The sequence below is a fragment of the Xiphophorus maculatus genome, chromosome 18, assembly GCF_002775205.1.
Source record: "Xiphophorus maculatus strain JP 163 A chromosome 18, X_maculatus-5.0-male, whole genome shotgun sequence".
Taxonomy (NCBI): domain Eukaryota; kingdom Metazoa; phylum Chordata; class Actinopteri; order Cyprinodontiformes; family Poeciliidae; genus Xiphophorus; species Xiphophorus maculatus.
The window spans coordinates 25,985,601-26,111,188 of record NC_036460.1 but is presented as its reverse complement, the minus strand read 5'-3'; the positions used below and the strand labels follow the sequence as shown (position 1 = coordinate 26,111,188).

The following is a 125,588-nucleotide window of genomic DNA, read 5'->3' as shown; positions in this document are numbered from 1 at the left end:
GATGGAATATGCCAGAATATCTAAATAAGAGACAGCATGTCATGAAGAAACTAATATTTAGTTAATCCAGTATGCAAAAAAAAAATAAAAAAATTGTACAGAGAGTATGACAGAAGACTTCTGGCCAAAAAAAAAGTGCAAGTGTTGAAAACTTTACATTCTTTTCATTCATGACTGTCAGCTTTAGATCAGTTTCTAAATGGTCCTTTTTTTCAAAGTTGTTTTCTATTTCTAGTTAGATTTAAAAAAAAAAAAAAAAATCTTTTATGTTATCTTTTTACTCACTTAGGGAATCATGCCATTTCAGTGCATTGGTATAGAATAACATCCCATTTTCTCATTGAGAAAGAATTTTTTGCGTTGTATGCCAAATGCTAGATTATTGTAAAGCAACCTGAACACACTATCCACTAAATCCTCTAATTCTTTAAAAAAAAAAAAAAAGTACACGTTTATGGTTGTAACAGGACAAAAAGTAAAAAGTCGACAGACTGTGAATACTTTTGCAATATGATGTGTAAATTGTCGACCTGGTGGGATTCCCAGAACAAGAGACGATTTAAAAAGAGTGATATGACGAGCTATGATGGCAGTAATGTTGGACTTTTGGTCAGAATGCTTTATGCTCATCTGTTTCTAAAAGTGACGTTAATGCATATATATATATTTTGAAAACCTATGGAAAAGTCATGAATAAATGTGCGTTGCGGAATACACTTCGGTGCTATATTTCAATAATTGATTATTTAAGTGTGAAAGAGGCTCACATATAAAAACTGCACAGCTTGCATGTTCAGCCATTCCATCTCAATCCTGCCTGAGAAAAAGCTGGAGGCCTCCTCAGGTCAGGGGCATTTCAGCAGCAGAACGCTGCAGTGCGAGCTTGAATAAAATGATGCGAGATTAGACGCCGACATGACAGAATCTAATCTTAGCTGGCATTTTAAAAATGTTTCGTGTCTGGCAGACTCATTCAATATCTAACGGATGTGTGTCACTTTCAGGAGATATCTGAGCGAGCAGGATGTCTCCCTTAGGTTTTCCTGAATACATCCATTGTTAAAAGTCTGAACAGATTATATTTTTTTTTTATCCCAAAGCCAGGTGGAAAAAGGTAGCTCTGCCTGGCCAGTAAAATCATAGATAGTGGAACAATACTGCCTTGTTGCACCATTTCTGCACTCATCTTTTTTTTCTTTTTCTTTACTCAGAATAAACGGAACAGAATGATGGTTTGCTTTGTTCTTCTTTGCAAATATTTCTTGGCTCTTTTCTGCCACCTAGTGGCGAATGTATAAGGATGCGGTTTTTTTTTTTTCAAGCATGTTCTACTGTAGAGATGTATTTATTTATTAAGAGGTTGACAGGTGAACAGTCCCCTACAGGAAGGGTTTTACAATCTGTCAGAGTCATGATTTTACCCACTGGGAGGTTTCGGTTTTCTGGCCGGAGCAGAGAAAATAAAATCTAGAGGAAATGGAGCAGTCTCTCAGTCATGGTGGGCAAGGAGAACATTTATGGGAGAAACAGTCAAAAGGCGCATGGTAGATATCCACAGCTAAGGTTGGGGAATCTTTACTCCAACCTTGGAACCACACAGGTTCCATTCAGTAACCTGTATGGGAAATACCCTATAGGAAAAATATCCATCATTGAAAGAAAGCCACACGAAGTAACGTTTCCCGTAAGCCATATAGAAAACACCGCAGCCATGGAACGAGATTGGAGCCCGGATGCTAGAGCTGCATCGGCCAACAAAGACGTACATGTACTGTAAGTCATGCACAAACGTCATTGTTTCAAAACAGTGACGTTTTGAACCGCCAACATCATTGCAGTTTTCATAGCAACTCAACTTTAGTTTCTCAGATTGCAAGGGATGTCGCTTGATGACACCGGACTGTTTCCATTGTTAGACAAAAAGTATAACAATGGAAACAATGGCGAGTTTAAACAGAAAAACAATTAACAGAAATTATTTACCAGAAATTGACCGTTTTACTGCAGAAAATGTCAAATTATCTGAAGATTTATAAGTACTGGCTTGAAAAATGAATGATTGGATGTAAAGTGTAAAAAAATACTAATAAAACTACACAATGGGATGCAAAGCTACAACAGCAATATTTAAACTAAAGTATTATGATTTACTAGAGTAAACTGTGAACACATTTAAGGAACCAGTGAATAAATGCAATCATAATGACTTTGTCACGCATGGCTGTAGTTTAACAAAATAACAACAATAATAATAATAATAATGAACAACTCATGAGTTACGTAACAAAAATATATCTTAAAAACCTAAACAAATCAGACTTTTCATCTCAATTTCCTCCCATTTAGACATTTGGATACTTTGTAGTATCTCTGATCACTTTTATGCTGATGATGACAATCATCTTACTGCTCCTTCAAAGATTCTCAGTCCTTCAAACTCTGACTTACAAGGAATAACTGGTTCAATAATAACTTCAGCTCGTACAGCTGATGTCTGTGAAAACCGTGTTTCATCTTTACCCCAGAGAGCGCTGCTTCTCCGATCAAGCAACAAGTTGAACTTTTGAACTCGAAGCGTAGCCACATTTAAAGAGGTTTGGTTTTGTTTTTGTCCAAAATTGTTGTTTTTTTTTTCTCCATAGACACTTGAATTCACTTTTTATGTGTCAACAAAAAAACCTTCAGTTGATCGGGGGAAAAACAGAGATGAAAATGTCTTACTTTTCTCTTTTATTTCAGATTTAATGTAGTCATGTTTTATTATTGTGACTGTACATGTGAAGGGTGCTATTTAAATAAACTTTGCTTACTTTCTAACTTAACTAAAAAAAAATATTCCGAGCTCTTTTCACTCTTTACAATGTTCGACAATCACTGCGTTTGAACGTGAAGGGAATCTTCCAGGACAAATGTGCTGCTTCACAGATAAGAGAGTGAGAAACGGTGCTCCCTCAAGGACAGGAAGTGTGTGTCTGCTGTGTTTATAGCTTATCAAGTCTGTGGAGAGGAGGGCAGGCTCACTTGCACTGGTGTTTTACACACACACGCGCGTGTGTGTGTGTGTGTGTGTGTGTGTGTGTGTGTGTGTGTGTGTGTGTGTGTGTGTGTGTGTGTGTACTCCTGTCTGCTGCGGCAACCCGAGCAAAAAGCACTTCTGACTTTATCATCAAAGCTCAAAATCTTAAACTTGAGTTATGCCTGCAACGTCAACACGTTGGACCTGTGCTCGGAACTAAAACCTGCCCCGAACATTTTCAATATTTTTTGGGTGATTTTGAACTGTAAGCATATGAAGTATGAAGGCAAGACCATGTGGAGGTATGAGGCACTTCAAACTGGAACTTGACATAAAGAATGAGAAGCTTTAAAACACAGTTTTAAACTTGTTTTGCCATCAAAAGAATGTAAAAGAAAGAAATAAATTTTGACCTGTTTTCAGTTTCAATGTCTTTTCTTTTTGTTTGTTGTTTTTACAAAGATGCTCAGTTATTTATCTTCATCTTTCTAGAGACCAGAAGTGAGTCAAAACTCACCTAATTTAAATTTGTTCATAACTCCCAATTCTTAGCAGAATCCTTAGTTCCATTGGAAAAAAGTAACCCCAGATTATGATGCTGCAATGTTTCACTCTGGATGTGGTGTACAATCAGTCGACATATGTACGCCAAACATCGCTTTGGGAATTGTTGCTTGAATCGTCAAATGTAGTTTAATCAGATCAGCACACAGCCTCCCACTTTTTTGTGAGATTTTAGCAGGGCTTGGATGTTGTTTCCGGAAGAAAATTAACTTTTTTCCTCCACAATTTTATTCCTTAACCTCGACCCAAGGAGAATACAGATCTCAGTCAGTGTTGGAAATTCCCGCTGCTACTTTAGGGTTGCCCTCGGCAATGTATCAGCCCCCATGAAAAGCTTCCATGTTGGCTTTGCAATACCTTTTGAGGCCTATCCATTTTGACCATGTCTTGGTTGTCCCAAATTTTGCCCTCTTGTGGTGACTGTCTGCAGTCAATCTTTTTATAGCCATCTCCTGGTTGATACCTTTATATGTCAAGATGACTTAGGTCTTCTGTAAGCTCTCTGTAAACTACATCTTTAGCTAAAGGATATGAATGAATTAATATGAGAAAAATCTGCGTGCCACTTAGCTGTCTATCAAGTCATTATGTTTGTTTTTCTAGCCAATTGTGTTCTGAAGGTCCTTCAACATCATATTAGTTTAAAAAAAAACAACAGCTTTTCGCATCTTTTTCCTCATTCATATTCCCCAAACATGTTTATTGTTCTATATGTTGAACTGTACAGTTGTCAGTGTACTGTATATGTGGAAAAACCAGTTTGAAATTATTTGAGAAAAGCCAAGTTTTTTACACTTCAAAAACGTTTGTACTTTCCAAAGCCACAGACAATCAAATATTAATTGTTTTCCATGTCTATTGAGGCTCGGCACCAATCTGTCTTTTATGCATGTTTTTAAATCAAACTCCAGAATGATGCGACTTTAGTTCATGTTGACTGACTCATATTTACATAGCTCACGCCCTACAGCATGCTGTGACTGAATCTATTACGTTTCTGCTGATAAAGAAGTTGCTGTTCATTTCAGTCACCTTGCTGCTTTATTTTCTAAAGCCAGTAATAATAACCGTTTGAGGTATGACATTTTGATGCATAAAATGAAAATCTAGATGCAAATGACCTTTAAAAAAAAAACCCCATACCTGTCTGCTAAAATACAGGAGCCTTTAAATGCAGCAGCGACAAATTAAATTTGAGCAACTCTATCCCTGTAATAAACAATCAGACGTGTGGCAGGGAAACTCTACTTTGCAATGCTATGAATCATATCCGAAGACTTGAATTGGAAAAAGTAATTTCCATAAACGGCAAACAAATAAAGGGACTCGTTCTCCGCTTGAGTGAGCCTGAATTAAAATTTACTTTTACCTGCATATCTGCCTGCGGAGTGGCTGGGTTCTCGTTCATTTAACCTGACTTTCTTCCACATGTTGTGACGGGAGTTTGAGAAATTCTGTGAAATTGGAGCTATTAGCTTGCTTTGGACGTCGACTGCTTCCTTCCCTCCTGCATTTCTATTAAAAAATTGTAGAAGTCAAGCTGACACACTCCTGTCATGCAGCCTGGACACACAGCGCAATGACAGCCTAAATTCTAAGTGTGTGAGGCTGGATGTCACCCACACTGAGCGATGTGAGCGCTGGGTAATGGGCCTGTGGTCATTTATCACTCTCAGCTGTCATTACAGAGGATATTAGATTTGGTCCAGAATAAAGAATGTGCTGGTGACCTCATCTGAGCCAGAGACTATGATTGTTTGATTTTGCAGGAGGAGATAAATCCAATCATTCATTTCCATCCTCTTAATGTATGTTCTAATTTGCTTCTTTTTTTTTCATGATAATGTATGTAGAATTTGGTGATTCAGAAAAGATTTGTTGATGTTTCATTCCGGCAGACTTGTTCATGCTTGACTGTAATTTATGACGATCCACTTTCTTTCATGCTTCCTAATTTCCCCCTTTCTTTGGCAACAAGGTTTTTACATATCAACGCTCCTCAGTAATTAGACGCAGCAAGAACTCTTCCAGCGTGCATAATCTTTACTCTGTATTCCACGTTCTGATTTTTATCTTATTTGCCTTGTTTGAATCTCACCAGCATTGCATTTGCTTTGTGCTCTCCACATGACGCTGAGCAGGAGTGCCATTCCAGCATAAAAGCATTCTTAAAATAAAACCTGAGCAGCTGCATGAGAATCTGTGACTGATACTAAGCAAGTTTGTATAGAAATTTCTCCTGGTAATATTTCAAAAAGTATATTCAGGCGTACAAGTGCCGGGAATACAATTTCACACAGATTTTGTTTGCTTTTGTCACCTCTCATATGTTTCAGGACTTCAAACTAATTCTGACATTAAAGATAATCAATCATGGGAAGGTTCCCCACTATTACATGTTTTCTCTGTTTGTGAATAATGGCTTGTGCTGTGCATCGCAGCATCCCAAAGATTTCTAAAGGGATTTGTAGCCCTTACAGGACTGCTAGATTTTTTCATCAGGGCTTGAATTTTTTTTTTGTTTGTTTGTTTTTTTGCTTTTTGTGACGATAGCCTGCCTCTTGTTATCAGACAGGTCCTGTTAAAGTGACTTCTTCCTACTACTGATCAGACAGTGTAATTAGGCCACCTTGTGACCGGTGAAGGTAAGCTAAAAACTGTGGGAGATTTTATTTTCACATAGCTAGGCAGGTTGTATTGGATAGTTCTCTTTCTTCTTTTTAAGCTAGTGTGAATAAAACCAAACAAAAAAGCTCGATGTACCGTGGTTGGTTTCTTGGAAGTGAGCCTCAGAAGGGTTAAATCTAGCAAGTTAGCTGGCTATTTAGCAAGCTAGCTAGCCATCTAGCTAACTAGCTAGTTATAAGTTACTCTCAACTGATAAATTTAATTCACAGGAAAATAAAAGAACATTGTTTATAAAGCACAAATTTAACTTTTCAATGGGACTTTGTATATCTTGAAAAAGTTGACACACATAGCTAGCTTAGACCTTTATATATAATAAGTCAATAAAGTTGCTTAATTATCTTTTGTGAGGTTAAAGGAAAAGCAGTGACGTTAGCTAGCACCAATAACTGGTATCATTAAATGTAATTATTGTCTCATTTATACTCAACATAATTATTCATGTGTTCTGTAAAACCCCGTGTTGTATATTCGACTAATTCAAAGACGAAAAGGAGTCGAATGGATTATTCAGATGAACTTTAGTGAATAAAAAAGGGATGAACGAATCGTACATAATAATATACGACACAGTGTAGGCATTCAGCTAACACAGCTCTTTTCTCGGAAAACCAACGGTCCTCAGTTCACTTCTTCCTCTAACCTCAAGTTCTTCTTCTACTAGTTCTAAAGCATCATGGGATATAGAGTCCATTCTGTTAAAGGTTCACAATAGTTAGTTTTGAACCAGATACTAACTATCAAATGCTAACTAGATTTATGAAACAACTGCAACTAAAATAGTTACTTACATTAAATTATAATATCCCAAATAATAAGTCTTAAGCAAATCCTGCTTAAACCCAAAACAAATTCTCAACACCCCGTGAAGTGATGCCTTGGAGTCGCCTTTCCTAATTCCAAACGTGATGACTCTCTGAGCTTTGAATTGTCCAACGCTGACACACAAACGGTGTCGTGCAAAAGTATTTACTAGCCTTGAACCTTCTCACAGTTTCTCGCATTAAAACCACAAGCTTTGATTTGTCTGAACACATTTAGAGGAGGAGATAATCTCACACAAAAGTGCACAATTATAATGTGGAAGAAGCAGCTTTTAATATATTTTTTTCCCAAAATAAGGATCTGAAAACTGAGATTTTCTCACTCAACACCCAGAAAATCTGAGTGCCTTAACGCTGATCAGTTCTCCTAGCTGAGCTGAAAATTGATTAAAACAAACATGAAATGTAAAATAAAATTATTTATTATCTGTCATTTTTCACAGTAATAGTTTGACATCACAAATTCACAGCAGTTTCTGGTCTCTTGACGTTGCTGTGCTGTGTGGAAAGGAATACAGCAGCAACAACATCTCAGCATTTTATGCCACCGATTATTCAGGGAAAGCAGATTGAGCAGGTAGAGAGCTTTAAGTATCTGGGGACACAGATGGACACCTGGCTGTCTTTCCAAGTACATTCAGGTTCATAATAAAGCCCTATAGCGCCTCGATCTTCTTAGGAAGCTGAGATATTTTAGGATTAGTAAAAAGATTTTAATAATGGTTTACACGTCACTTTCAATGTCGCTTAGTACAACTTTACCACTAGCAAATAGAAAACCAAACTCTGACACATCACAAATCAAGGCAGCTAAATAATTGGTTCATTACAAACACAAACTGTCTCCTCGGTATGAGCGCTCTCACTCATTCACTCTCCATCCATCAATCCTGCTGCCCAGGAAAGGAATATACAAAAATAAAACATTCATCCCCACTGAAATTACAGCCCTCAACAGACGAAGCTTTTCTAAAGCTTGATTATGATTTTTTTTTTTTTTTTTAAATCTAGTGTACATGTCTCTTGTGAAGTTATTGTATGTGTATGGAGCTCTGTCTAAGATCAGTTTCCGATAGCTTTGGTGTCAGACAACTTTTCAACTCTTTTGTTTAAATAAATCAGTTTTGTTTGGTTCTAAACATTTGAGAAAAAATAGTCTTAGTGTGTCATTTATCGCATAAAAATAATTTATTGTTAGAGGAAAGTTATAAATACCTTGGTACTGCTGCTCAAGATTTCTTACTTTTGTCACTTGCTCTAAAATAGTAAAAATAAACAGATAATTCATATTAGTTAATATAATGTCCTTCTTATGTTAAACATTCTCCTTTTTCTTAATAACTTAAGCGTTTTACTTGTCTTATAAATACCTTGGTGTTGTTGTTTTATCAAGTCCAGTTCTTTTGTCTTGGCTGTTGCAGGAGTAAAATAAAAAAAAAAACATTGAACTGTGATTATTTTAATATAAAGACTTTAGTTTCATACAGCAGTAATTTCTGGTTAACATACCTTCATTATCTTTCTGCAGATACTCCATACCAACCTTCAGTTCAGCCAGTGAGGCGCTCATCTCTCTCAGCACTGCATGGATGTCCTGTGCAAAAGTTAGTTGATTGTCTGAGAGATTCCCTGCATTTGCTGCCTGTGATCCAGTTTGTCTTAAATGTGAAATAATTTCATTGTCGGCCACAGCTTGGAGCTGAGCTGTGGAGAGAAAGCAGATCAGAATCAATGCATGAAAAAATGTTGTCATCTCCATTTTTAGTTTCAGCCTCCCTGGGTCAGGTCTGTGGGTTGTGTGGCAAGCCAAGCCTTAAATATTGCATTTATTATCAGTGAGTAATGATTAACATTTGTTTTTTTTTTTAGAAAAACGTGCAGATGATAAGACTTGAAAATATTTGATGCTGGTAATTCTTTGATCTGAAATTTGTATCAAGGGAAAAATGAGACATCATTGTAAGCGATCACCATGAGTGTTATCCAAACTTTCTACATTTCTTTGTACAAAAAAGACTTGAAAATTTGCCATGTAGTGTTAAAAGCAATAATCAAAATACTTGGTTGTAGTAATAATGTAATTTATATATTTTATACTGGTTACTCTTTTATCTGAAATGTATCCATCTATCAATTGTCCCTAGCGGGTCAGGAGGGATGCTGGTGCCTGTCTCCAGCGAGACAAGAGGACAAGAGGCGGGGTTCACCCTGGACAGGTCACCAGTCTGTCACAGGGCAGCACAGAGACAGACAGGACAAACAACCATGCACACACACACTCACACCTAGGAGAATTTAGAGAGACCAGAGAGACCTTATAGGCACCCTTCTGTCAAAATTTAATCGGAGTTTGATTGATGAGTGATTAATGACCCGTGACTAATTGATTTTAATTTCCGGTCACATGATGCCCCTCCCCCCATCCGGTCACATCCCCCCACCCCATGTCTCATGACCTCAGCATGCTTAACACGTGTTACACTATATTCCCACTAATTTCAATTCAACCAATAGAAACAGAGACAGGCTCCGAGTTTTATGAGTAATACAATTAAAGTATAAAAAAATAATAAGTGTTAAATAATCAAGAATAATATACAATATAATATATTTAAATAGAATGTTGTAATTAACTCCGGTTTTGCTCACCAAGCCGTTCGTGTTTGTGCGTGTGTCCGGGCAGAATACTGGACAGGGAGAGGGTTGAACTTTGAACATGTCCCTCAGGATGTCTCAATGCCATACATTGTTTAAGGTGAACTCCTTCTGACCTCTATGAGTTTGAATTAGCCAATAGAAGCTAATTCTATTGCAAGAGCTGAATTCTATCTAACGCCGAACAAGGGGTTTGGCGTTAGAGGACAGTCTGAGGACAAATGTTATATTCATAAGATGATTCTTTAAACTAAGTAAACTTCCTAATTAAATCCTAAATACGATGCAAATCTCCAAAACGCTGATCATTTATTGACTGTTTTTTTTTTTCATCAAAAACTGATATTGGGCTACAAGATTCAAGTTTTAATTGGTGTTTTCCATGAAGCTGTGATTAATGAGACCAAATAAATGAGTATATATAAACATAAATATATATGTGTGAAAAATTTACATTTTATTAGTCATGTAGTCAGGAAAACTTCTGTTACCTTGTTTTTGCACTGGACCTGTTTGATTTACTGTTCCCCTTTCTGCTTTGAGATGATCTCTGTCTTAATTTACATTTTATGTAAATCAGTGATGACAGTGATACAACAATAAATATCTTGAAGTAAGCTTTGTGTTGCTTGTCTTTTTTTCTTTTATACGTCACACCAGAAGCAGAACAAATGTTTTTCTGATACGGTTAGAAATTCCACAAATCACAATTTCAGCTAAAACTCAAAACTAACCACACCAACGTTCTCTGGCATCGGTTTCTACTGTCTGACGGCCGCAGTTACCATGGTTGCTGAATGTTTTTGTTGTTCACAGGTTGTCCTGAGGGTCACTGACAAAGACGCATCTATGCACACATACTTAAGATCAATTTCTATCTGTTGTGTCCCACTAGCCTGGAAAAACCCAGCTCCTTGATTTATGCTTTGCTTCATACACCAGGTCTAGACCCTGGGCTACTGAGAAATGATTGTCTAATAGAGGTGTGAACTTCAAGTTTCAAAGAATTAGATTATAATACCAAGTTGCTAGCGTTTGGCCGCGACGTATAAAATGTGCCAGCTCAATCATGAAGGAATCATGAAGCTTAATGGTAAATGCAAACCATCCAAAATAGAAATGCCAAGCCAAATGGCATCTTTACCAGGAATAAAATGTCTTGAACATTCTTCTTGGTCCGACTTTAATTTCTCAATGCTAGGAGAAGTGGCCAACACAGACTGAAAGACTTTGTTCACTGCGGAGTCAGTGAACAAAACTACAAACAGATTATAACACTAAAGGAGCCCAGAAAAGCGATATCATCGTTCACAACTTCTCCTTCTGTTCGCCGATTGGCCTGGTTGAAATCCTACTGGAGAAACCGAGGTCAGTGGGAGAAATCTCAGACAGAGTACTGAAGGGAGATGAGAATCAAGCTGAATTGCATGGAAAGGCATTTGCACAGCTAGTCTATCACATCGGGTTGAAGGGGTAACAGGTCCAGAAAGTAACCACAGACGTCCCTCCCAGGCCAGACTTGACACATAGACCATCTTCATCAGTTCATTTTAAATCCTGCATCGTATTCAAAAACAATCTAATTATTATTAATAATAATGTCACCAAAAGCTGCTAATGCTGGTCATTTGATGGAAACATAAGAGAGAAGCTGCTATTCTTTTAAAAAACAGATATAAACATTTGTTTACCAGTTTTAATAGTTAAAATACACAAAAAACCAACAGACTCATAACCAGTTTACAGGAGAGCATAGAAATGGACTCATTTTTCTCCTTCCCGGCTATCAGCAATGTGGGCTGCAGTTGGTGTCAAGCTCTCAATTACACAGAAAAAGCTGGAAGACATTACATTCTGTCTATTACTTACATTTCCGCACCATACAGAACAAATGTGTTGGAGTGGATTGTTTACAACCCATCAAATATGGAGCGGCAGCATCATTTCTTTGGGATCATTCTTTATTCTATATTTATGCTAACGTGTAAAATGATTAAACCAAAATTATTTCTTTGTAGCTCTTCTTCAAGCGGGCAAAATGTCTTGTCACATTTTACAACAACAGCAGCAGCAAATGTCTGTAAGTTACATTTAATTTTACTTTCAAGAAATTCTTAAGTCAAGTATGATTCAAAAATTTAAATCTGATAGAATGATAAAAAAAAACCTACTTAAATGAATGGTTTTAATATACTATTGTCAAACTAAACTTAATATTTAACTATTAAAATCCCTGTTTTAATCCCCAGCCTCCTGAAATATACACTTGCAAAGGGTTAATAGTTTGAGTCATGCAGAACTGATCTGACCGTTTCCATAGCAACGTTCAGAAGCAAGACATTCCCCCAGAACTACAGTGAGCTCATTGTAGCTATGACGACATCTATGACATAGGTCTATGTCATAGATCAAAGAATACCTGAGGTTATGAATGCGTCCATCTCAAAACATCAGGTATTTTACAAATAGCACTTTGACAGATCGCATTTCAACCCCTCGCTCTCTTTTACTAGGATTTTAATATGGAGAAACTTTTAACAGCTGCCGTCTTTTTTCCTTTATCTTTTGGCGCCGGGTATTTAGTAACAACTGGCGTGAGAAAACTTGTGACAACACTATTTCCTGGTGTCACCGTTGATTGTAACAGCTCTCAAGACGAGAACGTGGATTACGCCGAATACCTGTTCAACACTTTCGGGACTCGGAAGCAAACATCACTGGATAGAGAAGACTCGCAGCATGGTGAGTCTTCAGATTATGATACTGAAGAAGAGACTTCCCCGGCTGGGGAAGTTTGCTGTGAACCAAAAATGACTTCAGAGGTTGAGTCCTCTCACTTGCCCTTAGAAGTTGAGTCCGTAGACCCAACCTCTGACCCAACCTCTGGCCCGACCTCTGGCCCAACCACAGATCTGTCAGGGACATTAAACAAAGAGACCCAGGAAGAGAAATCTGTCGTATTGGATAAATACCCCAAACTTCCCAAAGCTCCCAGGAGACGAGAACCCATCCTACCTGGCTGCGACGTCTGCAACGAAGAACGAAGACGTCGCGAAGAAAGGAAGAAACGTTCGCTCGGACGTAAAACAAAAAAACAGTGCTGCATCACATTTTGAATGCCTCTGAGACGCATCTAAAATTATGAGGAGGTGAGCCTGTGATTCGGATTTTACACCAAATAGAAATGATAACAGATTCAAGTTATGGATCTCAAAAGGCTTAACTACCTATTATTAATTTGTCCACAAAGGGATATTTCAGAGTTTTGAAACCTTACAGAAGGATCATGGACTGGAAAAAGATGATTTTTTTAGGTACCTGCAGGTGAGACATTATTTTAATAGAAATTTTAAAGAAGTGTTGAGAAAAAATGATTCCAGTTTCATGGAGGTATTTCTAACACTAATTAAACCCAGATCAGACAGCAGAATTATCTCTAAGTTATACAATGCCATACAGCTATCTAAACATGAGAATACAGAATACATAAAGAGAAAATGGGGAAAGGAAATTAAGGTAATAATCTCACAAGATGATGGGAAGAAATATGTCAACTGCAGTGGGTCTCGACCGGATCAAACACATGGCGGGAGTTTTGTTGGAAAAACATTGCGTGATTTTTTGTTACACCCATTCAGAGACGATATCAAAACAACGGGGACGCCTGCTGGAGACTTGGTGAGTCTAAAGGAGCCAACCACTTCCATGTTTTTTGAGACTGCCAAGTAATAAAACCATATTGCGAAGAGTTCCACAAACATATTGAAAATATATTCAATGTAAAAAGTTCTTTCAAATGTGAAACGTTGTACTTGGGCAACCTACAGTTGGACACATGGACCAACCAAGACAAAAATCTTCTGGCTATACTACTGGCAGCCAGTAAGAAAGCCATCACAAGGAAATGGCTAAAACCAGACCCACCCACTATCGACGAATGGATTGAAATTGTTGATCAGATTTATGTTATGGAAAAGATTTCTTTTTCCCTCCGAGTTGAAAAAGGACAGTTTTATAAGATCGGGACCAATTGGACTGAGTACGTAAAACCAATTAGATCTGACTTCATTTGATTGTTCTTGAGAACTATGTGCTCTGCCCTTGTATGTTCTTGTGTTTTTTTTATTGCTCGAGATGGTGCAATCCCCATTATTGTTCAATTCTGTTCATTTTTGTCATTGTTCACAACAAAATTTAGTAATAGTCTGTAAAAGAAAATACCAGAAAGGCAGTATGGACAAAATCACTTGGATTCTCCGGTTGTATACTCATGTACAATCTTAGATGGGTAAAGCTGTAATTAACGAATGTGATGGAAATCTGTCTTTCTAAATAAAAAAAGAATTACAAAAAGAATTGCACAAAAATCCGTGAGGGACGGCGGAGTCCCTGCTCGAAATTCTGTGAACAAGGTGTATGGAGCCTCGTGCCAGAAGCCCATTAAAATGCTGTCTACATCGTTTTAAACTGTGTGATTGTGAGTGGGAATAAAAATAGCAACAGGTGTTTTGTTCCATATAACACAGTAGGAGTGTAACAGGTGAACCTTTTATGGATGCAAACTCGACTAAAAACCCACCTGTTTAGGATTGTATTTGAAACGTAATCAATTACAAATTTATTGATGGAACCTGACTTAATGTCCTATTTTGATTGTTGATTCTATGTTGCTTTGTGTTTCTGTGTTTGATATGATGTAAAGCACTTTGAAATGCCTTGCTGCTGAAATGTGCTATACAAATAAAATTTGATTGATTGATTGATTAATGGGTTCTCTCCGGGTGCTCCGGCTTCCTCCCACAGTACAAAAAGATTTTGTTCACACTAGATAATAAATGGATGTTTTTTAATAATAATAAGAGTAATATTAATATCGCCACACAAAAAAACAGAATATGCAGTCCATTACAGTTTTATGTTTTTATTGCTTGATGTTTATTTAAGATTATTAATAAGTGATCAATGTGGTAGATTAGCTACCGCTCTACTGATGATCTGTCAGAGTTGCTGTTTAAGTCGCTTTTTTTATTTTCTAACTGAACTGAAACACACAGGACTGACATGACGCCCCAATGTGGAAGTAGCTCAGTCCTCCAACAACCACACTGATATTAGCTGTGTCCGAATTCAGGGTCTGCACCCTTTTTTTCTTTTTTTTCTTTTAAAAACGTTTTTGTATTGCATTAAAATGTCAATACAATATGGAAGCCCGTTTCCGCCACTCTGTTAAGAAATGAATAAATAGATTATCTCATTATAATGACATAGTATCTCAAAATAATGAGATACTAAATAATAATGTATAATAAGATACAAAATATAAGATATTTTACTATTTTGTAGATATAATACTATATAATACTATTTTGTATAAAATACAAAATAGTATCTTATTTTGAGATACCATCTCAAAATAATGAGATATTTTGACATATCTCATTATTTTAAGTGCCAATCTCAAAATAATGAGATAATTTATTTTATTTTTTTTAACAAGAGTGGTGGAAACGGGCTTCCATACGTTTCCGCCACTCTTGTTAAAAAAACATAAATAAATAATCTCATTATAATGAGATAGTATCTCAAAATAATGAGATAGTATCTCATTATAATGAGATTATTTATTTATTTTTAAATAAATAAATGGCAGAAACGGGCTTCCATAGGGTTTGTGAATACTTTTGCAAGGGGTTTCGTGAGTTCACAGAACTGACGATGTAGTGTATTGCTCTATGGGTACGAAAAGAAATATTCAGACAGACAATTGATAAGGAAATCTCTGTGCTTCAGTCTCGCTTTTATTGCTTCAGTTTTCCCCAAAATTCCCTCAGTCACCTCTACGCAAAGATTAGACCTGGGAATCCTTTTACTTTGTGGAAATTACCTTTGAATAAACACGGAGCCCCTGATCAGTCGCAGATTATATTTAATGAAAGCGATCTGTGCGACGACGCTGGCACCTCTTGTGCAAACACCACTGACAGCGCAGGGCTGGCGGCAATGAAGTGGTTTTCAGTCAGTGCACTAGAAATAAAATCCGCTACGAAACAGCTGAGGTTTAAATCAAGGTAGTATGGAGGAGAGCACGTCCTTTCAAAATAGATATATAAAGGTTTCAAACTTCTTCGTTCTTCGACAGTACCGACGTACTGGACATCTTTGCACTGCATTTCAAAGGTTTTCACAAACTGACAGGGATACCTCAAACTTAAATAACAGCTTAGTGGACTTAATATTTACATGATCTTTTCGCTCTTGTTTGCACTGTGTTTTAAGGAAAATCATCATCTACTTCTGCTGCAAAAGAACCGGTTGATCCAATGGTTAAGAAAGTGCAGGAGCTCTTCAACAGGAAATACAGTAAGAATACATTGTCATACTCTAGTAATTTTCTAGTCATGGTCAATGTAATGGATTCATAATTTAACTTCATTGCAGTAATAAAGTTGGTATCTGCGTATATGTCGACATAATGGTCTGTAACACCTTGTCAATTAACCACGGGCCACATGTATGATTGTGCGTACGCACCAAAAAAGTTATATGCCATATTTGATGCACAAGTTGATATGTATAAAAATGAGCTTTGTGTGACAGTTTTTGTAAGCTTCACACTAATTTCAATATGTATTAATGGGTGGCAACAGAACGGATCAGCAGCTGCATTATATTTCCCAGTAATTGGGATTTATAAAGGCAAGGTGCACAGGTCTTTGCATGTGCACGGCTGTATAAATTAGAATTTTTTGGTGCGTTGCACTTTTCTAAGTAGTCAATTTGGAGCTCTGTATTACTAATCCACTTTTTTATCTTCAGCTTGACTGCAAATATGTACAACTTTAAAAAAAAAAAATTCTTATCTTTTTTAGATGAAGCGGGAGGCAGAGGAAGGCTCCCGTACATCTCCATTCAAAATGAAAGCATAATTATCAACGCTTTTGGTCTACCTGATGGCATCACTCTCAAAAAACCATGCCACTATGGACGTAAACAGTTAGAAGTCATTTTAAATAATGCGGCGAACATTTCCTTTAAAATTAGTAAGTGTTTGAGCATAAATGTTGATAGATTATATTTAGTCATCCGGTAAAAACATACTTTGTAATCATGCAATGGGGTGGTCTGTTGTTGAGAGGTCATTTTCATAATTTTACGTTCTTATATTTAGTCATTCCTTTTGCACTGCTAGACTTTAATTTGAAGTATTTAAAGAGCAGAATCCAAAAGTAGCATGTGTTTTGGGAAAAGTGTAACACTCACTATGTGTTTACAGTTAATGAACTCGTAATAAAACCAGAGCTAGACTCGGCTGCTGGAGTAGTGAGAAGTGTATTTTGAATTAATGACCACAGACCCCCAAAAAATTAAGTTAAAAACAGCCGGCTTATTATTTGTTGAAAGAACAATAAAAGAATAAACAACAACAATGTTACACAATTAACACAAAATGACACAAATTCCAGAAAAAAAAATAGTTTCCAGTTTCTTTCAGAATATTTTATAAATCTAAATTAAGGATACTATTTATTTTACCTAGGTTATAGTTCTATTTAAGTTCTAGTTAAAAAGTCAACCCCAATTTAATACTTAAGCAGGATGACTGTTTGTCACGATCTCTATAAATTAAACCTGAGCGGCAACGTCAACGATGCTGTTGAGAAAAGCCATAAGAATTCCCATTTATGGTTTTTTACAAAACATTAAAACCTGAAAATTAGTTTCCTATTAGTGCTTTCCATCTAACCAGACTGATAATTACATATGTGACAAGAAATGAGCAAAAAATGTCCATTTCTAAATGCACAAAGCCAGCAGAAATGTATCTTTATGAAAAGACAAAGCATTTTATTTATATAAAATGTTTGAAGTTGGTAGAAACATTCTTTGATTTACTCTTGCAACACATTTGGAGGATGTTCAACAATTTGCACTTAACTATTAGCATGTTTAGAGCCTTTAAAAGGAAGGGCAATGAATTTCTTCTCCTTTGTAAATTGAGCCAAATACAGCGTCTTCCCTTTTCTTTAAATCTAATCCGGATTCGTCATGCAGTCCTCGTCTGCCTCTTCTGCTTCTGTTCTTCCCAATGCATGAAAATTCTCACCCAAAGTGTCAGCCACCTGCTAAGTCTGCTCATCCACCACCAGCCGTGTTTACACTCCAGGTGGGGTCTTTTCCCATCTTCTTCGATCGTTCGCACCTTTTCTTTTGTCTTTCTTTGATCCGCTGTGAGGATCTGATGGAGTTTCACTTCCAACTATATTTCTTATATTAGTCTGTTGTGCTTTTCAAAAAAGATGGTAAGTTTTTCCACTCAATTTTTCTCTCGGAGCTTAAATTGCTTCACTATTGTATTTGCAATCTCCTATTTTGTAGGATCTTCACAAATAGTTGGAATATATTAGCCATTTTTGTACCAAAGGTGAATATTTGCACTTTATATCTTAGTGAGATCTCAGGGGGTTTTTTTTATCTTCAGATGCTTTGTATAAAAGCCATTTGTGATAGGGTTGTAGATGAATTTATACTTTTGTTTCCTTCCAAAGCATTTATTATACAGCACACTTTTGTGTGTTTTTTTGTTTGTGTTTTGCAGATAAGATCTGAAAGTTTGATTTACCTTTCAGAAAGCATAAAGTTTTAGCCGAGTTCCCTTTCAAACACTGTCTTCACCCCATCCCCATTTCTTAATGACACTTTAGATACGGAGCCCTTTGTTAGTTTGGATGACTTTGATGGTTGTTTGTATCCCTCAGTGCTTTGGTGGTGTAAATTATCCTCATTTTCAGATCCACAGTTGGGTGCTGAGTGCTACAGTGAGCTTTGAAGAGCAAGAGTCTTTTTCAAGGTGCGGAAATGTCATCACCAGACTGCTAATGACAATTCCTGCCGTTCCCGACGAGTTCCAGAAAGTCTTTTGAAGGTCCAAAGAAGCGCTAAAGAAATGAATTGGCTCTGACATGCCATGTTTTTAATGTATTTGTTTGCGGTTTGAACTTCATGACATTTACAGAAGGGTTTTGGTCTACTCAGAAAAATATCAAATTTATTGAGAATTGCTCAAACTTTTCCATAAAACTTTAAAGAGGCTGTTCATGCTCAAAAGTACTTGAATAAAGACATTTGTGCAAAGAACAGTGATATAGAAGAGGCATTGCCATTTCTTAAAAAAAAATGTATAGAAGAGATTTCGTCTAGTTGTTTATTACATAATTATCATTTTAAAATCTCCTTTGTGTGTCACTATATGTAACTTATTAATGTCATGATAAAGTACATATATGTTGTAATCATTTTTTCAGATAAATAGAACAACCCCTGATTTATTCTTGAGACTTTTGCTACATCCACCTACGCCTGAAATAAGCACGAATTTGTCCAACATGTGTGCATACTACTGTGTTCAACTCAACAACAACTACTGTGACCCAAGCGGAAGAGAAAATTGTTGGCAACTGAAACCTAGCTGTAGTTTAGTGTCAATTTGAACAAAACTGCCGATTTTGAACTCGTTTGTGTTCACGTCAAACTGGCGTTTGGTTTGACGCCAGCAGAGGGCGCCCGAGGGCTGCTGCTCTCAGCGCCGTGCTTCATCTAATGCCACTTTTTTCTTCTTCTTCTTCTTCCTTATTTATCGTTACACCCTTTTGATCAACGGGCACCACCTCTAGTTAAAGCTGCGCATATGTGAGCTGAATGGTCAAAAAATAAAATAAATAAAGGGCTCGGGGGGTGAAAAGAAACACAGCAAAAGAAAACAAGGACATGACGTGGTCACGAATGAACAAGAGATGAGTTATTTAAGCAAGTCTGAAATATTTTCACCAGAAAGAAGCAAATGCTCAAGGCTGGTGATGCAATGTGGCAGAACAGATAAATGGGCCTCTCAAACATAAGTGGCAATTACATGAGATCTAGTTGTGCCGAGCAATCAGTGACTGAATACGTAGAATCTGTGCATATATCAGAATCAGTGGGTGATTTTTACTAAGTGGAGCTCATCTCGTCTCCGACTAGGTATCTTAATCTGACAAAAATTAGCTTTATTATGCTTCCATAAAGGTAATTCTGCTCCTCCAAAAAAAAAAAACCCAACAACTTAACAGAGAGATTTGACGCTGCATATTTACACAGCCATGAATCATAGCTGGAGTTTGATGACAAAAATATGATGATGAACTAAGTGCTTTTAAGATGTAAATATATGCAGAGTTGAATAAAAGCACAATTTATTGTAGTCGATATCACCGCAGATGCGTTTAAGAGACAAACATTAATCACCAGCCAAACAAGAGCAGAGCAGTACGGCTGTGCTGTTTGCATTCAGCAGGATTTTTTTTTTTATCTCAAAGTTAAACGAGCAGGCTCCCTGAAGTTCACTCAGTCCCATTAAATTTCATATCTAAAGAAAGCAAACCGACATATCGGCAGATAATCACAGCACCGATTGAAAGACATGTACTTTTTAGAAGTTATACTTTCAGTGCATTTAGTTGAAGGTCTTTGCTACCTGAGGGTGTTTAATGAACAAAGACTCGTTACGTTTGGACTCGTTGCACAAAATGGAAGTTGATTAAAGGCTCTTATCTCACCACATTACTCAGAGTTAAAACATAAACTGCCATGAAATTCATTCACATAATGAGAAGAGATCTAACTATACGCAAAAGTATTCATGCCACTTGAACTTTTATTTTTGCCCTTTGTCATGTTACATCCACATCCTTGAACATATTTCATTGGGATTTCATGTTATGGAGCAGAACGTAGTTTGTAATTGTGAAGTAGAACAAATGAATACATGATTTTCAGAATGTTTTACGCATTAAATCCAGAAAGTGTGGCATGTGCCCTGTAAGGTTTACAGCAAACATATGGGAAGATATTAAAACTTTTTTTCTTCTGGAAGCAATGTGCTGTGGGTGACTAAAATCTAATACCCTCTCAGAAGTGAAACACAGTGGTGGATGCATCATGCTGTGGGAAGCTGGTCAATGAGCGGAATGTTGAACAAAAACCCGCTCAAATCCATGAGTTTAGAAGCAAGTTCTACCTAAAGTTTCCTGATAAATGTGCAGATGAAATTCCTTGTACATTGTAAGAAAAACAATCAGTAAAAAAAAACAACAAAAAATGTTCTGGTATAAATTAACCTTTACATTTTCCGTTAATTTTCCAAACATTTCCGTCAACTCTTCAAATGGATTTTTGCCGTAATTGAACATTTTGTCATGGTAAATTACACTCGCATTTCTGAACATACAAAACTGAAATCTTCTGAATTTTTTTTCAGTATCCCACTTGTTGCGTTCACAAACATTTCTGTCATTTTAAGAATTGAAATGTTCCTTTTTTTTTTTACAGGACATGTTCTGGTACATCCACAAACATTCCTGTTATTTTTAAACACAACCTCATCTAACTACTACAATTCAAAGCATGTTATTAAGAAAAAAATGCTCTGATATATTTTACATACCACAGATGTTGCAACAAGGTTACTCAAATTCTTAAATCCAACCAAAGTCCAAACAGTAATCCAGTGTTTAGGTAGCTGCTTGCAATATCGTCTGTATATATATATATATATATATATATATATATATATATATATATATATATATATGTATATAGACACATTTTCCCAGGATGCAACGTGTGAAATAGAAAACACTGGAAAAACACCTGTTAAAAATCTTTCCGGAGGTTTTATAGAATCTTTTACAGTGTTGTGCATTTTGTATTTACCAATATTACCAATCTGACCAGCAGAAGTTTGACTCTGAGAATATATCAATCCACATCATCATCATTATCATCATCATTTTTGCACACTGTTGAGAATATTACCAATATTTTAAACATTTAGACCAAACAGTTACTTCTAAAAATACCTTTTTTTCAGATTTCACCTACGTGTTGCAAGAGAAGAAGTGAAGAGTGCAATAACTGTTATCTGCTTGAAAATCCCAGTGGTCCACTGGGAGTAAAACCCAGGAGCCACGGATGATCGCTGCTTCACAGATTTCCCAGTCTATATGGCAAAGGCTATTATTTAAACGTTCAGATAGTCAAGAGGTGTTTCTTATCAGAGACTTTTCTAACACCCATGGTGAATAGTCCCGATCCGCAGGCCTTCAGGCAAAGTTGCATTTCAAACATATCCAGCTGTCTTCTGATCCATGGGCTTATATGGGAGGGTTTTGTCTGTTTTCTGGATTGATGTCATGTTTTGTTAACATATTTCTTAGTCTACATGTGGTCTCTACTTTTTCTTTTACCCATAGTTTGAATCTAGAAGTATCGACTGTAGCTTCTGTTTTATTATTTTGGCAATTCTTCCTTACTCTCGTGCGATTATGGTCTAATCTTCATTCATTCTGACTGCTTGTGTAATTGTTTTCTTCGTGTCTGCTCGTGTAGCCGTCCCTCTTGAATATAAACGTTCAAAGCCGTGACTAAGCTCAGATTTAATGGTCTACACATTTAAGAGTACTAGGTTTTCGACTTCTCCCCAGACTTACTGAAACAGGGCCAAAAGGCCCTGAGTCCAAACTAACGACTCTGATGGCTCAAATTAGCATTCTTCTTCAATTGTAAATGTGGCTGTTGACCGTCAGGCCAGAAGGTAGGAGTGTGAATAGTCCATGTTGGGGGTGGGTATCTATGATACCTACAACTAGTCAGTTTAGTTTTGAAGCATACATGAAGTGTTTTTGGAGAGATGTGACCTTTTGCAGCTGATCCATGATGTTGTGCTGCATTATCCAGGTCATTTTGCCAAATGTACATAGAGTTTGCAAAACATAGAATCTGTTTCAAAAAATATGCAAAGGTTTTTCTAAAAGAAATTAGTAATGTTTCTCTTTGAAATAAAGCTAAGAGGGTATAAAATGACAGTTTAGAAATAAACTAACCAAATTAATTGTGTTGATCCACCTCAAAAAAATCATGCAAAAAGTGTAAGCAAAAGAGATCTGGGAGACTTTGCACATGCAAATTTGCATGCAGCCTTTTGTGCTGTGGAGGATAAATAGGTGACTGCTTCACCTATTTAGTTCACAAGAACTAATGGCATTTATTTCAGTCATAATCTTGCGGGGGGTGACCAAGGTTCCATCACTATGTGACAGCTGGTCAGCAAACCTGGCAAACATGGAAACATTTATCAGGCATGCATTGGGGTGCAGGAGAGACGGGTGGACTTCCTGGTTGAGCTTGCAAAAGAGTTGGGTAACTCTCATGTGAGTGAGAAGAAGGCCCACAAGGAGAAACTGCTTCGGCAACAACCTTCCACACCCAGCTCAGGCAAAAGGGCGAAGTGTCAGGTCAACCATCGATGCAGGATGCGTGTCCTGAGGCCGAAACATCGTCAGTGACCCCTCACACCCCCACCATGGACTGTTCTCCCTGCTGCCCTCTGGAAAGAGGTTCTGCAGCATCCGGTGCAGGCCCACCTGGTTCCAAAACAGCTTTTTCCCACTTGCCATCAGACTGCTGAACTCTTAACTGGACTGCACTCAAAAACTGGTCTCCACTTTATACCTTGCACATGTACAGAGCTAAATAACTTCTATTTTACTGTCAGTCCTGCACTTTATATTTTATATTTAGATTTATATTCATATTTTATACTGTATTTTATTTTACTCACAACATTGGAACCTCAAACATTGTCCTGAGCCGTATGCAACGAAATTTCGTTCTGTATACACCCTGTGCATTGAAAATGACAACAAAGTCAGTCTAAGTCGAAGTCTAAGGAACAATTGTGCAACTGTGAGATGCGTTGAGGCCATTACCAGGGTACTTATAAGGTAATGGCCCTATTTACAGAACAAAAGCGCCTGCTAGATAAAATCCTTCAGGTCATTTGGCCTATCTCTAGACTGCATAGGTAGAAATGCTCAATGGACTAACTCCAGTACTTCTAGTGTTAAATGTGAACACGAGCTGTGCTCTATGAGCATGTGACCTCTAACCCCAGGACGCCTTTTAGAATGGAAAAATCTTTCGTAACCACATCAGTGGGGAAATTTAGGTGTGTTAGCATGAAACATGTAGACTCACACAAGGACGATGAAAAGCAGCTTTTTTTAGATTAGCAAAGAAAATGAAGCCGAGTGTGATAATTTGAAAAATGTACAAAACGAGTGTTTGTGCATAAAAAGACAACAACAGACAAGAAATGGGGAAAAAATGTGTGTATATATCAGCATAGTGGTTAACACTTATTGAGATTTTTTTGGGACCAGAATTATAAAATAACTTTAAATCATCAGTTTCCATTGGTGTATGATAATTGGCACATGGTTTAAGTTGCAGATGATCTCTATTCTCACTCTTAAATTCGGTTAAAAATCAACCAAAAGTACCAAAATATGAAATGGCAAAAAAAAAAAAAGATGGAATGACCAGCATCCAAACAAGTTCTTCATAGACAGGAGAAGTAAAAAAAAAAAAAAAAGGATTTAGCTTTGTTTTTTTTTTCTGAGCTCTTTATCAGTCATGAACACATTTTTGCTTGTCTGCTTAGGAAAACAATGTTCTTTGCAGCTGCATGTGAAATCTGTTTTTTTTTATTTGTTTTTTTTTTTTACTAAGTTGTTATGCCTTTCGGTAGCTTTGCTAACAGACCCATTTGTTCATTCTTTTTTGTTGTTGTTATTGTCTGTTCAATAATTCATTTAAATTGCAATTTAAAGTTGTTGTTTGTGGCCCCAGTTTGCTCCCTTTGCTGTTTCTGTGTATTGACTTATATGGCGGTAGTAGCAGTTTGCTGAAAGTATCTTGTTTCTCTGACTTTCTGGCTCCCGTTTCCTGCGTTTGAGTCTCCACTCTGCCAGCTCTCACTACAGACTGTGCGGTGAGATCTGGCAGACGTACCAAAAATCACTGCATGGCTCCAGTAACACCTCTGACGACTATTATCATTGAACACAGTTTGTTACTACAGGCACACAAAAATTTTTATTTGAACCTTTTATAGAGACAATACGTGGGGCTTTTTGATATGGGTGGCTCGGCTCACTGCCCAGGGAGGCATCCTACTGGGGTGGTGAAAACGGCTTGCGTCCCTGAACAATGTTTTTATTGCTTAGTTACACGTTTACTTGTTGGGGAATGGGCTCTGTGTTGTAAAAGTGCTGGTTCTCTCTACAAACATCTTCCAGATAAAGCTATTTTTGTCCAGAATGTTGAATATTGGCTTCCATAGTTTTCATGTAACATTTGGATTGTGTTTAATGATGAAACATAAATCACCATGTGGATCCTCTAGCTGCTGAGGTGTTGGTTTGGTGCTGACCGTTTGCTGGTAGGTTTGGCTGGGGGTTGGGAGCACAAGCAAAAGCTCACCATGGAAACCATTTAGGCCAGAACCGCCACTGTTGAGGAACACCATTGCATTCTGTGGACTCATTTAGGGTGAATTGCACTGAAAAAGAAAACTTCACTTCAGTTTAGGTTCCGAAATGGAAATGGTAAAAAAAAAAAAAAAAAAAAAAAGGCCATCAGACTTATAAAAATGTAGTTAAAAAAGTCAACATGTTGGACTTGTAGACATGAAAAGGAGCAGCAATATATTCTGCCACAAAGTCAACCCTTTTCTTTTTTGTTGCTTATTTCAGCAAGATGATGCAAAACATTTATTACAGTTGCTTGGCTCTGTTGCAAGAGGCAAGGAGCTAAATGGATTTACCTGCACTCCAAAGCCTGTAACCTCTACAAATAGCAACAAATTCACATTCAAAAAAACATCAGATTCACTCACTTTTCACACAACACCGTAAAACACATCCTCATGTTAAAACACCGCAGCTTCAATCACTTTACATATACAGTAGGTACATATAGTGTATTTTTAAGTACAACTCATTGTGCTTTGTTTTACTCTTTTTCAGTGAAATAATTCACAATCGTTTCACATTTTGTTGTATTATGACCACAAACAGAATCAACAAGCATTGTTAGATACCTTAAGATTGATTCCATACGTCATTTGGCTTAATAAAGTAAATTCCAAACACATGCTTGAAAGCTCAGGGGCTTTACAGTGTAGAAATACAGTACACCGCATCTCATCAGCACATTTACTAATCAATCATGCTACAGTCTCTCCAATCAGTTTTTTCAGGCAGTTATTTTATCCCAGTCCGAGTGTCTGAAAGACAGCGTCATCATTCTCCTTTATAGCTTTATCGTCAGTTCCTAAAGATTTTTAGTACTTGACACAAAAAGCTACAATCTTTTTAAAGGTCATGCTGACAGTGTTTTATTTGAAGAGCCATCCCTCCATCGTCTTCAACTTATCTGGGGTCAGGTTGAGGGCGCAGCAGCCTAAGTAGGGAGGCCCAGACTTCCCTCTCCACTTGGGCTGCCAGCTCCTGGGAGGGAATCCCAAGGCGTTCCCAGACCAGCCAAGAAATATAGACCTCCCAGCGTGTCCTGGGTCTACCCCTGGGTTTCCTCCCAGTGGGACGTGCCCGGAAAACCTCACCAGGTGGACGTCCAGGAGGCATCCGAGCCACTTCAACTGGCTACACAAGAGCCTGTTGAGGTGGCGCAACTGGTTCTAGCAGCAGTTCTACTGTGTCCCTCTCAGATGACTGAGTTTCTCACCCTATCTCTAAGACAGAGCCCAGACACCTGGAGAAAAAAATAATTTCAACTGCTTGTATGTGCAATTTTGTTCTTTAGGTCACTACCTAAAGCTTGTGACCGTATATGAGGTTAGAAACTTAGATCGACTGGTAAATCGAGAGCTTCCCCTTTTGACTGAGCTCGCGCTTCACCACAACAGACCGGTACAGCTCCCGCTTTGCTGCAGACCCGGCACCAATCTGTCTGTCAATCTCTTGCTCCAATGTTTCCCTCATTAATGAACAAGACCTCGAGATACTTTAATTCCTCCAATTGGGGCAGGACTTCCTCTACAACCTGGAGAAGGCACTCTACTCTTTTCCGGCTCAAGAGCATTGTCTCAGATGTGGAAGCACTGATCCGCATTCCTGCAGCTTCACACTCAACTGCCAACTGCTCCTGCCAAAGTTAGAGATCCCAATCTGATGAAGCCAATAGGACCACATCATCAGCAAAAAGCAGAGACGGGTTCCTGATGCCACCAAAAATGGATCCCCTCAACACCTAGGCTGCATCTAGAAATTCTGTCCATAAAGATTATGAAAAGAACCGGTGGCAAAGAGAAACTTTGACAATTAAAGAACACCTTTCTTAAGCTAGACTTTCTAGGCTAATGTTGACAAGTCCAGGCTCTGTTTTGATATGACTTGCTGATCATTTGGCTCTCTGCTTATTTCAACCCAGTTCCATGTAGTTGTGTGCAGACAGAACTCGCAGGATAGGTTTTTCCACCTGTTGCATAAATATTAGACATTTGGCTTTAATTCAATTCATCCATTTAGTGATCAATAGAGGCCAGGTACAAAGGTTGTCAACCTATCACAGAGGCAAACAACCATGCACAGACAATTAGAGGCAGATCAATTAACCTGACATGCAGTTCTCTGTGGGAGGAAGGTTGAGTTGAAGAAGACAACATGGAAACTTCACACAAAAATACATGCTGGAATTCGAACGCATCGCCCTATTGTTGCAAAAACAGATCAACAACATGTCAAAATGTTGAGTCTGTACTGAAGCTTCACCAGTTGCTTCCAGATTTTGGTTAATTCATAAGTAGAGTTCACATCAATGAAATCTATGACAAAATCAGTCAACGTTTTCTGAACTCAAAAGTGTACTGTACACTTTGATGTTTTGGACGCTCCACTGGACGGGAAAACAAATTAAAACGTCCTGTTGCAGCAGATAACAGAACATTTCTTAGATGTCTAAAACTCCTACAACACAAAACAAAGGAAAGGAAAAAAAAAAACAAGGAAGAAGATATTTAGACATAAATATGAAGGCGTTTTTTCCCCTGCGATTTCAGTTTATTTGAGAAACAACACCTCACAGCCCCACAATATCTGTTTACCGTATATGATCGGGTTCTTTTTAATAATACTCTGCCAGCTGCTTAGAACTCCTCAGAGTCTTTGGGAAAGCAAAGTGCAGGCAGACGATTAAAAAAGGGAGAGTTGTGTTTCCACGTGTCGTTCCCCTTCTCCTCCCCACCATGCTGAGAGCTTAATGCCAAATTTTGCAGCAATAGCAACTGCTTACCTTCACACTCTGACACATTGAATGTAAATGACTTTGGCCCCGATGCCGCTTTAACACTAAGCCTATAAATAAACTCCGGAGTACTTTCCGAGCACTCCCTCTCATACACACGCTGCCGTGGGGGAATCAACATCCCTGCTCCTGCGACGAATAAAATCTGCTGACAAGATTTCTTGGGAGGTCAACTCCAAACACCTTCAATTACAGACAGGAGGGGGGAAAAAACCCCAACAACAATACAGCAGCAGGGGTAGTTGTGAAGGAGAGAGAGGTGGTGTCAGGTGTCATTAGTTAAATGAGATATTTTCTTTAGTGGAGGGGTGATGGTTCATGCGATGGTTAATTATTGCTGTGGCTGCATTGTGGGAATGAAGCAGCACGGAGTTTGTCATAATGAGGCAGAGCCAGACGGCGATCAGAGGCACATAAGGTCAGAGTTAGGGGGGCAAAGGGGCCGACAGCTGAATATCCCATTCTTCACCAAAAGTCAGACTGCTGCCACGGCCGACCATCTGCACCTCCCTGGTTACTGTCAACACGCCCTCACTTTACAACCTACCTACCGTGCAGAGGGAAAGGCGAGCAGAGTGGGCCTTGAAATAGCAGGACCCACCAGGGTGGAGTCCTTATAAATTCTGGAGAAATCAGGTGCAAGTATACGGAGAAAGCTAGCTAGCTAGGACATTGACATGCAATTTTCAAACTCTGGTACAGTGCATTGTAAAAGTATTGTTTCCCTTTTGATTTAGTTCAAAAGGGACAATACACATCACATAATAAGCCATAAAGGCTCGTTTTCATCTAATTCCTCAAGATATATATTTACAAAATAGAAGTGCAATACAGACAAATTAACAAGCTCCTTCCAAAAAAGAAGAATAAAAATAATGATAAATGAAAAGCTTTTTTTATATATCTAAAAAGAACATATCAAGTTACAAATTTAAAAATGAATAAAAAGCCATATAAGACAAATTCATACGCTCTATTAAACTTTTCAGTTTGCTGTCATGTTGCAACTACAAACCTCAATGTACTTTATTTGGATTTTATTTGGCAAAACACAGGAAAATGGTAAGTGGTCGCAAATTAAAAGTTTGTAGAACTCTGTTAACCCTAAAAAAAATAAATGAATAACCATAAAAAAATCAATGCACCCAACTGCCTTTAGAATTGGGAGTCCAGATGTGGGGGGGACATGTCTATTTTTAGAGACCGTTCCTGAACAAACAACTCTATGAAGATTGAGGAACACGGCCAAAACGAAAAAGTTGTTTAGGAGTTTACAGCACAGTTTGGTTATTAAACCATATTTCAAGCTCTGAATGTCTCACGGGGCACTGTTCAATCTATAATCTGAAATTGGAATGATTTGTGCGCAACTATAAAACTTCCATGGCACGATGGACTCTCGATATTAACAGAAGGAGAGCGTTAAATTCTGAGAGAGCTGCAGAGATTGAGTAAAAGAGGGGAAAGAAGAAAGCTGCTGTTGATTGAAAAGCATAATAACTGAGAGTTGAACTTTTCCTGCATGCAAACAGCTGTGTGTGTGTGTGTGTGTGTGTGTACAGGGAATCTAAAACTGCACTTCATCCTGAACAAATCATAAAACATGGTGTTGGCAGCATCATGCTTTTCTTCAGCAAGAATGGGACGAAAGAAGAAAACATGTCGGAGGCAGACAAGTTTCTAAAACCTTTCCTCACGCAGGAAAACAGCCCTAAGTATACAGCCAGACAACAAAGGTACAAAACAATCCCATGTTGGGATGGCCTAGTTAAAGTCCAATCCTAGTTTTCTGATTTGTATCATACCATACAAAAATTTCTCTGTCACTTTAAATCACTTTAAGTTAAAATAAGACAGAGTACGTAAGGATGTAAGAACTTTGGTTTCTCGTACAAAGAATGACTTGAACTAAATAATCACAAAAGCTAGCGGGAATCTGTGCATGTGGAGAAAAATGGTGCCAAAAAAGTCATAAAGGATTTAACCTATCAAAGCTAAACTTTACTGAGAACACAATATTTCCCAAGGATTACTTTTTCCAGGTTTGCAGTTCAAAGTAAGGCCGCCGCCGTTTCCATTTGACACCTTCACAACTCTATCCACTCTGCGGCTTGAAAGGACTCTATTTCATGGCTGTTTAGCCATTGTGGCCCTTAATAAGGTCAACACCTCCGCTGAAAGGGAAATTGACAGCATTGTGAGCCTCTGTCTTTGTGTCACGCCACCCAACAACATCTGGACTCCACTTCTGTCGCCCAGTTTTCACTCTTATTCAATGAGACAAAGGAGGGCAGGCATCTGACCATCCCAAAGTCACTCTCCATCACGCCGGACTCCGGCGGCCTGACGTGAGCACAATGACGGAGAGGCAGGAAGCCACTGCTGAGAGGAACCGGAGCGGTCAGTGTTTTAAGAGGGGCGGGGGGTGGAGAGAGACAGTGAAACAACGCTTACTTCCCCAGGGGAGCTGTTTATGTCCACAGCTAGCGGGGAGAGAGAGAGGAAGCCTTCTCCAGGCAGAGAAAAGATGCCGTAGGGGCAGATTGTGGAAGAAGTGGGTGTGAATTGTGAAACAACAGTTGCGGGTAAAGAAATCAACACTGAATTAGAGACTGAATACTAAACGGCGGGAGAGAGACCAAGCGGAGTGCGGAGAACAGAAAAGAAGTTAGCACGCTGACTCTCTCCATTAGCATCGACGGCAGCAGCGATAAAACAGAAAACGATTATAGCTGCTTAGGTGTTGCTGCTAATTAGGAATGAGTAATAATATCAGCTCTTAAGGTGCCACTTTGAATTATGTAACACAAACTCATGAGTAGGATTTCAGGGGGGAAAAAAGGGAAAAACTGTAGTAGGAAATAAAAATGCACAGCCTGCACAGAATAAAATCAGCTTTGATATTCAAACAAAACCCCTCGAGTCTCCCTTACCTTTTGAGAAACTTTTGCAGCAACACTCACAGTTCTGGCAGGATATTTGACCACTGTTGTCTGGCATAGACCAAGCCTGTAAACATGGTTCGTAAAAGTTTTCATTAGACGCATTGAACAATTGTGATATGATCTTGGCCTGAAATTAATCAGACGGTGGGTCACGCTGTCGAATTTTGTTTTTTGGTCAAGCTTACCGCATGCTGAGGTGAGAGGAATGTTTACAGGGTGCAACAGGAGATTAAGTAATGTTACGCTGCAATATCGATCACTATCTGCTTTTCGATTAACCATAGAATTGTACAAATTTAATTAACGAAAAGAAATTTAAATAATAGAAAAGAAATTGGGATAAAAAGTTTTTGCGCTAAGATAAGGTGGTTTTTCTGCCTTGTGGAAATAGATGTATTTCATAGCACATAGGACCCACTTTTTTCACATCATACCAGTCACGGGATCAACGTATTGGTGAAAACAATGAAGACAGCAGAAAGTAGGACATTGTGCAGCTGTCTCCACCAGAGCTAGCACAGCATGGCTGCATTGTTCATAAGATGTTTTGTGTCATCTCAACTTGTTGAATCCACAACTTTTTAAAATAAAATCGCCAACTACAATTTCCTCAAGACACCCAAATGTTGCTCACAAGCCTAATGGGTTCGTCGCTCCGACGCCGTAATAAAACTCGACGTTTCCTCTGGTGACTGATAAACATGGCTAAATTATAAATATATCTCACGTGACTGTTTACAGCCATCGCTGTATTATTTTTAATGACTTATGACGTGAAAGACCTTATTCACGTGTGATTTAATGTCACTTTCTATTTAATAGAAACACCGCTATTGCAAAATTGTTTTTTGTCTTTCGACATTATCAGAATATAGGCAAGAATTTGCGCACATTTGTTATGGAGATGCAGCTACAGTCGTATCAACTCTTTAGCTGTGATCTAAATGTATCACAGCGTGAGAGACGTGGCAGACTGGCTTAGCTAATGCTAAAGTTGTGTTAAATGTTGTGTCAAATGTGTGAAAGGTATTATTTTTGTTTCTGCTAGCATAAGGCCACAGTAGCATGAAGCCGTTATTCGTATATAAAGCAGAACATAGAGAGAAAGCGAGCTGCTCATAGTAGTTAGCATTAAAAATAATCACAAGTTAAAACATTCCGGTTTTCCAACTTGCAACCTGAATGCACCCAACATGAGCAGGAAGACAATCCCAGGTCAGACTTCCGATATAAACCGGAAGTCGTGCCTCTTGTGATGTTATCGTTCCACAAGCAACATCCCAGGAGCAAAACAATTCTTTTTTTTTAAATTTATTTCATTCTTATAGCAATATGGTTTTTGTTTTTATGTACAAACTCTTCTGCCTTTGAAATGAAGCTGTTCCCCAAACAGCGTAAAAAGCGATAACCAAACCATTAAAATTAAAATCCACGGTTCTCCTGTGTCGCGAGGACCCCGTCTGTCTTTCGTGGCCGCCTCGTCGTGTCTGTCTCTTTAAAGCGCTCAGTCCTGGAGGTTGGGGCGGATTTGTTGCGGATAGCTGGGAGTGCGCTGCTCCCCTCGGAGCGTGTTCGCTCAACCTGCAGCTGGCCGGAGCAGAGCGCATAAAGAGCGGGGGTTCGGGGGAGGACGAGGAGAAGGATGGGGGGAGGTCCCGTCTTCTCTCTTACAACCGGACCTCTATCAGAGATTAGTCTCAATGTTATTTTGGCTCTCGGAAGCGGCAGAGGAGGAGCATCCTTACAAGAAAGTCGGTGCTTGTGTGTGGCCATGCTGGAGCGGAGAAGTGATGCTGCTGAGTTTAGTTATTAGGTTGCTCCTCTGGGGCGATGTTGCCTCTGCTGCTGCTGCTGCTGCTGACCCCGCAGCTGACTTAGATTGCTGTGAGTGATATCAAAGTTTTTCGGGGTTATTATTATTATTATTATTTTACTCGCTTGAAATATTCCAGCTGAGTCTCTGTCTGCAGATTTGTCCCTTTTTTCTTTTGTAAACCTACCCGTTACTTCAATGACTGAAGACTCCCAGGGATCTGGATCCAGACGAGTGTGGAGATGAACTTTGAAAATTTCCTGCTTGTGATTATTTCAGTCGTCACCATCACTTCAGGTAAATATTTCATGTGGCAAATACTCTTATTTTCTTTCTCTGTCTCCCTCTCTCATACACACGCACGTACACAGGAGCAGTCACAGCCCATATGGCGTGACGCGCCTCATAGTACAGGCTGGGTGACATGTCTTATCGTGTTTTCTGTCTCTCCAGATGGATGTAAATGTTGTGTTTAGCAGCGTTTTTCCAACGCGCTCCCCTGACAGCTGCGGGAGCTGAGCGCATCCTCCCCACTCAAACGGATCGGGGAAAAAAGGAGAAAATGTCACACATGAATTCATTTGTATAATGCAGAAATGCAGCCAAGCAAATTGGCATTTTTGAACAGCGAAGTTGGCCCTTAAGAAGAAGAAAAGGAAAAGTGAAACAGTTTAGCCCCTCAGTGCAGATGTGCATAAATTGTCTGTGGCACTGACCAAAAATAGAGAAATTCTCCCCCACCCTCTTGATAGTGTATGGAAATACACTATTAAAATGCATTTAAAAGCTCATTTTTGGTTGCCTCCCACTAGCAGATTAAACGTTTTAACCATTGCTTTAATAAGAGCTTTAAAATCCAAGCCTTAATCCAAATGCAAAATGAAAAAAAAAAAACAATCCAAACACACGCGTTGGCGTGCGCGCGTGTGTGTGTATTCTCAAATTGTGCACAATACTGTGTTTTGGTTTCAATTGAAAAATGTATTTAAACCACTTTAGCTGGACTAGTTGGTTTGTACAAAATTCCCAGTCAGAGCGTTCCTACGTTTTTAAGCCGTTTTATAGAAATGCCGGAGAATGTGCTAGAGATCAGAGTTTTCAATGGAGTCCTGCCACTTCACAACATGTTGCTGCACACTGCTGGGCAGCTGGCAGAAAGAAGGCTCTGCTTAACCCCCCCCCCCCCCCCCCCCCCCCCCCAGTTAAGCAGCAACTGACTAATTAACCTTCGTATACTAGCTTGTAATATTTGCGCTAAGTAGATATTATGAGCTTTATAACATGTAAACAATGTTACTTCTTTATCAGTGTTTTGATTCTGTCATACATGTTTGATAAAATCCTTGAATCTCCCACGGCAACCATTCGGGGGGCAGAGTGTGTGTGTGGGGTGTGTGTGTGTGTGTGTGGGGGGGACTTAAACGCTTTCTCTCATAAAGCCCCGCCTATTTTCCATTTTCATAAAGCGCCAGTCTCACAGAACACCTCTCCCTGTGCGACTTCCCCATTCAGTTCCTTCAGACTAGCGGCAGCAGTTAGCATGGTGAAACTGCGCAACTGTTGAGCTTCGCATACAAACTACTTCTCAGTCAAACCTTCATAAGAACGTTGTTGTAAACAGGATATCGGAAAGGCACTGAAGGCAGAGTGTGGGAAAGAGCAGGAGCTTCTTAACGAGACAGAGGTCAATTTCAAGACGTTAAACCGCAAAGTCAAATTTTTTAATGTCATGTTTGATATATATTGCACTTTTATAGCAACTGAAGGCAACACAGTTACTTGATTGTGCTTTAAATTGACATGTGGCTGGAAAATACATAGATTGCTGTGAGTGAGCAATCGATTGCTGCCCCGTTAAGGAGAAGATTGGACAAAATCTATAATAAACAGTTAAAATAAGCAACTATACATGCTGATTATACATGCTAAGCAGCAATAGAGAACTTGTTCAGGGTGCAACTAATATATAAGCCAGGTGTTTTTGTGGTACAGGACCCGCTCTGGTTGGTGAGTCAAACACTGCAGTAATCTGTTTATTCGTCGTACAGATTTTTGCCCTTTTACTAAAGTGAAAGTTTCTTTAAACCACTGGCATCTACGTCATATAGGATGTGCACAGGCTGGTTCATGCTTTTGAAAAAGTTACCATTTTAGAAATGGTATTAAGCCGTTTAAATATATCTAAGGATCAGGAAACACACAACTGTAAAACTAATGGACTGAAGGAAGGTCACCCGATTACTCCTGTTGGGTCACACTGTTTTTGAAGCAGCTGAAAGCAGACTCTACCAGAGCAGATATTGTCATGATGTGGCGTGGCAGTGGACCCAAACGCAGCAGGCGGTAGACGTAGAACTAAATGGATGTTTTAATGAAGAAAATTAACCAACAAAAAATCCAAAGGTACAAGAAAATCCAAAAACAAAACAAACTGGAAACACGAGGGAACAGAAGGTAATCCAGGAAGGGAAGCATGGGTAGTTAGAATCAGAGTGACGAGACGGACTGGCAAGTTGTGACTGGGATAGAGGAGCTTAAATACTGGGAGGTAGTAAATGAAACCATGGCCTAGCTGGAGGAGAGGAGTGATTGCAGGTGTGAGGCACAGGAGCTGGCTGAGGGGCGGGGAGAAGGTGGCACAGGGAAACTAAGGAGATCTGCTGGGAACACAAAAGGGAGGAAATGGGGAACTGAAAAATACTACTAATACAAAACACTAAGAGTAAGGAAACCCTGATGAACTAGGAGAGAAGGATCTGAGGGAAACCATAACCAAACCTAAATAGAAACAAGGCTGATCTAACAACAATAAGAACTAAGGAGCATAGAGCTAGAGAAACTAGGAGATCTAAACAAAGAAATAACCTAACTAGAATTACTAAAGAAAGACTAACCGAACCTAAAGAGACCAAATAAGAATTAGTAACACTTACGGGAAAAGCTAGAAGGACCAAAGAAATTACCTAACTAGAATTACCAAAGGAAGATATACATAGACTCGGACATGGAAGAATGACTGGACCTAGGGTGATGAAATTAAGAAATAAACATTACTAGAAACACTGCAGGGAGCCAGAAATAAGGAACAACTAGAATGATAAAACAGAATCAAACTATTGTCATTAAAGAAGGCTTGACATGGACTCAAACAAGGACAGAACTTGAGGTAACTAAAGAATAAACCTAGAAGCACTATAAAGGACTGAAAATAAGGAAAGCCATACTGTAAGAGAATACTTATTTTATTAAATACCTCTAATAATAATAATAATAATATCAAAAGGACCAGGAAGGGCTAAACTAAAGTGAACTAAAATGAGAAGCAAAACCAACCCAAAAACCCAGAATCCTGACAGACAGCCCAGCTAATTAAACAGCACTTAAATTTTTTTTTTTGTCTTTATTTGAATCACATAGCTCTGACTAAACCAGTCACATGACAGCAAGTCGATGCCTTTAGGCATCTAGATGGTGTGACGACAACTTGCTGAAAAACAATACAGACAGGCAGGTCTGAGCATTTCAGAATCTGAAGGTCCAATGCTCAACTCTCAATTGTATTTACAGAAAATGGCCCAAAGCAAGAGAATATATCCAGTAAAAATAGGATGTGTGGAAGAAAACGAACAAGCAGGATGAAATGAGAAGATGGATAGAAGGGCAACTGCAGCTCAGTTAATCGCTTGGTACAACCAGAATATGCAGAATATCATCCCTGAAATCACAATTGTGCATCGTTTAAATGCGACCGGCTACCTGAGTGCTGTCCATCTCCATGTTCATGGTAGTGCTTAAAAATAAAATCAGATTTTTTTATACCAAATCCTTTTTCCAATTTTAATATCTCATTTTTCTTTGTGTTTTTCCCCCTAAGAAAATACAAATGCCCAAACATATGTTAAAAACCCGACTTTTCTCCTGTGAGTTGACCTGAATCCAAAGTCGAAATAAAAACAAGTTGTAAAACACAAGATGGTAGATCTTGGGTGGGTTAATGTTGCTCTGGAAACCCAAGAAGTGCACCGGTGGGAAAAAAAAAAAAAAAAATCCAGATTAAAAAAAATAATGCTATCTTCAACAACAAGAAGATTCAATTAATCGATAAAATCGAGGCATCACCCCGCCCTACTTTATGGTGACTGACCACCATCTTCCACTGCCTACCTTGACCAGGATAATGTCGTAAAGCTCAAAGTATCTCAAAATCCCACAGTGGGATGCTGTCATGCCCCAAATGTGGAGTTTTTTTTTAATTTCCCTAGCTAAAATCTAGACATTGTCAAATCTACATCATGAAAGATTAACGTGGTTCTAGCATCGGTGTGCCTGATAACAATAAAGTGGCCTGTAATCCTCCACCAGCCGAGCAGGTTCAGAGGTGTGTTGCTGTTGTCCATCACTCTCAGGGTTAAAACCTGCTTTATCTCCTAACATTAAAGCCACTTTTAACACCCTTTGCCTTCTGCCTACATCCATTAATCTGGAGTGGCAATCACCTCTGTGGCTGCGGCTCGTTCCCGTCCGTAATGTGTGTAATTTGCACAGAGCACTTGAACAGAGAGGATTCGTACCGACTTCGAGGCCTCTGTCGGGAAGCCGAGGAGACGGTGCCAGATAGCATCCGGCGTAACAAGACGGGACTTTGTTTATGTTAGCGTTCTGCCAATCAGCCTGCTCTGCACGAGTCTCTAGACGTTCCACCCCAAGCAGTTTTCCAATAAAAAATAAAAAAATGCTTTATGATTGTGGGGAAAACAACAAGCGTTTATTGGCTGTAAATCAACACGGCAGCTCAGCCATTTTTCCCCCACAAATATACCAAATCTCATTTGATTCTAATTGAAGTGTGATTTTGTTTGAGCTATTCAGATTCAGTGGATGAGGGACTAATGGAAGCTGGTGGTGACTTGCTAAACATGCAGCTCCGCTTTTTGTGAAACTACCTCAGACAATTCTGCTTAGTCGTCCAACATGCCTCATCGTTGAGTCACGTTGCCCGTACGTAGACCTAGGCTGAACTCCCAACCCCCCCACTTTCTGATACAGTGGGCCGATGATTTCATTTAGAAGATGAGATGACAGACGAGGAGGACGGCTACGTTTAAACAACCAGAGACTGATGCCAGAATGAATCAAACTTAGCTTTTAAAAATGAAAGTTTGCTGCTTCAAATTAATGCCCCCTTTCCTCCCTTCCCCGCAGAGATTACTTGGCAATGTCACGAGAAGTCTTTGAATATTTTTTTTTTGGCCTTTTCAAATATGTAAATGAGCTGAAATTGAAAAAGACGTGGAGAAATCTCAGCAGACAGCCACCATCCCCACAGGCGCGCTGCCAGCCTTCTGCTCCTCGTTCCACTTGCGTGTAAAGTTGGACTTTGAGCTTTCTCTAAGTTGTTGTTGTTGCTGGGGTTTTTTCCCCCCACTCTCAGATAAGAAGCTGAGCTCAGACGGGTCTATGTTCTTGTTTCCCTGATCCTGGCAGTCGCTGAAAGGCGGAGAGATCTGAAACAAAACAACAACAAAACAAACCTCTCTCTCTTTTCTCGCGGCTCTCGTGTTTTCACGCATTAGGGTGACGGAGTGCGCTCCGACCCTCCAGGGAGGAGACGGGGGTTAATATTTGTAAATACTAATTAATGAAACGCTCCCACAATCCCTTGCTCCTGCCCCTCGTTATGTAATGCCCCAGCTAGGAGCCGGGGAAAGGCCTGCATCAAAACGGGTCTGGAAGACGTGATCTCGATCTCGCTCGTAGCTCTTAGCCTACTTATGCTGAGTGTTCAATGAGGCAGACACGAAGAGACGCCGCAAGCAAACATGTGGGCGTGTGTCAGAGTTTTGCAATTAGGACCAATGCGATAACTTGTCTATCAGGGTGTAGCGGAAACGCTAATGGGCTTTTATTCAGCTGAGATGCCACTTTTCCCCCCGAAATTATTATTATTCTTTTTTTTTTCCCTGAATAAATACGGGAATTCTTACAAATGAGATTCAACTATTACTGTCCGAGCATTTAATCTTCACAACTGACGTAATGAGCTCAGAGTTAGCCATAAATACTCTCACTACAGATTCTTCCAACACAATTTGAAAGAGGAGGGAAGAACCTGCAAATCTAGGCAAGTGCATCTTTGGCACGAGATCGGTACACTTTAGTAAACGTACCATTGTGTTACAGTATTTATAAGACTGTTTTAAAAGGATAAAGTGTAGCAGCCTTGCTTTAGCCAGCTGTCACGCAGTGCAAAGCAACAGGTGGGGGAGGGAATGCTGCTGTACACCGCAAACAACCAGAAAACTCAAGTTACAGTCGCACTTCTATGGCATTTCAACAAAAGGAGAACTAAGATAAAGGAACGATATCATGAAACCTTTGAAAACTGTGGTATATTTTGACACCTGAAACCTTTTTAAATGTGCAGAAATCATCACTTTAAGCAAACAGTAAAACACAGAACGATAATTTGGAGTGATGAACCGACAGGTAATTCAAGTGGCATGTTTTGATGAAAGATGTAAACTGTGAAATGCGGAGGATTTTATTTGCTTATTTCTCCTTCATCAACTCCTGCTCGTGCTGTCAGAGTTCCTGTATATTTTCCGGATCAATATTATTTCAAGACAATTTTTCACAAAGTTATCTGTGAATAAAATACATTAAATACTTAACCAACATAAACCACCGTCTGAAAGAAAGAAAGACAGGACAGATGATAGGTGGGAGGTCAAATATGAATAAATTAATGGATACATTCAAAACTAGATTCTGTAGATTGAAGAGCATGGACGGTTCTGTCTCTTTGCCATTCTGGTATCCATTTCCATTTTTATCTAGACTTGAAAAATAAAATAAAAATTCAAACTTAGTTCAGTCAAACTGTGTAGGTCGTACAGTGAAGGTGGCATTTCGCTTGATTGTTTGCTAACTTGTCTGGCGTAGGATTACACGCATTGTTTTATTGTTTTTTTTTTTTTTTTTTAAAGCTGCCTTCATTAGCAATAACACATCTTTCTGCACACACTCTAATGTTGTTCATGGCTGATCTGAACTTCTTCAGAATTATTGCTTTGTGTTAATGACATGTTCTAGATTGGACCCAACGTTGGGGACATTGGATCCAATCCAATGTTGGCAGCCTCATCCCTTAAGAAATCTTTGGTCATTTTCATATCTGTCTGGTAGAATTGTCACGAATGGCCTCTAGTTCCTCATAACAAGTAAACTTGTACTTTTCGTTTCGTGGACTACCACTTCTGCTAAGTTATCTTGTCTTTTCATAAATTGTTGGGTACTTTTCACCTTTGTGCAAAACTCTTTTCGAAGTTTCATCTGACCATGTTTCTATCAGAGCTTCTAAGTCATCCTGCCTCTCCATGTGACCATGCGTCTCTTGTCTCGCCAGACTTGCTACATGCATGCTTCTTTGGTTTGATTCATCCGCAGTGTTCTACGTTGTCGTCCACTTCCAGCATTTGGTTCACCTAAACCAGATGAAGATAAATGTTTTTTAGGTGGACTAGAGTTTTGCTTCTCGGATCCACAGAAATCTTCAGTTGCACATTTACAAACGTACCGGACTTTCAGAACGAGCAAATGTTTGATTCAGACGGTCTGGTGAGAATGAAAAGTTGTTTGCTTGTTTTAAACTCTAGCTGTACAACACACTTTTTTTTTTTTTTTAAAAGAAGGGAGAACTTCAAGATGCACAAGTCTCATCCACTGACTGGCCGGTGCAGGCCGTTACTTTGATTCATGGCACGTACTCTTGTGTAGGTTGCATCTTAAGGCGTGTGGGTCTTTTATGTTTGAAAGAAAATGGACTTTCAAATGGATCAAAAGAGGAAAGAAGTCTAGAGAATGACACTGTGATTACATGCTGTACCTCAGACCAAGCGGCTACTCTGGACAATACAGACACTGCAGACTCCTCCTCAGAGTCACCCATTGACACTCCTCTATTTCGTAAGAGAAGAAAATCTCTGATCAAAGTCCAAGACCCCATTATGTATTAATATCCTGTGATTTTATTTCACAGATTGTGGGAATTTTTTGGATTTAATTTTACCTTCTTTTGGGGTGCGTAGCAAAAAAATATAGAGCATAAAATGCGTAGCGGTTTTCTAGCTTCTGTTTTAGCAAGTTTCAGCTCGCAGGTTGTTTTACAGCTTATTTTTGACTTTCCAATAATTTGCTGTTTAATCATTTTAATTTGCTTTTGCTTTGTCATTTAACAGTTGCCATAAATGAATGGGCGGAAATCTGCACAATGTGCCAAATATTTGAGAATGAATATTGGTAGCTGGTGCTTTTATATTATTTAGAAGCGCACAAAAGAAAATTAAGTCAGTGGTTTTTTTTTTGGTTGTTTTTCTTTTGTTCCTCCCTGGAATGAAAATGACCATAGAGCTTAGTGTATTTGTATTTTAGAAGCACTTTCCACTCCAACATGTTCGTTTTCTCTCCAGATGGCCTTGAGAGTGTGGAGAGTGGGGCGCATCCTCAATCATCAAACTCTTTTGGTCTGTTTGGCAGCTCAAGGTTTGATGCCATTCGCTCTTATGGCTCATCATGACTCTCTTTTGCTCCTGGACCTTATCCTGTGTAAAAGCTCTTCATGGACTCGTCCTCACTGACAGAACAGCGCAGGAATGAAGTCTCTTTTGTCTGCAGGAGCTTAACAAGGACTTCTGTACTTGAGAGTTTAATGCAAGGCCGCGGTTTAATGGATGTCTTTTAACGGCGAAGCGCCCAGTTTAGTTAAAATAGTCACTCTTATGCTGAATTCTTTGAAATTCAGGGGAGTTCAGTAAAAACGTCCTAAATCATACCCTAGAGCCATAAAGCTCAAAAATGTTACAGAACTTGAACAGAAATAAACAGTAGTTAGTCTTTTTATTGTTTTTCAAAGCAGACAAGAAGTTTTAAAATAATTTTTTTGACAATAGAAAACACAACTTTTTGTGCAAAACACCAAGCATAATCTTAACCCCCCCCCCCAAAAAATCAGGAACTGGTCAGTCTTACAGAGTTTGAGTAATAATAATAATACATTTTATTTGAAAGGCGCCTTTCTGGCACTCAAGGACACCGTACAGAGAACGAAAAATAGCAAAAACAATAAAATATAGCAATTAAAAATAGGTAGAATAAATACACAACAATGTATCTATATAAAATCTATATGTAAATCTATGTAAAAATCTATATAAAAATCAAGCAAACCAATTGTGTCATCTTGAAAAGGCAGATCTAAAAAGGTGTGTTTTAAGTTCGGTTTTAAATTTAGGGAATGACTTTATGTTTCTAAGGTGAGGTGGTAATGAGTTCCAGATTTGGGGGGCAGAGCGACTGAAAGCTCTGTTCCCCATGGTAGTAAGACGGACAGAGGGGACAGACAAATGGATAGAGGAGGATGATCTGAGGGAACGAGAGGGAGTGGCAATATGAATAAGATTGGAAAGATATAATGGGGAAAGATTGTAAAGAGCCTTAAAAGTATACAGAAGAATTTTGTATTCTATGCGGAACTTGGTAGGCAGCCAATGAAGTCTTTGCAAGATAGGAGTGATGTGGTGCATGGATGGGGTTTTAGTAATGATACGGGCAGCTGAGTTCTGGACCAGTTGAAGCTTATGAAGAGATTTCTGGGTGAGACCAAACAGAAGGGAGTTGCAATAGTCCAGGCGTGATGTCACAAGACAGTGAACAAGAATGGCAGCGGAATGGGAAGTAAGGGAGGGGCGAAGACGGTTGATGTTGCGTAGATGAAAATAAGCTGAGCGGGTAATATTGTTAATATGAGACTGGAAAGAAAGGGTGCTGTCAAGAATAACACCCAGACTCTTTACCTGAGGGGAGTAGTGTCAAAGACGATGTTCTCATACATGAGCAAAACAGGCTGATTATGTGGAGAAATGTGAGGTTTGCACAACCAGCGGATCATCGCTAATACATTTGTTAGCACTCCAAACTATTAATCTCTGAAAACGTTTCTTCTCCCGACTTCCTAAGTCACTGTATATCTTAAGAACTAAAATTCAAGCCGCAGACTTTGCAGTCACTACGTTGTTTTGGGTGGATGTTGTGTTGTTTGTTATTTCTCCAAACTGATCTCTCTCACTCTCGGCTGCCTTCTGCTCACATATTTTCCCTCCTACATGTCGACATATTTACCACCTCTATTCATGCAAATAAACATGAGGACAGAAAGCAAGAAAGCCTGACGGCAATTGAAAAAAGTTGTAAAATTTATAATATATGCCCTTTAAGTGGCACTTTAGGAGTCGTATTCCATCAACGTCCTTCCCTGCCTGTTCATCCCTTGTAAACTTAAAAAAGCCCCAACATCATTTCACAGCAGAATGCACAGATTAAATTTTGTATTTTTTTTCCCCTCCCAGACAAAACAAAGTCAAACTCCAAATTCCCATTTGCCCTCGGATATCTCCGAGGAGGCCCGACGCGGGCTCTAATGGGCCGTGCTCATGATCCGACTAAACACACGCCTTCACGGAGATCTCCATCGCCGCCCGTGACACTTGCAGGGTTGACGGAGTTTCTTTTTTAGCTGAAAGGTGCTTTCAGGTGCAGCACCGCAATCATCCTGTCATGAACCGAATATTACCGTGAAAATATTCCCTCTCACAAAGAAAATGTGTTTCTGCCGAGCGCAAAGTGGCGTGGACTGCTCACTGATTGCACACATTTCACAGGGAGCAGGTTGTTGATTGTCACTTTTGGTCAGCTTGAAGCTGTTGGCAATTCCTTTTTTCTTTTCTTCTTCCCCCCCCCCCTTCTTCTTCTTCTGCTCTCTTTACACTGCACCCCGTTGCGCCTATAGTAGTGATCGTTGTATTCGTAGTAAATGCCTATTGACTCATTCACGATTACAGAGTAAGAAAAAAAGTTCTCTCTCATACATTAGACTGCTTTTGCATTTTCACAGCCGTTAAAGTAGCTTTTGATAATTTTTTTCCCACAGGATGCTTACAGTGTCCTTCAGCTCATCAAAGATAACTGAAGCAGAAAAAAAATTAGACATGTTAATATATATCTGCTATTCAAGCTGACTGAAATCAACAAGGACTTCTCAGTGTTTGCCCACACACGCCGCTGAATATCGCAGCAGAACGGAGCTTCAGCCACAGCAGCTAGAGGTGTGGATGTAAAAAAAATAAATAAATAAAATTCAAATGACCTGCTGGTAATAATCATAATTATGTGTAATTATTCTGTTGCCCTTAGTTAATGTCTGTTGATGTTTAAGGGAATGTAACTCACATATTTAGGATAACTCGTTTAAATGAAAGTCAAAGATTGGTTTGAATGATAAAGCCGCCGAGAATTATCGACCGGACTTGCGCACGACTCCCTTCTGTAGAGACGGTGTTGGTAGTATTCGGGTCGATCTCATTTGTGCAAACCATTTACTTTTGCAGAAAAATGATCGTAAACTACTAAAATCTAGTGTATAATTGAAGTTTATCTACATGACTACAACAAATATAACAGCACAGTCTAACAGTTAAACATACAGAAAAGACTCCACAATTATTTAGTCAAGTCTCATTACATGATCAGTCTTAGTTCAGGGATCACTCTGATTTTAGTCATGCTCTTCAGGAAGTGTTTGATCAGTGATTCCAAGTTCGTCCAACTAGAGTTTTGCTGAACATCCTGCAGCGTTAATACGGACAAGAAAGCTTCTGTTGTACTCAGATTTTGGGTTGTATGAAATACACGCAGCTTTATTTAAGTGTGTTTTCACGCCTGATAGTGCGGTGGACTCGTTTTGCTACATTTTCAGCTGCTGTTGTCCGTTTTCACACAGAACCAGTTGAAAAAAACTGTTCCCTCCCTCACTTGTGGTGGCGCTACATCAAAACTTACTGAGGGAAACTACACCCAGAATCTCTGAAGAAGACATGCTCAACTTCTTTCTGCAGAAAATGTAAACAAAAATGGAGTGGCATCAGATTTTAGCCGTTGTAGGATTTCTCTTTTGACTTTGGCAGCGTTATAGACTCATCTTGCGTTTGTTTTGGTTGCATTTACCCAGAATACCCTTCATGATTGTTCGCTTCCTGCTTTTGGAGTGGTCCTCTGTCCACTTGTATCCACATTTGCGTTCGAAGTGTGCCCGAGTTCACTGTAATTGTACCGAGCCCTAGGTTTTTAGGCAGACCAGAGTTGGATTTTGCATTCACACCTCCCCAAATGAATCCGACTTTCTAGAAAAACGGACTAGAGTTTGACTAAAGTGGACTAAACAGGGCTGGTGTGAATGCACCCTTGGATTTCTAAAGATATATCTTGACTCGACACAGTAGCTATGGCATTCAGTAAAGCTGCGTCTTCCTTCTGCTGATGACGTTTCAATGGAAAGCAGTTTGTTGATGAGTTAAACTAATGTTCCAATGTTTCCTCTGTTTATATCTATTGTTGATCATTCAACTCTCTGCAATTTTCAATGTGATTCCTCCTATTTATGTATGGCAAAACTTAGAGAAGGTTGCTTTGCTAAGCGGCTAAACTTAGATCTTTGCTTTTAACATAACATAATTTAATAACTAGCGTTTGTTTAGAGTTACTAGACACAATTTGTTTTTTTGAGCAGATACCAAAGCAGGTCAAATAAAGACTGACAATGAGTTCAAACACCTTCTGTTTCACTGTGAAAGGTACAAGGGGAACAACACATTTCCTTTGATAAGCATTGTTAAAAATAATGCGTACCAAAACTCTTTGTAAGCCTTTGCACATGAAAATTGGCAATGGTTTTTAAAAACCACCCACCAATGTCTGATTGTCTAAACGATTACGTTTTGTTTTTTTAGGATTGCGTCTGAAGTCAGGGTCACTCTGTGTACTTGCTCATATACTGCCTCTGTTCTTAGAATAACAGTGTTAACCACTGTGCACAAATGCCAGGCAACTGTGTTATTAAAATGTTTGCTGATCTAGAACAGCTCCCTCAAGGGACGTACACAGTGAGGAACCGGAGCGTTTTTACTCATTTTACTGTAAGAGATGTGCCACGTTTTGCCGTGACGGATATTTCCAGTCGCAGTGAGTTGGAAAAGAGCTGCGGCACAGAAAGTACTGCATGACTTTGGAGAATGTCGGTGGGGGAAAACGACCTCTCGGACTTGGCATAAAGATCTAAAATTTAAAACTGAGCCCTCGGGAGTATCCCTGAGCTGTGCTGTCATTGACTCCGACATGGCAGCCAAACTGTGTTTGCCTCATGATTCATAGTGACCCAAAATGCATTTTTTTAACACCCCCTCCCTCCTTCAATCCTCCCCTAAATGTGCAGGAAGTAAATTTCTCTGAGTGTCACCATAGCTGTGAAATGATGCTTTGTATTGGCTGAAAGTGACCCATTTGCTCCAGTTACATTGGGAAGGTCTAGAAAAGCGGAATGAATATTTCATCCTGTCCCGTTCCAGTGTGCTCTGTCGGCTGCAGTCGAGCACACAGGCTCCATTGAGTCAACATTACAAAAATTGGAGTGACGTTCATGTGCCGCATGGAGGAAAAAGTTTGTGTTTGTGTGTGTTTGCACACTCTTGCTTCGTACCTTTTCGAAATGACTGAGGTAACTTTTCAAAAACTGACAACCCATTTTAGAAAAAAAAAAAAAACAACTCAAAAAGTTCCTGTGTGGAAGGTTTAGACAACCAGGATGAATATTTCATTATCGTGTGCTCTGCTGCGTTCTAGTGCTCCTCACGTCATGTAATCAACATTAGCAAAGCAAAGGTGCTTGCACAACTGAACATGCTAGCGCCGTACAGATTGATTGACATTGCATTTAGTACGTTAGAGGATGTGAACGTGTTGAAGGGAAGATGCTGCTTAGACAAGAACATCTTAATAACAATTCCTTGATTGCCTGTCCACGTTTTTCATTGTAGCTGTGGGTGTGTTTTGGTTGGTTGTTCCTGCTGATTGAGTATTAAGTGTTTTGTGGCATCTGCTGCACTTTTATCATCAGAGAGATGTGTGGTGTAACTTTTCGATTGGTTTTTCCTTTACTAAGAACTAGAGGTGAGTAAAAATATCGAGTCATCGGTGCATTGCAACATCGATTTGGAAAAACCTGTGAATCGTTTGTGTCCCCTGGCCAATGGCCAGGTGAGCAACACTTTCCAGAGCCTAGTCACATTTCCATGTGAAGTCATCGTTGTTGTCTTCTTCTTCTTGAGTATATTGTCAGTTGGCAAACTGCTACTTGGTGTGCATTACCACCACCTGCTGCATTATTGTTCAAATATGCTTAGGAATGATGTGAATTATCTCAGCTTTCACAAGAAAATCCATAATCATTGACGTTTACATACACTTCACTTCAATTTCAATGCAGTACATGTTGAGCACAAGTGTTGGTGCACTACTGTTTAATTTTTAGATATTTTACTGCTTAAAATTGAGAGTGTACTCTGTTAATGTAATGTATACGCTCATTGTTGTTTCTGTGGGCAGGACATTTTTTAAAAATAAGTAATTCATAAAATTATTAATAGGTACTCTAATGAATTATTTGTAAACTATTTATTACTAAAACAACATTGAAGTGTTTAAAGCAACATTGAATCACATTTTGACCCAAAGACTCAAAATGGAGTTGAATTGTGAGATATCTTACAATGTCTATCTGATATATTTTGTTTTTCCGTTTATTAAGATGTAACAGGAAAACCTTGACTTTTCTGTTCTTGTCTTTCTGACGCACGTCAGTTAAATGAGCTATTTAATGAAAAACTTTAGTTTTTAGCGACATTTATGAAATGGAGGATTTGTAAAATCCTCTTTAGTACATTTTCTTGCTGTGCAATTTAATTTGTGTTAATGTTTTATAATGCTGGAGAAGCTTGTTTGATGGCCATCTTGACATCCTTTTAGCTATATTTGATGCACAGTCTCCTGTCAGTCTATGTAAGCGGGGCTCCATACCATCCTACACGCCACTCTAATAAATAAATCAAATCTACACATATATATATATTCAGATGTGCCAAGTACAGCAGCGTCGCATCCACGTATGCTGAAATCCCATAATGACATCTCTGAAGATAATCTCTCAGGTTGCCGATTTAGACTCGTCTGCTCCTGTTAAACACGGTGTGTTTTTTCACCAGGACGCCCTGAAGGTGCTATAGAACATTTTAATGGCTCGATTAGTATTCATCCGCGGCCCGCGCTGCTGTTTCAAGCTGTCCTGCTTTGTGACCCACGAGTGTCAGCTGCGAGCACTTAGATCGCTCTTTAGATGTTTACCTCGGGTTTCTGCCTCGGTGGCGACTGCCGGTCTGCCTGGATCAAATCGCTCAATTTATTTATCTTTTTAAAAAAGGCTTAGATCTGCTTTAAGCAAAAGTGCACATTTCTCCCGATGCCTCCGGTTTAAGTCTAATTTAATGGCAGCATGTGTGTCATTAGGTTGCTCTCCACCGCTCTTCTGCGATGATAATGGGGGGATTTTCATGCAGTCTGGATCATGCGCCGACTTTAATGCCACAGACAGAGCAGCTTAATAAATCACTGGTACAGTGACCATTTTGTTTCGTTTTTTTTTTTCCCAAACAGAAAAAGTGACAGAGAGAGAGAGAGAAAGAGAGGCCATCTGCTCCTCAGAAGCGACCTAAAAGCAGTGGCGTTTTGAATTATTCATTTTTTTCTGACTGTAACACAATGCTGGAGACATTTGGTCGTGCTCTAAGAGCTTACCTCAGGTCTCGTAGCAGAGCGCCTTTCGCCGAGAGCCAAGCAAAAATAGTAATGGATCTCCGGGGAGCTGGATACAGGACTTATCTATTTCCCTCTGCCTCTTTTGCTTCTTTTCAGCTCCTATTAAATGCTAAGAATTTCCAGCTTTACTCCAGCTATCGTCTTCATATCTGCAGGAGTCCACACACACAAAAGTTTAGCCATTACCGAATCACATTGGATGCGCCATTTGTACTCTCAGGTTGTCTTTAATATTCTGGATAGCGATGCATATTTTGCATAATGGGCCTTTCTGTGAGCAAAAATTGGAGGAGGAGGAAGTAGAAGTTGAATGTACAGTGCCCTGAAAACGTGTTCATACTAGAGTTTAGATTTATGGCCCAAGCCTGAATCCTGACCTGAAACGTGGGACGGGTCGGACCAAAATTAGTGATGGGCGGGTTGTGCTTTGGCTTAGTAAGCCAACAACGCATTCAGCACAGAGAAAAACAAACAGAATGCACAATGTAGAGCTACGTTACTTTACTTATAGTTTAAATAGAGGAGTAGATAGTTTAAGTTGCTGAGGAAAGAAAGTAAGGTGCAGAAGTTCATTAGACTGTAGCAATCACAATAAATGCGCTCGCTGCCCCGCCATGCTGCGCTCCTGTCAGTCACACGTCCCAGATGATTCGCCCTGAGGTTACAACAAGCGACAAGATGGAGCTGGAAGTCGATAAAGTGCAGCTACAAACAGGAGAATTTACTCTGCTTACTCAACTGGTGGTCTGACAACGAAAGCAGTAAAACCATTATTACAATATGTCAAGTTCACTTCCGGCTCAGACCTAAAATTAATGTTAATTAGTCAGGTGGGTCGGGTCGGGCCTGATCTGAACTCTGTGTCATACCCGTTGGAGGTTCTTAAGTTACGGACAAAAACAAACGTTAGTGTATTTCAGAGATTTTTTGAGATACGGTTACATAAAGTTGTGCATAATTTTTGTGGAAAAAATTTTGTGGTTTTCAAAGTTTTTTACAAAAAAACAAACACTTTACAGGTAACCGAGTACCTATCTGCAAACATATTTTTGGTCAATTGAAAGTTTAAGTTTGATACAGAGCATATCATATGATTTGGATTTAAGTCTCGACACTGGTTGGATCGTTCTGCATTCTGATAAAAATGAATGTCTCACTTACGTTTTCAAAATAATGCATCATTTTCCCCTCTAAAATAATGAACTTTTGTTCACCCAAAATCCCACAGAAAAAGAAAGGCAGATTTTCAGTGTGACAAATTGGCCTGTCATGATAACAAGTTTTGTTTTTGTTGTTTTGAGACCATTATCAAATGATAAATTGCGATAAGTATTACATTGCAAATTCACCCTCTCAAAAACCAATCGTTGTTTGTAAGGAGCACTTAGCCGTCACACTCACATATCCAAAGTAAAACACAACAACCAAAAACAGTGGATAAAATGGAAATAAATAAGACACAACCAAAATCATAAATAATGGATTATGATGTCTCTGTAAACAAAACTGCCCTTAAAGGAGCCCATTTCAATTAATCGTAGTTGCTTCAATGCTTAATGTGACAACATATCTTGAGGAGAAAACTCACATCTCGTTAAAGCATTCTGCTGTAGCCGACACATTTTGAAATCTGGACGAGTCACATCAACCTTCTCCTTTTTCCCTCAGGGTCCCGAGCACGATTTGAGGACAGTGCTCCTCGGATAGTGGAGGACCCTTCCGACTTGATCGTCTCCAAGGGGGAGCCCGCCACCCTCAACTGCAAGGCGGAGGGCCGGCCCACGCCCGGCATAGAGTGGTACAAAGACGGCGAGCGCGTGGAGACCGACAGGGATGACCCACGCTCCCACCGCATGCTCCTGCCCAGCGGCTCCCTCTTCTTTCTGCGCATCGTTCACGGACGCAGGAGCAAACCGGACGAGGGCGTCTACACCTGCGTGGCCCGCAACCCGCTGGGAGAGGCCATCAGTCGCAACGCAACGCTGGAGGTCGCTGGTAAGGCTCTGTTTGTGATAGTCAGCTTAAAGTTGGAACTGTGTTTCACTGCTCTGTCAATTTGGGAGCTAATTATGCTGTCCACGGAGGTAAATTGACTATATGCTGCGTTCATTGAGAAATAACGTATTTCTCAATGAACCACAACACAATGCTTTGAGTTATGAAGATGTTTTTCATTATAATATGCATTTTTTGTTGATACAGATGCATGTAGGATACGTGTTTCTTGACCTCATTTATGACAATATCAGAGCTCACTTCTAACTAAAATTAGCACACATCCATCCACCATTGTGTGGTATCATGGGTTTTCCAGGCACATGGAGCCATTTTATAGAACAATCAAGCCGTTGCCTTCAGTTGCTATAAAAATGCTGGATATATCCAACATGACTTAAAGACATTTGACTTCGCAAAGTGACGCTTCGAAATTGGGCTTCTGTCTCTTTAAGAAGCTCCTGGTCTTTCCGACACTTGGCCTTCAGCACGTCATCACAGACTCTTTTTCACCAGGTGTTTTGCTAATTGCTGCTGCTGCTAGTCTGGAGGATCTGAGTGGGGGAGGCAGAGCTGCTCTGTGAAAATTTTTTTGACCTTACCATAGAAAATAGTTCTTGTTTAAACATCTTGTTCCCAAAGATATATACATCTTGTACTATTAACCATGTGTTGACAAGCAGTCAAGCTACAACTTGTCAAGTCCTAGCAGGACTGGACAGTTGTTTTTTTTTTCCTTTTGTGCAAATGGATAAATGGGAATAAATCGTTTCCACCTCTCAGATTTTAGTTTTCAAGGGCAGCTACTTTACAGACTGAATGGAGGTTATAGAAACTGATAAAAGGATGCAGTTCGGTGTGGCATTCTGTCTTTACGGTAACCTTGAATAACAATGTTACGGCATAGAGGTGCTTACAAAAAGCTTCTTGGCTGAAATGTAGAGAACGGTCATAATTATTTCACTATAAAACAGATGAGTAGCAATTTTTCTAAATATTACAACATATTGATGATGCATATATTAATGTTATATTTGATACAACTTGTATTTATTTATTCTTATTCTGATTTTGATGTAAAAACACTCTAGTGAGTGTAGTTTTGTGCACAACGTGTGAAGCTGTGAATGTGCCGCTGTTTTGCTGCCTGCTTGACTGCTTTGCTAATTGTGGTACAGTTTTAATCTCGCTCTGTCAAAATTACAAGAAAACTGTACAAAATCTGAACAGTGTGATGGAAAACATAGATGTTTTGAAAGTCTTGCTTTTTCAAAAAGTAATTTCTGGTACCAAGAATTAGCCCGTTCTACTCAATCCCTCAGTTTATTTTATAGCACATTTCAGCAGCTTGGCAGTTCAAAGTGCTTTACATAGTGAACACATAAACCATCATAAGCACATCACATTATCAGCAGCTGTTAAAATCATCCATACGCATAACGTTGGTCAATGTTTCATTTGTTATGCTTCTAAAGGAACTCTAGACAGGACTTGCTCTACTTTAGCTTATGATTTTGATGATTAAAGCTGAAAATAAACATTTATATTGAACACTGACAGTTCACGTCTCCGGACCTCCAAAAATCCGGGCTAAAGCTCCTGTATCTCAGCGGCCGCCGCTGCCATTGCGTCGGCCACTGAGCTGTCTGGGCTGAGCTTCCTCGTATGTCGGTGAAAGAGCCGGGGCACGTGCCATTGTCTCCCCTCTCCCGCTAATTGTGCCAGCGTGTCTCGGCCCCGGGCTGAACCGCGGCGCTCCTTGGCACGAGGGAATGGATTAGTCAGTGAGTTGATTAGGGGAAGGAGCAAAACAGATTAGCAAGGGCGAATGGTCCTCGTTAAAAAAACACAAAACAGCAATTTGAGCCCAGTCTTATCTTCCACCGTGCTGAGGTTTCCCTTGCCGGCACACAGTGAAGGCGTGTGCGTGCGTGTGCGTGTGTCTGTGTTTTATGGCTGGCTGACCTCATCAGCAGCTGTGTCCTAAAATAAAGACTCGCTCCGGACACATAATGTAGGCCTATATCAAGAACCACAAGCCCATGCAGCTCTGGGAGCCCAACATAATGCGGCTACTGTCATACTGCCTCCTTTTTGAATTTATTGATGATGAAATTGAGCTTTTTTTTTTTTTCTTCTACTGCTTCTTCTTACAGCACACAGAGATGGAAGAAGGGATGATTCACCTGCAGGCGCCGAGTGACTAACAGCATTAATAAGTGCCTGTTTTGTTCTAATCTCTGTGCCCGCAGTCATCCGGGGGCATATGCTAAGACGGCGCGCCGGTGGTCCTACTGTCCTCTTTGCCTCCGTGTGAGGTCGTACTGACTGTGGGGTAAAATCTGACCCAATTAGCTGAGGCAGGGCAGAGGGAGGAAGAGGAACGGGGAGAGGTGGGGGGGGGGGGGGGGGGGGTGAATGCGGGTGTTAAAGACCAGTTTTAAGCTGGTGGTCTGGCAGAAACGTGTGAGGCGAGGGTCTGAGAAACAACAGGTGGGAGGAGGAAGAGCTCCAAACTCCCACTGAGCAGTAATTAATACCAACGCATCTGTTCAGCCATTCCAGCTCAGAGGAGGGATCAGGAGATTGCTAACCTGCTTTTAACAACACGAGTAATTCGTTCTTGCCTGCGAACGGTGCATAATGCATGAGGCTGCATGACTAAGACTTTCTACACTGCCTCACATTTCGCTGCTCCGTGACTCCTTTCGTCTAATTACTGCAGAAACGGGACTTATTCCGCCGAACCGCGGGGCGTTGTTTTGCGATCGCAGATTGCAGAGGCTTCACGCCGAGAAGATTTCTCTGTTTTCCTTTAGGTTTCCGAGCGCACTCTTCTCTAATGCAAGGGCAGGCAGAAATGATATTCCGGCGCACCGCAGGGTAACAAAAACATTGTTGTTTAACTTGTCTTTGCTTTGTCTGTTGAAGATAATAAATTGGAGGTCTGACACAGCTGGAAAAAAGGATGTGAAGAAGAGTTTAGCGGGAGCAGATGTAAAGTAAAGCCAGTTTCCCCCCATGTGGCGCCTTGCAAACGCACTCGTGAATTTTTGCCGTGTTTTAGTGCGATTTTGTGTGACTTGAACAAAGTAGAGCACAACTTTGGAAAGGAAATCTTTTTACAAATAGAAAACTGCGGTATGGATATCCAGCTCTTTTTATCCGACACTGCTGTGTTAAATCCAGTGAAACCAGTTGCTCTCAGATGTCCCGTCATTCAGAAATCTGCAAGGTTACTATCCAGATGCCATTTTTGCCATCAGTCCAGCAGAAAGGAACTCATTTAGAGCTGCAAAGTTTCAGATTACCCTTTTAAAAAGGACTGATGTTTAAATAAAGATAAATCTCAACTAGAAATGTTTAAATTCTTAAAAGAATCACCATTTTATGGATACATTGTCCTGTATCCATTGTCATGTTTTTTTTTTTACACATTTTTTTTCACCCAAAAAAAGAAAACAAAATATTATATTTTCTTTATAATAATAAAATAGCTCAAAAATACTACTGATATGTCAGCACACTGCAAAACCACAAACTCTTACCAAGTATTTTTGGTTTAGTTTCTCCTGAAAATACCTTACTACACTTGAAATAAGATCAAACTAACTTACAGGATTACATTAACTTTTCAGCAAGATATAAGGGCTTGTTTTAAGTGAACAGTTCCTTGATATTGATGAAAATCTGCTAGTTCCACTAGCAGATTATTTAACTTATAACATGGGGAAAATGTCTTGTTATAAGTGAAATAATCTGCCACTGGAACAAATGCTTTTTCACCAATATTAAGGATAAGTTACTTCTAAGTTAGTTTTGTCTTATTTCAAGTGCACTACAATGTTTCCACTGGAAACTAGGCCAAAAATACATGGTAAGAGTTTTTTTGGAGTGTACTATTAGACTATAGCATTTTCGTAGTGAATGAGTTGAGGAAATTCAATGACTGTATTCCTTGACAAAACTGAAAATGTCCCTATTTTTTTGTTGTTGTATCTACATGTAATGCCGTCACTTGATGTCGGTTTAAGCCAAAGTTAATAGAAGCCATTGAGAAAGGTCCAAAGAGCCCCATGTGGCCCTAATAAACAAATAAAGTCCTCTTCTGTGTAGTTTGACGTCTGTAGAAATATGTCTGTTCTGTGAAAGTTTGTTGGAGAACATTGTAGAACAAAAGGTTATTATGAAGACCAAGAAACAGGACAGAGAATTGCATTGAGCTGTATTGAGAACATCTCAATGAGAAATTGGCCGTTGCAAGTTACCATATACCCAGTCTTTCTAGCTAGCCGTTGTTTCAAAGAGTCCATATGTATTCGTTTGTGTAAGAAATGACCTAACAGCTAACATGACCTTTGTAGCATCGTTACTGGTTAGTGGTAGATTAGTTCACAAAGCTGTATAAAGTCCAAAAAGTTTCTTAATTCCATAAAACAAGATCATATAGACAGAGGAATGGGATATTATCACCCCACATAAAATGTCTGCTCTCTTGGCGGTAAAAAAACCAAACACAAACAAAAAAAAAGTGTTATGCAGTGAGGAAGGTACCTTCCCCACCCAGCATCATTTTAAGTGGCTGTAACTGAGGAAATGGCGGTGTTTGCTCTTTGGGTAATGAATCTTTTAACTCGTGGAGGTCTCATAAATTTAAAACCACCCCTAGAGTTTCCAAAAGAGAGTTTCCTATTCATTACATCATCACAATGTGAAGTGTGCAGGATGAGTGGTAACCTGTGGGTGGGGACTGGAAGCACTTATGTGCTTTTTGGCTGCACAGAAAAACAACCAAATTGGAAAGCTTTGTGGTTCAGGTTGGAAGAAAACTCTGTTCCCGTCAGTATCTTTCTTTTAAATTTATCTGTATTCTACCCAATTTATGGCACTTTTAAAAAAAAAAGTAATTTCCATTTTTCATCTGTGTGTTTAGAAATGAGGGGCTGCAGAGAGCCACAGTTGGCATCACTGTTGCCTCCTGGGTTTGAAGCTGACTTGGCGAAGCTTTAACGTGTTTCTCAAACTTTTTCAGACTGAGCATCACTTAACCCATTAACAATGCCTCATGCCTTGGGTCGGCTCTACCAGCTCCAGCCAGCCAGCATCTTTATGGTGTTATACTTTTGTTTTTGGCCTCATATGAAATCTGTTTATCCCTGGCACACAGAAACCATTTCCTTCCTTGAGCGACATGATGGATGTGATTATGTAAAACAGAAAATTAAATATCACTGGGTAATCTGGAAAGTGTAGCACTGCATGAACAGGGCTTGTGGAAGTTCAAAATTCTCTTCCTGATCGTTTTTGGTGATTTATTTAACTTTTCATGAAGTCACAGCAGGCCGCAGCCAAGTGTCTGAAGTGCTGGATAAAAATATGCATCCACAGGCCAGACTCTGCTTCTCCCAAATGCTGCGCATTAAGTGTTGCTAGTGCTTCAAAGAGTCATGGCATCGTCATCTGGGGTTTTCTACATTTTTCATGACGTGATAATATTGGCATCGGACTTTGCAAAGAGAATAATCGGCGTTTTTTTCTGTTCGAGGCATGAAAATTGGAGCAGGAACAAGATAAGACAGTCCTTCAGTCCATTAACAAAAATGGAACGTCTTGCGTTCATGTTTGTTTTAAAATCCCTTTTAACTTCCATCACAAGCAGGATAGACAACACATGGTTACAGTTTTGATCTCCCTCCCCCCCAAACTATTGAGAAAGTAAACAAATCTCTAATGTTATGTTCTGTATCACTGTTTTATGAAATTAAAAACTACAGAAATCTCCTGGGTTTTGTACAAACATGAACTCCCATTAAACAGCTATTTGTTTGTGTTTTATAAGGAAAAAAATAGATTTTTTTTTTGCACAAATCCAACAGCTGTCTCAAAAAAAAAATAATCTCCCCTTTTCTCTGTCAATCCTTTAGCTCGTCCTTGTTTGTCTGAATAAATTATCCCTGAAAGAAGCTTTTCGAAAGGTGAAGTTAAATATTTTTAATACGGCTGCATTGATAAAAAATAAATACAAAATGAAAAGGACGAACACGTTTTTTTTGTGTGTGTGTGTGTGAATGCTGCGTGTGTCTCATGTTTTCTCTGCGAACGCATTATTCCACCCACCTGTAATCTTCTTTTCTGAAAGTTGTTCCTGAAGCTTCGGGGGAGAAACGAATGATGTTTGAACACAATCTTTCGTACCTTCATTGGATAAATCTCCTCGCAAACATCAAAACGATTTCATATTTTCAGATTATAATGAGCAACCTGAGGAGCTTACATTGTCCATTGCTTAATTTGATTCGGAGTTGGACATGAAGTACGTAAAGCCGGCATACAGAGGAAAGGTCGTTTAGCTCCACGAACACTGGCGTGGTTTCTTTTAACAGTTTGTGTTGCGGTTCAGAATAGGATAAAAATGATGCTTATATCTGACTACTTTAAAACTTCCTCTTGTTTTTCCAAAAGAATAAAACCAGTAAAAATGGATTATTTGCCAAAAATGTCAAATCTTGAGAAAGTTCAGCTGGAAGAAATTGTCTCTTTTACTCCTGAATTTCAAGTAAATCTACAAGAATTCAAGTCGCTGAATGGACTTGTTGTTTTTTTTCGTGTTAAATTCAAAGGTTAAATGATTCTTTGTAATGCTTCAAAGCAGTTCTGCTTTTTGCAGTCTTTGTTTCTCCATAGCATAGTCACGGGGGTTTTGCATTGTCGAGAAATGCCAGGAGCAGTCGTCATTCTGTTTTATTTTTTTCTTTCTTTCTTTTTTTTTTGTCCTTGAATTTCAATGTAAGCCGCCAGTAACCGGCTGAGTTGCCCGACTTGTTGTGGAAGCGGAATAATGAGGCAGCGGGAGCAGACTAGAGATCCGTCTCCATCGTTTTCCCGGGTTTTTCCAACTGGGAAGGAGAGAGAGGGGCGTAAAAAACCCCAAAAAACTACAGTGTTGCCTGTTTCAGAATCCTGAATGTGAATATCCCTGTCCATATAGCAGACGGTCACATGATGTCGAAGGATAAAAAAATAAAGTAGGGCAGATGAAAAATAAAAGTTGCTTAAAAGGCTTTAGAGCCAGATGTTCCTCTTACTCCTGATGAGGGATTATGAAGGAGGCAAAGTTCTGTGTGGGGGATTTCCTGTCTTTTCCTGCATTGTGTTCTCCTCTCTAAAGAGAATCTGCAGGTTTACATCCTTCTCGTTGGACGGGATTGCACCTAAGCGATGCGGGGATTCATTTCTCACAAATGAATCCCTGCTGCCGTAGCTCATCTGAAACCAATCAGGGTTTGTTCACATTGCGCTGCTGCTGCTGCTGTCTGCTTCTAATTAAAACATGATCCCGGTTTTAAAAACTGAGCTACTTATGACCGAGGCCGTCTACTGGAGGCAATTTTTTTTCCCCCAGAGTGGTTTCACATTCCCCATCAGCGCAATCAGACAATGGGTGGATTAAAGCAATCCCTCTCCTCTGCGGACGATGCCTCCATTAGCTACGACAGTGGAGCGTCATAACAATGGGATTAGGCCGACCGTCTAACCGGTTTACAACTCATAAAGTAAAAGAACAATGGCAGCAAACCGTTTCCAGAATCTGCGACACGTGCACCGCAGCCGACCCTGTTGGGTGTTGTTCACAAACGCAGTTCAGTTCAGCTCAAAGAGATCAAAACTGAAATACTTCACGTCCCTGTTTCACAACCTAAACATTCTGGACCAAATACAGCTCCACTGTGAACTAGTTTATTTTTATGTACTTGTCATTTACAGGTGAAGTTGTCTGCAAAAATATCCGTTCCTCAGTCGACTTGAATATCGCTTCATCATCAAAATCACATCACGAATTATTACAATGTGCCCACATGCGGTGGGTGATAAGTAATCCCAACTCAGCGGCCCTCCACCACCTCGCTTTATGTTTGGTGTTTGTGCTGGGATGGAGTTGTACAAATACTTTGGTGAAACAAGAAAGTCCAATCTTTTTCAAAAGCTAGATTCTGATTTTGCAACATTTCTAAGATTGCTAAAGAGTGCATTCACAACAGAAAGCGATAATCGTTGTGAGAGTTCGATTGTCTGCGTTAATCGAACTCTAGTTCGTTGGTCTAAGACGTCCGGCCTCATCGGGGAGGTGTGAGTCAATCAAACTTTGATGTAGATCAAAACAGCCAACTCTGGTCCGCCTGAAAACGCTTGAAGTGAACTCTGGCGCTGTTCAAATGCAAGTGGAACGGAGACCGCTCCAAAAGCAGCAAACAAACTGCAGCGCAGTGCATTTTGGGTAAACACAGCCAAAATAAACACAAGAGTCTAACGCTAGCGGGAGAAATGGGTTGTGCAATCCTACAACTGCTAAAATCTGATGCTGCTCCATTTTGGTTTTATTTTGTGGAAAAAGGAAGTTGTGCTAATGTCTTCTTTGGAGGTTCTCGTGTTATTCACTTCAGTAATTCTTGGTGCAGCGCCACCACAGGCCAGAGGAGGAACAGGTTTTTCAATTGGTTTGGATTATTTGACGCAGGGCAGTGTGAAAGCATTCTGCTTCAGCTGAAAATGTAACGAATTTTGAATCTGCAGCGCTATTAGGTGCGAAAACACCCTAATCTCAAATATATAAAAGACCAAGTAACACTGTTGTGTTTTCATCCACTTGGGAGTTGGAACCAGAGCACGTTTACAATTTCCTGACATGTAAAAGCTCAGCATTCAAAGGATGAGAACTTCCTCTTTACCAGGTTTGCATGTAGAATGGATGGAAAGAAAAATAAAAATGAGAAGGAATATCAATTTACACAGGTGTTTGGGTGTGACAGTGTAACTTCATGCAGTGTACGCAGTGGTCAACCAAATCCTAGCCGTGAATGAAGGAAACAAAGCAGTGAGAGATTGTTCAGTTTCCAGCAGCTGTTCACTCCATGCTTGAGCTTTGTGTAAGTCACTTTCAGGAAGCTGAAAAAACATATTTTCAGAGGGTCAAAGCATTATTACATTTCTACTTCTCTAAAAAACATATTTAAACATCTGGTCGATAAATTGTCCTTGAAGTTAGTGCAATAAAATATAATGCTGTTGTTTCAAGGCCATTTTCAAGTAATAAAATGGTAATGGTATAATGATAATAATACAAGAACACATTCTCAAATATCAATAGACTTTAAATCCACATTAACCTTCAACACTGGAACTGGAAAGACATATAAAATATCCAAAAAATAAATACAGAAACAACCAAGAAAATGAATTATGAAGTCTCTGTAAGAAAAATTGTCCTTCAAAATAAGCGGCTAGTTGGGACCAAGACAAACACCGAAGACTGTTGTCATCCAGTTCTTGTTAGAAAAATTAAAATGATAAATCATGCAAATGAAAATAGTTGAGTTCGTTTTAATTCATCATGCGATTAATTGATTTATTGCTTATTGCGACAAGCCGCTGCACAAATTCATAGTTCAGCTTGGGTTCAGGGTTGAAGCTCTTTGATTTTATGTACATTTCCTAATTATTTGCCTTTCTAATGTTTCAGTCATCATTTCCACTTAAAAGCTAAAAGTCGTGTTACAAACTCTCCCAAAGAACATGCAATGACATTACCTTGTCCTTTCCGTGTGATTAATCGGTTTTCCTCTGTAATGCTCTTTTTTTTTGAAACGCCAACAGATGGCCCTTCTGCTGCACTAAACACCAAATAATAGGAATAAATATCACCTAGAAATCAAGCAATGAATATTCTGAGGGAGATTAAATCTCCTAATCTGTATATCCCTGAAATATTAAAGTCGCCACGTAGACTTTAATATTGGCAGCTCCCAGAATAGCGGAAATAAGGACGGGACTCATTTAGCTTTGCCATTGTTTAAGCTCACAGGGAGTGTGAAGGTGTGCCTATGCAGAGGCGGGTGGGGAGGGTTAGGCCTCGTTTGCCCTGAGGTAGCTGCGCTGTGTGTCTGAGCCCAGCGTGGATGGAGCAGAGCAAGAGGAGATTACTCCGCAAACCCAGTCGCATTATGTCTGTGAAGATACTGCAGACAGTAGCCCCTCGGGAAGCAGGGAGGGGGGCGGGGTGGGTTATTTTCTCTACTGTTTCTGAGGAGATGGATCGATTTGGCGGCGGAGTCATGATCACACACAAACATCCCTGGGAAGCTCTGACCGGGGTGGCAGGATTTGAAGCCGCAGCAGGAGAGAGGATCACATTATCTTTAACTAGACTTCAAAGACATTTTCGAGGCTCGTGATGTCAGGATTTCACTCCGTTCCCGAGCTTCAGCACTCGGATATCCCGCTTTTCAGAGGGCTGGAGCCTAGAGGCTTGGGGGATCAAATGCTGAGGTGGCTGCACGTAGAACTGCAGTTTGTTCATCTGGTTCTGTGAGTTCAGTGCCTTGGAAACGCAGTTATACCCGTTGACCAGGGGTGTCCAAAGTCGGTCCTCGAGGGTCAGCATCCTGCATGTTTTAGTTCTCTCCCTGGTTTAACGCATCTGGATCAAATGATGGCTCGTTAGAAGACCTAAGAAGAACATTGACATGCTGAAAAGGTTGTTACTGCCACCAGGGAGAGAACTAAAACATGCAGGATGCCGGCCCTGGAGGACCCACTTCGGGCACCACTGCTGTAGAGGTTCTCCAGAGTCGGCCATGCTCCATCCACAAACATCACTCTAGGTTCCTACGGCTTAATATAGTAAGCTGTAGTAACCTAGTAATCTTTTGCACACTAAGTAATGAAGTGTGCAAAACAATTGCAAGTTTATCACAAGAGAAACACGAAACCTGTGGAAGAAGTTGCTCTGGATAGATGAGACCAAAACTAAAACCCTTTTTGTTGTGAAAAACTAACATTGCACGTCATCATCATCCCCAACAGAAAGCACGGCGGAGGCAGCATCATGCTGTAGGAATGACTTTTTTGCAGCAGAGTTGATGAGATTGATGGACATGGCATTTCTGGATGGAAACTTGTTAGAGGCTGCAGTGTTACTGGTGCTGTGGTTCATCTAAATATTCAGCCAGAGTTACAATGGGAAGGTTTGTTCTGAGCATATCCATCAGTTAGAATGGCCCAGTCAAAGTCCAAACTTAGAAATGCACAGCTGGTAGAGACATTCTTCAAAGGCTGTAGCTGTAGAGGGGAAAAAATTAATCTTGGTAGGGTTGATGTCCCAATAGATTAAACAAAACTAAAAAATAAAAGTGAAATGTTTTTTCAGTAACTTACAAACTGGACTGTATTTAAGCATTTAATATGTGTCGGCAACTAACACTGAATCAGACTGAAAACTGTGAAAAATATCAAACTAATACACGATTACCTGTAAGTTTAACTCTCAAAGCAACCGGTGAAAATCTATTGAAACTCAACTTTGAAGAATCAGATAATGACACAAGATAGCCGAGGCCATCCTACCTAAAAAAAAAAAAAAACTAAAACACTCTTGTATTGGATGAAATATTCACAACTACAAGCATGAAATTAATTCAAATTAACCCAGAAATCAGAAGGACTTAAGCATGTTGTATTGAAACCACACTACAACACCAAACAACCAGCAAAATCTTACAAATATAAACATTTATGCATCATTCAGCTCCTCTTTGTACAACACTCCACCAGAATGGCCTTTTGACCCAGCAAACATTGTGATATCAGCCAAATGTTGACATTATAACAGCAGTGGAAAATCAAAAAAGGCAACAAGAGCAGCATCACTATTAACGGCTTTAAAAAAAACAAGTCTTAGGAGCATTTGTCAAGAGCAGCATTAGCACCATGCTGGTCAGCATTATGGAATATGCTAACCAGCATAATGCAACATAGGAATCACAAGTTGCTCTGGTTAGCGTAACGCTCTGTTGAAGCAACAATGCTAACCAGAGCAACGTTCCTATCTGATTACCAGTAAGAACGACTGATAGAAGCTGATGAACAGAAACGGGAAACAGCGGAAAAGAGCAGAGCAACATGGAAGCTAAAGCTAATAAAACACGCTGAGCAACAGAACATGTAGCAAACCTGCAAAGAATAAATAGAAATCCAATGAATGCCTCCACTGGTTTTAGTGCAGCCATATTTCCCCTCTCTTTTATTTCCTTCTGTGAAGATTTCCAGACTGGCCTGTGGGATGAGGATAAGTTTTCAGTCTACTTCTCTGTGGCAGATGTTTGCACATGACAATCCCTCAGATTGAACCACGGTCACATAATCACCTGCGCTTAGACAAGTTATTTGACTATGAATAATAATTCACCCTCACTGCAGGCTAATGAGAAATTTAATGATGTCGAACAGGTTACAAATTTCCATTTTGATGAGGCATGTCACTTTTGTTTATCAAATGTCACAGCTTTTAAATAAATAAAAAAAAAAAGTTTAAGAAAAGCAGGGAAAAATCCCATTTTCCCTTTGAATAAAGAGGATCGGCTCCTAATGCTGTCAATAAAGTTCAGATAAATTAGGGTGGGACTGAAAAAAGGCGAGTCAATAAGGTAAATGCGTCGACTGATCTTCATTCCAGAGGAAAATGTCCTCCAGTTTTGGAATATTTATTGCTGATTACTGAGGAAGTTCTCAGATGCGTCTGACCCCTTCTGACTGCATCCACAAAACGTCTGCAGCTCCTGCAATGATGTTTTAATAGAATAATTTCAGCGCTGATATTGTGTGTACATGCCATTTGCACTAAAATCAATAATTAAAGTAGAGCTCTAAACTCTGAGATATTTTTGAAAAATGTCCCAGTTGAATTCATTCGGTCAAAGCATGCGACATTGAGAGTGTTCTCATTTTTTTTATTATCTGCTTTTAAAATGTTTCAGATTTTCGGTGGCATAAAAAGAATGGCTCTCCCGGTGTTCTGGCTGTGAATGTGTTTTAAAACAAGATCAAGCTTTCTTCTGTTGAAAGCTTTTCAAAGAGCCAAAATTCATGTTTTTAAATATTTAACTGTACAAAACGTTGTTTATTGGTATGTGACTGTCGCTTCATGTGACCCAGGCTTTTCATCTTGTCATTTTCTGCGAATGCCATGAACGTTTTTTGAAACAACCTGAAGTCACAGGGTTTATTCTATCATTTTGATTTTTAATTCTTTCTTTTTTTTTTACTGTTGATGGTAGCATAAGAAAGCGGAAACAACTGAAAAAGAGATTTTCCATGCAAGTTTCAACTGAAGGCATGAAAATACCCAGCTGAGTTTAAAGTCCAGTCGAGTCAAATTTGTTTCTTTTTTAGTCAATCACCTGCGCTTAGACAAGTTATTTGACTATGAACAAGTTATTTGACTATTTTACTACAGTAAAAGCAAATTAATTTCTATATTTTTTTTCTCTAGATTTGGGCATGATGAGAATTTAGTAGAAAACTGGCAGAAAATCAATAATCAACGTTAACTGAATCAGTAAATGAGTATCTGACACTTGGTGTAAGACAGCAGCAGATCAGAGTAAAAAATATTTGAATTCTATTTTACAAATCTGCGTGCGTAAAAATAAATGAGTGTAAAAATAAACGCAACTATTTTTAGTGTAATTTTGTCATTAAGTCATAACTGAAGCACTGCAAGCATTGTATTTGTTCCATATTGATTTAGTCCATATGTAGCAACATGTTATGTGTTGGGTCGCTCACACATAACACAAACGGGGATATTAAAGTATAATTTTTCTCTCTCCGTTTAGTTGCATTGTCATTATTTTTCTTAGGAAAAAACACTTCAGTTCGGATTTTAAGGAGAGCAACACAGTTGTTCTCTATTTTAAACCATTTTTCTCTGAGTCCATCACTCAACAAAGTGGCCACACGATTCTGGCAGCTCTGGACAGAACCAGTCCGTAACGTCAACACAGCCAGAGGCAGCACTTGCGTCACAGTCTCCAGGCTTGCATTAAAAATATATATATAAATAAATAAATCAACTTGCCTTTTGGATTTCAAAGCTCACCGAAATTGCCAGAATATCATGGTGCCGGGTTATGCTGCCGAGCATCCGGCACGCACACCTCTTTGATAGTGCCGGATGACAGGACCTCTCTACCACCTCCGGAGCTGTCATCGTAGGACGCGGAAGAAAAGGAAGCCAAACAGCTCGCTAGATGAAGTGTGCTTGCTGCGGCAACGGGAGGCAGAAATATTGGCAAGTGGCTGGAACCTGCGTCTGGCACCGTTTCATCGTTGTTGTGCAACGTTGTTCCTACGAAACGCGCTTTCTATTTTGTGTAAGATATCAAGTCGTTTCAAGTCAAAGGGTTCGAGTCCAAGTGAAGTCATGAGTCTTAGGTGTGAAAGTCGAGTCTGAAGCCTGAAAATCTGAGTCCACGCCTCTGCCATAGAGCTTGTGTGTGCAAGTCCTCAACCAGATAAAAAAAGACCTTTGGGGTGAATGGTCAAATATTCCCTTAACCCGCTCCTAAACCACCTGGAAGGCACCCAGGGGGTGGGGCACCCTGCCTAGATATAGGCTATAGATAATATCTATAGCCTAGATATAAACCAGAGGATGTGATTAGTTTAGTTGTTTGAGTCACTGTTAGTGTTTCAGTTGCTTCTGGACGTTTGTCGATTACCAATCTGCCGATTCTGATTTTGGCCGGTACTGATTTTTTTAATATATCGAGAAAGTCACTGAGTTAGCAACAGTAGGGTAACTATTGTTAACAGCAAACGTGTAGACATGACCTGGTGGGCCGGTCTGACTGGCCCAAACCCCTCTCACAGAACAGCTGAAGAGGACAGTGGTTGATTTTTAGAGCTTTAATATCGACTAATATCGCCCCAATTAAGGAAACTGGGACAGATTTATTGGCTGACCAATTCATCGGTACACCTCTAGTTTCAGTGATAATTTTGAATAGGTGCAAACTTTAGGGTTGAATAAGAGAAACTGCACTTCTGTGGTATTAAAGTTATTCACACATGGTTAAAATATCTGGTGCTAAAAAAAGTGACAGCTTCCAAAAATAAGAGATTCGACATTAAAAAATAAAACGCAGTAAAATCAAGCACTGAAAAACAAAACGGTGCCATTGTAAAACCTACTACAATAGTCACAAAGTCAATAACTGGTCAGTTTATAAAGCTAATAATGAAAATAGTCATAAAAACAAGACCCTTTCAAGTGGTTGAGGAGTGATGCAACCTTCAGAGGACTGAAAGTGGGACGAGTGGAAAACTGGAGGATGCATGAAGGACCCTGGTGGTCCATTGATGTGCCTTTCTAAAATTTTATTTTATATTTTTTACAGTTTATAGTGCCTGGCCCAAGGTAGAAATTTCTGAATTTAAAAGCTTATTTTACCACTGCCCCCCATTTTTGTTATTTTGTTTGAATTAAATCTCACATCACTAGCTCTGTGCTGCACAAAATGTCTGTTTTTTTTCCCACTTGATCACCTGCAGTGGCATTGAAAACTTGTCACAAAAAAAAAAAAAATAAAAAAGCTGGAGAGTATCATCATAAGTTGTTCAATGGGTTTGTTTCTTTACTTCAGTGACAATGCTTTTATTTCCAATGTCTGATTTCTCAATGCCAAATCTTTTTTTCCCCCCAACAGCAGCGGAAGCTGTCACTGTTGTAGCTCCATAAAAATACAGCTAAGACAGAAAGCTTGTTCGTTTGGGTTTCAGTTTTTTCTCCCAAAATAATAACAATAATAAGGAATTATCTAGAGGTGTGCGAAGCAGCTGGTAAAAAAAAAAATCCATCCTCCCGGCGGCGACTCATCTTGAAAACATGAAAGGCCAACTTTTCTCTCCTAATGCCACATTAGAGTGTCGGGAAGCGACGTTGTAATTTAATTCATTCATTAATTTCCCATATCTCTCCTCGTGTCATTGTGTTTCGTGGAAAGCAGAATTGAAAGGGTTTCGCTAAAAAGCCACGCAATAACTGGAATGTGACAGGACGCCGAACGGGGTCTTTTTCTTCCTAAAGGTTAAAGCTGAGAACTCGTCGCTTCATTTGTGCAGCCGTCAGCCAGCAGGAAGTTACTTTTCTTCCTTCGCATGCGATTCCACCTGTGCTGGGGCAAAATCTCCCTTACAATCACTTAAGTCTTCAGACTGTGTTAAGAGCTGAATAAGTGGAACGTGTGACTCTGCTCACCGCAGCAAATACTTTGATCAGCTGACTGAAAGGGCTGTAAAGGGATCAACATTTAGTGTTTTGACACAGATTGCGCATTGGTGGAAAAGCACGAGCTCTTTTATCTCTGTATCAGCGAGAGATGACTAAATTATTAATGAGCGTGTAAAAGGAAACTGCATTGATTGATTAGGCTGAAATAAAACACTTTGTTCCGAAAAAAAAAAAGAAAAACAGGGAGAATAAAGAACCCCGCTGCGGTCCGACAGGATGAGGCAAACCCGCTGTCTGCCACTGCCTGTGTGGGTTTGAAAGTGTAAGTCTGTCAGCGCCTTAAAAATACGAGTTTCCATTTGTACAGGAGCGTCTCTCTCTCTGTCTCTCTCTTGAAGGCTCGGTTCATGGTTCAAGCCGAGGTTTTCATCTGTCAATCACAGGAAAAGATTAGAGGATATCAGAGGTCGCCGTGTCAAACCTCTCATCCTGTCCTCATCCGCGGGGTTGCTCCGATTCCGAGGGATCGGCTTTCTCGCTCACTGCTGACTCCAGCCGCCACAGGAGAGTGAATTAAATCTCTTCTTCAGCGCTGGCGCAGTTGTTTTACTCGCTCACGTGTTGGCTAAATTATAAATGCGCCCTTATTATTTGTTTGCTTCATGTTGGACTGAAAGATGTGCATTATTCAATCTGGTCTGACAGCAGAGGAAGAGGAAAACCAGGACGTGGGAGCGGGGAAAACATGAAGGATGTTCAAGGGATTTGAGCAGTCATGCATGTGCAATAATGAACTTTCTCAATCCCAAACAGGAAGCTCGATCAAGCCTGAAAAAGAAAGAAATGTGGCAGCTACTTCCAAGACAAACAAACCGATGATGTTTTGATGAAGCTGGTTGTATGTTTGACCTGCTGGTTCCCCGTCTGTGTGTTTTAATACATCAGACCCGCAGAGCCTTTCAAGCTAATCGAGTTTTGCGTTTGTGTGTCGTCTTCTCTTTCAGTCCTGAGAGATGATTTCCGGCAGGCCCCGAGCGACGTGGTGGTGGCCGCCGGAGAGCCCGCGTTGTTGGAGTGCGTGCCCCCACGGGGTCACCCCGAACCCTCCGTCTTCTGGAAACGCAACAACGCCCGCGTCAGCAGCAAAGACGACCGCATCACGGTGAGCATAAACGCAGGAACACGGACTTAAATTCTCTCTTTTTGATGACAATATATCCATGAATACTTGAGTTTTTAGTGTTATAACTCTTGTTATGGATAAATGATTCTGTGTTTTCCTGTCTCTCTTGTAGCTGTTTGCATGCTCACACACACACACACACGCACACACACACACACACACACACACACACACACACACACACACACACACACACACACACACACACACACACGCACACACACACACACACGCACACACACCCACCCATGCACACACACACACACGCACGCACACACACACACACACACGTATATGCACCTGTGAGGTTAAGGAGATGACTTCATAAGGGAACACGCTCTAGAAAAGGAAATGGAAACTTCTGTCTGGCGCCACTTCCTGTGTTTCCCTTAAGGAACCATGGTGATGGACCAGCTCTGTAGTTTGGCCTTAATAAATTGGACTGATGATTTCAACTTGCTGACTCTTCCTGAACCTCCTACATTACGAACTGGATCTGGATAAGGGAAAACCCCCGACATGCTATTAAAGGACCAACAAAGAGTTGGCTTCATTTTCCAAATTCGTCCACAGAACAGCTACAGCATTTCCAGTTCCTGTAGTCTTTGTAGAGTAATAGAATATGTTATTCATTTCTAATCACTTTTAGTCAGTAAGTCGGGCTGTTTTGAATTGAAAAATGTGCTATTCAGCATATTGTTAACTTAGTGCCTTAGTGCCTGAACTCATGTGTTGGCTAAATTATAAATGCCAACATTTATAATTGGCACTCATTACCCTTGGTAACATTGGTAACCAATGGTAACCATTGCAATACATGGTAAAAGAACTGATCTTTTACCATGTGTTCTTTTACTTCGGCTTGACAGCTACAGTAATGTTCTATCAAATAAAATCCAATAAAATACATTGAGTTTTGAGGTCATGACTGCGTGGTGAAAAGTTCAAGGGATGTGAACATTTTTGTAAGGGACTGTAATTATTAGCAAAATCCAAACCAGTTCTGCTCTTAGCTTGACTGTGGAGCTTACTTCAAATATTTTTTTCTCTAAATGAAATTGTTTTTTTAAAATAAATGCTAACATTGAGACAAGGTTTAATTTGGATGTGCACTATTTTTGTACAAAAAATAGTATAAAATTAGACGTTGTGGTTCTGCAGCAAAACCCAATAAACTATCTAATTCAAAAGGTTGTAGTTTGTAGTTTGCCTCTGAGAGTATCAGACCTATACATTTCTGCACTTCCTGACTAATAATAATAATAATAAAAAATCAAATTCTTTACAACCTACGATTTCTTCTGCATTTATTGCAGCAGAACAAAAAGCAGAAATGTATTGTAGCTGACTCATAGTAAGCTCAAAGCAATAGCTAATGTCACTTTGAACAAAACAGAGAAAAAAAAGGATTTTTCTTATTTTTCTTACCGTGAACCTCATGTATGATGTGGCATTCGAAGTCAAGGAGGGATGTTCTTTTTTACAAAAGGGAGAGATACTCATTTAGACTGACAATAGTTTCAAAAGACTATAATTCAGGGCAGACATGTTGTTATCCTGTGGACTGGAAAATGTCTGGATCCCTGGCGTCCCTGTCGTCCTCTCCCCTCATGTGTGAAACCCGGAGATGGCTGCGAGATTGCTGAAAGTCTACTTTTAAAATATAGGCAGTGGCTGACTGAGGGCAGAAGAAACTTTATTATAACACACACATAGTTCACTGGGTCGCTTGTAGGAAAACCACAATGATTCACGTGTTGTTTTGATATAAAATATTCATAATTTATTCCTGGAAAGCTTTCCTAATATGGATTTTTGCCATCAAAGACTGAAACGATCCAGGATACGTGAGACGTCAGGAGACTCTGAGCTGAGCTGTCATTCTATGCTGATGTTCTCCTTTAGATGCGAGGGGGCAAGCTGATGATCTCCCCCACCAGGAAGAGCGACGCCGGCATGTATGTGTGTGTGGGAACCAACATGGTGGGAGAGAGGGACAGCGATCCTGCCGAGCTGGTCGTTTACGGTAAAAACTCCACACATTTTTCACGGCTCACAGCCGTGAAAAACTGTTTGCTCTCTAACCGATTTCTTCGGTTTAAAACATAATGTTTCAAATCATTAAACAGATGTTAACATCAAACAAAAATGACCAGGATAAATAAATCGTGATCTATAAAGGGCAAAACTCTGTCCCTATGTGAAAATTAAATTTCCCCTAAAACAAAACCACTGTTTGCTATTATTATAACTTTTATTAAGGGTTGTCAATAACTGGGAATGAGTTTTTAAAGTCACTGTGGAGAAATTGTGACTCACTCTTCTTTGGAGAAATATTTAAAGTAGCTTCATTGGAACAGTCACATTTCAGTGATGATTTTTATTAGGCCACTCCAAAATCTGACTAGCTTTATATCTATCCATCTATCTGTCTTTCTGTCTAGCCAGCTAGCTAGCTAGCTAGCTTCACCTTTCCTTTTTTGGGAAAGGTTCATCACGGTTGTGGACAATGACTCTCACTATTTACTTGAGACTCAGAGCCTAAGAGATGACATATTTTCACATAGCTAGCTAGCCTGCTAACTTACCTAGATAGATAGCTTACATAGCTAGCTAGCTAATGATGGTAGCTAGCTAGGGTGGTGCTGGTTTCACCTTTCCTTTTTGGGGAAAGGTTCATCACAGTTATGGACAATGACGCTCAATGTTTACCTGAGACCCGAAGACTAAGAAAGGACTGTGAATTCCTTCCAGACTGATGTCTATAACTTGTTGGAGCACAATGCGGTATTGTAGTGTACTTTATGTTGTCAGACAGGTTTGAGTTAAGCACTTACTGATCTTGTAGTGAATCGTAGATAATCCAACAGTAAACAATTTGGTGAATTGTTATGACTTAAAATGATGGAATTCTATTTTTACATAGGGACAGGTTAATCTGAAAGATGAAATCATTTGAAAACGTGTTTTCATGTTTCCAAAGCTGAACCTAGAAATCTGTGAGGAGTTTTGCACTTTTACAGCATTCCAACTTATTCTGCCCATTATATTATGTGGACATACATAATGCCTCCTCTGCACCTGCAGAACGTCCGGTGTTGGTACGGCGCCCGGTAAACCAGGTGGTCATGGAGGAAGAGACTGTGGACTTCCTGTGTGAGGTCCACGGCGATCCTGCTCCCACCGTGCGATGGCGGCGAGAGGAAGGGGAGCTTCCTCGTGGGAGGTGAGACCAAAAGAGATGTGCACGAACCGCTGAAGAGACATATGTAAGAAATGGATCTCAGTTTCTAGCACACATTTGCAGCAGGTTTGATCTTTAATTCTTTTTTTTTGTCTGTTAGTTTAGCTTATGGAAAAGTTCAAAGAGCATTCATTGGTGGAAACAACCCAGCTTTGGACAGTTTCATAATTTCTTTCTGTTATAATACATAGACAGGATGAGGCTATCATGGTTTAATATTTTGATTCTTAAAACATGTTTGTTTACACAAAATACCAGAAAAAAGCTCTTGATGTCATCATGGAAAGAGTTGTACCTTTCCTCAGTTTATGTCGGGTAAATTTCATCAGCACCAACTCTGCACTCTTTTCTATTGCTAGTCTTTTGAGCGTTGCTTCAATATATTCTTGCCATTTATATTTGAGTTTTCTTGCATTTTGATGATTTTTGTATAAAAAAAACATCTAAAGTATTCCAATGTGCATCACTTACGGAAAAGTAAAACCAATGGCATCTTTAATTTTGTATGGGTATTACATCATATTATCTTCACTCTAATTTTATTCTATTTGTACTCATTTCTTTAAATACACTAAATGGATCTAGTTTACTCACTGCATGCTGTGTATTGACATTGATTTCCAGATATTTAAATGTATATTTGAACACAATTGCAATTATTTTAATCATGAAGACTGATTCAGTCTGGCTTTTTTTTCTTGATTTATCACCTTTTCCAGGACAAAAAAAAAGAAAATCATGGCTTCAGATTGAGTGACAGGGAGGGGGTGAATCTTATCTTGTCCTACCAGCAGATTGCTTTTTTCACTTTGTGCAGTTAGTATTTTATCTGTTTTGTGTGTGTGTGTGTGTGTGTGTGTCCACCCTGCTAGCCTTTTCTGTATCTCGCTTTTGCTTCGTTGCCAGGTTTGAAATCCGCAACGGCAACAACCTGCGTTTGTTCCGCGTGAAGGAGCAGGATGAAGGGACGTACACCTGCACATCTGAGAACAGCGTGGGCAAGACGGAAGCCTCGGCCATGCTGCAGGTCCACGGTGAGAACACGCGCCGCGCATACCGAAAAAGAGCCGCACGCAGACGCGTACTTGAGTATGCACTAAAGGAGCTCCCAATCCAGGGCCGTCGGTGCCCGTGAGGTCACGTGACGGCTGTATTAATATAAATCCCGCTGCCTTTTATTTATTTTTTTTGTCCGATGATTGCTGTGTTTTCAGACGCGAGCATCTGTGTGGGTCCGACGGTTGGTGCCAGCAGCTTATGTTAAACCGTATGGATTACGCTGTTTGACAGATGTTTGATGGATGTGTACTTTCACTCACTGCCAGAGAGCAGTCACAGTATTAATAAGACATGACTCCCCCTTTCTCTCTCTCTCTCTCTCTCTCCTCAAGTCTCCTTATCTCCCCTCGCTCTCCGCCTAACTCTCGGTGCCCTTTCTCTCCCCACACACTCGTCATGCGTCTTGGTTTGAATCGGCTGCGATGACTTCATTCACTAATGCCTTTATCACTGCGAATGAAATCCAAACCCAACAGTTTTCTATTCAACCTTATTTCTTGCTCTTTTTCTTTTCTTTTTTTTGTAAACACTTTTCCATGCGTTTTATTTTCTGGCTCAGTGTTTCATCCATTTAATCAGTTTTCAATTTTTTCCCCTCCACCCATCGCTTTTCAAGCCCTATCATCATTCCACTTTGCTCATTCCACAAGCTCTAATTCTTATCCACGAAAGAAAAAAAAGAAAGAAATGGACATTTGTGTCTCTCGGTAATTTAAGTTATTTTCTATCTGTTATTCCTAATGGTTTTTAAAAGCAACAATCAGTGCCTAATGGTGTAAATAAGTCCCTCCATTAGGTGCTGACACATTGACAGCGTGTCTGTTGCTGCAGTAAGGCATAAGGAAGCCCCAGACTGTGTAACACCAGATTAAGGACTCCTTCTACACACATCTGCCATGTCCAAGGCAGTGTGTCAGGATAATGTGACACCATGCAAATCCTGCCTTGGGTTGCAGCTACAAGCAGCAGAAAGTGGAGCTGAAAAGTGTTTTAATCAGAACTCAACCCATGTCTCAGAGTTAAATAATGACATAGCTTTACTTTGATGTGGTTTTGCTTTAAACTAGGATAGAGAAGTATGCGGGATTTAAAATATAAGCAACATGAGCTTCCCCTTGAAAGGAAATTAAAGCTTTTGGGTGACAGAAAGAAGAAAGAAGCTTATAAATCAATTCTCAAAAAAAGAAAAACTTAAAGTGCGGGGCAGAAGTAATTGTGTTCTGGAACGTTGTCAAATTTTTGCGTTATGGCCACGACCTTAAACGCCTCATGACTTCTGTGGCCTCTAGTAGGTTTTTTCCCCCTCACTGCTGCAGTATGTAACCTTTAACAAATATATATATTTATTTTTTTATATGAAACAGTCACCATGTTGTGATAGCTTAACATGAGACAACCTTGATTTTTTTTACACAGATAATCTGTGAAAAAAATCAAGCTCCTTTGCCTCCTCCCTGCAGAAGTACACCGCTCAATCAGAAACAACCAATCAGAGCCTGGAGGAGGATCTTAGCGCATTCAATCATCCTTGAGTAAGTGCTGCTGCCCCCCAGCTACCACTGTTGTGAATGCTCAGGCTAGTTAGCATAACTACAGATGATGGCGGAAAAACTGTTTTTCTATAATGGCAATTTGCCATTAGCAGTTTAGCAGCACCTACACAAACATGATTGATGGCATTAAATCCCTCCTTCTGGCTCTGATTGGTTTATTTCTGCAGATGGCAGCAGGACCACTGAGAGGAGACAGAGGACCTCATTATTTTTTTATGTTTATTTAGATTAGGTTTTATTTAGACCTTCAACGACACAAATACAACAAGGCAACACAATTCATGATGATCTTTTTTCACATATCATTTTTCTCTTATTGTGGTGACAAAGTGACCGTGTCAACAAATATGTAAAACATGTTCTTTATGAAAGTTACTGCAGCTTTAAGGCAGTTCAGCAAAGGCCTTCAGCAAAGGCTTTCTTCTAGGACAAATTTGTGAATTTGACAGTTGCCATGGTGACAGATTCTCCAACACCAGCTGTGGATCTCTGCAGCTCATCCAGAGTCACCATGCGTCTCTTGGCTGCTTCTCTGAATAATTCCCTCTTTGCCCAACCTGATCACGAACTGAATCTGTAAGACGTTTAAAGTTCCTTTATAACTTAATCTTGCTTTAAACTCCGGCACATCTTTATTCCTAACCTGTGTAATTTGTTCCTTTTCATTATGCTTCTTCTTTTCTTTTTTTTTTTTACTGATTCTCTCCAGCAGATGTCTGAGGGCTTCACTGAACAGCTGTGTTTAGAACGCTAATAATACATTTCACTCAGGTAGACTCTATTTACTAGTAATGCTACCTCTGAAAGCAGTTTGTTGCCCTGGATTTTATCTTGGAGAACGCAAACATTTTAGAAAGCCTTTTTCTTATTCAGACTCCTGCTGACAGCTGGAGATAGGCGCCCACAACCCTGCATGAATTAACTGGGTGTAGAAAATGGAGGATGGATAGATGACTTCCTTTCACCCCACTTTGCACATTTGCAGTTATTTATATTGTCTAGTTCATGGATGTTTTTGATTGTAACATGACAAAACGTAAACAAAGCAAACAAAAATCATGAGCGATGAGCGCTGCACAGATTGATTTTCGTGCCCCCTCGTCATCATTACGTAGGATTCATTTTTCTACTCTTCCAATAGTTTGTTGTTTTGAATCCTTTGCCTCGACTGCAGTCAGGGAAAAACCAGGTGACATCTCGGTGAACCCCTCAGATCTACAGCGGATAAAGGAGGTGATTTAATCCCCCTAGTCTGTCACAAAACTGAACAACACAATTACTAGGCAGTGTCCTAGAATGCCCTGTGACGATAAAGAGAAAAACACAATTTGAGTGAAGAAAATACAAATTAAAACGTGCAGAGGACTAAATTGACAATCTTAAGTGGTACAAAAATGTTCAACATGGCTGAGTGAAGCAAAAGGAGTAAGAACTACTGTTCCTCTAGCTGAACCTGTAGGATTTAAAGTTTATAACATGCATTTATTCTGTTATAAATTAACTAGAAAATCCATTAACCCACTGGCTCTCTGATCAACTCTGCTGCGTCCCAGCAGGAGTCATCATTCACTCGTCTGTGTGTATCTGTGTTGGTCCTGTGATTAGATGTGCATATGGTGTTGATATTTGTTGGGACTTTAATCAGAATTCAAAATTTTAGGGCTGAAAGTGTTTCGATGGCTCTAAAAAAAACAACCTCGATATCATCTGTAGTCTGATTTGTCTTCAAGACCTTTATGATAAGAAGAAGCTATCAGAACATAATTCAGAATATTTTTTCTAACCTTCCTGCCACAAATATTCATAGATGACCTATTGGAGGCGCAGGTTTCGCAGCTGCTGTAAATCAGGTTTTACTCTTATTATACGAAGAGAAAATGTTTGCTGGAGTTCACAGCCCTTCGCTTGGTTTTGTTAGCGATTAGCACAGTTGGCGCATCTAGCGTTACTAAAACAGCCTCTGCGCACATATTCCCTACAGAATGCCGATATTTACCTTGACTCTGAGATTTAAAAAAAAAAATGCTGCATGGTCCACGAGTGAATGAGGTGGAAATCTAAAAGAAATGAAACAGAGCAACGTTACTGAAATGCGTTCAGCCTTCACTCTCATCTGCTGAGAGTCTGGTGAAGGTTAGAGAAAATACAGTTTACCTTTTAATCACCTCACACATACATCTCTGGGGTTTTTTTTTTATTTTGTGGTAAATATCTTACTAGCACTGAAAACAGCTGACTTTGAGTTGTATTACTTAAGCCCCAGTGACCTGATAGTGCTTAAGTAATGCGGTTTGGCCCAAATCGGTCGAGTCCAGTCACTGGCTAACTTCTGTAAGCAGTTTTTGTCCTTCTTGATTAATCATTGAGGGCAAGTTTCTGCCATCTGTGTGAATTTAATTGACAAAGTTTTAGGACATGGCCCATTGTTAAGTTTGTGAACGTTCTTGATAAGTGTGAATTTACAGAACTCTGCATATTAGTGGAATAGGAGAAATCTAATTCTGTTGATCACAAATGTCACATATTTTTGACTGACATTGAAGCTTCTAAGGTAAATAAACTAAATATGATCCCTTTATTTAGAGTTTCAATAAAGTGTAAGATGGCTCATATGATGCAAATGACCCAGTTTCTTTGGTTTTCGCGCCAGTGTTTTTAATATTTTACGTATTTACCTCATGTTTTGGGTCATGAATCAACTTTTACATAACGGTGATTTGTCTTAAAGCTACAGTAGATAACTTATATATATATAAGTATATATATATATATATATATATATATATATATATATATATATATATATATATATATATATATATATATATATATATATATTTTACGTATTTGTTAAAACTGCCACTATACATTAGTATAACATGAGACAAAAATCAAGCTACTCTACCTTCTCTTTGAGATTCTACTGTCATCTGCAGAAATACATGTTTGGTCAGAAACAACCAATCAGAGCCAGGAGAAGGGTCTTAGTGATGTCAATCAGGCTTGTAAATGTGCTGCTCACACCCTCCCCTCTTGCTCTCTTCTACAATGCAGCTTCTTCCTGATAGCAAGTATGTAAAAATCATATTTCTTTCATAAAAGCTACATTCTGCAGCTTTAAGTCAGCACATAGTTTATTCCTTTAGTCAGGATGATGTTATTGGACCAGCATTGCTTATGTAATTCCAACAGAAACTAAAGTTACTCGATGCGTTTTTTTCCCCCTCGGTATTGCAGATGGGCAACTCTGCGTTTGTGCTCACATGCATGATGCAGAGACACCGTAGAGCAGATGGATGCAGGCTGGAGAAGCTCCATGTTCTGTGGGAACTGTGAGCCAGTCATTCCAGCTGGATGAAGTGGGCAGCGGTCAGTGTGAATCCTCGGAGGACGCGATGACGTCGTGGATAATGCATCGATCTGACCTCAGATGGAAAATGGGAACTCTTTGAGACCTTTTCCAAAAATAAGCCAGAAAGAAAATGTCACGAGGACGGTGGCGGTTTGTGCCGATGTGCAGCGTGTCAGGGTTTTATTTTTTCCTCCCGTTTGTTTTTCTTCAGTTCAGCTTGAGGTGATTTCTCTCATTAATGATCAGAGACAGATGAGAGAGTGGAGATAGATCAAAACCGGCTCAGAAGGGTAAAGAGATCCTTCCATTCACCTTGTTAAGAGCTAATGAGGGTTTTATCGATTACCATCAGAGTAAACAGCTGTGATGGAGAGGAACTTCATGCGTTTGCTGCCATTTTTAATCCTTTATGTTTATTCAAATCGGCTTTCAGACCCAACGCTTTGAAATAAAACTAAAATCCCATCAAATAAACATTTATGACATAATGACAGTGAGGGGAACTTTTTAGGCCAACATCGGTGACTTGAATTAGTGGCAGCCAGTGAAGCTCAGCAAACAGAGGGGCGACATACAGGGGCGGTCCTAGCTTGTTTGGGGCCCTGGGCCAATAAATTAATAAAATTAATATTTTATTTGAAAAAATGTGGGAGAAACAAGAATAATAAAATACAATAAACACACAAAGCAAGGGACACACATACCATAAACAGTGCAGTTAAAAGTATACAATACTGTAGAAGATAAATGCAATTAAAGTAAATTGCACCATAAGTCAAACATTGATATAATTATGTGTTGCATTTTGATCAAGACACATTTCACTGCACGACTGTCCATTAACATCTACATTGATTTTTAGAAACACGTTTTACACTTTTGCCCTAAAAAACCCACAAATTAATTTGCACAGCTGTTATGAAAAGTCCTACACTTTGTGAAATAATTACTTTTCAAGCCAGAAACAGGCTACATATTTAACTGCAAAACGGTTTACTATTATGGCCGCACTAAAAGAGAAGCTGCCCTGGGCATCTGCCCACATGTCAGAAACCGCTACTGGCGACGTGTGGTTGATTGAAGATCGGACGTGCTTCTTTGTTCTAGACCAGGTGAGATGAGATTTAAAGCTGAGCGTTCAGAAGATACCCTCATCACGTGCTTGAACCGCCCCAGTTGACTTCTTTGAGGCAAAGATGCAGCAGCAGCTAAGCTTTTCCACTGTGACAGGAATCCTTTCCAATCTCCCAGGCCGAGCCTTTGAAAAAAGCCAATTTCAGCCAATAGCATTTTGGATCAAGACTTTTCACTTGTGATCTCTATCTCCAGATAGAGTGCTAGCTCGAGTGCTCTGCCTTTTTGGCTCGGTTTTCTGTTTACCACTACCGACAGACAAAGCCCCCCGATCCATTTATCCATCTTGCAATCCATCCTACCATCACTCATGAAGAAGACATCAAGATAATTGGACTCCTTCCCTTCTGGAGGGAGCAGTCTGTCTTTGCAAGGCAAAAAAAACCCTGTGGTTTATTGAAAACAGTGTGTCACCATATCACTTTATCAATACAAAAGCCTGTCACAGTAATCATTAAATCAATTAATTACACAATAAATTAAAATGAGCGCAGCAATTTCCATTTGGACAACAGCCGTTTAAGAGATACTCCTCTTTAACCCAGTTGAAAAGCCGCCATTTTGTGAAGTGTTCTTTTAGAAATTAAAAGGGTTTTTTTTTATTGTTTGAATGGGTGTAGTTGCTATTACTATTATTTATTTTTATTATATCAGTGGAACATGGTCTCTACATGACAATGTTATCCCAGTAATGTTTGGGACAAATTATCGTCCATCAAAATTTGTTACCCTGTCAGGTCAGTCAATAAATACAAATGTACATTTTGTGAGTGCTAATCCACCAGGATGCAATCAGAAAAGGCTAGTTTTTTTTTTCGTTTTTTTTTAAATAAGCCTTCCTGTATTCCTTTCCTTCCAGTGCCTCCTCAGATTACTGCAAAGCCCAGAGACCAGATTGCCGCCCAAGGGAGGAGCGTGACCTTCCTATGTGGCACCACAGGAAACCCTCCACCTGCCATCTTCTGGCAGAAAGAGGGCAGCCAGGTAAGAGGCTGGAACAGAGAACAAGATGTTTGTGAGTGTAAAGTCTGAAGTTGTTGTTTTTTTACATGTTGGTGTTAGCTTGTCTGAACGGTTTTACAAGCTCTTTGTTTGTCATATCAATAAACAGAGTTTCACACCTCCCTTTCAAAGGTGAGAATGACTCACCCCAACATGTGCAGGGTTTTGTTTTACATTTTTTATTTCATCTTGACACCATTTTTTCTGAGTTGCCCACACTCTTCAAAACACATTTTCAAGGCAAATGTTGCGCACATTTTTACACATACAGCTTACTGGCAGAGATAACCTACTGGAAAATACAGCTTACACAGTGGATATAAAAGGTTTTTCCAATTCAAGATGAAGATTTATCATTGCAAACCTTTTTTTTTTGTCATCCATACTGTGGCATAATCTGTACAACTTAATGGAAACAAACTGAAATCTTTTAGGGAGAAGCTAGAATAACCCATTTATTTCAGGAACTTCATCACTAAGTGAAACACATAGATTAATTACACACAAATGGAAGTTAGAAAGCCTTTATTTCTTCTGATTAGGATGACTTTTCCATTTGCAGAAAATTAAAACTTGACATTTAAAGTTAAAATATTACATCAAAATTACATCAAAATATTACATGAAAAAACATTTTATAATATGTAAATGTGGGCTTAATGAAAACTATGTTTAATACCTGCATAAAGGATGTAATTTTCAAAATGCACGTTTAATCTGACAAACATCTGGACACATATTCTAACTTATTGGAATATGTAATAACTTAGTAGTTGCTTAAGTTTGTATGCCTGCTTATAATTGTGGATACTGCTGTGTTATGAAAATGTGAAGTGAGTCAACAACTGATCCCCAAATATAGCTTATCTGTTAAGTAGACTTTTCCTGACATGTCCTGGGATGCATTTAACTGCAAAAGTCACGATCTGGACAGAGCTTCAGTCGCTCTTTGTCAAAGAGCAGCAGTCAGAAGAAAAGTACCAAAGAATTTCCGAGTCAAGAGGGTGAATTCACATCAGCCCTGTTTGGTCGACTTTAATTGCACTCCAGTTTGTTTGTCTAGAAAGTCTAGTTCGTTTGGGGAGATGTGAATGCGTAATCATTCCCTATCAAGTGACCAATGTCCGCCTTAAAACCTCAGTTGAAATGAACTCGGGCAACGTTCAAATTTATGTGTGAATACCAAATGTACTGGAGACCACTGCAAAAGCAGGAAGTGGACGATAGCGCAGAGCATTCTGGGTAAATACAACCAAAATAAACGTGTGAGTCTAACGCTAGAGGGAGAAATGGCTTGTGGTCAAATGAGAGATCCTACAACTTCTGAACTCATGTTGTCTTCCGAGGTTTTCATGTCTGTTTTCCAGTGGTTACTTATACAGCTCCACCACGGATGAGGAGGGGTAAAGGTTTTTCAAAGGTTTTAGTTCGTTTGACACAGTGTAGTGTGAAAGCAAACCGCACCAGCTCAAAATATAGCAAATGTTGCAATTCTTGGTCCCCAATCGATCCAAGTCTGCCAGACTATCAGGTGTGAAAACACGTGGAACACGGTGAAGGTAGCTATTACCAAATAGAAAAAAACATAGCGACTTTACCAAGAACAGTTTAACCCTTTAGAAATGTTGAGAGTACAAACTGGTCATGGAAGCTACATAGTGGCCTATTTTATTAGAAACAAAAACAACAGAACCTGACTAAGTTAACAAAGGCACATTTTTAAAGTCTCTGAAAAGCATGTTTGAAAATTGTTTCATTGTCTAATGAAACCAAGGTTTCACTTTTGGCCGTCATTTCAAGATGCAGGTGTGGCTCACAAAACAATACAGCACATTACCTAAATAACAACATGCCCAAACCTAAGCATGGCGGAGGTAGCATCATGCTCTGGGCTTAGAATGGGGATCGTAGTCGAGGCAGAGGGGATTATTATTATTTCCATGCCAGTGTTGGCACTAAACCTGAGGCTCCTGCAGGAATGCTGAGGATTAAGAGAAACTTCATTTTTTCAGCATCATAGTCTCTGCTCTCCTTCTCTCCCCCTGTGGGCTGGAATATGATCCTGATGCAGTTGGAGGAATAAAGCAGGGGAATGAAGGAGGGCTTAGCAGGTGCTGAAAGTGCTCCTTCAAGGGAAACTCTGTTCTGCTTCCACATTATCCCGACTATAAATTCAGCTCTGCTCAATTAGCAGCTACCTGCACCGACTCCAAGCACAGACATATACAGCCAGTTTGTTTTTGTTTTTTTTGTCCCCATGCAGTATTAGCGAATACACATGCCTGCTTCCGCTTAGGGTTGTGCTAGGCTGTTTGTTTTTTTCACTCTATTTGGAGGATTATCTGTAACCTTATAACTTCGGTCCATCTATCGAGATCTAAGCCTCTTAGAGGAATAAAGTGGTCGGCTGAATGGATCCCTTCCCCCCTCGTTTTACATCTGGACAAACAGGATGACAGAACTACAAGACATCTGGGACATCGTCAACAAACACTTTGCATGCCGGTTATTCGCTCTGATTTAATTTGATTTATTTATCGGGGTTTTATGTGGGAATGCGTGTAGCCGTGCAGGGTATTGTGCACAACAGAAAGGAAGAGTTAATTGGGAGACTCAACTCGTATCTTCCACTTAATCTTTAAACTAGTCAGGCTTTTTGAAGGCTAACGGGAAAGAAAATTACATTGATTCTTGCGTGAATTTTATGTTTTTCACCAGGCACACAACAGAACAAAAGACACTTTTCCCTGACGAAGCCCATCCTTACACCTTACCAGCAACAAAAAGAGCTAAAGCTGCATTGATTTATTAGATTTTAGAGAAATAAAACTTTAAATTCTTTCTTTTTTTTTTCCACAATGGAGAAATCCTGCTAATCAAAATTTTCACTGTAGAAAAATGTAGTTCAGGTTTTACTGATGCAAAAGCTGCACTTATTATGCTGGGCTCAATCTATTGAGAAAGAAAAAAGCATTTTTCTTATGTGTGTTTTTAAATGTGGAATCTCAGAAATGTCGAAAGTGTGGCGTTCATTTGTATTCTGCTCACTTTAGAGTAAGACCCTACAATAAAATCAAGTTTTACTTGCCTTCACAAGTCACCTAATTAGAGCACCTAATTACGAAATAGTTAATTTGTGTGTACTTTAGTTTTTACCATGAATCCAGCTGTTCTGTGCAGGTTTATTGGAAAACAATTGTGAACAAACAGGATAATGGAGACTAAAGAACACAATTTAAATCAGTCTGGAGCCGCAGATATGGTGGAAGAATCTGCTGACGGGACAACCGGTGGTTTTTCAGTCCAATAGTCAGACCCTTATGGAAGAGAGCGCAATAGGAGAGCCATCACAGGTTGTATTTGCAGTTTGCTACAGGGCATGTAGGAGATGGAAATGTTTGGAAGTTCTGCTCTAAGTTTCGCAAAATTAAACATTCAAAACATTACAGGAGGCAGATAACTATGTTGCACATCACCTTAAATTCCCTATTTCCACAATGAAGCATGGTGTTGGTGGCATCATGCTTTGGGGATGATATTTGTAAGCAGAACTGGGAACATTCGTGTTGTTTCCACCAAATCTGACTGAGCCTTGGCTCTCTGTCTATTTTTTATTGATCTATTATAATTAAATCCCAATTAAATACACTGAGGAAAAACAGGGAGATTTTTTTCAGATTCTGCCGTTCCTTTGGCTTTTTCATGAACTTCAGAACTCCTACATCTTAAATGGACCAAATCTACATGATCTTTCTCACCTGGCCTGTGCATCGATGTGTTTAGATGCTGCTGTTTCCCGGTCAGCCACCGTCGCAGTCCGGTCGGTACTCCGTTTCCATGAGCGGAGAGCTGATCATCGCGGACGTCCACCCCGAGGACTCGGGCTTCTACGTCTGCCAGGCCATCAGCGTGGCAGGAAGTGTGCTGACCAAGGCTCTGCTGGAGGTGGAAGGAGGTACGTCTTTGACCCACAGGGTCATATTGCCAGGTTTGCTCTTCACCACCACCTAATAAGGTAAACACATCAATTACTTAGTAGGTGCACAACAACGGGGTCTCATAGAGGGAGGGCACACTTGGAGGCCCCATAAGGGATGAGCAATGAATTCTAGACCTAATGTTCTTTTTCAGGCAGCTTGTAAACGGCAGATTTATGCCTTCTTCTGTCCTCTTTATGCAGCCCATTAAACTCTACCTGTTTGCATCTGAAGCGTTTTTTTCCCTCTTGTGCATTTTACAGCTGGCAACTTTCTAATTACATTCCCTCAGTCTTCTAAATGTGTTTGTACTTAATTTTCTGCTTTAAATGCTGCTGAAGAACGGAGATAGCGGCACTAAAATATAGTGCTACGATAAGCAGTTTGCTCCCAGATCTATGTTTTTTTTCTTTTTGCGTTTTGTCACATCTAAATGTTGAAGCTCATCATCAAGCTACTTTCATGCTTGATGACCCAAAGCCAATGCAAAATTCGGTTTTCAACTGAAGATTACATTCACTGTGGGAGAAAAAACATCTGCCAAACCAACTTAGGCCTGTGTAGAAAAAAAAAAGTAGCTGTTTTCACACAAGCCCAGTTATTCCGCATTAATGAAACTCCAGTTTGTTTGTCTAGAAAGTCTGGTTCGTTTTTAGAGGTGCGAATGCGTAATCGAAAATCCAAAAATGGGAACTCTGGTCCGCCTCTTGGTTCTGTTGAAGTGAACTGTGGTGTCGTTCCAACGCATATGTGAATGTAGATGGACGGAAGGAACTCCAAAAGCAAGAAGTGGACTGTAGCGCAGGGCATTATGGGTAAATACAACCAAAACAAACTTGAGTCTAGTGCTAGTGGGAGAAATGGCCCACATTCTTTTACCAACGACAAAAGAGCAATCCTACAACCGCTAAAATTTGACACCACTTCATTCTTTTTACATTTTGTGAAGTTGCGCTCGGTTTTTCTTGGAGGTTCTTTGTGTCATTTATTCCAGTGGTTCTTGGTGTAGCATTATGATAGGTGAGGATAGGAACAGGTTTGTCAAAGGGTTTGATTCATTTGACATAACGCAGTGTGAAAGAGAACCACATCATCTGAAAATTTAACAATCGTCACAATCGAACCGAGAGTTCTGGACTGTCAGATATGAAACTCCCTTAATGCCCTGTTTTAAAGAAGTTTGAGAATAAGTGAGAAATAAAGTGACATCTAGCAGGGTAAAAAGTTTAGCAAAGGCATTTCAAGGCTTCAGAACTCCAGTGAGTTACTCTATCCTCAAATAGAGAAAACATGGAAGAGTGGTGAACCTTCTGAGCATTGGTCAGCGGACCAAAGTTTGTCATACAGTGCATCAGTGTCTCATCAGGAGGTTTACAAAAGGATCCAGAGCAAACCCTAGAGTACACCAGACTTCACTTGCCTCAGTTAAGGTCAGTGTTCATTCAGGAAAGAGCGAGATCTACAGCAGAACTGAAGGAAATGACTTCAGTTGGTGACCTTAAACTGCAGATAACCTGGGTTATGCAGCAGGACAATAATCCAGAGAGAACAAGCAACTTCGTCACTAACAGCTCAGCAAAAAGACGTCTTTTGCGACTTAGTCAAAGTCTGAGCTTACAGACAATTAAAATGATGTGACTTGACCTTAAGCAAACCGGCAATACTGTGAAACCCTCCAGTGCGGATTATGGAGTGGGACGAAATGCCTTCACACTGAGGTAGAGTGAGTGTCGCAATCTCGTTTGATAGCAGCTGTTATCTCCGAAGGGGGCACAAGTAGATCTTACTTTTAGGGGGCTTTTTTAATTTATCTCTTTTACTCACATGAAACCATTTTGATTTGGGAAAACTTCTTCTCTTTATTTGAAAACTGCATTTTGTGTTTTGCTAACTGTGTTTGACTCTGAAAGGAATTGAGCATTTTCAACATCTAGCTGAGATAAAAGAAAAAGAGTGCAACCAGAATAAATTTGGCAGGGGGCAAATTGTTTTTTTTTGTTTTTTTCATCCTCTCCGTTTAAACTGCCAGGGCCTTCGGGTCGTATCCCACCGATCATCCGGCAGGGCCCGGCCAACCAGACCGTGTCCCGGGGGGCCAAGGCACAGCTGCACTGCCGCTTAGTTGGAGGCACCTCAGTCAAGATCTCATGGGAGAAAGATGGAGAGAGGCTGCAGGGAAATAAACCCCGAGTGACCTTGATGGAGAACGGCACGCTGCAAATTGCAGATCTAAAGGTGTGTATGTGTGTGTGTGTGCATGCGTGGGGGTGTGCGGTAGTCGCTTTCATTCAAAAGGAGGGAGGGAGGATTGAAAAGGATTCTTTTTAAGTCCGTCCCATCTTTGACAGAGAGGGAATCGGTGATAGAAGCTACAAAAAAAAAAAAAAAAACTCTAAAGAGTAATAGAGTGTCTCATCTCTGACCTGCTGTCACCTCTCCCTGCAGCCCACCCAGTGACAGAATTTTATCTCATTTCCATCAGAAACTCCATTTTCCAGGGCAAAATTAAGGTGAGGCAGGATTTCAAAGACCAGCCGTACCAAGGCGGCGCATTATCTCTCCGGCACAATTATGTGCCCACGCGGTGTGTAACTGTGATGTTAATGAAGGCGCTTGTTTATAAATGCTAATGTGTTCTCTGTTGATGGAAGAGGAGTCAGAAGCCCACACCACGCCCCTCGTTTCTGTCTCGCTGGGAGCGTACGCAAAAAAGAAAATAAACGGAATCGGTTTCATTAATCGATAGCCGATTAATCATCAAAACCGGCTTTTAATTAGATCTCAAGGCTTATTCGGCTACCGTCCTGTTTCTCAGCAGTGGCGGGGAGCAAAGTTGGAGCATTAAGCCGTGGTCCAATGCACCGCTGAGGCAGGGGGAATGTGCCACGCCAATGTGCTCAATGGAACAGAAGAGATGCATTAGTGTGGTGTCGAGAGAGGGTGGGGAGAAAAGAGAGGGGGGAACGGAGATGACGAGAGAGAGAGACAGAAAGATCGCCTAAAAATATTCGCCCTGCTCATGGCCCCTACGAGCGCATCAATATTTTAGTAGTAGTTGGAGTCATCTAAAAAAGTTCACCTGCTGCCGCACGCTGAGCTGTCTGTCAGCCAGAGGTCAGCGCTGCGGAGGGTGATCTCATATGGTCCGACGGTGGTTCCAGCAGACTGGCTCCCGGCCAGTACACGGAGAAACGCCACGAGCGCCGCTCGAGTGTGAAGACACATACAGCTCATAATGTAAACAGGCAGGCTGGTTAGGGTTGGGGGCTCTGAGGTTGGAGCGGGGAGAGAGGAACGGGAAGGGAGCGGGATTTCATTTGTGATTTTTCATGATGAGAGTGGAGAATAAGTTAGGTTGAAAAGCTCTCTGATCATCCTACACTGCACTTATACGAATATTGTAGATTGTTGTTGGGGTTTTTTTTATGTGCAATACACATGCACGTTCTGTACGTTCCAAAAAAATAAAAAAGAATTCCTCAAACACATTTGCACATCTCATAAATGGGACAGCACGTATTGGTGAACATACAGTATTGCCAGAAATATACCGGACTTAGCAAAGTGCTACTTTCCATTTGAAGTCCCATAGAACAAACACAAAATGTAAATAACACCAAATTAGGCTCCTTATCTCTTGTATTTCCTTTTTAGTGTTTATTGCCTTTATTTCATTTTATTCTGTAGAATATATGGTTGACTTCCTGTTTTCGATTTGATGCTTTTCTTTTGATAAGCGAGCTTCCGCTGTTTATATTATAGAACGGCAGCTTAATGACAGAAAAGGACGGAAGACAAGTTGCAACAGCGTTATAAAAATGTATCTGGTTATTAGCCCCCACCTTGATAGAGGCACAAGGTTTGTTTGTTTTGTAAATAAGGATATTTCTAATGTTGATTGAATGAAATTGTGAATTTGTTTTATTGTAATCAAAAACTAGGGTGTAGTTTTTGAATCAGAGTTGATATTTTTAGTGGTGAACGTTATTTTTAGTGTGTGTTTGTACATGCAGCTGGTCTGGTGAAACTCAGGGTTTACTTCCAATAAATCTCACTGTTCAACAGTAAAGCCACAATCCTTCATTTGGAGATGGAGGGGGGGGGGTCTGCTACACAATATATCTAAAAAACATGAATGTAATTTCAACAACAAAAAATGCAGTAAAAATAAATAAAAACTGTATGTGGTCAGGAAAGCCTGTATCAAAGTGCTAGTGTCTTTTAAAATGTTCATAAAACTACATCTGTCATAAAAATAGTAACTGAAACATGAAGTTACAAATTTTGCTTGTATTTCTTTTTTGATATGGCTCCTTCATTCAAAATGTGTTATAAACTTAAAACACCTGTACATATTCCTGTAGAACACGACCTCAAACCGTATGTAACTCCTCTGGCTCCCGTTCGCAAAACAGATGATTAATTATAAATCTCTGTCTGCCTTCCTCTGCACATACTTGGAATAATTAGCCACCAAAAATAACTAGCTATGCTTGGTAGGTGCAGTAATAAACTTGAAGTAATTATGTGAACCCTGAAGATTCAACACTGCAAAATCACAATATCTTACCAGGTATTTGTTGTCTAATTTCTAGTGTAAATATCTTAGTACGCTTTGAAATAAGACAAACCTAACTTATGAGTAACTTTCCAGCAAGAAATATGAGCTTGTTTTGAGTCAGTAATTCTTTAATATTTACTAAAAAGTTCCACTGGTAGATTTTTTTCTCTTATCACATGTGAAAAATGTCTTATGAGCGAAACAACCTGCCAGTGGAACTAGTACTTTTTTATTCATATTACAAAATTACTTATTTAAAACAGGCACCTATTTCTTGCTGAAAAGTTACTTGAAAGTTAGTTTTGTCTTATTTCAAACATACTGAGATATTTACAACTAGAAACTAGGCATAAAATATGCGGTAAGAGTTTGTGTTTCTGTAGCGCAGTAAATGGCCACTTTACTGTGTCAATATTGGAAAAGCAGCATGAGTTTGAACCCAGACTGAAACGTTATTTGAATTGATTTAATTTGTATTATAGGGCACAAAGAAGGGCAATTTAAATGATATGAAGTAAAAAATGATTTAAAGTAAACATACTCAAGTTATAGAGTGAAGGTGAACAGAGCAAAACCAAATATAATTGGTTTTGCTGCTGTCTGTGAGAAATATTCACATGTGAATCAATAAGATTCTCCATCCCAAGTTAGTGGCTTGCGAAAGTAATCATAACCTTTTTTTTTTTTCAAACATTTTGTCACATTACAGCAACACATCCGTTCCCAACAGATAGATGTAAACGCCTCGACGTTTTTGGTTGTCAGGTGACGACGGTGGGTGTTTGCAGAGCATGAATTCGGGGATGCTTCACCTAAAGCTGCTGGAGTCTGCAGTGCTTCCCCCAGCAGCGGATCATTGGCCTGTGCATGCAGAGAGTGGCGCGTTGGCAGTCACATACCTATCCAGAATTATCACCCTGCGCCGCAGTTGCCCTCAGCTCTGCTGGGCTTTCTGATGTGTTTCGGCCCATTTCTGCTTTGTTTCCACAGGCTGCAGTGGTGCTGCTCTGATAGATTCTCACTGCTTTAGCTCACAGTTGACCGGCTCAAAACAAACAAACAAATAAGCCAACAATAGTTTATAAAACAAGGAAATGTCTTTTTTTTTTTTTTTACTTATGAAATAAGCATCTGTTTCGAGGCAAAGCTTGCTTTCTGACTCCAAAATAGTAACGAAGGAATTTTAATGTTGATTCTAGAAATTAGCATAATTGCTGTTTTTAAGAGGAGAAGGTCCATTTGTTTCACAAAGAAACACTGATTTCTGTGACCGCATACACTGCTTCTAATTATGGACTAGAAAAGGTAATCCGCAAAATAAAACCGGGAGCAGTTGTTTCAGAATGCTTTTTTTTGTGATGGAAAAATTATAAAAACCTGACAAAAAAAATGCTTTGAACCAGATCTCATTGTGACTTTTTACAGATTAGCAGAATTAGAGACTGATGTGCAGCATTCTCTTAAAAAAAAATCATTTTTATTTAAAAAAAATGTGTCTGTTCCTGTCAGAGGTCTGCTAAGGAAAAAAAAAATCCACATCAATGTTTCTAAATTTCATGCTTTTAATTTTGCTGTACTGTTATTTTTTTTAGTGTGGTCTGATTGTAAAGCTGCGATTATTTCTATAAAAAAACCAAAAGATTTGGGTGCATAATCTTCCAGTTCAAAACTAAACTAGTTTTGACAACATTTTGAAAAATTCTTATTCCAGGGTTAACTACATGCAAGCAACAGATCTTATAAAGATGCTTGTTGAAGCTGGTAGGAAAGTGTCACTATGAAAACACAAAGCCATTACTCTGAAATCAACATAAAGATTTCAGTTTTCCATCCACTCAGGGACAAAGACTTCATTTTGGTAGACGTGTCATGTGGGCTGACGTGCGTGAAATCGGAGTATTTAAGCCAAAAATAATTGTTACATTTGGAAGATAAAGCGGGAAGCCTGCAACACCATCCCAACCGTGAAATACGAGGGTGGCAGCATCGTGTTGTGGGGGCGTTTTGCTGCAAGAGGGACGGCTGCACTTCACAACATAGATGGCAGCATGAAGAAAAAACATATGTACTAAAGACACATCTCAAGTTACCAGACAGGAAGTGAAAGCTTGAGCACTAATGATCTCCCAAATAAACATCGCTAGTTATATTAGCTGTTGTGTCAGTGGGGAAAAAAAACAATTGTTTTAGGAAATTCTACCACTTTTCTGATGGAAGTTGTTTCCTTTATAATCATTCCAGCTCGGGAAGAAAATGAAAATGAATTCTGAAAAATAGGGCTGCGACTAACGACTATTTCAATCATCAATTATTCTATCAAGGATTCCGCCGATTAATTGATTAGTCAATTAGTTGGATAAAATTGCCACATTCTTCAGGCATTTCATTTAACCACTTAAGTCTCTTTTCATACAATGTTAGAAATACATTACAAGATGGGAATAGACAAAAAAATTGAGAAAATAAACATTTCATTGATCAAACTGCAGGAACACAGCTTTCCTTTGGTGTATTTGAACCAGGTGAAGCCAAACCCATCCCACTGTAGGAGTTCTAGGTAAAACATATTCACAGACAAAGGTGTTTTTATCTTAAATGCAAAATCTATATATAATTTCCACAGTTTTAACATAATAAATGCTTTGATTATATTGTATTTTTTTTTAGCATATCGCCTTTTTAAGAGTGTATTCTCAAGTTAACGATTAATCGATTACTGAATCGGTTGACAAGTCTTTCAATAACTGATTAATCACGATTAATTTGATTAATCGTTTTCACCTGAAGTGTCAAAAAATACGTAAAACTCTAAAATGAGACAGTAATTAGAATAAACTTGTCGGTTTCTCTGATGAACTTGAGCTTTTTTTTGACAGGACACCGACTCTGGGTTGTACACGTGCGTCGCGTCCAGTCCCACGGGGGAATCCAGCTGGAGCGGGATGTTGACTGTCAGAGGTACTTTTACCAAAACACTCTCTTACTCTTCACACACTTCGTCTGCCGTCTTTCTGAGAGCCCCATCTGTTGACTTAACGCAAGAGAATCCGCACCGGTTTCAGCCAAACCGATGATTCGAGCCACGGTCACGTTTCTGTGTCGCAGAGGAAGGCGCCTCTTCAGGATCCAGAGCGTCTGAGTTCATCCAGCTTCCGGGACCGCCGCAGAAACCCGTGGTTACCGAGGTGACCAAAAGCACCGTCACTCTGACGTGGCAGTCCAATCCTCATGAAGGCGGAGATGCTGTCACATCCTACGTCGTCGAGGCCTTTAGGTAAGAGTTTTAAAGCAGAAGCGAGACTTTTAACGCCGGAGGTTATTCCTGAACTCCAAGCCGTCCTGCACTTATATGTGCTTTTAATCGGTTTCTGTTCGCTCTTGCTATTTTTTTTTTCTTTTCAGATTTGATAGTGTTTAATTAAAATACCTCACTGCCACAATGTTTGAATAAAAATCAGTTGCTGCCAGTTGGCAGTCAATAAAGTTTTTCCCTCTTATTATATAGTTTAATAAAAAAGAAGTGTCAACATTTTATAACAGCCAGAGTTGAATCTTATGTCACGAGTTTTGACTCTTTCTTTATTCTCAGGTACAGCATGATTTCACACCTTAAAGAAAATGTCAGATTCAAATTGTGAACACTCACAAATCTATTTCTGACTTTTTGCTGTTACTTTTTGAGTCTGTAAAGTTGACGAATTTCTCGGCCATAAAAGTTGATACGTTCAAGCACTTTGGTCTACTGACATTGGGACATCCTTATCTTAGACCATACTTTCCACCCTTCCATTGACAAAAAAACAACAGCAGAGACTTATTATTGGTGTAAAACACAAGCGTTGCTGACCTGACATTGACAGTGCTGTCGGTCTATTGAGTTGTTGCAGTCGTTCATTTGGAAGAAACCGTTGCGTGATCTCTGAGAGTAGCTTTAGGTTTGACAGAGTAGCTAAGACTCCTTAGAAAACAATTTGCATCTCACATAACAACCTGCTATCATTTAATTTACCTTCACACTTTCCTGTGCATTTGATTCATACTTTTCCTACTCTGGTTATATTCAGAGAAGGCCCTCGTCTTTACAACTGCTAACAGGCTCATGGATGTTCAAGGCTTTTGTTACTTTTATGCAGATTCTGAGGTGAGGCTTAATTGTGCACTCACAGCTTTATGTTTATAATGAAATGCTGATAAAACAAGGGGACATTAATTATCCTGGTGAGTCTATTTGCGTTGTAAAAACCGTGTGCAGTGTAGAAAATGCAGTGCAAAGAGTGCTAAGTACAAGCAGCGTACAACAAAAAAGTAAATAATTATTTTTTTTGTGCTGTTGTTTGTTTTTTTTGATTTTGTGTCTCTTCAAGTTAAGTCTTTGCCTTTTCTTCCGGCTCCGATTTTCTGACTTACTGCTCTGCGATAATGAAGTCTCCTTCATTTTGAGCCATTAAGAGTTTGGGAAATGACTCATCTGAGCCCAAGGGGGAAGCAGTTCTGTTAAATTATGTTGGGGGAAAGGAAGTGTGACTCTCACTGCCCCAGTGTTTAGCCACGGTGTCCTGGGGAAAGCCAAAGCAGCTCTAACAACCAACCGGGGGGGGGCTGCAGAAAGGCAGAGAGGGAACGAAGGAGCAGACAATTACTGCTGAGGTCAGACTGGCAGCTCTGTCCTGTCCTGGGGCAATCCAGAGAGGGTATGCATGCCAAGCCAGGGAGTTCACTCATTACAGTGGCAAGACAGAGAATACAGAGTGCAGGCACACACACACGCCCACACACGTACATACATTTCTCCTGGCGTCAAAAAACGATTCAGTTAGTGATGGATGCATCCAATTCTGCACGCTTCAGCACGGAGAAACTGGTTTGTAAATGCTTGTTTTTTCGCCTGTATTTTCTAGTGTATCATTCACAACCACAGGTTAGTTTCAAGGACTCTCCTCCACTTTTTTTAATACTCATACTTCTTAAACAAACCCTTTGTGCCCGCTCTTAGTAATTATGCATCCTCAAAGGTACGCTTCCAAGGCTTGTGAGTAACAGCAGTGGAAAGATAGCATATTGGTGTGAAAATTGTAGATAGGTGGATACATATTCATACTCAAAGTGAAGATGAAATGTTTCACTTTAGTAGATTTTCAAGGTCTTCTATAAAAGAGACTTTTGTGTCGACAACCTTGTCGCTGGCTAAAGCGACAGAGGTTGAGGCTGGTGACTTTATGACTAGCTGTTGGCTTTCCACGTCTCTGATCTCATTTCATTTGCTTTTTCCACCAATGACGTCTGTAACAAGAAGAGAACCATTACTAGTAAGTTCACTGAGCTTCTGAAAAATCAAGTTGCCTTTAGGTTTCGGTGTACCGCAGGGATGACTACTGGTTTCCCTTCAGTTCTTCACATAGTGCCATCAGCTAGGCCATCTCATTCTGAATATTTTCTACTCTAACATAAATGATATACATTCCCTTATAGCCTACAGGCAACAGCATTTGTTATCTTATGTGAAATATAAATATGGCCCATCATTTTTTAACTTACATCCAACAAAAAGTCTGAAGCCATGTTTTCGACTGACATTTTTTAGTCTCTATCATCTCAGTCTCGTTAGTTTCTTAAGTAGAATCACACCACTTCCTAGTAATCTATCATTTAATGCGCAAGTTGAAACATCTGTTGCTTTTCCAGCCTTCTCTGCACATAACATGTGTTTCAAAGCTGTTTTTCTACTAATCTATTAAACACACCACAGTATATTTTCTAGATGACTAATTGACACGGGACTGGCCCAAAACACTGTAGTGACTATGCCAGGCCTTCACGTGGCGCTATAATACTGCAGTGGAAATATTGAGTGTACTGCGCACATAAAACTTTTATGGCAGGCCTTTGACATCGTTCTTTTTCAAAAAATTTTAGTTTCGGTTGTCTATATAACGAAGACAAAAGCAGGTAAAACTGTATCACTGACATCTGTTTCAGAAAATATAGATTTGGGTCAAAAAATGCTATTGTTGTTTCCCTCTGGGGATCTCTTTCCATTGTACAATTTCCATTGTATTATTTAATATTAAAATTGTAAGACCTCCAAAGTCTGAGTATTACTCTTGTTTCTTGACAAGTAATGTCTGTTTTTATTAAATATTTCTTTAATGGATGTTGAGCATATATCTATGTGGGTTTCTCTTTTTCTAAAACATGAAAGCCACCTCTGATAGTAATTTGGGAAGTTTTAAATGGTTAATTCATTAATACTGTCTTTTTAGAAAGAAAACACTAAAGAGATTTTCACAGATTTCACAAACAAGGAGTTCACAACCGCAACCCGAACTCTCCACCTTCCTGGTTCACAGTTGTTGTGGCCATTTATTATAAATTTTGTGAATTGTAACTTCTGCCAGTTTAGTTTTGTTCTTTGGGCACTTAGAATATATTTAAGTTAGTTTAGAACCAAAATCTGCAACTAATTTTTATATTTGGAAGTGTTTTGATTACTTTGGTAATTGTCAGACCCTCGCATTAATTTGAGTAATTAAGAACACACCGGACGCTCGGTGGAGGTCTGATGTTTGGCAAATGTCTGGCGTGTTAACGGGACGTTTGGTAAAGGATTTTTTTTTTTTTTACCACTTTTATGAACTTGAAACATCAAATTAAGATAACTTTCGTTTTCAATTAAGTTGTAAGATATTTTTAGCAATTGTTTTGTCGCTATTTTTTATTTTTATTTTTTACAAGAAATAAAGAGTATGTATTTTTTCAAAACGATCAAGTCGGAAGAGCGTGCAAATCAAACCACCCACGGCCTTTGTTGGAAATTTTGGTTTTGTAACATAGAAGGCCGCGACAACAGTAATAACCTCTAAGCCGCAGTACCTATATGTCTTTAATGTAAAGAACAAGAAATGGTTGAGTGTTATAGTAAAGCAACCACTTAAAAGCCAATTTTAGACCTTCAGCTGGACGCTTTAAATGGCAGAACTGCTCCTCCGGAGAACATTTGGTGAGAAAAAAAGGCCCCTGTTGATGAGGAGGGGAGAAAAAAAGCAGTGACCTGCTTGTTGTAATTACCTCACTATTTTCCTCTCCACAGAGTTGAGGAAAATGGGAAACAGTGCCGCGCTGTTTGATAGCGTCTGTATTTTTCCACGGCACCAAACTGCCGTTTTCTCGACTGACTCCTTCATGAGCCAACCTGCTGCAATAAAGGAGAGAATAAAACTTTGCCTGCAAGCTGAGACCTGCCGCATGCTTTTTAGATAAAAAAGAATCTCAAAGATTCGAGAAGCCAGTGATGAACTTTTTAACTCATCCGCTTGCTCATTCAGTAGGAACTACTTAAAGAATTAGACGTATTTGCTCACATTTTTGCTGAGAAATGATGAAAAAGTCAGCGCACTGAAGAAACAAACAAGTCAAGTTGTACTGTGTTTGAGTTTTTAAGATGCCAATTTCTTCTGCCTGCTGATTAAGGCAAATGGACAATTATTTTTGCTTCTCCTCAGGCAAATTTCGATTGAATAGGCAAAGAGAAAGCAACTATGCCTTTTGTCTTAGCAATCTGAATGTGGCTAAAGGGTTGTTTTGGTGGAATAATTATTAATCAATCTTGGCTTCTTTTTTTTTTCCTGGCTAAATTGGAAAGAGACCTTTAGGCTAAACAACTGGAGTTTTCAACATATTTATCTGCGCTGAATAAAGACGAGGGCTGGATATAACCTGGCAACGATTGTGCTGCTCATTTTAAAGGAACTAAATAAGTTTGAGGATCATTTGAAAGTGGTGAAGAACATGAACATTTCTGGTACTTCTATAAGCTGGTACACAAATTAGACTTTTTTTTCTCCTAAGTGGCACAATCAAGACTGCATTATACCATTGCTGAAAATGGAATCCTTAAAGGTGGTTATTATGGAAAGTTGACTTTTTCTTTAGCTTTATATCATCTTATAATGTCATTCCCTCATCAAAAAAAAAATACCTGGAGTGTTTCTTTCATTATTTCATGCATGAGAAATCATTGAATCTCCCATGGCAACCTTTGGGGATGCCTAAGCACTTGTTTTCACAAAGCTTCGCCTATTTCCCCAAAGCAGCATCTGCCTCCCAGAACACCCCCGCACCGCCGTCACTCAGCTCCTCCAGACTAGTGGCAGCAGGAATTAGCAAACACCTGGTGGAACTGCTCATCTGCTGAGCTCATCATACAAACTACTGTTCAGTCCAAAGCTCGTAAGAATGTTTGTAAATGGTGCAATGAAAAGCATTGTGATGACCTACTGAAGGCGGAGTTTCAGGAAGAGCAGGAGCTTCTTAAAGGGACAGAGGCCAACTTTCAAGTTGTCCAATTACAAAGTCAAATTTTGTTTAAGTCATGTTTTCGGTTCAATTTCAACAATTCACTAAAACACAACTACAAATTCAAAAACCCAACAATCCTAACTAAGCAAAATGACAAACTGAGAAAACCCAAAGACATTAACTAACCACCTGCTAAAATTATTTTGCATGACGCAGGATTCTTTCCTATATCCTGGCTATTTTTAGTTATTATATTAGCCTTCTATGTCATTATGCAGCTTCTCTGCTGATTTTGTTTAGATATCTTCCTGCATGTGTATTACTTTGATTGTTGCCAACGTTTGATGTGGTAGAAAAATGACAGCGACATAATAATGTTTCATTCACCGACGGATTCAAAGTCTTTATTCATTCTCAGCTTTCTAAGTGTCTCTTTCTAATGTATTTTATAATTTTCTAGTACAACAATCATTCCCTCCAATAGAGAAAGAAATTCTGTTAGACATTTAAAGAGAATCTTTACTCGAACTAATTCACCCCATCGCCTTGACTTATTGCTTGGAGCTGTCGCAGCCTCGTGAGATTTGAGTGTGTTTTCTTTTCTTTTTTTTTATCATCTGTCAGGACGACTACCGTGACTGAATTTTACAGGATGTGAACTTCAGATCTCTCCTTCTGACACCGACTTTTCCAATTTCATCCGTCCGTGCTCTCATCGGCGGCAATCACTGAACTAACCATTGTGCTCAAACCCACGTCAGTCAAGATGAAACGATAAATTACAGAAGCTGAAAAACCCAGGATATTAGAGCCTGTTTGATTATCTGTGTTCTTTTTTGGGGTGGAAAACATCCTCCTGATTAGGATCGGAGGGATTCATATTAGTATTCGTGTCACATTCACAGTTTCTTTTTACCTGTAATCGAAAAAGTTAATGTATTTTTTTTCCGATTTAAAAATCAAGTTTTAATAATCCTGTTTTCCCTTGTGCTCTTTTCTCTCACGCAGCCAGTCGGTGGGCAGCACCTGGCAAACCGTTGCGGACCACGTGAAGCACGAGAGGCACACGGTCGTTGGACTTTTCCCAAACACGGTTTACCTGTTTATAGTCCGAGCCGTCAACTCCTACGGCCTCAGTGACCCCAGTCCGATCTCTGAGCCGGTCCGGACTCAGGGTGAGTTCTGTTCCGAGGCCCTCAGCGATCTGCACACACCTGATTAAATGCAGAGATATTGGGATGTAAAATAACGCCAGTGTTGTGAACTATCTTCAGCTGGTTTTTGGGGTTTCTTTTCCAATTTGTGGCGTTGTGTCCTGCACAACTACAGTATAATAAAACACTGCGTCACTGTAGTAGCATAAGTATGTACTCCCAAACTAACTCTATGCTGGAGCACAGGTGGATGTAATTGCAGCATTTAGTTCTCTTCCGTGCACACTTTTCCTAAAATGTAGATGAACTAATGAAGGACAAATAAAGTCCAGCTGCGATAGGATCTTCTTTTCATTTGCTGAAAAACGTCTTTCGGTTCAAAGGAAGAGCAAAGATAAAAAAGGAGCTTGCTGTGCAAATGTATCAATCAGAAGAAGGGCACAAAAATATGCCATATAATCATTGTAAACCTAAGTTATCAATAAAATTTATGCTTAATCTAATATTTGTATTTTGCCAACATCTACTTGTGGCTGGACATCATCTTACAATTTGAAATTGTTCTTTGAAGAAAATAAAATTAGGTTGATAATAAAATTAGGCCTTTCAGTGTTAAACAGTTTGGTCTCATCATAGAAAATAATCAAAATATTAGTGGAAAAATAGAAAATGCAGGCCAGCAACTACAGGAAGGGTTTGAGTACTATAATGCAATTTAAAGCTTTCTACTGATTGAAAAGGATATGAATAACGTTTGACATTATCATTTAGTGAAAATGTGCAAAAACACAGAGAAATTATTATCCTTGTAATTTTTAAAATAATACCCTTTGTGCCTGTTTCATTCCGTATCAGAAACAAACTCCTTTGTTGAATTAAAATAATCAGCAGTACGAATAATTCAGGTGTTACAGATTGATATCAACTGGTCGTTTGTCTGAAAATGATATCAGAATGAAACTGGAGAGGGAGGCTGCCAAAGGGCCGACAACTACAACAAAAGAGCTGAGATTTGTTGAAGTAGCAGCTGTGGGCTACTTTTGACAACAAACTCCTGTTTTCACCAAGGATCTGGAGTAAGGAGCCGGGATGCTAGGCAGAAAGTCTTTTGTTCCACATAAAACATCGAGGTCAGACAACAGGTTCCAAAACTGGGTAGGTGATTGTGTTGTGCTCTGATGAAACCTGATTTAAATGACGGGCATAAAGAGCATGCTTAACAAAAAACAAAGTATATATACTATACCAAATGAACAGTGTTCCCTCAGGGAAACATGGGGTGGATGTAGGATCTGTGAGCTGACATTTTCTTCATTATTGGGTATTGAATTCAATAACATTCCTAAATATTCATCATTTTAAAATCAAAACTTCCAGATGGTGTTAGAAAACCACATGAAAGGCAGTTTTATTTTTCTGCATCACCATTACTTCCTTCAAACGGGAGAAAACCCCAGAAGGTTTTCCTAAGGGTGGGAAGAGCAGGCCAGTAAAAAAAAGAAAAAAAGAAGAGAAAAATAGGGTGGCACAAAGAAAAAGGAAACATTTATTCCACATTTATTCATCTAGCTATTGGGTTTGGGTTTACATTGGAGGCACCACTGCCCTCAAATGTAAAAAAATAAAAAAATAAAAAAATACACCAAATAAAAACTTACCGAGAGGAACATTTTAATTTCGGATTGGTCTATCCAAAGTCCAGAACTGAATCTGACAATAACTCTGTGGGTGTCACCGGAACAGATTTCTATCAATCCCAGATTAAATGCTGAAATGTAAGATTACTTAAGAATCTGCACATTTATTGTAGAACATTGCTCCATGTTTGTTTTTTTTTTTTTGTAAAAAATGTATTTATTTTTCAGTTGAAATGTGTGGGAAAGATGTTGCATTGATCTCAAATAACCGGCATTTCCTGTAAAACATGAACGTTTGCACTTTCTTAGTAAATCCTTTGCTTTTTACACTTGTCCATTTCCCTCAGTGTGCGCTTCCATTTTTGCATATTTAAAGAAAAACAAAGATAGTGGATGTAGAGCAGAGATAATGTGCCGTGCTCTTTTAAGAAGTTGTTTTTCATGTACAGTGTCATAACTAATTGCTTTCTCAGCGTGGTGCTTTTCTGCCCTGAGCAATGTTGAATTTCAAGTTCGTCTTTTTTTCTTCCTCTTCATTTTTTGCTAAGTGGCTGCTGCTCAGCTGTGCTTTGCTTTGATTTATTTATTTATTTCTGGCTTTATCTCATTTCTTTGTGGAGTCAGATGGGAGTCCAACAGAGCAGGGCGTGGACCACAGGCAAGTTCAGAGAGAGCTGGGGGAGGTTTCCATCTACCTGCAGAAGCCCGTGGTTCTTTCTCCCACCACTGCCAGGATTTCTTGGACTGTGAGTTCACTTCGTGGCTGGAGATGTTTTAATTATCGAAGTGGCAAAAGGCAACGCTAATCCTCATTCATTAGCTTTAGTAGCTCCCTCGCACAGTGCATGAAACAAACTGGATCTGTGCTAGCCCGAACACTGCTGGAAGGCGGATGACGTGCTCGTTTGTTTCCTGCCAACTCTTTCCAGGTCGCCCGTCAGTCCCGGTACATCCAGGGTTACCGCGTGTTTTACCGGATTGTCGGGGGCTCCTGGCTGGTCCGAGATGTGGAGGCGACATCCGACTACAGCGCGGTGTTAGCAGATCTCCAGAGCAAGAAGGAGTATGAAGTCAAGATACGGCCCTACTTCAATGAGCTACAGGGCCACGACAGTCTCATGGTTTTGGTCCGGACCCCTGACGAGAGTATGAGATTACCAACAATGCAACAGATTACATCAGCTATTTCCAGAAATGTGTTGGAAGTCATGCAGGAACATGGACTTGTAGCTATATCACTGTCATCTAACATTTGTCCACCCATTTTAGCTCAATATTTTCTCCTCTTTCTAGCCTTAAGTGGCCCTCCGCAGGCTGTTTCAGTGGTGCAGCTCACCAATAGCTCAAGTATCAGTGTCTCCTGGGAGCCACCGCCTCATAACGTTCAGACTGGCATCATCCTAGAGTACAAGGTGGGTGCTTTGAAAACCTTCCTGTTGCTATCTTGTCACATATAGAGCATTTCCAATTTAAATATACCCTTTCACTTTTACCAAAGGTCTGTCACATTACAACCACAAACTTCAATGGATGTTATCAGATGCTATGTAACAGATCAACACCAAGTAGTACATTTCTGTGAAGTGGCATTAAAAGGATACATGGCTTACAAAACCTTACAAGTTAGCGTAAGCTAACTCTGGTGGAGCTGCTAGAGTTAGCAGCTAACACTAACAAGACAAGACAAATATGCATTACACAGATGGGACCTATTCAGAAGAGCAACTAGAAGAAAACCCCTGAAGAGTCTTGTTAAAATGTTAGCATGCTACTTAAATCTTTAGCTCCAGTTGAAATATGTTAGCTAAATATTTAGTTTGAAGTTAAATATTTGGTTAGCAAGCTAAACAAATAATGTTCTCTGCAACATGTTTTTTAGACTCACTGTACAAAAAGGTTTGTGCCGTTGTACATATATACAGCATGTACGCATCTCTTTATTGTGCTGATTAGAGCACCAAACCTTTCCAAATTTCCACAAAATTAGCTTAGCTTAGCTTCAGGTCACATCACCTGTGTTACATTATCTAACATGTAGAATATGTCGGAGTGTTACTCATGCAAAGCATCCAAAGAAGTGTAAGATACACACCTAAGAGTGTGATGGAGGTAACAGACTAGCAAAATTATTCAAAACAGAACAAGCTGGTCTTTTTGCTTTTTGATGTTTGTGTATTTTTTTTCCCACAGGCTTTACTCAGTGGTGTACAGAGCTGTTGTTGAGATGGATGTGAAAAACACTGATTTGTAATTAACAATTAGTAATGACTCTTTTGCTGCTCGTGTGCTGCCAGTTCTTGTTTTGTCATCAGTTTGTCTGCTAAACACTTACTGTTCCTGTCATCTGTTTGCTGAGCAGAGAAAGAGAGAAAAAGAACAGAGTCCTGATTGTCTGTCCGTTAGCATTAGCACAACACTGATTACTAATCACCAGGCTGCTAATCCAGGAAAAAGTTCAACTCTATTGTTTTTGACGTATTCTTTCCATCTGCGAGTACAGGTAGAAACAAATAGAAGCTCATTTCAATGTTTAGCAGCAGAAGGCAAGGATCCAACCAAATATCGTAAAGTTTCTCATTTCCAAGGAACCATGTGCTGCATTTGTTAATCAAAGCCTTAAATCCTTAAATATTTTTTAAAAAGCACTACGCTCTAAACAGATAGCTTGGTGTTGCAGCACAGATGTTCATTATAACCTTCAGTGACTTCATCGCAGAACTTCACAAAAGGTTAATTAATGAAAGAGTCGCTTCCTGAATATCAATGTAGATAGATATGCAGATTATATATAGCAGAAGATGGAAAGAATCTGAGTTACGATTGCTATGTTACTGATAAAAATTTCCGTGACAAAATTAGGGCTGATTAATTTACAGAAGTGGGACGAAAAGCCTTTTAATTCTTTCTATTTTTTGTTTCCTATCAGATAAGATATTTTGCTGTCAGAATGAGTCCTTATCAACTGTAGTTTAAAATGATATCATTCAGGAAGAGATCTTCTGTTTTGAGTCTGGATTCTTCAAGCTAAGTTTTGCTTTCAATATAAGAGCTCGATTAGGATAAATATAAAAGAAAATTGGTTGAAATGTACCCTCGCAAAAGTATACACACCACTTTAGCTTTTTCATGTTTTCACTCTTAAAATCCCAATTAAATCCCAACGGATGTTTTTGGTTTATGTGATAGATTAACATAAGGTAGCGCACAACTGCGATGTGTAAGAAGAGCTATTTAAAGTTTTTTGTTGTTTTTTTATGTTTGTAATTTGGCATCGTGGGTCATAGCACATACATGAGGTGATTGACAGCGCTAAGACCCTCCTCCTGGCTCTGATTGGTTGTTTCTGATGAAGCGGTATGTTTCTGCAGATGGCAGCAGGATATCAGGGAGAATGCATAGGAACTTGATTTTTTTGCACACAAACTGTTTTAACAAATCAATAAGAAAACTTTTCTCATTTTTAAAAAAAATAAAAGTTACATAATGCAGCTTTAATCTGGAAAGATTTAGCCATTTGTTGACCTAAAACTTCCACATTTACAGCATCGAAATTCCTCCACTCTATCCATATATGAAAGCACAAAAAGGTCAGAATTAAACATTACGTCCTAATTTTTCCTTTTTTTTTTTTTCCAAACCAGTCATGATCAGAGCCGCCTTGTCTTGTGCTGAGGGAGCAAACATTAACTCCTGCTCATCTTCGTCTCTTCTCAGGTCTGGTGTTTGTCCGGCGACGCGGAGAGTCAGATAAACCGAACGGTGGACGGTTCCGTTCTGTCCATCCTGCTGACGGGTCTGCTCCCTGACGTCCAGTACACGGTGGCGGTGGCTGCTGTCACCAGTCTGGGTGTGGGCGCGCTGAGTCTGCCTGTCAGCCTGCTTGTCGGTGAGTCACTCAAACCGTTGCAGCCGCCACGCTCTGCAGAATATGGCAGGACACACTCCCAACAGGCTGAGCTTACCCCGGGTGAAAGCCGTCCTCCGAGTGTCGTTGAGTGGGTTAAAAACAGGGCGGTGTGCGACTATCACTCTTATCGGGGGGGTGAAAGATGTTAGTCGAGAATTCAAACTGAGAAAAAGAAAAAAAGATCTTTTATATCTGAAGCAGTGGCCTCGTGTTTACTTGGTGTTTTCCTTCAAATTCTTCCAAACATAGCGTGTTCACAAATTAGGGAGATGGATATATATGCGGAGCAGCTCTGGGTGTTTGTTTGCAGGCGCTGGAAACTGGAGTGACAAAATCTGACTGACAACTTCTGGCAGACTGCAAAATAACTCCAGTGACACCTCCCTCGACATGCCAATCAGAAGCATTTTATACAGTTATCATCGTGGAGAAGTATTTAGATATTCCAGTTATGACTATTCTGTGGGGTTTATGCTGGACTTCCAACGTCTCCAACATGTTTGTCATGTTACACAGGAGAATATGATACATTATTTAAAGACCTATTATGGTAATGTGCTTCCACTTTTATTTAATTCTTAAACTAAACAGAAACATTAACTCTGATTTTTTTTTATTTGACAATATTTACTCACTTTACTTTACTAAAAGGTTCTTCAAATCATCAGAGAATGATTAAATAAGGTGGTATGAATAAAGATGTTTACTGCAGATGAGCACAAAGCCTATTTATTTTCTTCTTTTTAGTATTAATTTCTGATTAAAAATGCAAGTCAGATCAGCACATTTCAGAAATAAAGCAGTTCAAGGTTCTTTACATGATAAAAACATACAATAACCAACTACAAAACAAGCATTAAGCATTATATTTTGTCAAATGCCAACATTAAATTCATCAAGAATAATAATCACCATAATCAACGTTCCAGTTGTTATGACTCAAAGGCAACTCTAAACAGACATATTTTTAACTTTGATTGTGTTTCGGCTGTTTTGCAGTTTTCTGGAGGTTTGTCAAAGATTTGTGATTCATTCTCTTTTTGAAATCTATTTCTATGAAACAAAAAAACCCCTTAAACTTATGTAAAGTATTTTTTCTGTGAAACATGAAACAGAAAACCATTTAGGTTGGATTCTTTTGCTTCTAAACCTGAAAATGATCCGTTCATATTAAAGCCAGGAATCAGTCAAGCCACCACATATATCATGTTTTAATTCATCCTAATATTTTCTTCAAACTGTAAATCTTCTGACGGTCCTGAGAGATTTTTAAGTTAAATTGCTTTAATTTGTCTTCTCAAGTTTTCCAGGAAGCTTAATATTTCAGGCAGTGTGTAAAACCTGCCACGAAGTGTACAGTGTAATTTTGGGAAGTCTAACCATTGCTTAGGATGAATGTGAGCAATTTGCATTCTGCTATGAAACCATATCTTTTGCTCCCTACCTTTCCATCCAGCTGTCACTGAGTTGTCTAGCTGTCTGTCTGTCATGCAGTGTTTCCTCTGTCAGTGTTTTAGGAGAGAGTAGAGGTTGTGTGGAAGCATGCAGAGGTCTGAATGTGTGGCGTGATAATAATGTTGAAATATCTGTTTAGTTAAACTTCTACTTCCCTCTATTGGCACACCGTGTAAAGATGTGTAAACAGCTATAAAGAATAATTTTTTTTTTCTGTAGCGGTGGTGTAAACTCCCACACCAAAAAATAAAAAAACAAAATAAAGTATCCATTTTGCAAGGAATAAAAACTCCCAGGAGGAAATAATTGTTTTAGCAAAAACTACCAGTGCATAAACTTTTAAACCTTAAAGAATATTGCTGAAACATTTGATCTTTTTTTTACTTTTAATCTGTTCACAATCCTGTTTCCTGGAATCTATGGATATAAATATTGATTACTTTGCAAATGTTTTAGCCAAAGCTCTCTAGATTGGACTTGTTTCTCCTCCCGTCTCACACAGTGAGGACGACGGTAAGGTAAGTGAAAGACATTAGAGAAATGCAGGGAAAGGAGCGGCCTGCTGAGATTACCATAGCAACCATTAGATGCTATCTACATGCTAACCAGATTTTTTGGGAAGCATGAAAGGAAACAGACAGAGCAGATAACAGACCCTCTGAGATCGCAACTATTAATGCAAATTCACTCATCATTGAGTGAAGCTCATCATTTTAAGCAGAGTTTTCACAAAAAATGTCTGAAAAAGTCAAAAGTCGGAGTTTGAAAAGTCAAAAAGTTTTGACTTTTCAAACTTTGAAAATGTCCACAAGTTTGAAATTTTTGACTTTTCAAACTTTTTCCTGGAAAGTTTCAGTTTCTTTCTGGCAAATTTTCAACTTACAAATGTCCTCGAAATTTCTAAGCTTAGAATTGCTTTTGTTTTTCCTAGAAAATCTCTGAGATAAATCTAAAATTGTCAATTTTTTCTGGGCTGAAAAATTTCTCTTTGTTTTTTTTCTATAATGGCCCTGATATGCTTCCCTAAATATGTAAGCAGAAGAACATCTTAGATTAAATCTTAACAAAATTTCTTAAGATGTTCAGTAGAATAAGTTCAGCCTTATTTCTGCCTAACGGTGATAATGAAGAGAAAATTCTCCACAAATCAATTACTATATTCTCCTGCGTCTATTTAACTGTTTTTTTTATTTTTATTTATTTTCATATTTAATTGAATGGCTTATCAAACTTAATAGAATACTGCTTTGCTCAGTCCTACCATTTTATTTTAGTATATGGAATGGAAAAATAAACCAAACCTTTAAGAGAAATTACTTCATGGCATATAACCAGAGTCACCCTGAGCATTGAAAATATATTTCCATGATTGGTCTCTGATTTGGGGCTTCTCCTCAGTCTTTATTAGTTCTTAGAAACCCAGAGCTTCTTACAGCCATAGGCTGATGGAGTGTTACATCCATTCCCGCCTCTATGTTGATTAATTGGATTTCAGTAGACGGGCTGTGGGAAGGCGCAGAAATCATCATTCCAGTCAAAGTCCAGACACATTGTATTCTGCGGTTGTCACCATCCAGAGTAACAAGGACGCTGCCACCGCTGCTGCTACAAAGGGACGGCTGAATTTTTGAAAAGCCATTACGTCTCAAATCTCACATGCAGGTGCATCTCGGCAAATTAGACAAACGCATTTTCTCTGTAATGAAATCGAAAAGCTGAACTTACATATTACAGATGTTCGTCGCACACAGATTCGTGTGTTTCAAATTGAAACCCGAAATTCGGTTTCTCGGAAAAATGAGAACAACTGTGATTTTTAGGACAGAGATGTTAGACGGCTGGCTTCAGTCAGCGGCCCAGCAGACGCCTACTGACACAGTTTTCAACCAAGATGAGCTACAGAAGGTCATTGATGAAGAATCTGGCTGTTACTGCATCCAAGCATATTTATGGAAAGCTAAGTGGAAGGAAGAGTCCAGCAGGAAAATGTGCCCTAGCATTAATCACAGCTGTAACTTAGAGAGGAGTGTCAAGCAAAATCTGTTGAACTCAGCAGAACCACAGGCCCATTGACTCCATGCCACGCCGCATTGATGCAGTGATTTATGCAAAAGAACTTCTGTAAACATATCATGAATGTTTACAGAAATAAATATAAGAAGCCTGACATTTCTGTTTGAAACATTTCTTTTTTTTTAAATAATCTAATGTCAAATTTTTATTTTATGAGACAATGGATTTTGGATTTTTTTATTATTTTTTTATGCAAGGATTAGAAAGCTTGTAATCTCGCACTCCATGTGTTAATGAATCTATGGAATACGCGAATTTCACTTTCTGAAATGGATTACAAGGAATATTGTCCTTTTTTACAATATTCTAATTTATTGATATGGACCAGTGTACAGTAGCAAGTAGGTCGGTAAAATCAATATGCACAGCTCTGAAAAATGAAGAGTCCACTGCACTGAACCCCACTGAAAACCTCCTGGTTATTCCACCAAATATTGATTTCTGAACTCCTCCTGAGTTAAAACATTAATATTGCTGTGTCTAATTAAATATGAACTGTTTTTTTTTTTTTTTTTTTGCTTTATTTGAGGTCTAAAAACATTGTATCTTTTTTGAAATTTTGACCATTTCTCATTTTCTGCAAATAAATACAAAATTCTTGCTTGGGATTTCTGGGACATGTCGTCGTTTTGCTTCCTTGGTTAAAATAGAATAGCTGCATTAATGATGCTACTGCAAATGTTCTCTCAAGGTATATTCATCTGGAACACGATGTATTTTCTCTACAATTAGCTTGTATTTAGATGTGCGGACAGGTTCTTTAAAGCTGGAGATGCTTGTGCTTTGTGGCACCAGAGGTGAATAAACTCAAACAAACAGTGGACACATTCTGCACATCGTGTTTTCAGCTTAAGGTCTGGTGTGAAAGCAGATTTAGAGAGTTGTCTGCGACTTTGTGCCGTTATATATTTGTTTTTATTGTTGTTGTTTTTCTTTTATACCAATCTGACCGGGATCGCGAGGTAGAATAGAGTGTCCATTGTGATTCTGGCCAATTTTATTCCCAACATCAACTGCTGTCATCAAGACATGTCAGAGATGTTGCGTTTATTTATTTGTTTTATCTCCACTGGTTAAGGTGTTTCGGCTTTCCGTTGTGCCTTCGTCACCTTCAACTTTGACATTTATTTTTATGTTAGAGAAGTTTGATCATTCCTAGCTGCTACTGCTGCTATTTCCTTGCTCTCTTTTCTACAAAGACAACTGAGAGAGAAAACTTTATCCAAAACCTTTAGTGCTTAAAGCCTGTATAACTTAAATAACACACTGTTAAATCAGGGTTTAATCTTTGCAGTCCTTTAACGCAGTCTTTCTCAAACTGTGGTCTCTCACACTCATTGAGAGGGTCACCCTTGGTGACCCGCGAGTGCCCCAAGGTACTGCACGTAAACAACCGTTTATTTGCGGTGAAGCGAGTTCAAAGTGCGATGCTACGGTTAGCTTACAGAAGCATTGTGTGATGATAATGGCTAAATGGCTTAAGACTGTGTCACTGAAAAGAAAACGGTGGAAAGTTTGTCAGGGTGAGCTGCAGAGCTTTGGTTTTTGAACACTTGTTATGATACAAAATATTTGTTTTTCCCAAAGCAACTCAAGTCTATTTTTCTTTTATTATGCTTCAAAATTACAAACATTATTAGAGGACAACAACAGTTGTAGCAAAGTTTTGTTTTTTTTTTGGTTTCATGTAGGCATTAAAATGTTGTGTTATTATGGGGGCAATTTCAAGTTAGGTGCTCCATGAGTGTTTGTTAAAAAGGGTAAGTGGTCCTCAGCCAGAATAAGTTTGAGAAACACCGCTTTAACGCAATAGATACAAAACTTCACTATTTAATTATTTCAGACTTTTAATGTAAACCCTGCAAAATTTAAAACGTACGGAAGTGGATGGATGGATGAAATTCAAGACAATCTGACATGTATTAAACTCAGGAAAGGTAAATATGTGTCCACATTTAAGATAATGCTAGAACCAGAACCAAACATGGAGAAGCAGCATTCAGCTTCTACGCACCACAGATCTGGAACAAACTTCCAGAAAACTGCAAAGATGCTGAAACATCTGCTTAAGCTCCTTTAAATCAAGGATCAAACCCCAGACTTGTCTTTGATTAGTAGTAAGTGTGGGACATTGAACCACACTTAGTCACGCTCCTAAAATAGCGGCCTAAGTCGTTTTTTGTCAAAAGTGATTTTTTTTTTTCTTTGCCTAAATCATCTTTTGGCAATAAATGACTGAATTGCATTGAGGATTTTATTTTATGCAAAAGTAACGATATTTGCTTGAAGATTTTGATTATGGTATTTGACAAAATGTAACGTTTGGTGTTTCACAATCGGTTACTATATTCTGTTCATATGGTGTAAAGCACTTTGAACTGCCCTGTTGCTGATGTGTGCTACACTTGTAAACTTGACTTGACTAAAAATCCTAAAACCAAATTCCAGACGGTGTAGGAAACCCATCTATTCAAAGCAAAACCCAAAGTCTAAACTACTGTAAACCTTTAATATTCAACGGTTTGACCTTGTGTGTGTTTGTTTTTGTATTTTTGTTGTTTTTCAGCTCAACAACCGGTGGAGGTGAAGAAAGGCGGCGAGCTCAGCTTGGCGGAGCAAATCGCCAGCGTTATCCGCCAGCCGGCCTTCATCGCGGGGCTTGGCGTGGCCGCCTGGCTGGTTCTGATGGGCTCCGGCGGACTGCTGTACTGCCGGCACCGCAGGAGGAAGCAGCTGGGCCACTACACCACATCCTTCGCGTACACGCCGGCAGGTGAGGCAGCCAGAACGGTACCTGTTTCGTTTCTGAGAAGCAAAAATGGCTACCCGGCGTCATCAATCCACTCCTCAAAGTCGCCACATCCGACAAAACAGGACGAGACGCGGGAAAAAAAACAGATTCAGCAGTTCACAGTTTGTTTTTGCTCAACCCGGTGACAGTGACAAACTTCCTGACGCACCTCTGGGGATGGGGGAGAACGTCTTGTATGGTGATGAATGCTTTCAATTTCAGTTGTGTGCTTTTGCAAAAAACAAATCCTGCACTTTAATCTCATCCACAGTTCATTTAAATGTATTTATTATCCGAGCTCGCTAGCTTGCGCGACTGAAGGCAGCGGAGAATAAAACGGCAGCGGTACAGATTTAGAACAAAGCCTTGGGGTGTATGAGTGAAAACACATCGTTTGTTCACTTCCTAATGCATTCAGAAGCACATGTAGTTTGGTTTTATGTGTTATATTATTGTGATGTAGATTTTCTCATGATTGTGTCAGTTTGCGTCGCCGCCTCCCTGTTGTTGCAGGCGTGCTTTAATGTAAATCTATCCATCGTGTGTGTCTGAGTGTATTTAGGTCAGAAGTGTGTTTTCATAGAAATTAATTCAAACCTGCCTTTAGTCGAATGTACTGTGAGGTGTAATGATACAGGGCTAAACACATGTGTTCTCTTTAGAGTCTTTGAAGGAAAGAAAAAAAAAAGAGAGATGTCTTAAGGCAAAAGCTTTCTCTTCTCCGCTGTCAAACATGATTTATATTGTAGCTCTTTTTCTTTTCCTTTTTGCAGTTGGCTTTGCTCACAGTGAAGGATCTGGAATCATCAATGGAGGGTAAACTCTTCTTTAAGGTTTGATTCACATGATAAGAGACACTCTGGGTTTAATAGAAACAGCGCTAATACGTTCTCACCTTTCACTCCCTCAAGGCCTGGCTTGTTGGGGTCAAATATGGGCAATTACCCCTGGCTGGCGGACTCCTGGCCCACTCCGAACCTCACTCACAGCAAAGACTTCGTCAACTGCTGCTCTGGAAAACTGGACTCAGAAAGATATTATAACTGTAAGAGCCCTCGGAAGCTGAATATGCAGGTGAATAGGAGCACAGAGGGCTGCGGCCGAGAGTATAACTTGTTTGTTTGTTTGTTTTTTCCCTTCGGTCCAGCCGTCGGGATCATCAACTACCCCAGTCAGACGGAGAAGCGCAGCACGGCATCCAACGACAGTCCCATTTACAGCACCATCAACACGGCGGCCGAGGACGACCTGCTGTCTTACTACGACACCTACTCCAGCGTGCCCTTCAACCAGGGTCCAGACCCCTACAGCAGCAACCCAGTGCTCTCCAGTGCTGGGATTCTGGGTCTGGAGCAGGACCTGGACCGCTGGACCATCCAGTCTGGCCAGTCGGGGTCAGAATATGCCAAACTCCAGTACACCAAGAAAAGCAACGGTCAGTAACTTCCCCAATACAAACTCTTTGTTTTGTTGCACTGAAAGCAACTTTCAAAAAAAGGTAACTTTCAAAAAAATATGTTTTTACACATTTTTTAAAAAGTGTTTCCATGTCCTGAAAATAAACTGTGAAAAAAATCAATGTTGTTGATACGGGCTGTCAGGTCCCTGTATGACCGGAGTCAGAGTCTGGTCCGCATTGCTGGGAGTAAGTCGGGTTCGTTTCCGGTGAGAGTTGGACTCCGCCAGGGCTGCCCTTTGTCACCAATTCTGTTCATTACTTTTATGGACAGAATTTCTAGGCGCAGCCAAGGTGTTGAGGGGATCCGATTTGGTGGCCTTAGGATCTCGTCTCTGCTTTTTGCAGACGATGTGGTCCTTTTGGATTCATCAGGCTGTGATCTGCAGCTCTTGCTGGAGCGGTTCGCAGCCGAGTGTGAAGCGGCCGGGATGGGGATCAGTGCCTCCAAATCTGAGGCCATGGTCTTGAGCCGGAAAAGGGTAGAGTGCCTTCTCCGGGTCAGGGGGGGTAGGTGGTGTCCTGCCCCAAGTGGAGGAGTTCAAGTATCTCGGAATCTTGTTCACGAATGAGGGAAGAAGGGAGCGGGAGATCGACAGGCGGATTGGCGCAGCGTCTGCCATCAAGCAGGCGCTGTACCGGTCCGTCGTGGTGAAGAGAGAGCTGAGCCAAAAAACAAAGCTCTCGATTTACTGGTTGATCTACGTTCCCACCCTCATCTATGGTCATGAGCTTTGGGTCATGACCAAAAGAATGAGATTGTGGATACAAGTTGCCGAAATGGGTTTTCTCCGTAGGGTGGCTGGGCTCTCCCTTAGTGATAGGGTGAGAAGCTCAGTCATCCGGGAGGGACTCAGAGTAGAGCCGCTGCTCCTTCACATCGAGAGGAGCCAGGAGAACAAGTAACAGTTTTAAAAAATTTAAAAAACATATTTTTGTAAAATTTACCTACCAAGATTTGAAAGTTTATTTTAAAATAAAAACTTTACCTGAGTAATTACAATGGGAAGGGTTCAACCCTATGTGGAAAAAGTATTTGACAAATTTTGGTCCAAAATTATTGGAGGGTTTTTGAGTATGAAAACCCCAATTATCATGCCATAACATTTCACATTAAAAGTCCAGACTTTTACTGAGCCAGACCAAAACTTTCACTTTGTACTTTTCTTCTTGACAATCAGAGTGAACTTGTCAGTATTTTTTATCTTACTTCAATAAACAATCTAACGTTAAGCTAGGACTAAGCTAGTCCCAGAGAGCCACATCATTTTCAAAAGTCTCCACTTTAGGAACAATTTAAAAAAATTATTTGTTTTTCTCACCAAAATCTGAATTTGCTTGTGGACTGAAAATGTGTCCATAGCAGACCATCAATGTTATAAAATAAACAAAACTATCCTAGGAAATGTTCATGGTAACCTGTGTCGGTTTTCAACCAGAGTAAGGGGTCTTGTCATCTTGATACAGGTGTCTCTTTTTTATTTCCCACTTTTTATGTTATTTTATTATTATTTATTAAATAAGGAAAAGTCCTGCTTGTTCCCCTCCTTCATGATTTGTAGATAGTACGACTATATGCTCCTCCTAGACACAACTCTACACTGTCTCTGACCGTCATTTTGAAAGGAATTAATAACACAGAATTTGGTACAATCCGATTTATTTCTGTTTTTAAAACCCATCAATTTGTTGTGAGATCCACCGACTTTGTTACAACCTTTTGAAATGGTTTCGATCGATAGTTCACTGCGTCTTCTGCCAGTCGAACATTTTCCCTGAGATGCTGCTGCTGCCGCTCTGATCTGTGAAACCTTGAGATGTCAGACAGGGAGCACACTGGACAAAAACAACGGGCAGAGTGAGGTGAAGCTCTCACCACCATTCAAAAAGAAAGAAAAGAAATCCCCTGTTACAGAAAATGAGAGCTGCATCCTCCTCCTGATCTATTCCCATTTTGAACTAACAGCTGTGGGAGTGACCTTGAATGTGGCAAAAATAAACAGTTTCAAAATCGTCTTGTTCCAAGACTTTTTTTTTTTTGTTTAATATCCATTTCTTTTTCTCCAACCTTAAGTTAAGATGCCTTTCAAAAGCTCAAATGAACCTAAGTCGTTTTTATTCATTATCTCCTCCCACTCACATCCACATGCAAACACTGAGTAATAACAGAAGTTGCCTTCAGAAATTCCTGGAAAAACTTTTAACGCTGTGCAGAAACTCCTTAAAAGAAATCTAAAAAATTGTTTGGTTTATGCGCTTCAAACAGCTGCCAGTTCAATTTATGCAGCTTTTCATGCCGCCAATGAGTCCAATTCTCGTAATTTTCGCTTACGGAAACTTTCATGTTGTTTTGAGGATAAAATGAAACGAGGTCAGCTAAAGTGGGAAGCCATTAGAGAAGGACTGTTTTAAAATCCATATCTTGTTCATTTTTTGTGATATTCATTTGTCAAGCTGGACATAACGATAATAGCTATAACAATGATTCTACTGTAAAAATATGATACTAAAGATACTAAATGAGGCTCAACCTAAAAAAGAGAAAAATTACAAATAATAAAGACACATGAGATTAGTTAGAGTTTTGAGGAAAGTAAATGTATTTATGAATAAGTTGTTAGTTCTTCCTGCCCCATTTCAGACATGTTAAATGGAATTTGTGTTTTATGTATATTGTTATTTGTGTGTATGTAGATAGGTATGTATGTATGGATAGATGTGTTCACATACTGTATATACTAACTTTACAGGTTTATTCTTGTGCATTCAGTTAAAGTAGAGTTATCGATTGAGATATATTTATTTTCCAATGTTTAGTTTTGTAATATGTTCAAATGTGTGTGTATGCACATAGGCCTGTCGAGATGAACAATAAATCAATTAATCTCACGATAAATTAAAACTATCGACGTCATTTTAATTATCGGCATTATCGTCTCTTCCGGCCTTTTTCTCTTTCTGTTAATGACACTGAACGAAAAAAGGCTCAACTCCAGTGCTCTCCACTGACCCTCCCTTCATCATTTCCTTAGTGTAAAGCCCAGCGCACATTGTCGGCCCATTTTTAAAACCTGACAGATCACACATTAGCCGACAGAAATCCTAGGTATAATGGTTCGATCGGGTTCGTTCCTGCCGTGTGGTGTCCAACAATGGGCACAAAATAATGGCTACAAGTCCAGTGAACTAATTTTAAAACCAGGCATTAATCAATGCTTTACTACAATCTACCTGCAATGCATGTGGCTAGTGTCAGAGTAAAGTCCTGACTGAATGAAAATCATTATAAACTATTTACGTCACGTTAACGAAGAACAGCTGAAAAGTTACCGGGTTTATCAACTGCAGTAGCAATTTCACTCCAACTCCTCCTCTTGTCATTTCTATATTCTTTGCATGTTGAATAAACATTAATGTTGTTTCCACATATCATCTCCAATGTCCGCTGGACTTCGGGTTGCGCCGTGTCAGCTGTTTGGGATTCCCCGACGTAATTTCCCCTCAGAAAGCACAGAGGAGAATCTGCGCTTTCTGATTGGCTGCCTGTCACATTCAACAGGCTGCGTTAAAGCTCCCAGTGGAGAAAACCCCTGATTTAGATCGGAGCGGCAACAAAGATCTACCGTAACACACCACACAATCTTAGAAAGACCAACTTTCTTAGATTGTCATAAGGGGAAAAATAGGAGCAAAAAATCATGTAGTGTGAACTATTGCATCATGTAGTCGATGTGCCCATTTTCTCTATTTAAATCTAATTATTACTGAAGGGCAACATAATATACAGACTTCATAATCTGCAGTCTTTTGGTTGAATGCAGTATTTATTTCCACTTTGGCTTTATGCTGTTTAGTTTTTATTCAAGTACATTTTTTGTTAACAGAGACTGAGAATCCATTTTATTTTGTTTTTGGTTGTTTTGTTTATTTTGTTTATCAGCTCCAGTGTTTAGTGTTTTTTTGAAAATAAAGTGTATCTATCTTTAGCAGGAAATCACATGCATTATTACGTCATTTCCATTAAATCAGTGTAAAAAGGTCTTCAGACAATATTATCGTTTATCGCAATAATTTTTGAGACAATTAATCGCTTAGCAAAATTTTTTATCGTGACAGGCCTACATATATATATATGGTTAACACAGATTCATGCTAGTGTTAATGTGCATATGCTCGGCACAATAGTTGCGACATGTCTGGAATGAATCAATAAATGAAATTGATGATACAATTATTGTTTTTATCATTTTTTTTTTTGTTGTTATTAGACAAACTGGCTTCGCAGGCATCTGCAGGGTCCCTGTCCAGACCGGCTCCTCTCACCTGGGTGGACGTTTTATCACTTCCTCTTCCGCCCAACAGGGCCAGAGATCATCCAAAACCAGACAAAGAAGAGGCGCAGCACAGGTAGCATTCATCACCGTGTTCATTTGTCAGACTCCAGGAACACTCTGCTCTTTGGCGCTTCTCTTAATTCAGTGTTTTTTGGTTTTTTATTTTATTATTATTAGCGAGAAGGCCTCTGGCTCCGCTTCTCTGACAGATGGCGTTAAGGCAGCTGGGCATCAAAGCTGCCCCGCAATGCTGCCAAGGCAGTCAAGCAAAGCTTAAGTGAAGTTTGGTGGACTGAGGAGTTTGCAAATTAACACTTGTGTGTCTACCGGCGGCGCGGCGAGGCGGCGGAGGGGAGCGTCCGCGCTAACCGCTTCTGACACATTAGATTGCAGACATAACTGGGTGGGGATCGGAAAGGCTGTTCTGACTGCGTCGTGTCTTTGTAATGACATTAGGCTCCGTCTGACAGGCTGAATTAGTGCTTTCCGTTTTCAATGACACGTCCGTCATTAAAATAGCCCCGACGGCGCTGACATGACAACAGGCGGAGGTGGAGCCCGTCTTCTCGTTCTTCTTTACTGCTTCCATTTCATGAGAACTTTGAGCAATGCGTCTGGTTTATTCCTGCTTTGCTCGTTTGTTGACCCCTCTGATTGCTCTGAAGTGTTTACTGGTTGGTGTTGAGTTTTGTGCAAATATTCTGGCAATAATTTAGAAAGAAAAGTAAGGTGATACGACTGCAAAAACACAAAATCTTTTTTGTGTTTTTGGTTTCAAGGACAAATATCTTAGTACACTTGAAATTGGGGGTAGGCGATATAGACTTAGAATTTTATCATGACATTTTGTAGTTCTATTGTGATAACAAATCACATGACTGCATGGCGCCACAAGCATAAATACTCCTCTTGAAAAACATTCCTACTGAAATGAAGTTTTTTCATCATGCCACATACTTGAAGAGGCGTGATTTATGTCACTAAATTACACATAGAGACTTTGTTGAATCATATTTTTGAATCTACTGATATTTTTCTGATGCGCCCGTGGAAAAAAACACTGGAGAAAATGTCAAAAAGAAAATTTTAGTCCACTTTTTTTAAACATCAACAGAAATTTATCGTTATGTGACAATGATAAGTAAAGATTTCTTTATCATGACAAGAATTCTTTCACAATAAACCATACAATAAATGTCCACCCCTACATGAAATATGACAAAACTAACTTACAAGTAACTGTCCAGCAATAAACATGAGCTTGTTTTAAGTCCGTAATTCCTTAATGATGATTAAAACATATACAAGTTCCAGATTATTGCACTTACTGCAAGACATTTTCCCCATGCTATAAGTGAAATAATCTGCCAGTGGAACTAGTACTTTTTAAAATCAATATTAAGAAATATTGACCTTAAGCAAGCTTCTATATCTTGCTGAAAAGTTACTTACATCAAGTTGTTTGCACTAGAAACTATACCAAAAATATTTAATAGGATTTTGTGTTTTTCGCTGTGTGGCACAGTTTCATTTTGAATGCTGAACATGTGCATTGAAAAAAGGAGTATTCCTTTAGGAAACATAGGAAAATATCTCAAATAAAATCAGATTGTATGGGAAGAGGAATCAGGATTCACCAGATCTCCTCTGCACCTACAGAATGCAGAAAAACGCCAAAGAACGCAGCAGCGTGGGTTTTGAAGGTCGAGCCGCTTGCATACTTTGTTTGCGTGTGTTATTATTCTTTCCATGTCGGGTCAAACACAGCTTCTCCTCTACGGCTCAGCCTCAGGACACTATTTAAATTACATCTGCCCTGCTGAAGCTTTCGAGGGACACTGCAATCCATATGTACTGTGAAGACAGCAGGAAGCTGCTGCGTTAATCAGTTGTTTAAAAAATGTTTTACATTGGAAATATTTGCTTAATTTTTTTATGCCTTTTGCTCCTTCATTTCTGGTCAGAACACATTTATATTCTATCATCAGTTGCATTGAGTGTCACGTTAATTTAAAGGCATCCTTCATCATTCTTACAAGCACCAGCACCAGCTATGTGTTTTTTACAGAATGGGAATCAGCTTTATGGGGTAAAATTGCGTGCCCAAGCAAAAGTATTCACTTCAATTTCACTCACAGCGTGCAGATATTAAGTATATACAAACAAACCTTATAGGAAGTAAAATAAACACGTCAACATCCTCTGGAAGAAATCTCATCCATCCACTTTAATTCAAAACATGTCGTATGTTTTTTTTTCATATAACTAGAAATGAAATGAGAACAAATATTCTTCATTTAGCTAGGCAGAGGGTCCAAATTGATTGTTGGATAACAAAAGTTGCACAACCCCAATCTACTGTATGTGAACATAATTCTGACCAATTGGGGATTTGATGAAATTGTCACAAAAATTGAACTTGCTGATCCCAAAGTTATGTGCGATACCTTCAAGAGTTCAAATAAACCTTTTGAAGCTTAAAATTAGGGCTGGACAATAAATCAATAACAATATGTATCGCAACAGACACATGATCAATATCATTTAATAATACGCCTGATTCAATATATAGAATATTCACTGAACTCAGATCCAGAACCACATAGCATTCTGGGAGATGTAGGCAGAGGAAAGACTTTAGCCGCTCAACCTCGGCTCACGGCCAGCTAAGAAAGATGAATGTCATCAACTCACTCACTCTGTGGTTACCTAGCAACAACTTGTCGAGTAACTTACGCAGCAGCAGTTTCATGTTTCACTACCGTACCTCATAACTGCTAAAAAAGAAAAAGGGAAACAATGGTGTTGAGTGGATAAAAGAGGAAAGTTAACTTCACCAGTTTGGAAGCATTTCAGATACTTAAAACAAAGCAAAGCAAATCGATATTCATTTACATCACAGGTGTCAAACTCCAGGCCTCGAGGGCCGCAGTCCTGCAGTTTTTAGATGTGCCACAGCTACAAAACACTGAAATGAAATGGCTTAATTACCTCCTCCTTGTGTAGATCAGTTCTCCCAGCCTTGCTAATGACCTAATTATTCTATTCAGGTGTGGTGCAGCAGAGGCACATCTAAAAGTTGCAGGACAGTGGCCCTTGAGGACTGGAGTTTGACACCCCTGATTTACATTAACCGATAAGAGACACTTGTATTGTGATATGTTTTTCAGCCATATTGTCCTGCCCTATATATATTTAAACATCTTACTGAAAACGAATCACGCATCCAAAATCAGAAGCAAGAAGACAGAGTGTTTCTCTGAAAGCCACTCCTTCACCTTCCGCCTTCTCTCCGCCCAACGTTTAGCTCCGAGGAGGAAGATGATGACTGGTGTCCTCCGCTGCCGGCCAGAACCTACCTGATGGACTCTTACAGGGAAGACGGGTCAGACCTGCCGTCCAGACCAGAGGAAGTAACGCCTTCCCCTCAGCATGACGCCCCGCAGCCCGGCGACAGCCCCCACATCCAGCACTTTGACCTGTTGGTGCGCCACCAGCAGAGCCAGGTGTCCCAGTCCAACCCCGATCTCTTCCCCAACACCAAGGCGCTGGAAGCCAGTGATCTGTACAACCACAGCAGCCAGTGGGCGGATAATTTCAGGGGAGAAAGCCTCGGCAAAGGTCAGTTTGAATTAATTTGAATGTTAAGGCTGGACTCGCGCGACCGCGCCGCGCCACGGAGGATCTACTTTCCGGTTGTTACTCAGCAGAAAGTAAATCGTGTTGCATTTATTCATAGGGGATTTATTTTTTTATTTGTTTGGCTTCTGTGTAAAGTTTCCCTAAAGGATGACGTCAGCATGCTCTCTTGTCAGGACGATCTCTCGCTGCGGCCGCCGAGTCGAGTCCGACAGCTGCGGCGCAAAAACCCAGGAGTAAGAAGAGAGCGCCGAGGGACGGACAGAGCCGGAGAGAGAGGCACGGAGACGCGGCAGGTACTTCCTGAGCCAGTCAGTTCTGATCCAGTTAAGAGAACGCCGCTCATTCTCTCAATTATTTAGAACAAATCCACAAACATGGCTCCTTATTATTACCTACCTTTTATTATTAGCTCTTTGAATTAAACAGCAGCCATCAACTCAGGTTTGTTTCATTTTTATTAGCAAAAGTACTCATGCCCTTTGAACTCTTGAGCTTTTTTCAATAGCTCAAGAGTCCAATAGACTGTCTTGGAACGTTAGGAAGATTGACAAGTAAGCAATTTTTTTCAATATATATTCTTTTTTTAAAAAGCCCGAATAGTGTGGTTTGCTTTAATATTTGATCCTCTTTATTCTGACGCCCTTAAATAAAATAAAATAAAAGCCAGCAGCCTTCATAAGTCACAGGCTGTAATGTGTCATAGATGCATGTGTTCTGTACTGGCGCTTCTCTAGCTGGTCAAAGCTGCAGTGTGTAACTTTTATAAAGAATATGTTTTTAACATATTTGTTGAAAACGTCACCATCTCGTGACAGTTTATAAGACAGATAATCTATGAAAAGATCAAGTTCCTCCATCTCCTCCCTGAGGTACTAAAAATATATTTTAAAAAGTTAATTTATTAAGGTTTTAATCATAGATTTTCAATCGTAGTTTTTTATAATCATAAAATGTAAAGGTTTTTTCAAAAATGTATCTGTAGGAGTAGAACGACTTAAAAAACTACATTTCGTCGACTTCATTCTCAGAATTCTGACTTTTGATCTCAGGAGAGTAAATTTTCTAATTTCTGAGAAAACAAATTCTGAATTTTAATTTTTAGTGGCCCTAATCCGCTTCCATACTTCTCTCTGCTTGGCTGTCAGTCAAACTTATCAAGCTGCTTTGCTCCTCAAACTAGCACAGCAAGCACAAAACGCCCAAGTTTCTGACAAGAAAAAGACCAAAGACCGCGTCCAGCAGCGCCACTGCGACTCACTGCTGTTAAAAACAGTATGAAGCAGCATTTACGCTAAACAAATGTAATAATGATTGAATAAAAGTGAGGAATAACATTCCAAAACTCATTGTCTCCTTACATATTTTGTAACACTCTCTATTAGTTTGCAAAGAGAGTCCCCGCTCAGAAGCTAATGTTATTTGAGGAATGATAGGATGGAAAAGTTAGGGAACCCCTCCTTCAGATATCTGACTTTGGCACATTTACCATCTGAGTAATCGCTGGTTTCCATGTCCAAACACTTTAAGTCACAGTGGTTCAGAAAAGGGCTGTAGTCACTAAGATAACATGATGCATCATGGGTAACCAGGGTGCTGAGAGTCACCGGCTCACGCTTTGAGCTTTCAGGTCCCCATCTGTGTCCCGTTATTAAGCAAGTCGGCCTCAAAAGTGATATCTGCTCATCTGACTCGCAGCGAGAAAGTGAATAAGCAGATTTCCCGAAATGTCAAAGTATTCCTTTTAAGATAAAAGTCTCTTTATGTGTGTGTTTTGTTGTTTTTTTGTTTTTTTTAATCATCGCTGATGAATCACACACAGAGCTCCCCCCACCGCCGGCCCCTCCCGCCGCAGACGGCTCCCTGCAGCTCTTTGTGGACGTTTCGAGTCGCAGACAAACAGGCAGCGAAACAAGAGAGGGAAGCGATTGGCCCGCTCTCCTGAAGCGAGGAGACGATTCCTCACCCCAGGGGGGGGGACTTGCAAAGTGGTTATCACAAGGTAAAAAAAAAAAAAAGAGAAAAATTCAAGAAAACAAAAGCGAAGCATGACAAACTGTCTCCGGCAGCAACGTCACGCAGGTTTGATTCGATATTGTTGTGAAGCTTCCGGTAAATGATCTCGGTGTTCAGTCATTCAGGGGTCAAAACGCTTTAAATTTGAGCGATCTGTTTTCCCTCAGCAGATGAGAATGTAATCCCACACGGACAGCCAAACGTCCTGTCCAAGGTCCAGACGTCGGGCTACGGGTCCCTGGGGGGACGGGCGTCTCCTCGGCCCGCCGCCGCTGCTCAGAGGAGAGATGAGGTAAGTCTGAACAGAGCAGATACTGAACTGTTATCAACTCAACAAGAGACTCTGCAGGAAGCAGGCCCGTCTTCAATAAATATTTATAAATAAATGCTATAATAAATGGATCTAGAGTTTATTTCTTTTATCCAGTACAGCTCTCAGTCCACTGGCCAATTAACCAATAAACATATTTTCAATATGGAAATCATAGGTTGAAGTATGACATTTAAATACAGTGGCTTTAAAAAAATGTACATATTACTGTTAATGTGTCAAATTTTGGTGAAGCAAGTAAAAATAACCAACTACGGTAAATTATTTCAATACTGTTCTATCTTTAACGTACTGAAATTCATACAAAAAAACAACTTCAAAAACCTGGTTGTATAATTGTTCATTCCCCCTAAACTTAAACTTTGCTGAAGAACCTTCTGTCTTCTCTTGGCAGTGGCGCCCCCAAGGGGGGAGTAAAGGGGCCACTGGCCCTGACTTGAAAAATGCTTTCCTTCCCCACCGACCCCTGCAGGGAATCACGCTCAAGTCATAGAGAGGAAAACAAGAGTCAGCTTCTTCATTGAAGACATAAATAGAAAAGCCACAAAATGTATAAATACAAAATAAAGAAAAGAATAAATTAAATGATCACTATTCTTTTTTTTTTTATTTTATTTGCTGTGCCCCACTAGAACTTCTCAAAACTTCAGTTTCCATCTCATATTGAAAAAAAGAGAGTGGTTCTCCAACTTAAAAAAACTCCAAACTGTTAAGTGGTCACAAGTAATGTAATGACATAAGTGAAACTTACTTTGTTCATGTTTGTTTAACTTGACAACTTAATAAATTTAATAAATTATCTTAATTTCCTTTGTTTTACGCACAGGTGAAGAAAACTAAAATTCTTATGGGTTCATATTTTTATCATCGGTAACAAAAAACAATTTTCCCTGGGAAAAAAAGCTAATCCCAAATCACAATGCTGCCACCACCATGTTTCACTGTGGAAGTGGTTTCTTAAAATAATGCTCAGCATTATTTTTGTGTCAACATAATATTTAGGAATTGTGGCCCCAAAGAGTCCAGCTCTGCTTTCATCAGATGAAGCTGTTAGAAGAGTTTCGCCTCGCCGGGAAGTTTTCTTTGGCAGAAACCGCGTCTGATTTACAGCGTCAGCTGCGAGTCGTGTGAACGAAGCAGGAGAGTTAGAACAGAAATGCTCCCGACCAGAACCTGCTCTGCCTTCAGTGTTCCTGTCAGACTCTTGACAACCTTCCTTCCTGACCGTTTGTCTCGTCTGCTCATCCATTTTGGAGAAACTTGCAGTTTCGTAAGGCCCTTTATCGTGACCTTGACACTTTTTCTCGTATTTTTTATGACTACCTCTGCTGTCCTTTGTTACACACACATAAATAGACGTGTAATTGTGGAGAGTTTTCTTCACTCTTCTTCTGAGTGATTCCAACGTCTCTGCCAACTATGGCTGCAGCTAAAGGGTGCAAACCCTGTCAGGAGAATCGTACCAAGACATTTGTACTTCATTTCTAACTAATCTGATTTACTATAATTGATGTTATGTGCATAGGCGTGTATTATGTGTATGTGGATTAATTTAAAGTTGCTTCAGCAAAGTATTAGCTAAAGAGTCTTTTTTCCTTCTTCTTCTTCTTTGCCGTTTTTGAATTGAACAACACTTATAGCTTATTACTCTAAAAGAGGAAAATGTTTTGGGAGGATTTATTATTTTCATTTGTTTCACGTCACACAATTGTGGGCTCTTAACTGGGTTATGCAGATTCACTGTAAATCTCATCTGCTGTTGCAGACTCTCTGCAAACTTTTAGTAAACATATTAAAAATACATCAAGCACATTAATTACACCGGCAGTCATTCCGAGTTTAACTTCAGAAGGACATTTCCGTTCTGCTGCCTTAAGATAAAATGTTGTTTGTGGTTTAAAAATATCCAACAACAGATGTTCAGCTAAGAGAGGATGTAGTAATAGTCCCTGATAGTGGGAGGTTTTTTCTCCGCCATAGCTGCAGTGTGTGAAACAGATTTATGAGCATGTTTTGATGCATATTGACTTTTTAAAGCTCATTTAAGGTATTCCGTACCTTTAAATGTTTTTCTCAGATTTTTGGATGCATTTTTCTTCTTATTCTTACAAATCCAAATATCATCGGCCATGAATTTGTCTCAACTTTACAAGCAACGAGCGATGGAAGGTGCGCGTGTATTACTGCGTTTAAATGATACACTGCAACACTTTCCGCTCGCGTTGACTCAAATATTTGTTTTTGTGGATTATCTGCTGAAAATCTTTTGTCATTTAAACTATTTTACTTTGTTAAAACTTCATTCTAATTTTATCAGGAGACCACTTTCATCTACAATAAAGCGCAGGAGAAGCGAAAGGAAGAGGCTATGTAAACTTTCAGCTAGGGCTGCAGCTAATGATTATTTTGGTAATCGATTATTTTGTCAGTTATTCTGACGATTAATCGATTAATCAAATTTTTTAAAAACCGGCACTTGTCTGAGATTTTCCATTTGACCATATATGCTTATTTGATTCAGTATTAGACGTAGTTTCTTGTTCAAGTAAGAAACTAAACATTTTATTGCCTAAAATGCTGCAACACAACATTCATTAAGTGAAAGTTGTAGCAAAGGATGAATCTGCAGCTAAAAATGTATTTCTAACATAAGTTCATCCCTTTCTGCTTGACTAGCATCAATAGAGTGTAGGACTCATCGGTTGGATATTTATTTGAACCAGGTTAATCTGAAACTAACCACTTGAGGACTTCTGGATCAAACATATTTACAGACAATATTGTTTTCATCTCAAGTGCAACATCTGTATATTTTTGTACAGTTTTGGCTTAATTACTGCTCTGAATATGTTTCACTTTCAGCAAATGGCGTCTTTTTAAGAACCCGTGTACTAAAGTTAACGATTAATCGATTGCTAAATAAGTTGACAGTTATTTCAATAATCGATTAATCGCGAATAACACGATTAATTCATTTCAGCGCTACTTTCAACATCTTTCTTTTCTCTACATTTTTTGTTTTTACTCTGATCTCCGTGAATAAAATGGACCTGCATGTACAGTAGATACTGAAAGGCTGCCTGCATGGCCAAGTCAAAGTCCAGACACAAATCAAATTGAGAATTTGTGGTAAAACCGAGTTTGGAATACTTTTGCAATGATAAACAGGCAGAAATTGTTGATCTCAAGAGTGTGATTAGATTTCCAATGCATGTTGCACCATGTCGACATTTTAAAAAAAAAAAGAAAAGCATAAGATTTACTTTTATGATTATATCCAAAATGATTTTCACCACAAAAAGGAGAAGAAAAAAATAAAGAAATGTAAGTTTTTTTTATTGGCAACATGAGCAACTGGAGACGAGCTTGAAACAACATAGAAATGTTAGAAGTGATTCAAGTTACAAGTGGATCTGATTCCTCAGCGAAGGCGAATTTCTGATTTGAAACAAAAATCTTAAAAATGGGAGCCATGATATGTGAGCTTCATTATTTCCCCACTTTAGGGATTTTCCCATGGCTTGATCTCCACAGCTGTTCTCCCTGTAATCTGCATGCTAATGTCTCTGCTCGTCTAACCGCGCGCACTCTTTTCATTTGGTTTTCTCCGCAGAACCTCATATAGACAGCCGCCGATTACACCATGTGACATTCTCCTCTCTTTTCCTCCCCGACTTCCTGTCTCCGCGAACCATCAATGTGTTGCCATGGCATCCCGCGAAAAGCTGAAGACAAAAGGAAAAGCGTCAAGGCTTGCCATCTGCCTTTTCACAAACTATTAGCATTTTCTTTTTATTTTACTTTAAGTATCTTCCTTTTTCTTCTTCTTCTTCTTGCGTGTGATTTCTCTCACCCCCGCTTTGTGTACAAAGACTTCCTCTGTCATTTTTTTAAGAGAAGAGGTGATCAGATATATTGCTAAGAAAAGGAACGTATGGCATTTTTAGGCTAAAGGGAATGAAATGGAAGTATTGCGTTGTTGTACAGCAGATTAATGAATGTATCTTTTGTTTACTCCTGACCGTCAAACTATGATGCTGCAGGGTTTTTTTTGTGTGTGTGTGTGTTTTTTTTCTTCGTTTTTTGTTTTGTTTTCGCTTTTGATGAACGACGGGAGCGGGGAAGAGGGACATGAAGCTAGATCTCATGACGTCGGTGTGGGTGTGTGTCAGTGTTTTTAGTTTCACCTTCCCGTGTGGCTGTGTAACCGTGTTAGGTCACCAGTGTGTTCATTTTTAAATCTGACAGAAAGAAATAAAAGGCTTTGTTACATAAAGGTTCCCCTTGTGAAATCTACTAACTGTGACAGGAGAATAGCAGTTGTGTTGGTAGTAGTGGGACGCTGCGGATGGCAACGCCAGCCTGGATTTTCCAGTCAGCTGGTGCGCCGCCAGTGAAACGCTTCCGTGAGATTTGGAACAGAACACGATTCAAAAGTGCTCCGAAAAGCTAAAACTTTTTGAGCTTTAGGACAGATCTGACTGTTTTTTTTATTATTTTTATTATTGGAAAGATTTAAGGGAAGATCTTTAAGATGAGCAGCTTGCCTAACTACAGCTGTAGAAACCTGTGAGGTAGTTTTCTAATTGGTAGAAATGTATTTTGCATTTGCTGATGCAGCAGAACTCCACTGGTAAAAAAACGAACTTATCTTCTGCCATCTTTAAGCTCCGAATCCTATTGGACAAGGATCGGTCAAACAGACCAATCAGAAAAGACCTGGAGTTCCGAGAAGAACCAAGATTTCTACCTAAATTATGTCATCTCTGATTTTTGAAAAGTTCATTTATGTTATTGATTTTGGTTAAAAAGGGAAATTCCTACAATATATGTATATTTTTTATACAAACGGTGGAATGTTTACATTGGTCATATGGTTATTTCAATGTAAATGGCTCTTATGGTTTGTTAGAAG

At 39.5% G+C, this 125,588-nt stretch overlaps 1 protein-coding gene across 3 annotated transcripts; it reads left to right on the top strand.

Moving 5' to 3' along the window:
• The first annotated feature begins 32,413 nt into the window (after positions 1–32,413).
• Positions 32,414–124,949, top strand: LOC102225877 (roundabout homolog 2-like). Of its 3 annotated transcripts, none has more exons than XM_023352013.1 (27): positions 32,414–32,774; positions 32,912–33,000; positions 50,128–50,454; positions 67,525–67,682; positions 69,609–69,729; positions 70,791–70,929; positions 71,854–71,981; positions 78,905–79,029; positions 82,831–83,002; positions 85,054–85,259; positions 90,462–90,543; positions 90,691–90,859; positions 96,889–97,055; positions 99,296–99,417; positions 99,601–99,817; positions 99,965–100,083; positions 102,386–102,557; positions 108,673–108,879; positions 109,671–109,713; positions 109,809–109,942; positions 110,045–110,332; positions 114,622–114,760; positions 117,995–118,308; positions 118,503–118,622; positions 120,149–120,328; positions 120,510–120,634; positions 124,287–124,949. In XM_023352013.1, exons 2-27 carry the CDS (start codon positions 32,946–32,948, stop codon positions 124,296–124,298), a joined length of 4,041 nt encoding a protein of 1,346 aa, XP_023207781.1. In that variant the 5' UTR covers positions 32,414–32,774; positions 32,912–32,945; the 3' UTR covers positions 124,299–124,949. The 3 variants fall into 3 exon arrangements, with proteins under 3 accessions (XP_023207781.1, XP_023207780.1, XP_023207782.1); XM_023352012.1 differs by having other exon boundaries at positions 32,861–33,000; XM_023352014.1 differs by having other exon boundaries at positions 32,414–33,000; positions 120,513–120,634.
• Positions 124,950–125,588: the final 639 nt, after the last annotated feature.

Excerpts from the sequence above, each read along its gene's own strand:
- LOC102225877 (XM_023352013.1), top strand. The coding sequence starts at position 32,946 with ATGAACTTTGAAAATTTCCTGCTTGTGATTATTTCAGTCGTCACCATC. Across the intron at positions 70,930-71,853 it reads GGGGAGCTTCCTCGTGGGAG|GTTTGAAATCCGCAACGGCA; the intron begins GTGAGACCAAAA and ends CTTCGTTGCCAG. Across the intron at positions 100,084-102,385 it reads GCATCATCCTAGAGTACAAG|GTCTGGTGTTTGTCCGGCGA; the intron begins GTGGGTGCTTTG and ends GTCTCTTCTCAG.